We start from the raw sequence: 142,419 nt of genomic DNA on the forward strand, positions 1-142,419 counted from the left end.
TATATTTATTAACTATATACATATTTAGAAAAATGTAGTAAAAGTACTTAATTCAATATAAAATTAAGTATTTTATGTGCACAGTCTATATAAAATAATTAAAAAATATATATAAATATATACATAAAAATATACACATTTTGGTATTTTACTTTATACTGCTTCCTTTACACATAAACCTTTCTATAATAATAATAATAATAATAATAATATAATAGTTTAACTTTATTTAAAATGTATTATATTTTTCCATATGTATTATAGTGTATTCATATACATGCCCACATGTTTATAATAATAATAATAATAATAATACAAGATAAAAAAAAGTGCACAGTATAATTCTTTAACATTAAATATGGCTGGAAGATAAAAAACAGAACAAAAAAAAAACAGATCCAACCAAGAGAACAAAATGAATGTATCACACATAAATAAATGAGTTATCTTCTCATAATCTGTAACCACTGCTCCTTCGTAATTGTTTCTTTATTAGGGCAATATATTTTGCCTTTGTACTGGCTATGGCCAGTTTCTTGAGTACGAAATTGGCCACACTTTCTGCACGAATTTGCTTTTACAGTACGATTGTACGACCGTTTGGTTGGAGTGGCTGTGTCACTTGCAGGTGGGTCAGAGGTAATTGCTCTAGGGTTAATGGTGGAAAATGGGGCTGGGCAGGGCACCAGAAACATCTGAGACACAACAGGGGCAGTGGGTGTGTCAGGAACCAATGGGTGTGGTGCTGTCGGCCTGGGACAAATTGTCCTTAGCTGGCTGGACGTGGCTGAACGCTGAGGGTGTACGGCTAATGGCCAGATTGAAGTTGCTGTGGCAGATGTACAGGTAGCTGAGGGCGCAATCTTTCTAAACTTTGTCTTTGCCTGTCCAGCCGTGTCTGGTGGCATCTGGTAGGTATGCAACTGGTGGCTATATTGTGGAGGCACAACAGGCTGTACTCGTGCTGGAGGCAAAGCATCCAAAGCCACTGGACGTGCCTCTGGAATTGTAATTTTAACAAAAACATGCTACATCATGAGCTGCATTTTTCAAAATATTTTTACCTGTGTATAATGCAGGTCGAGTGAAGCTTGGGACCAATTTCCTGCCATACAACTTATTGTAGTTCTCATTGACAGAGTAAACCAGCTCCCTTGTGTAAGAGCTCAGAGTTGAACCTTCATCTGCAACAGCAGCTTCAGCCCGGTCCTGATTCCAGCGTAATAAACCTTCCAGGAGATAAATCTGGAAGTTGAGGCTAGAAAAAGAAATAGAAAGCAAAATATTGCTTTGAGAAAATGCAAAACAGAAAATTTTATCTGCAAATATCTTGATAAACAGGAGTTAGTGGCAAAATGTGGTATATTCTGACATGACAAACCTGGAATAAATCTGCTTAGGTGGCAGTGAAATGATTCCAGGGATGTGGAGCCTCTGGCACAACGATAGGTTTTTAGAACCACCCCACCCTTGTTTGTAGTTCCAGTTTCAGTATAGAGCGGCACATTTGGAGGATCTTGGATACAGGTGACGTGCCGCCTCTGGACATTCCAGATGTGCTGCATTCTCACACTGTCAAGTAGTGGAAAACCAAGAGCATCATTCCCCTTGCCACCCATGAGCTCTCTCATGAGCATATTAAGGAGGCGGATAGTGGTTTCTTCTCCTCGTGTTCTCCTCCTGCAGTGCTGGAGCAGCTCAGCTTTAGTTTAATGATGGTCCAGTTCTGCCTCCGTCAGTGTAGGCCAGCCCTGTTGGATGAGTTGCTCCCTTTTGGTCCGTCTCAGCAGAGTGAGATCCCCTGCATCCCACTCAAAAATACAGGATGACAGCCTAGCCATAAAAGTAGGGTACAACTGGTGGGCATCAGTGGTGCACCCTACTGCCAGACGTCGCATAAAATGCCAAATGTCTAGGCGGACGATGACATTGGTCCAGCCGCTGAACCGCCTCTTCAATTTAGTCTCTCCCACTGTCTTGCAACAATCACAGTCCACATAAATGACAGTGGGAGGATCAACACCAGCACTCTGGTATCGCTCCATGAGCCCTGCAGCCATGAGGTCTAACCCAGCCCCTTCATTCGCAGTCAGGACACTCATCAGCACCTGACCTATCTCATTGCCCACTGAGGTAAGCCACTGTGCTATGCCTTTCGCAGGCCCGCTCAACTTCTTGGTGATCTGAAAGAAACAATAAGCATAGCAAATAATACAACAGGCATCCAAATCAGTTACAATGAAAAAAATAAAGCTCTCTTGGTCTAAAAATACATTATAGATAAGGGTACAGTCAAGTAAGCAGCTTATCTGACCTTCTTAGTTGAATCCATTTTTAAAATTGATCCATACGTGGATGTTATGCTGGCCTTTATGTGATCGAGCCTGTTGAGAATGTACTGACTGTATACAGTGAGGAGCCATTTGTAGCTGGGTACTGAAGCAAGTGGTGGTGGCTCCTGGAAGTGCACCGGACGCAGGCCACAATTATCAAAAAAGGCCACACACTCTGATGTGTACCGAAGCGCACGTTTCAACCACTCCTCACTGTGGTTCTCTCTCAGCTGGCCGATGATCCTCACTGGGCCATTCCCCATGCCCCTCTCACGCAGCAAGCGAAGAACCCGAATGTGGAAAAAAGTATTCTTTTAAGTATCTTATTTTAAGGTATCTAATTATTGTAGGAAATATTTATCAAAAAATGTAGCACATAAGTGAAAATGACTGCAAAATAATTACTTGCGTGTGAGGATGACCCTGAATTCAGATTGATGGGCCAGGTCCAACTGCTGCAGCACAGCATGACTCCAGGACAGGTAGCTGGTTCTACACCTGGTGCAGATCAGGGTCTCTGTCACCAGGTTGTAGTATCTGTCAATGTCTAACACCTGTCGTACCCTCCTGTGCAGTCCACCACCACACAGCTGTTGCGTGGCACAGGCAGGGTTAGTACACTGGAGCCGCACCTTCCACAGCTTATATTGCATCCAGAGCAAGAGACGCTGTGAAAAAAAACTATCAGGTGTTGGAGCTTGGTGGTACAACAGGGCTGGTGGAGGGGGGTGATACCACAACTGTAGGTTTTCACGCAGCTCCAGCTTTCCCTTTGCACCAACCCTAAAAAGTGCTTCTGACACCCACTTCTGGTCTTGCTGTGGCATTGTCTGTGGCCACAGAAGGGGTAGATCTTCTGGCTGAGATGAGACCTGCTGATATTATCAAAAACACTGGTTTAAATAAAAGCTAAGAGAGCATTAAATGATGAAGACATCTATATATTTTGAATGAGATCTTACTGGGCTCCTCACAACAGTATTCTCAGAAACAGTTGATGGCGTTGCTGTTTCTTTGATGCGTTGTGAACTCTGAGGTGGAGGAAGGAAGAAGGAAGAGGAGGACTGGATGACAGGCTGATGAGGTTTGGGGGATGGAGAAGGATGAGGATGAGAGGGTGGACATGAAACTGCAGCTGAACTGGAGTGCTCTAACATCTGTGAAGTCAAACATTATGATTAATCTATTAAGGGGATTGCCATGTTTTTAATAAATTAAAATTACATAGTAATAAAGTCATGATGTCATTATAAAAGCCTTGATGTCTTTTAATATTAACCTGAGAGGTTTTCCTCTGGGTGCTCAAATTAGGTTTTGCTGCTGCCGCATGTGAGCCTCCAAACCTTGACTTTTCAAACTGAAAAGATTTGTCATGGTTAGTGATAACAAAACCCTAACACTATAGTTAAAGGTTGAGATGTTTCAATATCTGCAGTGATGCATGCAATAGTGTGGTCTGCTTACCATTGACAATGTTAGTTTAGCTCTCTTTGCAGGACATGACACATCACTGACAGAGGGTGTGCTTTTGGTCGGGGTGCTCTGTGATGCTTCCACTGTGACTGGTGCATGAACCTGTGACACATGCATAAATTTTAGATTTTAGATATAAAGAAATATTGATGTGGCAAACACATCTATCTATTTATGCAACTTGAACCAGGCTAATTGAAGTTACCTTGTGAAATCCATAAATACATGTCTGAGCTTCCTTCAGAAGAGTGGTCTGTCCCCTCATTTGCAGAGGGCACTTTTCTATCTGTGAACATGAATTATACCTCTGACACTGGATGTCAAAACAGCCATAAGTCATCATAATTATATCAATATAACATTGTATTTACATGGTAAGTAATTACTTATCCATACACATAAATAAAAATACCACACTGTATTATCAAAAAAGTTTGTTAGTTTGCCCATGAATCTAGCTGCATAACTTACCTTCTGATACAACTCATGCCATCTTTTTTGTCGGGGAGAAGGTCTATTCCCCTGCGTAGATGGCCAAACTCCTGTTTGGGCAAAACTCTCCAGACGCGCAAGCCATTCAGCATTACTCATGCCTTTGTGAGACTTAGATGTGTATGTATGTATGTATGTATGTATGTATGTACAAATATACAAAAAATACATATAAAAAATTATAACAAGAACAAAAGTATAACAACAATTTATATATAGAGTCTTAACATGTTGTGATAGATCTTTCTATTATGGCTGTATGTCTCAATGACCTAGGCTCATACAACTCGTTTTTGAGTATAAATAAATAAATAAATATAGAGCATTATGGATTAATTTGACTAAAACAAATACTCAGATTAAACATATTGTGCCCTTTCAACTGTGTCCATGTGATAAGGGCATGAACATGAATGTATAAACTTATTCATTCACTTCTTTTGACTGGTCATACTCATAACATATGTATAAACATATAACATATGTGTAAAAGTTAAACAAAACACCAATATTATCCAAATTTATTTTGTGTGTTGAAATGCCGCATGTGGACAAAGTTATGGAACCTTATGACAATCAGATTAAATAAAAAGCTTTTTTTTTCAGAGAGAAAACTTGTAAATCGGTTAAATTCGACATATTTACAGTTAGTTCGTAATAGTATTTACACATCAGTGACAGTTGACGTTACGTAGTCTATCAAGCGGTAATCATAGGCTAATTTACATGGCCAATCTTGCTATTCGTAAGGTACAAAAATCCTAAACCATTTCATTATCAAGACATAAATGACATACATGAGCGGAATGTAAATAACTTAACGTTACCTGAGCGGAGATTTTGACGGAAAGATGACAAAAATTGACCGTGTGCGGTGATTGGTTTGCCATATAATTGGCCGAGCAAAAATAGAAATCGCAACGTGATTGGTTTTTTAAAAGGTGGAAGACGGAACGTGCGTTATTGGTGTATGAGAAATAGACCTTGCCATATAATTGGACGCAGAAAAATAGAGATCGCAACGTGATTGGTTTCTAAAAGATCGAAGTCGAAACGTGATTGGGGTTTAAAAGATAGAAGTCGTACCGTGATTGGTTTTCAAAAGATAGAAGTCGTAACTTGATTGGTTTATAAAAGATAGAAGGATATTGGATTAATTTAACAGACTTGTGGCTGTCAGGTACCGCCATCTGGGCTCTTGTGGAGCACTGGCTTCTCACCTTTTATAAAGCAGCAGTTTTACAACAAGCTGCCCAGAAGAGACGCAGGTGTCACGAGGATGAAAGCTAGAAGCAGTTATGGCACAGAGAGCGAAGGACCATAGAAGGCACAATTATCGTCACAGAAAGCTAAAGCAATACTGCAAAGCCTTCCCGTAGTCGGCAGGGTTCGAACCTGTGCGGGGTCCCCAGCGCCAGTACTGAAAAACCCAAATTTCTGCTCAGGTGACTCCGCCAAAAGCAGACAGACCTTCACCATCAGAATCATGTGTGCCGAACAAGGGAGATACACTGATCCCCGGGAGCAGGAAGGAACATCGCTCTAGTACAGAGTCAGCAGAAGAGATGGACCGTAGTGATAGCAAGCTGAGGCCTACAAAAAGAAGACTGACCTTCGCCCAAACAGGGACTTGAATTAAGCAGACCACCTTCTGCCCTGTTGTGTGTCACATTGCTGACTGACCTACTTGCAACCTAGCAAGCCGAGATTGTAAGCTAGACCTGGAAGCGGGTAAAACAGCAGTCCCATTGAGGAGAAATCAGGCTGCCATGTCTCATCCTATGTAATGGGGTTTTTCAGTGCTGGGCCTGGGGACCGACAGCACTGCACAATTCGGAGGTCTGTCTTATTCTACTCACTCTGTGAACGCGCATTCCTAACGAGCTGACCATCAGAATCAGGTGTGCCGAACAAGGGAGTTGCACTGATACCCTGGAGCAGGAAGGAACACCGCTCCAGTACAGATTCAGAAGAAGAGATGGACCGTAGTGAGAGCAAGGTGACACCGCCAAAAGCAGACATACCTTCACCCAAACAGGAACTTGAACCCTGGACCCTCAGATTAAAAGTCTGATGCTCTACCGACTGAGCTATCCGGGCTCTTGTGGAGCACTGGCTTCTCACGTTTTATAAAGCAGCAGTTTTACGACAAGCTGCCCAGAAGAGATGCAGGTGTCACGGGGATGAAAGCTAGAAGCAGTTATGGCACAGAGAGCGAAGGACAATAGAACGCACAATTACCGTCACAGAAAGCTAAAGCAATACTGCAAAGCCCTCCCGTAGGTGGCAGGGTTCGAACCTGCGCGGGGAGACTCCAATGGATTTCAAGTCCATCGCCTTAACCTCTCGGCCAAAAACAGGGCAAAAGGGACTGCTACAAGGGAGAAAGATAGGGAAAAGAGAAGGAGAAAGAGGGGAAAGCAAGAAAAAGAAAAAAAATTATCCATCAAACTTCATGAACACTCACAAAGGATTTAAGTAAAGTGTTTGATTGGTTTTTGACTATATTTTTAATAAAAAAAAAAAATTATAATAATAATAATCTGACAAACACACCACACACTCTTGCCAGGACTTGCACCTGGAATCTTCCACCCAAAGGGTGGATGTGTTACTATTACACCACAAGAGTTGTGTCTTTCTTTTTTTTACAAACACTGCAAATTAAACACTGGAAACAGCAACTAAAAACAAAATGTTCACAGCACAACACACACACAGCACAACATATGCAACTATATAAAAACCTAACTATATACATTACTATATACACCAATGAAAAAAAAATCAAAGAACTCCCTGTACATTCTCCCTCCACTGTGTAACAGAGAGGCCTGAGGCTGGACAATACCACCGGCCCTTCAGCTGAGTGTGGCCAGTTGTCTTATTTTTTGCCAGCCCACACTGCTTGCAGATATAGTGATATATATCCTTTGCTAGTCGTTTCCATGGTGGTTCACCTCTAGCCACTCGCTCCTCATCCTCTTGGGCAGCTTTCTGCCTTCTCCATGTGCGCTGCCTGGGCTGAGTAGAGGGACAAGTTTGTGATGGCAATGTATTAGGCTGCTGGAATTGGGGAGGGGGCTGGAATTGGGGAGGTGGCTGGAATTGGGGAGGTGGCTGGAATTGGGAAGGTGGCTGGAATTGGGGAGGGGGCTGGAATTGGGAAGGTGGCTGGAATTTGGGAGGGGGATGGAATTGGGTAGAATGAGGCAGTGGTAGACCTGGTTGGCAGCTGGGAAAGGGTGGGTAGGACCCAGGGGGGAATGCAAAGTGTGGTGCTGGTGGGTATATGGGAAATGCAGAGTAAGATCCAGGAGGAGGGGTGGGCATTGGGCACCTGTTGGAGATACGCTTACGAATGAAGGCCTCTCCCTCCTGATTTGCTGAATCCTGAAATACCATGGCCTCATGCCCATGCTGTGCAGGAACAGCTGGAAGTTTGCGCACTTCAGGAAGAGCCTCCTTTGCCAAATATACTTGTTTGGGCAGTGCAGTACCCTGCAGAAGCATGTCTCTGTCTACACGTTTCTGTCTTTTTAGTAGCCTGCAAGAGAAACATTCTTCGTCTTAAATTAGCAATTTAAGTGAATAAAAGCCCATTGTCTTTACTTCCTGTAGCATCATTTTTAAAAGCATGTACAAGAAGGTTTTATAAGTACAATCTTGATATACTACTGTGATTGTGCAAAAGTATCGCATAAAACAAGACTCACCACGAGGAGACAGTAGTGGTGTTTATCGGGACCAGAACAAGGTTAGTCTGTCCTAGAACCTCTCTGCTGTCCTCCATCAGCTGTTTTAAGTGGCTGTATACCACCACAATAGATTGTGGAATTGGCAGAGTTTTTCCTTGTGTGTCCCTGGGCCTGTTCCGTGCTTGCTGAAACTCTTTCAAAAGCCTTAGGCAAACACATTCACAGACCCTGTGGACTTCAGGGTCCTGAGCTGCCTGCCCATGAGTCATGAACAATCTATGGAAAATAAAGATGATATAATCTGAACTGTATACTGGGTTATAAACTAGTGACGATCCAAATAGTCAAATTACCTCTCTGCTGCCTGCTGTCCTGGAGCAGAGCCACTCTGCTTCCTGGATGCTCTCCAAGGTCCTGTCAAAGCCTTCTTCTTAACCCTCTGGCTATATTTTGATGGTACCTTGTCCATGGCATGCAGAGCCATGTACAGCTGGACTATGTTGGCCTCCTCTTGTGATGACAAGGCAGTGATCGTTCGGTTTAGGCCAACCAAATAGGCTGCCAGGGCATCAACTCCCTCCCAGCCCAAGACACCTCTGGAATCACACTGTGTACTCTGGAAATTGAGAAAAATGCCAAACACAGTCCAATAAACATATACGGTGTTGTAATAATTATTTTGCATTGTACATGCATATATTTAAACTTTTCACATTGGTGACAATAGGCGTTTTGCACTGTACCAGATAAAAAATTTTTAAAGTAAAAAATAGTACAGGATAGCAATATTACCTGGCTTGATGTGCTAGGACTTGCAGTGTCATCCTCCTCTTCCTCAGTGACCTCCTCATCTGGGGATTTGGGTTCAGTGTCACCCACCTGACTTGTCACCTGGGCCTGCACGACAGCTACTGGAGAGTCATCAGCCCTAAGGTCAGCTGCATGACACACAGTCGTGTCAATTTCACTATCCTCTTCGGGCTCCTCTGGGGGGACTTCAGGCATGTCATTGTGGTGTGCAATCAACTGGTCGCCTCTATTGGACTGGGCCAACAAGTACTCCACTGCAATGCGCTTCCCTGCAATAATTTGTACCACATTGTTAATGGGGAGAGGACACACACACTCACACACACACACAAACAAACAAACACAGGAGAGAGAGAAATACTCCAATGCTCAGCATTTTCCTGTGAGATATCTTACCAGTGGGTTTTCCTGGAGGGGTAAATTCTGGCATCAAAGCCTGACCAAGGACCCGTTGGCTCATGCTGTTTAAATGAGACATTGTGCAGACATCAAATGTCCTTAGGGTTTAGGCCCCCACCACAGATACAGCTTTTTTTGCCCGGCTCAGGTTCCACCTCGAGGCCCCCTCTAACATGTACATTTGTGTGTGCATGGCATTGCATCTCCATCCTAAGAATGAAAATGCACAGATTCAGTCAGCAATTATTTTAAACTGAGGACATACAAATTTAATGACACAGTTATAGAACAGTAACACATAATAATGAGACTGATAGTAAATTCCATGAAAACAAGCCAAATCCAGGTAGCACCCAGGGTTCTGTTGTTGACACAATAGCGATCTTTTCAACGTAAAAATCTACAAAACATACTGCAATTTAATATTCAGAATTTACCAGGAATGAAGGCACACTGGTGGCGGTAAAAAAAAAAACTCTCCAGCGATTATGACCCCCTGCCACACTTAAGCACGTTTAGGACTTTGCCACCCTTCTGGAGTGTCCCCGTCTTTGTGTACAACTCTAAATGTGGAGGGTTCTGGATGCACTCGAGGTGTTTTTGTTGCATCTCCCAGACATGGTGCATGCTGTCAGGGTTAACCAGGTGAAACCCTGTAGTGTCAGTTAGCTCCCACACTGATTCCAGCAGCCCTGAAATCATGGCCCGGATCTCCTCAGCCCTGCGTGTCCGCCGCCTACAGTGCTTCGCGAGTTCACCTGGGCTGATGCTGGCCATGAGCTGAGCCTCAGTGGGAGCCTTTCCACCATGGCTGCACTTCCACTCCCCTCTCTTGGCAGGCTTAAGTTCTTTCACATCCTCCTGATCCCACTCAAAGATACAGGAGGAAAGTTTTGAACAAAAGGTACCATAGAGAGGGTGGTGCTCTGTAGTAAGGCCACAGTTGAATCTTCTCATAAAATGGAAGATATCTAGCCTTACAATAGACTTCCATGGTCGAAAAAGTTTTAACACTGAAGATGCACCTGTGGAGGAGAAAAAATAAAAAACATGCATTTGATTTAATTTCAAACATACTTTTCAGTCAATATAATTTATTACAATTTTAATACACTGGCTGTAAAAATAATACTAATTAATTACCATCACCAATAGGGAAAGGGGAACTTTTTTACACCACTATTAATTTTATAAAATATATTGCAGTGCACATTTGATAAAGTAGTAATTTGAAAATCTCACCTGACTGACTGCAGCAATCCCGGTCAACATAGATGACCTCGGGCTCTTGCTCGCCAGCATTCTGGTAGCGTTTGACGACGCCCTGGCACAGCTCCTCCAGTCCTGCGCCTTCAGCTGTTGTCAGAACACTGTTCAGAACCTGGCCGAGCTCATTGCCAATGTTGGTCATCCATGCAGCCGTGTCCCCAATGCCACCAGCCAGCTTTTTGGTGATCTGAAAAACAAAAAGAAGGAAAAATAAAGACATTCTGACAAGCTTAATTATACATTTTCTTTGATTTGTTATGGTACATTATAATATATATATAACACAAATGTATATAACACAACATTTTTCATCATGTTGAAATTCTTTCTGGCTGAAAATAAACCTCATGCTGAAACCTTCATGTATTGTACCTTCTTTGTAGAATCCATCTTCAGGATTCGGCCATAGGTGGAGGTAATCACCCCCTTCATCTCGTCCAAATGGCTGAGGATATCGTTGGAGTGGACAGTCTCAAACCACTGGGCGAGTGGAAGTGGCCTGAAGGGTGCGGGTGCAGAAAAGGCAGGTGCCGTTGCAGATTGGACCAGGGTAACCTTTCTCAAATGATGCCTGGCCTGAGGAAAGTCACACATTTCCTGTCCAGGGCTAGCTGAGTGGTCAGCACCGCTGGAAACATGGTCCTGTGTGCCACATCCAGTTGTGAAAGGATGTCCTGGCTCCATGGGCATACTGGCAGCTTGCATACACTGCAGCGTGGATAGTCCCCACCCACAAGGTAATAGCGGCTATCCATGTCAATCACCTCCCTGACCTTCGGGTAAATTCCTGAATGGTGCATCTTCCGGCCACACTGTGGGCATTTAAGAGGAATGCCCCACATCCTCATTGGTGCCCACAAGAACATCCTCTGTCGGAAGTACCACCCGGGCTCAGGAGGACATGGCTTGGGCTGCATCGATGGATAATACCAGTTCACCTGGATCTTCTGCCTCAGCTGCCCTGTGGGCTCATAGAGGCACTTGGCAATCCACACACAATCTGCTGGCTGGAGGACTCTCTTGAACTGACTGGGAAGAAAGCTCTCCCAGTCAGTAATAGCCTGAGGCAGAGATGGTGTAGGCTGCAGTGAGGGTACTGGATGTGAGGATGGAGTGGGCTGTGGAGATGGAGAGCACCGTGGAGGTGGTGGTGAGGTCTTTGGAGCTGGAGAGTGGTGTGGGAATGGAGTGGGCCCTGGGGATGGAGACACTGGTACTGGCATTGGAGACTGCAAGTGCTGTGGAGGTGGAGGCAGCCATGGAGATGGTGAGGGGCAAGGAGATGGTGTGGGATTTTTTAAAGGGCTGACACTTGGAGCCAATAGAGCCCCATAATGGCTCGACTCAATGTGTTGGAGGAGTCTGACGGCACCCTGGGCCCTGACCCCACAGCTGTCACACCTCTCTTCAACGTGGTGGTAAGAGAGGTGCTCGGAGAACTTCTCTGCCTCCACAACCACACTACACAGAGAACATTTCACCCCATGTACTTCCTGTGATGTCCCAAAGATTGGCATGTCAACTTGCTGATTGGCTATTTCCTCTCGGTAGGAATTGATTGGCTCCTTTGCCCCATCTGTTCAAAAGTTTCGGATTTGCATTAGGAACTGTTCGGATTAATTTAGGATGTGTTCGGACTTTCGTCCTGACTTTGTTAGGAATTGTTGCGACCTTGTTCGGAAGTATTCAAATGTTGTTAGGAAGTGTTAGGAAGTGTTAAGCCGTCCGATCGCTGGAAGGTACGGCCACGACTACGCCTAATGTTAGAAAGCAAGCCCCCTTGTCTGGTGGCGCCCTGCACAGGCCAAGCTTCAGAAACAAAATCACGCAGAAAGATGAGGTGGTAAAAAATTTTTAAACCTTCCTGTATACTCAACGGCAAAGGGTTGCAGTGACCCAGATTCGAACCTGGGTTGCTTCGGCCACAACGCAGAGTACTAACCACTATAAGATCACGGCGTGCCACTGGCTCACCCAAGACAGCCCCTGGAGCCCGGATATAAGAAGCAGCAGCGGCGTGTTTGTCCATCGTAGAGGGACTGGACATTTCGCAAATAAGTGCGAGGACCATGAAAAATGCATGGACGCTTTGCCTCATGGCCTTCAGCAAACAGCGTAGTCGGCAGGATTCGAACCTGCGCAGGGAGACCCCAATGGATTTCTAGTCCATCGCCTTAACCACTCGGCCACGACTACAGGAGTAGACCAATTTCTGCTCAGTTTGTGTCGAACACTGCTGCCTGACCTACTTGCAACCAACCCAGCTCAGTCAGCAAGCGGAGATTGCAAGCTAGCCCTGCAAGCGGGTAAAACAGCGGTCCCACTGAGGAGAAATCAGGCTGCCATGTCTCATCCTATGTAATGGGGTTTTTCAGTACTGGCCCTGGGGACCGACAGCACTGCACAATTGGGAAGTCTGTCTTATTCTACTCACTCTGTGAGCACTCTTTCCTAAAGGGCTGACCATCAGAATCAGGTGTGCCGAACAAGGGAGATGCACTGATCCCCGGGAGCAGGAAGGAACATCGCTCTAGTACAGAGTCAGCAGATGAGATGGACCGTAGTGATAGCAAGCTGAGGCCTACAAAAAGAAGACTGACCTTCGCCCAAACAGGGACTTGAATTAAGCAGACCACCTTCTGCCATGTTGTGTGTAACACTGCTGCCTGACCTACATGCAACCTAGCAAGCGGAGATTGTAAGCTAGCCCTGGAAGCGGCTAAAACAGCAGTCCCACTGAGGAAAAATCAGGCTGCCATGTCTCATCCTATGTAATGGGGTTTTTCAGTACTGGCCCTGGGGACCGACAGCACTGCACAAATGGGAGGTCTGTCTTATTCTACTCACTCCGTGAGCACTCTTTCCTAAAGGGCCTAATGTTAGAAAGCAAGCCCCCTTGTCTGTTGGCGCCCTGCACAGGCCAAGCTTCAGAAACAAAATCACGCAGAAAGATGAGGTGGTAAAAAATTTTCAACCTTCCAGTATTCTCAACGGCAAAGGGTTGCCGTGACCCTGATTCGAACCGGGGTTGCTGCGGCCACAACGCAGAGTACTAACCACTATACGATCACGGCGTGCCACTGGCTCACCCAAGAGAACCCCTGGAGCCCGGATACAAGAAGCAGCAGTGGCGTGTTTGTCCATCGAAGAGGGACTGGACATTTTGCAATTAAGTGCGAGGACAATGAAAAATGCATGGATGCTTTGCCTCATGGCCTTCAGCAAATAGCGTAGTTGGCAGGATTCGAACCTGCGCGGGGAGACCCCAATGGATTTCTAGTCCATCGCCTTAACCACTGGGCCACGACTACGGGAGTAGACCAATTTCTGCTCAGTTTGTGTCGAACACTGCTGCCTGACCTACTTGCAACCAACCCAGCTCAGTCAGCAAGCGGAGATTGCAAGCTAGCCTTGCAAGCGGGTAAAAAAGCGGTCCCACTGAGGATAAATAAGCCTGCCATGTCTCATCCTATGTAATGGGGTTTTTCAGTACTGACCCTGGGGACCGACAGCACTGCACAATTGGGAAGTCTGTCTTATTCTACTCACTCTGTGAGCACTCTTTCCTAAAGGGCTGACCATCAGAATGAGGTGTGCCGAACAAGGGAGATGCACTGATCCCCGGGAGCAGGAAGGAACATCGCTCTAGTACAGAGTCAGCAGATGAGATGGACCGTAGTGATAGCAAGCTGAGGACTACAAAAAGAAGACTGACCTTCGCCTAAACAGGGACTTGAATTAAGCAGACCACCTTCTGCCATGTTGTGTGTAACACTGCTGCCTGACCTACATGCAACCTAGCAAGCTGAGATTGTAAGCTAGCCCTGGAAGCGGCTAAAACAGCAGTCCCACTGAGGAGAAATCAGGCTGCCATGTCTCATCCTATGTAATGGCGTTTTTCAGTACTGGCCCTGGGGACCGACAGCACTGCACAAATGGGAGGTCTTTCTTATTCTACTCACTCCGTGAGCACTCTTTCCTAAAGGGCTGACCAACAGAATCATGTGTGCCGAACAAGGGAGATGCACTGATCCCCGGGAGAAGGAAGGAACATCGCTCTAATACAGAGTCAGCAGAAAAGATGGACCCGTAGTGATAGCAAGGTGACTCCGCCAAAAGCAGACAGACCTTCACCCTAACAGGGACTTGAACCCTGGACCCTCAAATTAAAAGTCTGATGCTCTACCGACTGAGCTATCCAGGCTCTTGTGGAGCACTGGCTTCTCACCTTTTATAAAGCATCAGTTTTACAACAAGCTGCCCAGAAGAGACACAGGTGTCACAAGGATGAAAGCTAGAAATAGTTATGGCACAGAGAGCGAAGGAACATAGATGGCACAATTACAGTCACAGAAAGCTAAAGCAATACTGCAAATCCCTCCCGTAGTCGGCAGAGTTCGAACCTGCGCAGGGAGATCCCAATGGATTTCAAGTCCATCGCCTTAACCTCTCGGCCACGACTACGCCTAATGTTAGAAAGCAAGCCCCCTTGTCTGATGGCGCCCTGCACAGGCCAAGCTTCAGAAACAAAATCACGCAGAAAGATGAGGTGGTATAAATTTTTCAACCTTCCAGTATACTCAACGGCAAAGGGTTGCCGTGACCCTGATTCGAACCGGGGTTGCTGCGGCCACATTGCAGAGTACTAACCACTACACGATCACGGCGTGCCACTGGCTCTCCCAAGACAACCCCTGGAGCCCGGATACAAGAAGCAGCAGCGGCGTGTTTGTCCATCGAAGAGGGTCTGGACATTTCACAAATATGTGCGAGGACTGTGAAAAATGCTTTGCCTCATGGCCTTCAGCAAACAGCGTAGTCGGCAGGATTCGAACCTGCGCGGGGAGACCCCAATGGATTTCAAGTCCATCGCCTTAAACACTCGGCCACGACTACGGGAGTAGACCAATTGCTGCTCAGTTTGTGTCCAACACTGCTGCCTGACCTACTTGCAACCAACCTAGCTCAGTCAGCAAGCGGAGATTGCAAGCTAGCCCTGCAAGCGGGTAAAACAGCGGTCCCACTGAGGAGAAATCAGGCTGCCATGTCTCATCCTATGTAATGGGTTTTTTCAGTACTGGCCCTGGGGACTGACAGCACTGCACAATTGGGAAGTCTGTCTTATTCTACTCACTCTGTGAGCACTCTTTCCTAAAGGGCTGACCATTAGAATCAGGTTTGCCGAACAAGGGAAATGCACTGATCCCCGGGAGCAGAAAGGAACATCGCTCTAGTACAGAGTCAGCAGAAGATATGGACCGTAGTGATAGCAAGCTGAGGCCTACAAAAAGAAGACTGACCTACGCCCAAACAGGGACTTGAATTAAGCAGACCACCTTCTGTCATGTTGTGTGTAACACTGGTGCCTGACCTACTTGCAACCTAGCAAGCCGAGATTGTAATCTAGCCCTGGAAGCGGCTAAAACAGCAGTCCCACTGAGGAGAAACCAGGCTGCCATGTCTCATCCTATGTAATGGGGTTTTTCAGTACTGGCCCTGGGGACCGACAGCACTGCACAAATGGGAGGTCTGTCTTATTCTACTCACTCCGTGAGCACTCTTTCCTAAAGGGCTGACCATCAGAATCATGTGTGCCGAACAAGGGAGATGTACTGACCCCCTGGAGAAGGAAGAAACATCGCTCTAATACAGAGTCAGCAGAAGAGATGGACCCGTAGTGATAGCAAGCTGAGGCCTCCAAAATGTAGACTGACCTTAGCCCAAACAGGGACTTGAATTAAGCAGACTACCATCTGCCCTGTTGTGTGTCACATTGTTGCCTGATCTACTTGAAACCTAGCAAGCCGAGATTGTAAGCTAGCCCTGGAAGCGGGTAAAACAGCAATCCCACTGAGGAGAAATCAGGCTGCCATGTCTCATCCTATGTAATGGGGTTTTTCAGTGCTGGGCCTGGGGACCGACAGCACTGCACAATTCGGAGGTCTGTCTTATTTTACTCACTCTGTGAGCGCGCTTTCCTAACGAGCTGACCATCAGAATCTGGTGTGCCAAACAAGGGAGGTGCACTGATACCCTGGAGCAGGAAGGAACACCGCTCCAGTACAGATTCAGAAGAAGAGATGGACCGTAGTGATAGCAAGGTGACTCCGCCAAAAGCAGACAGAACTTCGCCCAAACAGAGACTTGAACCCTGGACCCTGAGATTAAAAGTCTGATGCCCTACTGACTGAGCTATCCGGGCTCTTGTGGGGCACTGGCTTCTCACCTTTTATAAAGCAGCAGTTTTACAACAAGCTGCCCAGAAGAGACGCAGGTGTCACAAGGATGAAAGCTAGAAGCAGTTATGGCACAGAGAGCGAAGGACCATAGAAGGCACAATTACGTCACAGAAAGCTAAAGCAATACTGCAAATCCATCCCGTAGTCGGCAGAGTTCGAACCTGCGCAGGGAGACCCCAATGGATTTCAAGTCCATCGCCTTAACCTCTCGGCCACGACTACGCCTAATGTTAGAAAGCAAGACCCCTTGTCTGGTGGCGCCCTGCACAGGCCAAGCTTCAGAAACAAAATCACGCAGAAGGATGAGGTGGTAAAAAATTTTCAACCTTCCCGTATACTCAACGGCAAAGGGTTGCTGTGACCCGGATTCGAACCGGGGTTGCTGCAGCCACAACGCAGAGTACTAACCACTATACGATCACGGCGTGCCACTGGCTCACCCAAGACAACCCCTGGAGCCCGGATACAAGAAGCAGCAGTGGCGTGTTGTCCATCGAAGAGGGACTGGACATTTCGCAAATAAGTGCGAGGACCATGAAAAATGCATGGATGCTTTGCCTCATGGCCTTCAGCAAACAGCGTAGTCGGCAGGATTCAAACCTGCGCGGGGAGACCCCAATGGATTTCTAGTCCATCGCCTTAACCACTCGGCCACGACTACGGGAGTAGACCAATTTCTGCTCAGTTTGTGTCCAACACTGCTGCCTGACCTACTTTCAACCAACCCAGCTCAGTCAGCAAGCGGAGATTGCAAGCTAGCCCTGCAAGTGGGTAAAACAGCGGTCCCACTGAGGAGAAATCAGCCTGCCATGTCTCATCCTATGTAATGGGGTTTTTCAGTACTGACCCTGGGGACCGACAGCACTGCACAATTGGGAAGTCTGTCTTATTCTACTCACTCTGTGAGCACTCTTTCCTAAAGGGCTGACCATCAGAATCAGGTGTGCCGAACAAGGGAGATGCACTGATCCCCGGGAGCAGGAAGGAACATCGCTCTAGTACAGAGTCAGCAGATGAGATGGAGCGTAGTGATATGAATCTGAGGCCTACAAAAAGAAGACTGACCTTCGCCCAAACAGGGACTTGAATTAAGCAGACCACCTTCTGCCATGTTGTGTGTAACACTGCTGCCTGACCTACTTGCAACCTAGCAAGCGGAGATTGTAAGCTAGCCCTGGAAGCGGCTAAAACAGCAGTCCCACTGAGGAGAAATGAGGCTGCCATGTCTCATCCTATGTAATGGGGTTTTTCAGTACTGGCCCTGGGGACCGACAGCACTGCACAAATGGGAGGTCTTTCTTATTCTACTCACTCCGTGAGCACTCTTTCCTTAAGGGCTGACCATCAGAATCATGTGTGCCGAACAAGGGAGATGCACTGATCCCCGGGAGAAGGAAGGAACATCGCTCTAATACAGAGTCAGCAGAAGAGATGGACCCGTAGTGATAGCAAGCTGAGCCCTCCAAAAAGTAGACTGACCTTCGCCCAAACAGGGACTTGAATTAAGCAGACTACCTTCTGCCCTTTTGTTTGTCACATTGCTGCCTGACCTACTTGCAACCTAGCAAGCCGAGATTGTAAGCTAGCCCTGGAAGCGGGTAAAACAGCAGTCCCACTGAGGAGAAATCAGGCTGCCATGTCTCATCCTATGTAATAGGGTTTTTCAGTGCTGGGCCTGGGGACCGACAGCACTGCACAATTCGGAGGTCTGTCTTATTCTACTTACTCTGTGAGCGCGCTTTCCTAATGAGCTGACCATCAGAATCAGGTGTGCCAAACAAGGGAGGTGCACTGATGCCCTGGAGCAGGAAGGAACACCGCTCCAGTACAGATTCAGAAGAAGAGATGGACCGTAGTGATAGCAAGGTGACTCCGCCAAAAGCAGACAGAACTTCGCCCAAACAGGGACTTGAACCCTGGACCCTCAGAATAAAAGTCTGATGCTCTACTGACTGAGCTATCCGGGCTCTTGTGGAGCAATGGTTTCTCACCTTTTATAAAGCAGGAGTTTTACAACAAGCTGCCCAGAAGAGACGCAGGTGTCACGAGGATGAAAGCTAGAAGCAGTTATGGCACAGAGAGCGAAGGACCATAGAAAGCACAATTATCGTCACAGAAAGCTAAAGCAATACTGCATAGCCCTCCTGTAGTCAGCAGGGCCAAGCTTCAGAAACAAAATCACGCAGAAAGATGAGGTGGTGAAAAATTTTCAACCTTCCCGTATACTCAACGGCAAAGGGTTGCAATGACCCGGATTCGAACCAGGGTTGTTGCGGCCACAACGCAGAGTACTAACCACTATACGATCACGGCGTGCTACTGGCTCACCCAAGACAACCCCTGGAGCCTGGATACAAGAAGCAGCAGCGGCGTGTTTGTCCATCGAAGAGGGACTGGACATTTCGCAAATAAGTGCGAGGACCGTGAAAAATGTATGGATGATTTGCCTCATGGCCTTCAGCAAACAGCATAGTCAGCAGGATTCGAACCTGCACAGGGAGACCCCAATGGATTTCTAGTCCATCGCCTTAACCACTCGGCCACGACTACGGGAGTAGACCGATTTCTGCTCAGTTTGTGTCGAACACTGCTGCCTGACCTACTTGCAACCAACCCAGCTCAGTCAGCAAGCGGAGATTGCAAGCTAGCCCTGCAAGCGGGTAAAACAGCGCTTCCACTGAGGAGAAATCATGCTGCCATGTCTCATCCTATGTAATGAGGTTTTTCAGTACTGGCCCTGGGGACCGACAGCACTGCACAATTGGGAAGTCTGTCTTATTCAACTCACTCTGTGAGCACTCTTTCCTAAAGGGCTGACCATCAGAATCAGTTTGCCGAACAAGGGAGATGCACTGATCCCCGGGAGCAGGAAGGAACATCGCTCTAGTACAGAGTCAGCAGATGAGATGGACCGTAGTGATAGCAAGCTGAGGCCTACAAAAAGAAGACTGACCTTCGCCCAAACAAGAACTTGATTTAAGCAGACCACCTTCTGCCATGTTGTGTGTAACACTGCTGCCTGACCTACATGCAACCTAGCAAGCGGAGATTGTAAGCTAGCCCTGGAAGCGGCTAAAACAGCAGTCCCACTGAGGAGAAATCAGGCTGCCATGTCTCATCCTATGTAATGGGGTTTTTCAGTACTGGCCCTGGGGACCGACAGCACTGCACAAATGGGAGGTCTTTCTTATTCTACTCACTCCGTGAGCACTCTTTCCTGAAGGGCCTAATGTTAGAAAGCAAGCCCCCTTGTCTGATGGCGCCCTGCACAGGCCAAGCTTCAGAAACAAAATCACGCAGAAAGATGAGGTGGTAGAAAATTTTCAACCTTCCAGTATACTCAACGGCAAAGGGTTGCCGTGACCCGGATTCGAATCAGGGTTGTTGCAGCCACAACGCAGAGTACTAACCACTATACGATCACAGCGTGCCGCTGGCTCACCCAAGAGAACCCCTGGAGCCCGGATACAAGAAGCAGCAGCGGCGTGTTTGTCCATCGAAGAGGGACTGGACATTTCGCAAATAAGTGCGAGGACCATGAAAAATGCATGGATGCTTTGCCTCATGGCCTTCAGCAAACAGCGTAGTCGGCAGGATTCGAACCTGCGCGGGGAGACCCCAATGGATTTCTAGTCCATCGCCTTAACCACTCGGCCACGACTACGGGAGTAGACCAATTTCTGCTCAGTTTGTGTCCAACACTGCTGCCTGACCTACTTGCAACCAACCCAGCTCAGTCAGCAAGCGGAGATTGCAAGCTAGCCCTGCAAGCGGGTAAAACAGAGGTCCCACTGAGGAGAAATAAGCCTGCCATGTCTCATCCTATGTAATGGGGTTTTTCAGTACTGACCCTGGGGAACGACAGCACTGCACAATTGGGAAGTCTGTCTTATTCTACTCACTCTGTGAGCACTCTTTCCTAAAGGGCTGACCATCAGAATCAGGTGTGCCGAACAAGGGAGATGCACTGATCCCCGGGAGCAGGAAGGAACATCGCTCTAGTACAGAGTCAGCAGATGAGATGGACCGTAGTGATAGCAAGCTGAGGCCTACAAAAAGAAGACTGACCTTCGCCCAAACAGGGACTTGAATTAAGCAGACCACCTTCTGCCATGTTGTGTGTAACACTGCTGCCTGACCTACATGCAACCTAGCAAGCGGAGATTGTAAGCTAGCCCTGGAAGCGGCTAAAACAGCAGTCCCACTGAGGAGAAATCAGGCTGCCATGTCTCATCCTATGTAATGGCGTTTTTCAGTACTGGCCCTGGGGACCGACAGCACTGCACAAATGGGAGGTCTTTCTTATTCTACTCACTCCGTGAGCACTCTTTCCTAAAGGGCTGACCATCAGAATCATGTGTGCCGAACAAGGGAGATGCACTGATCCCCGGGAGAAGGAAGGAACATCGCTCTAATACAGAGTCAGCAGAAGAGATGGACCCGTAGTGATAGCAAGGTGACTCCGCCAAAAGCAGACAGACCTTCACCCTAACAGGGACTTGAACCCTGGACCCTCAAATTAAAAGTCTAATGCTCTACCGACTGAGCTATCCAGGCTCTTGTGGAGCACTGGCTTCTCACCTTTTATAAAGCAGCAGTTTTACAACAAGCTGCCCAGAAGAGACGCAGGTGTCACAAGGATGAAAGCTAGAAATAGTTATGGCACAGAGAGCGAAGGAACATAGATGGCACAATTACAGTCACAGAAAGCTAAAGCAATACTGCAAATCCCTCCCGTAGTCGGCAGAGTTCGAACCTGCGCAGGGAGACCCCAATGCATTTCAAGTCCATCGCCTTAACCTCTCGGCCACGACTACGCCTAATGTTAGAAAGCAAGCCCCCTTGTCTGATGGCGCCCTGCACAGGCCAAGCTTCAGAAACAAAATCACGCAGAAAGATGAGGTGTTAAAAATTTTTCAACCTTCCAGTATACTCAACGGCAAAGGGTTGCCGTGACCCTGATTCGAACCGGGGTTGCTGCGGCCACATCGCAGAGTACTAACCACTATACGATCACGGCGTGCCACTGGCTCTCCCAAGACAACCTATCATTGTTTCTATCATTGTTTCTTGCACCTCTTGCCACATGTACAGTTTATCTATCTCTGTCGCTGATGAGGGATTCACATGTGATAAATGCAGGGAAATAGTTAGGCTGACAGAGAAGATTTCAGAATTAGAGACACGCATCCAAACTTTAATTGAGGATAGTAAAAATGTTAGGGCTCTAGATACGGCTTTGGATGCGTCTAGCTCAGGGATTCCTGTACATTGTTCGGTTCCGGAAACAGAGCCCTTGCAGCAGGGCAACTGGGTGACGGTGAGGCAGCGTAGTCGTGGGTCAAAACACCGCTCTTCTGTTCCGATCAAAACATTAAACAGGTTCTCCCCACTCAGTGATGCACCCACTGAGAAACCTGATGAAAGTGCTCTAGTTATTGGTGAATCTATTGTACGGAACGTGAATATAGAGACACCAGCCACCACAGTCAAATGTTTACCGGGAGCCAGAGCGCCTGACATCTTGGCAAATTTAAAAGTGCTGGCTAATGCTAAACGTAAATACAGTAAGATTGTTATTCATGCCGGCGCTAATGATGTTCGACTTCGCCAGTCGGAGATCACTAAAAATAACATTAAAGAGGTGTGTGAACTTGCAAGCACGATGTCAGACACTGTAATATGCTCTGGTCCCCTCCCTGCTTACCGTGGTGATGAGATGCATAGCAGATTGTCATCACTCAATGGCTGGATGTCTAAGTGGTGCCCACAGAATAACATAGGTTTCATAGACAATTGGACGAGCTTTTGGGGCAGACCTGACCTGTTTAAAAGAGATGGTCTTCATCCCTCCTGGGGTGGCGCCACTCTTCTCTCTAGAAATATGGCAAATAGTCTTAGTGTTTATACTTGACTAACTGGGGCCCAGGTCAGGAAGCAGACAGACTGGCTAAACCGACCGTCTGCTAGCTGCCTCCCGTCACAGAGGTCAGTTAATTCTCAGCACATAGAGACATTTTCACCTAGATATCACACTATAGAGACTGTGTCTGTTCCCCGAACTAGAAAAAACAAAAAACGTCCAAAACAGGTTAAGATTAACAATTTAATTGAGGTTCAACAAATAAAAAACAGAAGCAATATGGATAAACAAATGATAAAGCTTGGCTTATTGAATATCAGATCCCTTTCTACGAAAACACTTTTTGTAAATAATATGATCACTGATCATAATATAGATGTACTCTGTTTGACAGAAACCTGGCTAAAACCTGATGATTACATTATTTTAAATGAGTCCACCCCCCAAGATTACTGTTATAAACATGAGCCACGTCTAAAAGGCAAAGGTGGAGGTGTTGCTTCAATTTATAACAACGTTTTCAGGATTTCTCAGAGGGCAGGCTACAAGTATAACTCGTTTGAAGTAATGGTACTTCATATAACATTATCCAAAGAAACAAATGTTAATGATAAATCCCCTGTTATGTTTGTACTGGCTACTGTATACAGGCCACCAGGGCACCATACAGACTTTATTAAAGAGTTTGGTGATTTTACATCTGAGTTAGTTCTGGCTGCAGATAAAGTTTTAATAGTTGGTGATTTTAATATCCATGTTGATAATGAAAACGATGCATTGGGATCAGCATTTATAGACATTCTGAACTCTATTGGTGTTAGACAACACGTTTCAGGACCTACTCATTGTCGAAATCATACTCTAGATTTAATACTGTCACATGGAATTGATGTTGATGGTGTTGAAATTATTCAGCCAAGTGATGATATCTCAGATCATTATTTAGTTCTTTGCAAAATTCATATAGCCAAAATTGTAAATTCTACTTCTTGTTACAAGTATGGAAGAACCATCATTTCTAACACAAAAGACTGCTTTTTAAGTTATCTTCCTGATGTATCCAAATTCCTTAGCATATCCAAAACCTCAGAACAACTTGATGATGTAACAGAAACTATGGACTCTCTCTTTTCTAGCACTTTAAATAAAGTTGCTCCTTTACGCTTAAGGAAGGTTAAGGAAAACAGTTTGACACCATGGTATAATGAGCATACTCGCACCCTAAAGAGAGCAGCCCGAAAAATGGAGCGCAGCTGGAGGAAAACAAAACTAGAGGTATTTCGTATTGCTTGGCGGGAAAGTAACATATCCTACAGAAAAGCATTAAAAACTGCTAGATCCGATTACTTTTCTTCTCTTTTAGAAGAAAACAAACATAACCCCAGGTATTTATTCAATACAGTGGCTAAATTAACGAAAAATAAAGCCTCAACAAGTGTTGACATTTCCCAACACCACAGCAGTAATGAGTTTATGAACTACTTTACTTCTAAAATCGATACTATTAGAGATAAAATTGCAACCATTCAGCCGTCAGCTACAGTATCACATCAGACAGTGCACTATAGACCCCCTGAGGAACAGTTCCACTCATTCTCTACCATAGGAGAGGAAGAATTGTATAAACTTGTTAAATCATCTAAACCAACAACATGTATGTTAGACCCTATACCATCTAAGCTCCTGAAAGAGGTGCTTCCAGAAGTCATAGATCCTCTTCTGACTATTATTAATTCCTCATTGTCATTAGGACATGTCCCCAAAACCTTCAAACTGGCTGTTATTAAGCCTCTCATCAAAAAACCACAACTTGACCCCAAAGAACTAGTTAATTATAGACCAATCTCGAATCTCCCTTTTCTGTCCAAGATACTAGAAAAGGTGGTATCCACACAATTATATTCCTTCTTAGAGAAAAATGGTATATGTGAGGATTTCCAGTCAGGATTTAGACCGTATCATAGTACTGAGACTGCTCTTCTTAGAGTTACAAATGATCTGCTCTTATCATCTGATCGTGGGTGTATCTCTCTATTAGTTTTATTGGATCTTAGTGCTGCGTTTGACACAATTGACCACAACATTCTTTTGCATAGACTTGAATACTTTGTTGGCATCAGTGGAAGTGCATTAGCATGGTTTAAATCGTACTTATATGACCGCCATCAGTTCGTAGCAGTGAATGAAGATGTATCCTATCGATCACAAGTGCAGTATGGAGTACCTCAAGGCTCAGTACTAGGGCCGCTACTCTTCACGCTTTATATGTTACCCTTGGGAGATATCATCAGGAAACATGGTGTTAGCTTTCACTGTTATGCTGATGATACTCAGCTCTATATTTCTTCGCAGCCCGGTGAAACACACCAATTTGAAAAACTAATGGATTGCATAGTCGATATAAAAAACTGGATGACGAGTAATTTCTTACTGCTAAATTCTGAAAAAACAGAGGTGTTAATTATAGGACCTAAAAACTCTGCTTGTAATAACCTAGAACATTGTCTAAGACTTGATGGTTGCTCTGTCAATTCTTCGTCATCAGTTAGGAACCTAGGTGTGCTACTTGATCGCAATCTTTCCTTAGAAAGCCACGTTTCTAGCATTTGTAAAACTGCATTTTTCCATCTCAAAAATATATCTAAATTACGGCCTATGCTCTCAATGTCAAATGCAGAAATGTTAATCCATGCATTTATGACCTCAAGGTTAGATTATTGTAATGCTTTATTGGGTGGTTGTTCTGCACGCTTAGTAAACAAACTACAGCTAGTCCAAAATGCAGCAGCAAGAGTTCTTACTAGAACCAGGAAGTATGACCATATTAGCCCGGTCCTGTCAACACTGCACTGGCTCCCTATCAAGCATCGCATAGATTTTAAAATATTGCTTATTACTTATAAAGCCCTGAATGGTTTAGCACCTCAGTATTTGAATGAGCTCCTTTTACATTATAATCCTCTACGTCCGCTACGTTCTCAAAACTCAGGCAATTTGATAATACCTAGAATATCAAAATCAACTGCAGGCGGCAGATCCTTTTCCTATTTGGCGCCCAAACTCTGGAATAACCTACCTAACATTGTTCGGGAGGCAGACACACTCTTGCAGTTTAAATCTAGATTAAAGACCCATCTCTTTAACCTGGCATACACATAACATACTAATATGCTTTTATTATCCAAATCCGTTAAAGGATTTTTAGGCTGCATTAATTAGGTAAACCGGAACCGGAAACACTTCCCATAACAACCTATGTACTTGCTACATCATTAGAAGAATGGCATCTACGCTAATATTTGTCTGTTTCTCTCTTGTTCCGAGGTCACCGTGGCCACCAGATCCAGTCTGTGTCCAGATCAGAGGGTCACTGCAGTCACCCGGATCCAGTACGTATCCAGACCAGATGCTGGATCAGCACCTAGAAAGGACCTCTACATCCCTGAAAGACAGCGGAGACCAGGACAACTAGAGCCCCAGATACAGATCCCCTGTAAAGACCTTGTCTCAGAGGAGCACCAGGACAAGACCACAGGAAACAGATGATTCTTCTGCACAATCTGACTTTGCTGCAGCCTGGAATTGAACTACTGGTTTCGTCTGGTCAGAGGAGAACTGGCCCCCCAACTGAGCCTGGTTTCTCCCAAGGTTTTTTTCTCCATTCTGTCACCGATGGAGTTTCGGTTCCTTGCCGCTGTCGCCTCTGGCTTGCTTAGTTGGGGACACTTCATCTACAGCGATATCGTTGACTTGATTGCAAATAAATGGACAGACACTATTTAACTGAACAGAGATGACATAACTGAATCCAATGATGAACTGCCTTTAACTATCATCTTTGCATTATTGACACTGTTTTCCTAATGAATGTTGTTCAGTTGCTTTGACGCAATGTATTTTGTTTAAAGCGCTATATAAATAAAGGTGACATTGACATTGACAACCCCTGGAGCCCGGATACAAGAAGCAGCAGCGGCGTGTTTGTCCATCGAAGAGGGTCTGGACATTTCGCAAATAAGTGCGAGGACCGTGAAAAATGCTTTAACTCATGGCCTTCAGCAAACAGCGTAGTCGGCAGGATTCGAACCTGCGCGGGGAGACCCCAATGGATTTCAAGTCCATCGCCTTAACCACTCGGCCACGACTACGGGAGTAGACCAATTGCTGCTCAGTTTGTGTCCAACACTGCTGCCTGACCTACTTGCAACCAACCTAGCTCAGTCAGCAAGCGGAGATTGCAAGCTAGCCCTGCAAGCGGGTAAAACAGCGGTCCCACTGAGGAGAAATCAGGCTGCCATGTCTCATCCTATGTAATGGGTTTTTTCAGTACTGGCCCTGGGGACCGACAGCACTGCACAATTGGGAAGTCTGTCTTATTCTACTCACTCTGTGAGCACTCTTTCCTAAAGGGCTGACCATCAGAATCAGGTTTGCCGAACAAGGGAGATGCACTGATCTCCGGGAGCAGAAAGGAACATCGCTCTAGTACAGAGTCAGCAGAAGAGATGGACCGTAGTGATAGCAAGCTGAGGCCTACAAAAAGAAGACTGACCTTCGCCTAAACAGGGACTTGAATTAAGCAGACCACCTTCTGCCATGTTGTGTGTAACACTGCTGCCTGACCTACATGCAACCTAGCAAGCGGAGATTGTAAGCTAGCCCTGGAAGCGGCTAAAACAGCTGAGGAAAAATCAGGCTGCCATGTCTCATCCTATGTAATGGGGTTTTTCAGTACTGGCCCTGGGGACCGACAGCACTCCACAAATGGGAGGTCTGTCTTATTCAACTCACTCCGTGAGCACTCTTTCCTAAAGGGCTGACCATCAGAATCATGTGTGCCGTACAAGGGAGATGTACTGACCCCCTGGAGAAGGAAGGAACATCGCTCTAATACAGAGTCAGCAGAAGAGATGGACCCGTAGTGATAGCAAGCTGAGGCCTCCAAAAATAGACTGACCTTCGCCCAAACAGGGACTTGAATTAAGCAGACCACCTTCTGCCCTGTTGTGTGTCACATTGCTGCCTGACCTACTTGCAACCTAGCAAGCAGAGATTGTAAGCTAGCCCTGGAAGCGGCTAAAACAGCAGTCCCACTGAGGAGAAATCAGGCTGCCATGTCTCATCCTATGTAATGGGGTTTTTCAGTGCTGGGCCTGGGGACCGACAGCACTGCACAAATGGGAGGTCTTTCTTATTCTACTCACTCCGTGAGCACTCTTTCCTAAAGGGCTGACCATCAGAATCATGTGTGCCGAACAAGGGAGATGCACTGATCCCCGGGAGAAGGAAGGAACATCGCTCTAATACAGAGTCAGCAGAAGAGATGGACCGTAGTGATAGCAAGGTGACTCTGCCAAAAGCAGACAGACCTTCACCCTAACAGGGACTTGAACCCTGGACCCTCAAATTAAAAGTCGGATGCTCTACCGACTGAGCTATCCAGGCTCTTGTGGAGCACTGGCTTCTCACCTTTTATAAAGCAGCAGTTTTACAACAAGCTGCCCAGAAGAGACGCAGGTGTCACAAGAATGAAAGCTAGAAATAGTTATGGCACAGAGAGCGAAGGAACATAGATGGCACAATTACAGTCACAGAAAGCTAAAGCAATACTGCAAATCCCTCCCGTAGTCGGCAGAGTTCGAACCTGCGCAGGGAGACCCCAATGGATTTCAAGTCCATCGCCTTAACCTCTCGGCCACGACTACGCCTAATGTTAGAAAGCAAGCCCCCTTGTCTGATGGCGCCCTGCACAGGCCAAGCTTCAGAAACAAAATCACGCAGAAAGATGAGGTGGTAAAAATTTTTCAACCTTCCAGTATACTCAACGGCAAAGGGTTACCGTGACCCTGATTCGAACCGGGGTTGCTGCGGCCACATCGCAGAGTACTAACCACTATACGATCACGGCGTGCCACTGGCTCTCCCAAGACAACCCCTGGAGCCCGGATACAAGAAGCAGCAGCGGCGTGTTTGTCCATCGAAGAGGGTCTGGACATTTCGCAAATAAGTGCGAGGACCGTGAAAAATGCTTTGCCTCATGGCCTTCAGCAAACAGCGTAGTCGGCAGGATTCGAACCTGCGCGGGGAGACCCCAATGGATTTCTAGTCCATCGCCTTAACCACTCTGCCACGACTACGGGAGAAGACAAATTTCTGCTCAGTTTGTGTCCAACATTGCTGCCTGACCTACATGCAACCAACCCAGCTCAGTCAGCAAGCGGAGATTGCAAGCTAGCCCTGCAAGCGGGTAAAACAGCGTTCCCACTGAGGAGAAATCAGCCTGCCATGTCTCATCCTATGTAATGGGGTTTTTCAGTACTGACCCTGGGGACCGACAGCACTGCACAATTGGGAAGTCTGTCTTATTCTACTCCCTCTGTGAGCACTCTTTCCTAAAGGGCTGACCATCAGAATCAGGTGTGCCGAACAAGGGAGATGCACTGATCCCCGGGAGCAGGAAGGAACATCGCTCTAGTACAGAGTCAGCAGAAGAGATGGACCGTAGTGATAGCAAGCTGAGGCCTACAAAAAGAAGACTGACCTTCGCCCAAACAGGGACTTGAATTAAGCAGACCACCTTCTGCCATGTTGTGTGTAACACTGCTGCCTGACCTACTTGCAATCTAGCAAGAGGAGATTGTAAGCTAGCCCTGGAAGTGGCTAAAACAGCAGTCCCACTGAGGAGAAATCAGGCTGCCATGTCTCATCCTATGTAATGGGGTTTTTCAGTACTGGCCCTGGGGACCGACAGCACTGCACAAATGGGAGGTCTGTCTTATTCTACTCACTCCGTGAGCACTCTTTCCTAAAGGGCTGACCATCAGAATCATGTGTGCCGAACAAGGGAGATGTACTGACCCCCTGGAGAAGGAAGGAAAATCGCTCTAATACAGAGTCAGCAGAAGAGATGGACCCGTAGTGATAGCAAGCTGAGGCCTCCAAAAAGTAGACTGACCTTCGCCCAAACAGGGACTTGAATTAAGCAGACCACCTTCTGCCCTGTTGTGTGTCACATTGCTGCCTGACCTACTTGCAACCTAGCAAGCCGAGATTGTAAGCTAGCCCTGGAAGCGGCTAAAACAGCAGTCCCACTGAGGAGAAATCAGGCTGCCATGTCTCATCCTATGTAATGGGGTTTTTCAGTGCTGGGCCTGGGGACCGACAGCACTGCACAATTCGGAGGTCTGTCTTATTCTACTCACTCTGTGAGCGCGCTTTCCTAACGAGCTGACCATCAGAATCAGGTGTGCCAAACAAGGGAGGTGCACTGATACCCTGGAGCAGGAAGGAACACCGCTCCAGTACAGATTCAGAAGAAGAGATGGACCGTAGTGATAGCAAGGTGACTCCGCCAAAAGCAGACAGAACTTCGCCCAAACAGGGACTTGAACCCTGGACCCTCAGAATAAAAGTCTGATGCTCTACTGACTGAGCTATCCAGGCTCTTGTGGAGCAATGGTTTCTCACCTTTTATAAAGCAGGAGTTTTACAACAAGCTGCCCAGAAGAGACGCAGGTGTCACGAGGATGAAAGCTAGAAGCAGTTATGGCACAGAGAGCGAAGGACCATAGAAAGCACAATTATCGTCACAGAGAGCTAAAGCAATACTGCATAGCCCTCCCGTAGTCAGCAGGGCCAAGCTTCAGAAACAAAATCACGCAGAAAGATGAGGTGGTGAAAAATTTTCAACCTTCCCGTATACTCAACGGCAAAGGGTTGCAATGACCCGGATTCGAACCAGGGTTGTTGCGGCCACAACGCAGAGTACTCACCACTATACGATCACGGCGTGCTACTGGCTCACCCAAGACAACCCCTGGAGCCTGGATACAAGAAGCAGCAGCGGCGTGTTTGTCCATCGAAGAGGGACTGGACATTTCGCAAATAAGTGCGAGGACCGTGAAAAATGTATGGATGATTTGCCTCATGGCAAACAGCATAGTCAGCAGGATTCGAACCTGCACAGGGAGACCCCAATGGATTTCTAGTCCATCGCCTTAACCACTCGACCACGACTACGGGAGTAGACCGATTTCTGCTCAGTTTGTGTCCAACACTGCTGCCTGACCTACTCGCAACCAACCCAGCTCAGTCAGCAAGCGGAGATTGCAAGCTAGCCCTGCAAGCGGGTAAAACAGCGTTCCCACTGAGGAGAAATCAGGCTGCCATGTCTCATCCTATGTAATGAGGTTTTTCAGTACTGGCCCTGGGGACCGACAGCACTGCACAATTGGGAAGTCTGATTATTCTACTCACTCTGTGAGCACTCTTTCCTAAAGGGCTGACCATCAGAATCAGTTTGCCGAACAAGGGAGATGCACTGATCCCCGGGAGCAGGAAGGAACATCGCTCTAGTACAGAGTCAGCAGATGAGATGGACCGTAGTGATAGCAAGCTGAGGCCTACAAAAAGAAGACTGACCTTCGCCCAAACAAGAACTTGATTTAAGCAGACCACCTTCTGCCATGTTGTGTGTAACACTGCTGCCTGACCTACATGCAACCTAGCAAGCGGAGATTGTAAGCTAGCCCTGGAAGCGGCTAAAACAGCAGTCCCACTGAGGAGAAATCAGGCTGCCATGTCTCATCCTATGTAATGGGGTTTTTCAGTACTGGCCCTGGGGACCGACAGCACTGCACAAATGGGAGGTCTTTCTTATTCTACTCACTCCGTGAGCACTCTTTCCTAAAGGGCCTAATGTTAGAAAGCAAGCCCCCTTGTCTGATGGCGCCCTGCACAGGCCAAGCTTCAGAAACAAAATCACGCAGAAAGATGAGGTGGTAGAAAATTTTCAACCTTCCAGTATACTCAACGGCAAAGGGTTGCCGTGCCCATGATTCGAACCGGGGTTGCTGCGGCCACAACGCAGAGTACTAACCACTATACGATCACGGCGTGCCACTGGCTCAGCCAAGTGAACCCCTGGAGCCCGGATACAAGAAGCAGCAGCGGCGTGTTTGTCCATCGAAGAGGGACTGGACATTTCGCAAATAAGTGCGAGGACCATGAAAAATGCATGGATGCTTTGCCTCATGGCCTTCAGCAAACAGGGTAGTTGGCAGGATTCGAACCTGCGTGGGGAGACCCCAATGGATTTCTAGTCCATCGCCTTAACCACTCGGCCACGACTACGAGAGTAGACCAATTTCTGCTCAGTTTGTGTCCAACACTGCTGCCTGACCTACTTGCAACCAACCTAGCTCAGTCAGCAAGCGGAGATTGCAAGCTAGCCCTGCAAGCGGGTAAAACAGCTGTCCCACTGAGGAGAAATCAGGCTGCCATGTCTCATCCTATGTAATGGGTTTTTTCAGTACTGGCCCTGGGGACCGACAGCACTGCACAATTGGGAAGTCTGTATTATTCTACTCACTTTGTGAGCACTCTTTCCTAAAGGGCTGACCATCAGAATCATGTGTGCCGAACAAGGGAGATGCACTGATCCCCGGGAGAAGGAAGGAACATCGCTCTAATACAGAGTCAGCAGAAGAGATGGACCCGTAGTGATAGCAAGGTGACTCCGCCAAAAGCAGACAGACCTTCACCCTAACAGGGACTTGAACCCTGGACCCTCAAATTAAAAGTCTAATGCTCTACCGACTGAGCTATCCAGCCTCTTGTGGAGCACTGGCTTCTCACCTTTTATAAAGCAGCAGTTTTACAACAAGCTGCCCAGAAGAGACGCAGGTGTCACAAGGATGAAAGCTAGAAATAGTTATGGCACAGAGAGCGAAGGAACATAGATGGCACAATTACAGTCACAGAAAGCTAAAGCAATACTGCAAATCCCTCCCGTAGTCGGCAGAGTTCGAACCTGCGCAGGGAGACCCCAATGGATTTCAAGTCCATCGCCTTAACCTCTCGGCCACGACTACGCCTAATGTTAGAAAGCAAGCCCCCTTGTCTGATGGCGCCCTGCACAGGCCAAGCTTCAGAAACAAAATCACGCAGAAAGATGAGGTGGTAAAAATTTTTCAACCTTCCAGTATACTCAACGGCAAAGGGTTGCCGTGACCCTGATTCGAACCGGGGATGCTGCGGCCACATCGCAGAGTACTAACCACTATACGATCACGGCGTGCCACTGGCTCTCCCAAGACAACCCCTGGAGCCCGGATACAAGAAGCAGCAGCGGCGTGTTTGTCCATCGAAGAGGGTCTGGACATTTCGCAAATAAGTGCGAGGACCGTGAAAAATGCTTTGCCTCATGGCCTTCAGCAAACAGCGTAGTCGGCAGGATTCGAACCTGCACGGGGAGACCCCAATGGATTTCAAGTCCATCGCCTTAACCACTCGGCCACGACTACGGGAGAAGACAAATTTCTGCTCAGTTTGTGTCCAACATTGCTGCCTGACCTACATGCAACCAACCCAGCTCAGTCAGCAAGCGGAGATTGCAAGCTAGCCCTGCAAGCGGGTAAAACAGCGTTCCCACTGAGGAGAAATCAGCCTGCCATGTCTCATCCTATGTAATGGGGTTTTTCAGTACTGACCCTGGGGACCGACAGCACTGCACAATTGGGAAGTCTGTCTTATTCTACTCCCTCTGTGAGCACTCTTTCCTAAAGGGCTGACCATCAGAATCAGGTGTGCCGAACAAGGGAGATGCACTGATCCCCGGGAGCAGGAAGGAACATCGCTCTAGTACAGAGTCAGCAGAAGAGATGGACCGTAGTGATAGCAAGCTGAGGCCTACAAAAAGAAGACTGACCTTCGCCCAAACAGGGACTTGAATTAAGCAGACCACCTTCTGCCCTGTTTTGTGTCACATTGCTGCCTGACCTACTTGCAACCTAGCAAGCCGAGATTGTAAGCTAGCCCTGGAAGCGGGTAAAACAGCAGTCCCACTGAGGAGAAATCAGGCTGCCATGTCTCATCCTATGTAATGGGGTTTTTCAGTGCTGGGCCTGGGGAACACAATTACCGTCACAGAAAGCTAAATCAATACTGCAAATCCTTCCGGAAATGGGAAGAGTTCGAACCTGCGCAGGGAGACCCCAATGGATTTCAAGTCCATCGCCTTAACCTCTCGGCCACGACTACGCCTAATGTTAGAAAGCAAGCCCCCTTGTCTGATGGCGCCCTGCACAGGCCAAGCTTCAGAAACAAAATCACGCAGAAAGATGAGGTGGTAAAATATTTTCAACCTTCCCGTATACTCAACGGCAAAGGGTTGCCGTGACCCGGATTCGAACCAGGGTTGTTGCGGCCACAACGCAGAGAACTAACCACTATACGATCACGGCGTGCTACTGGCTCACCCAAGACAACCCCTGGAGCCCGGATACAAGAAGCAGCAGCGGCGTGTTTGTCCATCGAAGAGGGACTGGACATTTCGCAAATAAGTGCGAGGACCGTGAAAAATGCATGGATGCTTTGCCTCATGGCCTTCAGCAAACAGCGTAGTCGGCAGGATTCGAACCTGCGCAGGGAGACCCCAATGGATTTCTAGTCCATCGCCTTAACCACTCGGCCACAACTACGGGAGTAGACCAATTTCTGCTCAGTTTGTGTCCAACACTGCTGCCTGACCTACTTGCAACCAACCCAGCTCAGTCAGCAAGCGGAGATTGCAAGCTAGCCCTGCAAGCGGGTAAAACAGCGCTCCCACTGAGGAGAAATCAGGCTGCCATGTCTCATCCTATATAATGAGGTTTTTCAGTACTGGCCCTGGGGACCGACAGCACTGCACAATTGGGAAGTCTGTCTTATTCTACTCACTCTGTGAGCACTCTTTCCTAAAGGGCTGACCATCAGAATCAGTTTGCCGAACAAGGGAGATGCACTGATCCCCGGGAGCAGGAAGGAACATCGCTCTAGTACAGAGTCAGCAGAAAAGATGGACCCGTAGTGATAGCAAGCTGAGGCCTACAATAAGAAGACTGACCTTCGCCTAAACAGGGACTTGAATTAAGCAGACCACCTTCTGCCATGTTGTGTGTAACACTGCTGCCTGACCTACTTGCAACCTAGCAAGCCGAGATTGTAAGCTAGCCCTGGAAGCGGGAAAAACAGCAGTCCCACTGAGGAGAAATCAGGCTGCCATGTCTCATCCTATGTAATGGGGTTTTTCAGTACTGGCCCTGGGGACCGACAGCACTGCACAAATGGGAGGTCTGTCTTATTCTACTCACTCCGTGAGCACTCTTTCCTAAAGGGCTGACCATCAGAATCATGTGTGCCGAACAAGGGAGATGCACTGATCCCCGGGAGAAGGAAGGAACATCGCTCTAATACAGAGTCAGCAGAAGAGATGGACCCGTAGTGATAGCAAGCTGAGGCCTCCAAAAAGTAGACTGACCTTTGCCCAAACAGGGACTTGAATTAAGCAGACCACCTTCTGCCCTGTTGTGTGTCACATTGCTGCCTGACCTACTTGCAACCTAGCAAGCCGAGATTGTGACCTAGCCCTGGAAGCGGGTAAAACAGCAGTCCACCTGAGGAGAAATCAGGCTGCCATGTCTCATCCTATGTAATGGGGTTTTTCAGTGCTGGGCCTGGAGACCGACAGCACTGCACAATTCGGAGGTCTGTCTTATTCTACTCACTCTGTGAGCGCGCTTTCCTAACGAGCTGACCATCAGAATCAGGTGTGCCAAACAAAGGAGGTGCACTGATACCCTGGAGCAGGAAGGAACACCGCTCCAGTACAGATTCAGAAGAAGAGATAGACCATAGTGATAGCAAGGTGACTCCGCCAAAAGCAGACAGACCTTCGCCTGAACAGGGACTTGAACCCTGGACCCTCAGATTAAAAGTCTGATGCTCTACCGACTGAGCTATCCGGGCTCTTGTGGAGCACTGGCTTCTCACCTTTTATAAAGCAGCAATTTTACAACAAGCTGCCCAGAAGAGACGCAGGTGTCACGAGGATGAAAGCTAGAAGCAGTTATGGCACAGAGAGCGAAGGACCATAGATGGCACAATTACCGTCACAGAAAGCTAAAACAATACTGCAAATCCCTCCCGTAGTCGGCAGAGTTCAAACCTGCGCAGGGAGACCCCAATGGATTTCAAGTGCATCGCCTTAACCTCTCGGCCACGACTACGCCTAATGTTAGAAAGCAAGCCCCCTTGTCTGATGGCGCCCTGCACAGGCCAAGCTTCAGAAACAAAATCACGCAGGAAGATGAGGTGGTAAAAAATTTTCAACCTTCCTGTATACTCAACGGCAAAGGGTTGCCGTGACCTGGATTCAAACCAGGGTTGCTGCAGCCACAACGCAGAGTACTGACCACTATACGATCACGGCGTGCCACTGGCTCACCCAAGACAACCCCTGGAGCCCGGATACAAGAAGCAGCAGCGGCGTGTTTGTCCATCGAAGAGGGACTGGACATTTCGCAAATAAGTGCGAGGACCGTGAAAAATGCATGGATGCTTTGCCTCATGGCCTTCAGCAAACAGCGTAGTCGGCAGGATTCGAACCTACGCAGGGAGACCCCAATGGATTTCAAGTCCATCGCCTTAACCACTCGGCCACGACTACGGGAGTAGACCAATTACTGCTCAGTTTGTGTCCAACACTGCTGCCTGACCTACTTGCAACCAACCCAGCTCAGTCAGCAAGCGGAGATTGCAAGCTAGCCCTGCAAGCGGGTAAAACAGCGGTCCCACTGAGGAGAAATCAGGCTGCCATGTCTCACCCTATGTAATGGGGTTTTTCAGTACTGGCCCTGGGGACCGACAGCACTGCACAATTGGGAAGTCTGTCTTATTCTACTCACTCTGTGAGCACTCTTTCCTAAAGGGCTGACCATCAGAATCAGGTGTGCCGAACAAGGGAGATGCACTGATCCCCGGGAGCAGAAAGGAACATCGCTCTAGTACAGAGTCAGCAGAAGAGATGGACCGTAGTGATAGCAAGGTGACTCCGCCAAAAGCAGACAGACCTTCACCCGAACAGGGATTTGAACCCTGGACCCTCAGATTAAAAGTCTGATGCTCTACCGACTGAGCTATCCGGGCTCCTGTGGAGCACTGGCTTCTCACCTTTTATAAAGCAGCAATTTTACAACAAGCTGGCCAGAAGAGACGCAGGTGTCACGAGGATGAAAGCTAGAAGCAGTTATGGCACAGAGAGCGAAGGACCATAGATGGCACAATTACAGTCACAGAAAGCTAAAGCAATACTGCAAATCCTTCCGGAAATGTGAAGAGTTCGAACCTATGCAGGGAGACCCCAATGAATTTCAAGTCCATCGCCTTAACCTCTCAGCCACGACTACGCCTAATGTTAGAAAGCAAGCCCCCTTGTCTGATGGCGCCCTGCACAGGCCAAGCTTCAGAAACAAAATCACGCAGAAAGATGATGTGGTAAAAAAATTTCAACCTTCCCGTATACTCAACGGCAAAGGTTTGCCATGACTCGGATTCGAACCAGGGTTGCTGCGGAAACAACGCAGAGTACTAACCAATATATGATCACGGCGTGCCACTGGCTCACCCAAGACAACCCCTGGAGCCCAGATACAAGAAGCAGCAGCGGTGTGTTTGTCCATCCATGAGAGGACTGGACATTTCGCAAATAAGTGCGAGGACCGTGAAAAATGCATGGATGCTTTGCCTCATGGCCTTCAGCAAAAAGCGTAGTCAGCAGGATTCGAACCTGCACAGGGAGACCCCAATGGATTTCAAGTGCATCACCTTAACCACTCGGCCACGACTACGGGAGTAGACCAACTTCTGCTCAGTTTGTGTCCAACACTGCTGCCTGACCTACTTGCAACCAACCCAGCTCAGTCAGCAAGCGGAGATTGCAAGCTAGCCCTGCAAGCGGCTAAAACAGCGATCCCACTGAGGAGAAATCAGGCTGCCATGTCTCATCCTATGTAATGGGGTTTTTCAGTCCTGGCCCTGGGGACCGACAACACTGCACAATTGGGAAGTCTCAGAATCAGGTGTGCCGAACAAGGGAGATGCACTGATCCCCGGGAGCAGGAAGGAACATCGCTCTAGTACAGAGTCAGCAGATGAGATGGACCGTAGTGATAGCAAGCTGAGGCCTACAAAAAGAAGACTGACCTTCGCCCAAACAGGGACTTGAATTAAGCAGACCACCTTCTGCCATGTTGTGTGTAACACTGCTGCCTGACCTACTTGCAACCTAGCAAGCGGAGATTGTAAGCTAGCCCTGGAAGTGGCTAAAACAGCAGTCCCACTGAGGAGAAATCAGGCTGCCATGTCTCATCCTATGTAATGGGGTTTTTCAGTACTGGCCCTGGGGACCGACAGCACTGCACAAATGGGAGATCTTTCTTATTCTACTCACTCCGTGAGCACTCTTTCCTAAAGGGCTGACCATCAGAAATATGTGTGCCGAACAAGGGAGATGCACTGATCCCCGGGAGAAGGAAGGAACATCGCTCTAATACAGAGTCAGCAGAAGAGATGGACCCGTAGTGATAGCAAGCTAAGCCCTCCAAAAAGTAGACTGACCTTCGCCCAAACAGGGACTTGAATTAAGCAGATTACCTTCTGCCCTGTTGTGTGTCACATTGCTGCCTGACCTACTTGCAACCTAGCAAGCCGAGATTGTAAGCTAGCCCTGGAAGCGGGTAAAACAGCAGTCCCACTGAGGAGAAATCAGGCTGCCATGTCTCATCCTATGTAATGGGGTTTTTCAGTGCTGGGCCTGGGGACCGACAGCACTGCACAATTCGGAGGTCTTATTCTACTCACTCTGTGAGCGCGCTTTCCTAACGAGCTGACCATCAGAATCAGGTGTGCCAAACAAGGGAGTTGCACTGATACCCTGGAGCAGGAAGGAACACCGCTCCAGTACAGATTCAGAAGAAGAGATGGACCGTAGTGATAGCAAGGTGACTCCACCAAAAGCAGACAGACCTTCACCCTAACAGGGAATTGAACCCTGGACCCTCAAATTAAAAGTCTGATGCTCTACCGACTGAGCTATCCAGGCTCTTGTGGAACACTGGCTTCTCACCTTTTATAAAGCAGCAGTTTTACAACAAGCTGCCCAGAAGAGACGCAGGTGTCACAAGGATGAAAGCTAGAAGCAGTTATGGCACAGAGAGCGAAGGACAATAGAAGGCACAATTACCGTCACAGAAAGCTAAAGCAATACTGCAAATCCCTCCCGTAGTCGGCAGAGTTCGAACCTGCGCAGGGAGACCCCAATGGATTTAAAGTCCATCGCCTTAACCTCTCGGCCAAAAACAGGGCAAAAGGGACTGCTACAAGGGGAAAAGAAAGGGAAAAGAGAAGGAGAAAGGAGGGAAAGCAAGAAAAAGAAAAAAAATTATCCATCAAACTTCATGAACACTCACAAAGGATTTAAGTAAAGTGTTTGATGGTTTTTGGTTTTTGACTATATTTTTAATAAAAAAATTAATAATAATAATAATAATCTGACAAACACACCACAAACTCTTGCCAGGACTTGCACCTGGAATCTTCCACCCAAAGGGTGGATGTGTTACTATTACACCACAAGAGCTGTGTCTTTCCTTTTTTTTTACAAACACTGCAAATGAAACACTGGAAACAGCAACTAAAAACAAAATGTTCACAGCACAACACACACACAGCACAACATATGCAACTATATAAAAACCTAACTATATACATTACTATATACACCAATGAAAAAAAAATCAAAGAACTCCCTGTACATTCTCCCTCCACTGTGCAACAGAGAGGCCTGAGGCTGGACAATACCACCGGCCCTTCAGCTGAGTGTGGCCAGTTGTCTTATTTTTTGCCAGCCCACACTGCTTGCAGATATAGTGATATATATCCTTTGCTAGTCGTTTCCATGGTGGTTCACCTCTAGCCACTCACTCCTCATCCTCTTGGGCAGCTTTCTGCCTTCTCCATGTGCGCTGCCTGGGCTGAGTGGTAGGACAAGTTTGTGATGGCAAGGTATTATGCTTCTGGAATTGGGGAGGGGGCTGGAATTGGGGAGGCGGCTGGAATTGGGGAGGTGGCTGGAATTGGGAAGGGGGCTGGAATTGGGAAGGGGGCTGGAATTGGGAAGGTGGCTGGAATTGGAGAGGGGGCTGGAATTGGGGAGGGGGATGGAATTGGGTAGAATGAGGCAGTGGTAGACCTGGTTGGTAGCTGGGAAAGGGTGGGTAGGACCCAGGGGGGAATGCAAAGTGTGGTGCTGTTGGGTATATGGGAAATGCAGAGTAAGATCCAGGAGGAGGGGTGGGCATTGGGCACCTGTTGGAGATACGCTTACGAATGAAGGCCTCTCCCTCCTGATTTGCTGAATCCTGAAATACCATGGCCTCATGCCCATGCTGTGCAGGAACAGCTGGAAGTTCGCGCACTTCAGGAAGAGCCTCCTTTGCCAAATATACTTGTTTGGGCAGTGCAGTACCCTGCAGAAGCATGTCTCTGTCTACACGTTTCTGTCTTTTTAGTAGCCTGCAAGAGAAACATTCTTCATCTTAAATTAGCAATTTAAGTGAATAAAAGCCCATTGTCTTTACTTCCTGTAGCATCATTTTTAAAAGCATGTACAAGAAGGTTTTATAAGTACAATCTTGATATACTACTGTGATTGTGCAAAAGTATCGCATAAAACAAGACTCACCACGAGGAGACAGTAGTGGTGTTTATCGGGACCAGAACTAGGTTAGTCTGTCCTAGAACCTCTCTGCTGTCCTCCATCAGCTGTTTTAAGTGGCTGTATACCACCACAATAGATTGTGGAATTGGCAGAGTTTTTCCTTGTGTGTCCCTGGGCCTGTTCCGTGCTTGCTGAAACTCTTTCAAAAGCCTTAGGCAAACACATTCACAGACCCTGTGGACTTCAGGGTCCTGAGCTGCCTGCCCATGAGTCATGAACAATCTATGGAAAAGAAAGATGATATAATCTGAACTGTATACTGGGTTATAAACTAGTGACGATCCAAATAGTCAAATTACCTCTCTGCTGCCTGCTGTCCTGGAGCAGAGCCACTTTGCTTCCTGGATGCTCTCCAAGGTCCTGTCAAAGCCTTCTTCTTAACCCTCTGGCTATATTTTGATGGTACCTTGTCCATGGCATGCAGAGCCATGTACAGCTGGACTATGTTGGCCTCCTCTTGTGATGACAAGGCAGTGATCGTTCGGTTTAGGCCAACCAAGTAGGCTGCCAGGGCATCAACTGCCTCCCAGCCCAAGACACCTCTGGAATCACACTGTGTACTCTGGAAATTGAGAAAAATGCCAAACACAGTCCAATAAACATATACGGTGTTGTAATAATTATTTTGCATTGTACATGCATATATTTTAACTTTACACATTGGTGACAATAGGCGTTTTGCACTGTACCAGATAATTTTTTTTTTTTAAAGTAAAAAATAGTACAGGATAGCAATATTACCTGGCTTGATGTGCTAGGACTTGCAGTGTCATCCTCCTCTTCCTCAGTGACCTCCTCATCTGGGGATTTGGGTTCAGTGTCACCCACCTGACTTGTCACCTGGACCTGCACGACAGCTACTGGAGAGTCATCAGCCCTAAGGTCAGCTGCATGGCACACAGTCGTGTCAATTTCACTATCCTCTTCGGGCTCCTCTGGGGGGACTTCAGGCATGTCATTGTGGTGTGCAATCAACTGGTCGCCTCTATTGGACTGGGCCAACAAGTACTCCACTGCAAAGCGCTCCCCTGCAATAATTTGTACCACATTTTTAATGGGGAGAGGACACACACACTCACACACACACACAAACAAACAAACACAGGAGAGAGAGAAATACTCCAATGCTCAGCAGGTTCCTGTGAGATATCTTACCAGTGGGTTTTCCTGGAGGGGTAAATTCTGGCATCAAAGCCCGACCAAGGAGCGGTTGGCTCATGCTGTTTAAATGAGACATTGTGCAGACAACAAATGTCCTTAGGGTTGAGGCCCCCACCACAGATACAGCTTCTTTTGCCCGGCTCATGTTCCAACTCGAGGCCCCCTCTAACATGTACATTTGTGTGTGCATGGCATTGCATCTCCATCCTAAGAATTAAAATGCACAGATTCAGTCAGCAATTATTTTAAACTGAGGACATACAAATTTAATGACACAGTTATAGAACAGTAACACATAATAATGAGACTGATAGTAAATTCCATGAAAACAAGCCAAATCCAGGTAGCACCCAGGGTTCTGTTGTTGACACAATAGCGATCTTTTCAACGTAAAAATCTACAAAACATACTGCAATTTAATATTCAGAATTTACCAGGAATGAAGGCACACTGGTGGCGGTGAAAACTCTCCAGCGAGGATGACCCCCTGCCGCACCTAAGCACGTTTAGGACTTTGCCACCCTTCTGGAGTGTCCCCGTCTTTGTGTACAACTCTACATGTGGAGGGTCCTGGATGCACTCGAGGTGTTTTTGTTGCATCTCCCAGACATGGTGCATGCTGTCAGGGTTAACCAGGCGAAACCCTGTAGTGTCAGTTAGCTCCCACACTGATTCCAGCAGCCCTGAATTCATGGCCCGGATCTCCTCAGCCCTGCGTGTGCTTCGCCAGTGGCACGCCTACAGTGCTTCGCGAGTTCACCTGGGCTGATGCTGGCCATGAGCTGAACCTCAGTGGGAGCCTTTCCACCATGGCTGCACTTCCACTCCTCTCTCTTGGCAGCCTTAAGTTCTTTCACATCCTCCTGATCCCACTCAAAGATACAGGAGGAAAGTTTTGAACAAAAGGTACCATAGAGAGGGTGGTGCTCTGTAGTAAGGCCACAGTTGAATCTTCTCATAAAATGGAAGATATCTAGCCTTACAATAGACTTCCATGGCCCAAAAAGTTTTAACACTGAAGATGCACCTGTGGAGGAGAAAAAATAAAAAACATGCATTTGATTTAATTTCAAACATACTTTTCAGTCAATATAATTTATTACAATTTTTAATACACTGGCTGTAAAAATAATACTAATTAATTACCATCACCAATAGGGAAAGGGGAACTTTTTTACACCACTATTAACTTTTATAAAATATATTGCAGTGCACATTTGATAAAGTAGTAATTTGAAAATCTCACCTGACTGACTGCAGCAATCCCGGTCAACATAGATGACCTCAGGCTCTGGCTCGCCAGCATTCTGGTAGCGTTTGACGACGCCCTGGCACAGCTCCTCCAGTCCTGCGCCTTCAGCTGTTGTCAGAACACTGTTCAGAACCTGGCCGAGCTCATTGCCAATGTTGGTCATCAATGCAGCCGTGTCCCCAATGCCACCAGCCAGCTTTTTGGTGATCTGAAAAACAAAAAGAAGGAAAAATAAAGACATTCTGACAAGCTTAATTATACATTTTCTTTGATTTGTTATGGTACATTATAATATATATATAACACAAATGTATATAACACAACATTTTTCATCATGTTGAAATTCTTTCTGGCTGAAAATAAACCTCATGCTGAAACCTTCATGTATTGTACCTTCTTTGTAGAATCCATCTTCAGGATTCGGCCATAGGTGGAGGTAATCACCCCCTTCATCTCGTCCAAATGGCTGAGGATATCGTTGGAGTGGACAGTCTCAAACAACTGGGCGAGTGGAAGTGGCCTGAAGGGTGCGGGTGCAGAAAAGGCAGGTGCCGTTGCAGATTGGACCAGGGTAACCTTTCTCAAATGATGCTCACAATCAGAGAGGTACTGGATGGTGCGTCGTGCCCACTCCTCACTGTGGGCTTCCTCTACTGCTGACTGGAAGTAGGAGGAACTGTTACCACTGGTCCTTGGCCTGAGGAAAGTCACACATTTCCTGTCCAGGGCTAGCTGAGTGGTCAGCACCGCTGGAAACATGGTCATGTGTGCCACATCCAGTTGTGAAAGGATGTCCTGGCTCCATGGGCATACTGGCAGCTTGCATGCACTGCAGCGTGGATAGTCCCCACCCACAAGGTTATAGCGGCTATCCATGTCAATCACCTCCCTGACCTTCGGGTAAATTCCTGAATGGTGCATCTTCCGGTCACACTGTGGGCATTTAAGAGGAATGCCCCACATCCTCATTGGTGCCCACAAGAACATCCTCTGTCGGAAGTATCACCCGGGCTCAGGAGGACATGGCTTGGCCTGCATCGATGGATAAAACCAGTTCACCTGGATCTTCTGCCTCAGCTGCCCTGTGGGCTCATAGAGGCACTTGGCAATCCACACACAATCTGCTGGCTGGAGGACTCTCTTGAACTGACTGGGAAGAAAGCTCTCCCAGTCAGTAATAGCCTGAGGCAGAGATGGTGTAGGCTGCAGTGAGGGTACTGGATGTGAGGATGGAGTGGGCTGTGGAGATGGAGAGCACCGTGGAGGTGGTGGTGAGGGCTTTGGAGCTGGAGAGTGGTGTGGGAATGGAGTGGGCCCTGGGGATGGAGACACTGGTACTGGCATTGGAGACGGCAAGTGCTGTGGAGGTGGAGGCAGCCATGGAGATGGTGAGGGGCAAGGAGATGGTGTGGGATTTTTTGAAGGGCTGACACGTGGAGCCAATAGAGCCCCATAATGGCTCGACTCAATGTGTTGGAGGAGTCCGACGGCACCCTGGACCCTGACCCCACAGCTGTCACACCTCTCTTCAACGTGGTGGTCAGAGAGGTGCTCGGAGAACTTCTCTGCCTCCACAACCACACTACACAGAGAACATTTCACCCCATGTACTTCCTGTGATGTCCCGGTCTCCTCTGAGCTGCCGCCTGCCTTTACCTTAGGCCCTGACTCAATCAAGACCTTATCTGTTGACTGAGAGAAAATTAATATTAGGAACAAAAGAAGGTCTTACTATTCATGTTAAATAATTACACCAATTACTCTGCAGAACTGTACTGAGAATATATTCTGAGAATATATCAGGGGTTGGTGCATAAAATAGTGTATTACATGATACAGGGACTTATCATGCCTTTGATATACTATATCATATACCTACCTTATGGAACCCACAAGTGCACACTATGTGCCTGCCAAACAGGTCCACCTTATTCCCCCTTTGCAGGGGACAGGCATCAATCCGCTCCAGGACCTCCTTCGATTTTCTGCTTCAAGGCCTTTTTCCTGTACTGAACTGGAAGGTGCCCTGGGCATACCTGTGGCAGATGTCGTTCCAATAAGCAGAGGATTTGCCTGTTTTGGTCATATCTGAACAATAATGGGGAACAAATCAATGTGGTTAAATATGTGTTAATATAGCAACAGTAGAAAGGAGTTTATTGGAGTTTTATATTTTTATATACACACACACACACACACACATATACAGTATATATATATATAAAGACTCACATCAAGTATATAAAAGCAGACATGTTGAGTGGTGAAATATGTGGCAGGTTAATAGTTTTCTGCAGTAAATATGTTCCTACTTGCAAAAAATTGCAAATAGCTTTTGATGTATAATTATAAAAACTGTGTTTGTATATAAAGTAAGAAAGGGGGAAAAAACTAGATATTTAATGAATACCTGGAATAGTAAAAGATTTAAATACATTCAGTAAAGAATCACTCAGTCATGACTGAAATAACATAGAGAATGGATACTTGGAATACTGAATGATGAAATGAAATTCTTGCAAAGATATAGAAAATAAAAACTTGTTATGAATCGAAGGCTTAACAAGCATCAGTTAGCGACACGTTAAGTTAGCTTGCCTTGCTACGCAAGCGTAGAACGATCAGAATAATCTTTATTCCAAATCATGAATTAATGTTTGAACAAATAGGTTAACACTGATGTCACGGATTTGTATTGTGATAACGCTTACCTTGAATCTCCGCATAGCAGATGTCCAGTGAGTTACAAACAGCTGGAATATCACGAAACTCATTCAGCCAATCAGCGGCGAGATTGGCATGTCAACTTGCTGATTGGCTCTTTCCTCTCGGTAGGAATTGATTGGCTCCTTTGCCCCATCTGTTCGAAAGTTTCGGATTTGGGTTAGGACCTGTTCGGATTAATTTAGGATGTGTTCGGACTTTCGTTCTGACTTTGTTAGGAAGTGTTGCGACCTTGTTCGGAAGAACTCAAATGTTGTTAGGAAGTGTTAGGAAGTGTTCAGCCGTCCGATCGCTGGAAGGTACGGCCACGACTACGCCTAATGTTAGAAAGCAAGCCCCCTTGTCTGGTGGCGCCCTGCACAGGCCAAGCTTCAGAAACAAAGTCACGCAGTAAGATGAGGTGGTAAAAAATTTTCAACCTTCCTGTATACTCAACAGCAAAGGGTTGCCGTGACCCGGATTCGAACCGGGGTTGCTGCGGCCACAACGCAGAGTACTAACCACTATACGATCACGGCGTGCCACTGTCTAACCCAAGACAACCCCTGGAGCCCGGATACAAGAAGCAGCAGCGGCGTGTTTGTCAATCGAAGAGGGACTGGACATTTCGCAAATAAGTGCAAGGACCGTGAAAAATGCATGGATGCTTTGCCTCATGGCCTTCAGCAAACAGCGTAGTCAGCAGGATTCGAACCTGCGCGGGGAGACCCCAATGGATTTCTAGTCCATCACCTTAACCACTCGGCCACGACTACGGTAGAAGACCAATTTTTGAGGCCTAAAAATTGAGGCCTACAAAAGAAGACTGACCTTCGCCCAAACAGGGACTTGAATTAAGCAGACCACCTTCTCCTATGTTGTGTGTAACACTGCTGCCTGACCTACTTGCAACCTAGCAAGCGGAGATTGCAAGCTAGCCCTGCAAGCGGGTAAAACAGCGATCCCACTGAGGAGAAATCAGGCTGCCATGTCTCATCCTATGTAATGGGGTTTTTCAGTACTGGCCCTGGGGACTGACAGCACTGCACAATTGGGAAGTCTGTCTTATTCTACTCACTCTTTAAGCACTCTTTCCTAAAGGGCTGACCATCAGAATCAGGTGTGCCGAACAAGGGAGGTGCACTGATACCCTGGAGCAGGAAGGAACACCGCTCCAGTACAGATTCAGAAGAAGAGATGGACCGTAGTTATAGCAAGGTGACTCCGCCAAAAGCAGACAGACCTTCACCCTAACAGGGACTTGAACCCTGGACCCTCAAGTTAAAAGTCTGACGCTCTACCGACTGAGCTATCCAGGCTCTTGTGGAGCACTGGCTTCTCACCTTTTATAAAGCAGCAGTTTTACAACAAGCTGCCCAGAAGAGACGCAGGTGTCACAAGGATGAAAGCTAGAAGCAGTTATGGCACAGAGAGCGAAGGACCATAGAAGGCACAATTACCGTCACAGAAAGCTAAAGCAATACTGCAAATCCTTCCGGAAATGGGAAGAGTTCGAACCTGAGCAGGGAGACCCCAATGGATTTCAAGTCCATCGCCTTAACCTCTCGGCCACGACTACGCCTAATGTTAGAAAGCAAGCCCCCTTGTCTGATGGCGCCCTGCACAGGCCAAGCTTCAGAAACAAAATCACACAGAAAGATGAGTTGGTAAAAAATTTTCAACCTTCCCGTATACTCAACGGCAAAGGGTTGCCATGACCCGGATTCGGGGTTGCTGCGGCCACAACGCAGAGTATTAACCAATATACGATCACGATGTGCCTCTGGATCACACAAGACAACCCCTGGAGCCCGGATATAAGAAGCAGCAGCGTCGTGTTTGTCCATCGAAGAGGGACTGGACATTTCGCAAATAAGTGCGAGGACCGTGAAAAATGCATGGATGCTTTGCCTCATGGCCTTCAGCAAACAGCGTAGTCAGCAGGATTCGAACCTGCGCGGGGAGACCCCAATGGATTTCAAGTCCATCACCTTAACTCAGGAAATCGCAGGTTCGAATCCACGCTGTCACATAAAGTTATTAAAAATTGTTAAAACTCGTGAATCGATTGTTTCGTTTCCAAGTTTGATTTTAAAAGTAATGTATTTGAATTGAATTATTGTTTCATTTCTAAGATTGATTTTGAAAGTAATGTTTTTGATTTAATGTTCCAAGTTTGTTTTTAAAAGTAATGTATTTGAATTTAATTATTGTTTCGTTTCTAAGATTGATTTTGAAAGCAATAAATTTGATTTAATGTTCCAAGTTTGATTTTAAAAGTAATGTATTTGAATTTAATTATTGTTTCGTTTCTAAGATTGATTTTGAAAGTAATGTTTTTGATTTAATGTTCCAAGTTTCTAAGATTGATTTTTATTTTATCCTCATTATCATTATCATTTGTCCAAGTGCATTTATTAAGGCAATCATTTCCTGTGGCAGTAGGGACAAAATAACTTCCTTATTATGGCATTCACACTTTATTGTATCATATTACTTGCAAAGCTACACGTGACACTGAATGGAACAGCAAACTGAATGTCATTACATTCAATAAAACAAATAAATACAACAACAATACAAGAAATATATTTATTAACTATATACATATTTAGAAAAATGTAGTAAAAGTACTTAATTCAATATAAAATTAAGTATTTTATGTGCACAGTCTATATAAAATAATTAAAAAATATATATAAATATATACATAAAAATATACACATTTTGGTATTTTACTTTATACTGCTTCCTTTACACATAAACCTCTCTATAATAATAATAATAATAATAATAATATAATAGTTTAACTTAATTAAAAATGTATTATATTTTTCCATATGTATTATAGTGTATTCATATACATGCCCACATGTTTATAATAATAATAATAATAATAATAATAATAATACAAGATAAAAAAAAGTGCACAGTATAATTCTTTAACATTAAATATGGCTGGAAGATAAAAAACAGAACAAAAAAAAACAGATCCAACCAAGAGAACAAAATGAATGTATCACACATAAATAAATGAGTTATCTTCTCATAATCTGTAACCACTGCTCCTTCGTAATTGTTTCTTTATTAGGGCAATATATTTTGCCTTTGTACTGGCTATGGCCAGTTTCTTGAGTACGAAATTGGCCACACTTTCTGCACGAATTTGCTTTTACAGTACGATTGTACGACCGTTTGGTTGGAGTGGCTGTGTCACTTGCAGGTGGGTCAGAGGTAATTGCTCCAGGGTTAATGGTGGAAAATGGGGCTGGGCAGGGCACCAGAAACATCTGAGACACAACAGGGGCAGTGGGTGTGTCAGGAACCAATGGGTGTGGTGCTGTCGGCCTGGGACAAATTGTCCTTAGCTGGCTGGACGTGGCTGAACGCTGAGGGTGTACGGCTGATGGCCAGATTGAAGTTGCTGTAGCAGATGTACAGGTAGCTGAGGGCGCAATCTTTCTAAACTTTGTCTTTGCCTGTCCAGCCGTGTCTGGTGGCATCTGGTAGGTATGCAACTGGTGGCTATATTGTGGAGGCACAACAGGCTGTACTCGTGCTGGAGGCAAAGCATCCAAAGCCACTGGACGTGCCTCTGGAAGGTCCAGCCCTTGCAACAGCAAGGAGACCTCCTGACCATTTAAACGGTTATTGTGCCACGTCGTAAGAGTCCTCTGATTTACCTCAACTAGCTGAAGGGTTGTGTCACTCATCACCGTTCCATTGCTCAGGATTAGCTGCCGAATTCTTCTGTAATCACGAAGAATGAGATCCTATCTAGACAGAGATTCTGTCCGCTGTTTCTTGGGGCTTCGGTGGATGTTACATAACCTTATGAAAATCATTTCAACAAGGCAACAGCAATTAGGCCACTATGCTGGAGAGCCGCTAGAACCCAAAACACACCTCTTTGTGCTTTCGACACCAGGAGTGAAGACAGCTTTCTTTTTCGGGGACCTAAAATGTCCTGTAAGTAGCCTGTCTTGATGACGAGCAGCATACACTACCCTATCTTTATCAAATTTGTCCAGGTTCTGCCACAAACCCACAATGGTCGCAACTTGTTGGTTGGTAAGTGTGAGGCTTGTCTGTGTGCGCAGCTCCACCAGACACTCTGCCAATGCATCCACCTGGTCCATTCCAGGAATGCAGTGCTCGTCAACAGCCTGGAAATATATAACTGTTGGTTAGGTATTTACATGCTGTTAAGTAAGTTTACTGCTTAATGGCAAATAACTAAATGAGTCACAATTCGTATAGAAAAGGAAGTTTTACCATTGCTGAGGGCACTGGTGTATCTAAAGGAGCCTGGACACTGAGCAGTGGTGGAGTCTGGACACTGGGCACTGGTGCAGCTACACTGGGCACTGGTGCAGCTGAAGGAGCCCGGACTCTGAGCAGTGGTGGAGCCACCACACTGGGCACTGGTGCAGCTACACTGGGCACTGGTGCAGGTGAAGGAGCCCGGACTCTGAGCAGTGGTGGAGCCAGGACACTGGGCTCTGGTGCAGCTACACTGGGCACTGGTGCAGGTGAAGGAGCCCGGACACTGAGCAGTGGTGGCGCCAGGACACTGGGCACTGGTGCAGCTACACTGGGCACTGGTGCAGCTGAAGGAGCCTGGGCACTGGTGGAGTCTGGACACTGGGCACTGGTGCAGCTACACTGGGCACTGGTGCAGCTGAAGGAGTCTGGACACTGGGCACTGGTGCAGCTGACGGAGCCCGGACTCTGAGCAGTGGTGGAGCCAGGACACTGGGCACTGGTGCAGCTACACTGGGCACTGGTGCAGGTGAAGGAGCCCGGACACTGAGCAGTGGTGGCGCCAGGACACTGGGCACTGGTGCAGCTACACTGGGCACTGGTGCAGCTGAAGGAGCCTGGACACTGGGCACTGGTGCAGCTGAAGGAGTCTGGACACTGGGCACTGGTGCAGCTACACTGGGCACTGGTGCAGCTGAAGGAGCCTGGACTCTGAGCAGTGGTGGAGCCAGGACACTGGGCACTGGTGCAGCTGAAGGAGCCTGGACACTGGGCACTGGTGCAGCTACACTGGGCACTGGTGCAGCTGAAGGAGTCTGGACACTGGGCACTGGTGCAGCTACACTGGGCACTGGTGCAGCTGAAGGAGCCTGGACTCTGAGCAGTGGTGGCGCCTGGACACTGGGCACTGGTGCAGCTGAAGGAGCCTGGACACTGGGAACTGGTGCAGCTGGTAGAACTGGTGCACCTGAAAGGACCAAGTCATCTGATGCCACAAGATTTGCCACTGTGGCTTCCTCACCAAAGAAATCAATGAAACCGTCATCCCTTTCCACTTGTTCCTCCACATCTATCTCCTCCAGCAAATGAGAGGTCCTCTCAGAGGTAGGGCACATGTCCTCCAGGGGCTGACTATTCTGCCTCAACAAGTACTGTACTCCAATGAGCTCCCCTGAGGAAATATTTGTAACAGGAAACGTTTTTAATGGAAATTATGCAGAAAGGTTTATTCAGAAATGCAGTAAATATTTTGTTGTCCACTTCTGTATGAACAATATATATCTAATTCAGGTGGTATCATAAAAAGACAGGATTACTCTATATTCTACTATGTATTTTATTTTCTGCCCTGAAACCTAGAACACAGAATAATGTACAAATATTCTGGTAGTATAATTTTTCTCTGATATGTCAAAATTACATTATTATTGTCCAAAAGCAATTGTAATTTTAACAAAAACATGCTACATCATGAGCTGCATTTATCAAAATATTTTTACCTGAACATACAACTTATTGTAGTTCTCATTGACAGAGTAAACCAGCTCCCCTGTGTAAGAGCGCAGAGTTGAACCTTCATCTGCAACAGCAGCTTCAGCCCGGTCCTGATTCCAGCGTAATAAACCTTCCAGGAGATAAATCTGGAAGTTGAGGCTGTTTGCGCTGTTCCCTAGAAAAATAAATAGAAAGCAAAATATTGCTTTGAGAAAATGCAAAACAGAAAATTTTATCTGCAAATATCTTGATAAACAGGAGTTAGTGGCAAAATGTGGTATATTCTGACATGACAAACCTGGAATAAATCTGCTTAGGTGGCAGTGAAATGATTCCAGGGATGTGGAGCCTCTGGCACAACGATAGGTTTTTAGAACCACCCCACCCTTGTTTGTAGTTCCAGTTTCAGTACAGAGCGGCACATTTGGAGGATCTTGGATACAGGTGACGTGCCGCCTCTGGACATTCCAGATGTGCTGCATTCTCACACTGTCAAGTAGTGGAAAACCAAGAGCATCATTCCCCTTGCCACCCATGAGCTCTCTGATGAGCATATCAAGGAGGCGGATAGTGGTTTCTTCTCCTCGTGTTCTCCTCCTGCAGTGCTGGAGCAGCTCAGCTTTAGTTTAATGATGGTCCAGTTCTGCCTCCATCAGTGTAGGCCAGCCCTGTTGGATGAGTTGCTCCATTTTGGTCCGTCTCAGCAGAGTGAGATCCCCTGCATCCCACTCAAAAATACAGGATGACAGCCTAGCCATAAAAGTAGGGTACAACTGGTGGGCATCAGTGGTGCACCCTACTGCCAGACGTCGCATAAAATGCCAAATGTCTAGGCGGACGATGACATTGGTCCAGCCGCTGAACCGCCTCTTCAATTTAGTCTCTCCCACTGTCTTGCAACAATCACAGTCCACATAAATGACAGTGGGAGGATCAACACCAGCACTCCGGTATCGCTCCATGAGCCCTGCAGCCATGAGGTCTAACCCAGCCCCTTCATTCGCAGTCAGGACACTCATCAGCACCTGACCTATCTCATTGCCCACTGAGGTAAGCCACTGTGCTGTGCCTTTCGCAGGCCCGCTCAACTTCTTGGTGATCTGAAAGAAACAATAAGCATAGCAAATAATACAACAGGCATCCGAATCAGTTACAATGAAAAAAATAAAGCTCTCTTGGTCTAAAAATACATTATAGATAAGGGTACAGTCAAGTAAGCAGCTTATCTGACCTTCTTAGTTGAATCCATTTTTAAAATTGATCCATACGTGGATGTTATGCTGGCCTTTATGTGATCGAGCCTGTTGAGAATGTCCTGACTGTATACAGTGAGGAGCCATTTGTAGCTGGGTACTGAAGCAAGTGGTGGTGGCTCCTGGAAGTGCACCGGACGCAGGCCACAATTATCAAAAAAGGCCACACACTCTGATGTGTACCGAAGCGCACGTTTCAACCACTCCTCACTGTGGTTCTCTCTCAGCTGGCCGATGATCCTCACTGGGCCATTCCCCATGCCCCTCTCACGCAGCAAGCGAAGAACCCGAATGTGGAAAAAAGTATTCTTTTAAGTATCTTATTGTAAGGTATCTAATTATTGTAGGAAATATTTATCAAAAAATGTAGCACATAAGTGAAAATGACTGCAAAATAATTACTTGCGTGTGAGGATGACCCTGAATTCAGATCGATGGGCCAGGTCCAACTGCTGCAGCACAGCATGACTCCAGGACAGGTAGCTGGTTCTACACCTGGTGCAGATCAGGGTCTCTGTCACCAGGTTGTAGTAACTGTCAATGTCTAACACCTGTCGTACCCTCCTGTGCAGTCCACCACCACACAGCTGTTGCGTGGCACAGGCAGGGTTAGTACACTGGAGCCGCACCTTCCACAGCTTATATTGCATCCAGAGCAAGAGACGCTGTGAAAAAAACCTATCAGGTGTTGGAGCTTGGTGGTACAACAGGGCTGGTGGAGGGGGGTGATACCACAACTGTAGGTTTTCACGCAGCTCCAGCTTTCCCTTTGCACCAACCCTAAAAAGTGCTTCCGACACCCACTTCTGGTCTTGCTGTGGCATTGTCTGTGGCCACAGAAGGGGTAGATCTTCTGGCTGAGATGAGACCTGCTGATATTATCAAAAACACTGGTTTAAATAAAAGCTAAGAGAGCATTAAATGATGAAGACATCTATATATTTTGAATGAGATCTTACTGGGCTCCTCACAACAGTATTCTCAGAAACAGTTGATGGCGTTGCTGTTTCTTTGATGCGTTGTGAACTCTGAGGTGGAGGAAGGAAGAAGGAAGAGGAGGACTGGATGACAGGCTGATGAGGTTTGGGGGATGGAGAAGGATGAGGATGAGAGGGTGGACATGAAACTGCAGCTGAACTGGAGTGCTCTAACATCTGTGGAGTCAAACATTATGATTAATCTATTAAGGGGATTGCCATGTTTTTAATAAATTAAAATTACATAGTAATAAAGTCATGATGTCATTATAAAAGCCTTGATGTCTTTTAATATTAACCTGAGAGGTTTTCCTCTGGGTGCTCAAATTAGGTTTTGCTGCTGCCACATGTGAACCTCCAAACCTTGACTTTTCAAACTGAAAATATTTGTCATGGTTAGTGATAACAAAACCCTAACACTATAGTTAAAGGTTGAGATGTTTCAATATCTGCAGTGATGCATGCAATAGTGTGGTCTGCTTACCATTGACAATGTTAGTTTAGCTCTCTTTGCAGGACATGACACATCACTGACAGAGGGTGTGCTTTTGGTCGGGGTGCTCTGTGATGCTTCCACTGTGAATGGTGGATGAACCTGTGACACATGCATAAATTTTAGATTTTAGATATAAAGAAATATTGATGTGGCAAACACATCTATCTATTTATGCAACTTGAACCAGGCTAATTGAAGTTACCTTGTGAAATCCATAAATACATGTCTGAGCTTCCTTCAGAAGAGTGGTCTGTCCCCTCATTTGCAGAGGGCACTTTTCTATCTGTGAACATGAATTATACCTCTGACACTGGATCTCAAAACAGCCATAAGTCATCATAATTATATCAATATAACATTGTATTTACATGGTAAGTAATTACTTATCCATACACATAAATAAAAATACCACACTGTATTATCAAAAAAGTTTGTTAGTTTGCCCATGAATCTAGCTGCATAACTTACCTTCTGATACAACTCATGCCATCTTTTTTGTCGGGGAGAAGGTCTATTCCCCTGCGTAGATGGCCAAACTCCTGTTTGGGAAAAACTCTCCAGACGCGCAAGCCATTCAGCATTACTCATGCCTTTGTGAGACTTAGATGTGTATGTATGTATGTATGTATTTATGTATGTATGTACAAATATACAAAAAATACATATAAAAAATTATAACAAGAACAAAAGTATAAGAACAATTTATATATAGAGTCTTAACATGTTGTGATAGATCTTTCTATTATGGCTGTATGTCTCAATGACCTAGGCTCATACAACTCGTTTTTGAGTATAAATAAATAAATAAATATAGAGCATTATGGATTAATTTGACTAAAACAAATACTCAGATTAAACATATTGTGCTCTTTCAACTGTGTCCATGTGATAAGGGCATGAACCTGAATGTATAAACTTATTCATTCACTTCTTTTGACTGGTCATACTCATAACATATGTATAAACATATAACATATGTGTAAAAGTTAAACAAAACACCAACATTATCCAAATTTATTTTGTGTGTTGAAATGCCGCATGTGGACAAAGTTATGGAACCTTATGACAATCAGATTAAATAAAAAGCATTTTTTTTTCAGAGAGAAAACTTGTAAATCGGTTAAATTCGACATATTTACAGTAAGTTCGTAATACTATTTACACATCAGTGACAGTTGACGTTACGTAGTCTATCAAGCGGTAACCATAGGCTAATTTACATGGCCAATCTTGCTATTCGTAAGGTACAAAAATCCTAAACCATTTCATTATCAAGACATAAATAACATACATGAGCGGAATGTAAATAACTTAACGTTACCTGAGCGGAGATTTTGACGGAAAGATGACAAAAATTGACCGTGTGCGGTGATTGGTTTGCCATATAATTGGACGAGCAAAAATAGAAATCGCAACGTGATTGGTTTTTTAAAAGGTGGAAGACGGAACGTGCGTTATTGGTGTATGAGAAATAGACCTTGCCATATAATTGGACGCAGAAAAATAGAGATCGCAACGTGATTGGTTTCTAAAAGATCGAAGTCGAAACGTGATTGGGGTTTAAAAGATAGAAGTCGTACCGTGATTGGTTTTCAAAAGATAGAAGACGTAACTTGATTGGTTTATAAAAGATAGAAGGATATTGGATTCATTTTACAGACTTGTGGCTGTCAGGTACCGCCATCCGGGCTCTTGTGGAGCACTGGCTTCTCACCTTTTATAAAGCAGCAGTTTTACAACAAGCTGCCCAGAAGAGATGCAGGTGTCACGAGGATGAAAGCTAGAAGCAGTTATGGCACAGAGAGCGAAGGACCATAGAAGGCACAATTATCGTCACAGAAAGCTAAAGCAATACTGCAAAGCCCTCCCGTAGTCGGCAGGGTTCGAACCTGTGCGGGGTCCCCAGCGCCAGTACTGAAAAACCCAAATTTCTGCTCAGGTGACTCCGCCAAAAGCAGACAGACCTTCACCCGAACAGGAACTTGAACCCTGGACTCTCAGATTAAAAGTCTGAAGCTCTACCGACTGAGCTATCCGGGCTCTTGTAGAGCACTGGCTTCTCATGTTTTATAAAGCAGCAGTTTTACGACAAGCTGCCCAGAAGAGACGCAGGTGTCACAAGGATGAAAGCTAGAATCAGTTATGGCACAGAGAGCGAAGGACCATAGAAGGCACAATTACGGTCTCAGAAAGCTAAAGCTATACTGCAAAGCCCTCCCGTAGTCGGCAGGGTTCGAACCTGCGCGGGGAGACCCCAATGGATTTCAAGTCCATCGCCTTAACCTCTCGGCCATGACTACGCCTAATGTTAGAAAGCAAGCCCCCTTGTCTGGTGGCGCCCTGCACAGGCCAAGCTTCAGAAACAAAATGAAGCAGAAAGATGAGGTGGTAAAATACTCGACGGCAAAGGGTTGCCATGACCTTGATTGGAACCGGGGTTGCTGCGGCCACAACGCAGAGTACTAACCACTAGACGATCACGGCGTGCCACTGGCTAACCCAAGACTACCCCTGGAGCCCGGATACAAGAAGGCGGCAGGCGGCAGGGTTCGAACCTGGGCGGGGAGACTCCAATGGATTTCAAGTCCATCGCCTTAACCTCTCGGCCAAAATCAGGGCAAAAGGGACTGCTACAAGGGGGAAAGAAAAGGAAAAGAGAAGGAGAAAGAGGGGAAAGCAAGAAAAAGAAAAAAAATTATCCATCAAACTTCATGAACACTCACAAAGGATTTAAGTAAAGTGTTTGATTGGTTTTTGACTATATTTTTAATAAAAAAAATAATTATAATAATAATAATCTGACAAACACACCACACACTCTTGCCAGGACTTGCACCTGGAATCTTCCACCCAAAGGGTGGATGTGTTACTATTACACCACAAGAGTTGTGTCTTTCTTTTTTTTTTACAAACACTGCAAATTAAACACTGGAAACAGCAACTAAAAACAAAATGTTCACAGCACAACACACACACAGCACAACATATGCAACTATATAAAAACCTAACTATATACATTACTATATACACCAATGAAAAAAAAATCAAAGAACTCCCTGTACATTCTCCCTCCACTGTGCAACAGAGAGGCCTGAGGCTGGACAATACCACCGGCCCTTCAGCTGAGTGTGGCCAGTTGTCTTATTTTTTGCCAGCCCACACTGCTTGCAGATATAGTGATATATATCCTTTGCTAGTCGTTTCCGTGGTGGTTCACCTCTAGCCACTCGCTCCTCATCCTCTTGGGCAGCTTTCTGCCTTCTCCATGTGCGCTGCCTGGGCTGAGTAGAGGGACAAGTTTGTGATGGCAATGTATGAGGCTGCTGGAATTGGGGAGGGGGCTGGAATTGGGGAGGCGGCTGGAATTGGGGAGGTGGCTGGAATTGGGAAGGTGGCTGGAATTGGGGAGGGGGCTGGAATTGGGAAGGTGGCTGGAATTGGGGAGGGGGATGGAATTGGGTAGAATGAGGCAGTGGTAGACCTGGTTGGCAGCTGGGAAAGGGTGGGTAGGACCCAGGGGGGAATGCAAAGTGTGGTGCTGGTGGGTATATGGGAAATGCAGAGTAAGATCCAGGAGGAGGGGTGGGCATTGGGCACCTGTTGGAGATACGCTTACGAATGAAGGCCTCTCCCTCCTGATTTGCTGAATCCTGAAATACCATGGCCTCATGCCCATGCTGTGCAGGAACAGCTGGAAGTTCGCGCACTTCAGGAAGAGCCTCCTTTGCCAAATATACTTGTTTGGGCAGTGCAGTACCCTGCAGAAGCATGTCTCTGTCTACACGTTTCTGTCTTTTTAGTAGCCTGCAAGAGAAACATTCTTCATCTTAAATTAGCAATTTAAGTGAATAAAAGCCCATTGTCTTTACTTCCTGTAGCATCATTTTTAAAAGCATGTACAAGAAGGTTTTATAAGTACAATCTTGATATACTACTGTGATTGTGCAAAAGTATCGCATAAAACAAGACTCACCACGAGGAGACAGTAGTGGTGTTTATCGGGACCAGAACAAGGTTAGTCTGTCCTAGAACCTCTCTGCTGTCCTCCATCAGCTGCTTTAAGTGGCTGTATACCACCACAATAGATTGTGGAATTGGCAGAGTTTTTCCTTGTGTGTCCCTGGGCCTGTTCCGTGCTTGCTGAAACTCTTTCAAAAGCCTTAGGCAAACACATTCACAGACCCTGTGGACTTCAGGGTCCTGAGCTGCCTGCCCATGAGTCATGAACAATCTATGGAAAAGAAAGATGATATAATCTGAACTGTATACTGGGTTATAAACTAGTGACGATCCAAATAGTCAAATTACCTCTCTGCTGCCTGCTGTCCTGGAGCAGAGCCACTCTGCTTCCTGGATGCTCTCCAAGGTCCTGTCAAAGCCTTCTTCTTAACCCTCTGGCTATATTTTGATGGTACCTTGTCCATGGCATGCAGAGCCATGTACAGCTGGACTATGTTGGCCTCCTCTTGTGATGACAAGGCAGTGATCGTTCGGTTTAGGCCAACCAAATAGGCTGCCAGGGCATCAACTGCCTCCCAGCCCAAGACACCTCTGGAATCACACTGTGTACTCTGGAAATTGAGAAAAATGCCAAACACAGTCCAATAAACATATACGGTGTTGTAATAATTATTTTGCATTGTACATGCATATATTTTAACTTTACACATTGGTGACAATAGGCGTTTTGCACTGTACCAGATAAAAAAATTTTAAAGTAAAAAATAGTACAGGATAGCAATATTACCTGGCTTGATGTGCTAGGACTTGCAGTGTCATCCTCCTCTTCCTCAGTGACCTCCTCATCTGGGGATTTGGGTTCAGTGTCACCCACCTGACTTGTCACCTGGGCCTGCATGACAGCTACTGGAGAGTCATCAGCCCTAAGGTCAGCTGCATGGCACACAGTCGTGTCAATTTCACTATCCTCTTCGGGCTCCTCTGGGGGGACTTCAGGCATGTCATTGTGGTGTGCAATCAACTGGTCGCCTCTATTGGACTGGGCCAACAAGTACTCCACTGCAATGCGCTCCCCTGCAATAATTTGTACCACATTGTTAATGGGGAGAGGACACACACACTCACACACACACACAAACAAACAAACACAGGAGAGAGAGAAATACTCCAATGCTCAGCATTTTCCTGTGAGATATCTTACCAGTGGGTTTTCCTGGAGGGGTAAATTCTGGCATCAAAGCCCGACCAAGGACCCGTTGGCTCATGCTGTTTAAATGAGACATTGTGCAGACATCAAATGTCCTTAGGGTTGAGGCCCCCACTACAGATACAGCTTCTTTTGCCCGGCTCATGTTCCACCTCGAGGCCCCCTCTAACATGTACATTTGTGTGTGCATGGCATTGCATCTCCATCCTAAGAATGAAAATGCACAGATTCAGTCAGCAATTATTTTAAACTGAGGACATACAAATTTAATGACACAGTTATAGAACAGTAACACATAATAATGAGACTGATAGTAAATTCCATGAAAACAAGCCAAATCCAGGTAGCACCCAGGGTTCTGTTGTTGACACAATAGCGATCTTTTCAACGTAAAAATCTACAAAACATACTGCAATTTAATATTCAGAATTTACCAGGAATGAAGGCACACTGGTGGCGGTGAAAACTCTCCAGCGATTATGACCCCCTGCCACACCTAAGCACGTTTAGGACTTTGCCACCCTTCTGGAGTGTCCCCGTCTTTGTGTACAACTCTACATGTGGAGGGTCCTGGATGCACTCGAGGTGTTTTTGTTGCATCTCCCAGACATGGTGCATGCTGTCAGGGTTAACCAGGCGAAACCCTGTAGTGTCAGTTAGCTCCCACACTGATTCCAGCAGCCCTGAAATCATGGCCCGGATCTCCTCAGACCTGCGTGTCCGCCGCCTACAGTGCTTCGCGAGTTCACCTGGGCTGATGCTGGCCATGAGCTGAGCCTCAGTGGAAGCCTTTCCACCATGGCTGCACTTCCACTCCCCTCTCTTGGCAGCCTTAAGTTCTCTCACATCCTCCTGATCCCACTCAAAGATACAGGAGGAAAGTTTTGAACAAAAGGTACCATAGAGAGGGTGGTGCTCTGTAGTAAGGCCACAGTTGAATCTTCTCATAAAATGGAAGATATCTAGCCTTACAATAGACTTCCATGGTCGAAAAAGTTTTAACACTGAAGATGCACCTGTGGAGGAGAAAAAATAAAAAACATGCATTTGATTTAATTTCAAACATACTTTTCAGTCAATATATTTTATTACAATTTTTAATACACTGGCTGTAAAAATAATACTAATTAATTACCATCACCAATAAGGAAAGGGGAACTTTTTTTACACCACTATTAATTTTATAAAATATATTGCAGTGCACATTTGATAAAGTAGTAATTTGAAAATCTCACCTGACTGACTGCAGCAATCCCGGTCAACATAGATGACCTCGGGCTCTTGCTCGCCAGCATTCTGGTAGCGTTTGACGACACCCTGGCAAAGCTCCTCCAGTCCTGCGCCTTCAGCTGTTGTCAGAACACTGTTCAGAACCTGGCCGAGCTCATTGCTAATGTTGGTCATCCATGCAGCCGTGTCTTTGATTTGTTATGGTACATTATAATATATATATAACACAAATGTATATAACACAACATTTTTCATCATGTTGAAATTCTTTCTGGCTGAAAATAAACCTCATGCTGAAACCTTCATGTATTGTACCTTCTTTGTAGAATCCATCTTCAGGATTCGGCCATAGGTGGAGGTAATCACCCCCTTCATCTCGTCCAAATGGCTGAGGATATCGTTGGAGTGGACAGTCTCAAACCACTGGGCGAGTGGAAGTGGCCTGAAGGGTGCGGGTGCAGAAAAGGCAGGTGCCGTTGCAGATTGGACCAGGGTAACCTTTCTCAAATGATGCTCACAATCAGAGAGGTACTGGATGGTGCGTCATGCCCACTCCTCACTGTAGGCTTCCTCTACTGCTGACTGGAAGTAGGAGGAACTGTTACCACTGGTTCTTGGCCTGAGTAAAGTCACACATTTCCTGTCCAGGGCTAGCTGAGTGGTCAGCACCGCTGGAAACATGGTCCTGTGTGCCACATCCAGTTGTGAAAGGATGTCCTGGCTCCATGGGCATACTGGCAACTTGCATGCACTGCAGCGTGGATAGTCCCCACCCACAAGGTAATAGCGGCTATCCATGTCAATCACCTCCCTGACCTTCGGGTAAATTCCTGAATGGTGCATCTTCCGGCCACACTGTGGGCATTTAAGAGGAATGTCCCACATCCTCATTGGTGCCCACAAGAACATCCTCTGTCGGAAGTACCACTCGGGCTCATGAGGACATGGCTTGGGCTGCATCGATGGATAAAACCAGTTCACCTGGATCTTCTGTCTCAGCTGCCCTGTGGGCTCATAGAGGCACTTGGCAATCCACACCCAATCTGCTGGCTGGAGGACTCTCTTGAACTGACTGCGAAGAAAGCTCTCCCAGTCAGTAATAGCCTGAGGCAGAGATGGTGTAGGCTGCAGTGAGGGTACTGGATGTGAGGATGGAGTGGGCTGTGGAGATGGAGAGCACCATGGAGGTGGTGGTGAGGGCTTTGGAGCTGGAGAGTGGTGTGGGAATTGAGTGGGCCCTGGGGATGGAGACACTGGTACTGGCATTGGAGACGGCAAGTGCTGTGGAGGTGGAGGCAGCCATGGAGATGGTGAGGGGCAAGGAGATGGTGTGGGATTTTTTGAAGGACTGACACGTGGAGCCAATAGAGCCCCATAATGGCTCGACGCAATGTGTTGGAGGAGTCTGACGGCACCCTGGACCCTGACCCCACAGCTGTCACACCTCTCTTCAATGTGGTGGTCAGAGAGGTTGCCGGAGAACTTCTCTGCCTCCACAACCACACTACACAGAGAACATTTCACCCCATGTACTTCCTGTGATGTCCCGGTCTCCTCTGAGCTGCCGCCTGCCTTTACCTTAGGCCCTGACTCAATCAAGACCTTATCTGTTGACTGGGAGAAAATTAATATTAGGAACAAAAGAAGGTCTTACTATTCATGTTAAATAATTACACCAATTACTCTGCAGAACTGTACTGAGAATATATTCTGAGAATATATCAGGGGTTGGTGCATAAAATAGTGTATTACACGATACAGGGACTTATCATGCCTTTGATATATTATATCGTATACCTACCTTATGGAACCCACAAGTGCACACTATGTGCCTGCCAAACAGGTCCACCTTATTCCCCCTATGCAGGGGACAGGCATCAATCCGCTCCAGGACCTCCTTCCATTTTCTGCTTCCAGGCCTTTTTCCTGTACTGAACTGGAAGGTGCCCTGGGCATACCTGTGGCAGATGTCGTTCCAATAAGCAGAGGATTTGCCTGTTTTGGTCATATCTGAACAATAATGGGGAACAAATCAATGTGGTTAAATATGTGTTAATATAGCAACAGTAGAAAGGAGTTTATTGGAGTTTTATATTTATACACACACACACACACACACACACACACATATACAGTATATATATATATATATATATAAAGAATCACATCAAGTATACAAAAGCAGACATGTTGAGTGGTGAAATATGTGGCAGGTTAATAGTTTTCTGCAGTAAATATGTTCCTACTTGCAAAAAATTGCAAATAGCTTTTGATTTATAATTATAGAAACTGTGTTTGTATATAAAGTAAGAAAGGGGGAAAAAACTAGATATTTAATGAATACGTGGAATAGTAAAATATTTAAATACATTCAGTAAAGAATCACTCAGTCATGACTGAAATAAAATAGGGAATGGATACTTGGAATACTGAATGATGAAATGAAATTCTTGCAAAGATATAGAAAATAAAAACTTGTTATGAATCGAAGGCTTAACAAGCATCAGTTAGCGACACGTTAAGTTAGCTTGCCTTGCTACGCAAGCGTAGAACGATCAGAATAATCTTTATTCCAAATCATGAATTAATGTTTGAACAAATAGGATAACACTGATGTCACGGATTTGTATTGTGATAACGCTTACCTTGAATCTCCGCATAGCAGATGTCCAGTGAGTTACAAACAGCTGGAATATCACGAAACTTATTCAGCCAATCAGCGGCGAGATTGGCATGTCAACTTGCTGATTGGCTATTTCCTCTCGGTAGGAATTGATTGGCTCCTTTGCCCCATCTGTTCGAAAGTTTCGGATTTGCATTAGGAACTGTTCGGATTAATTTAGGATGTGTTCGGACTTTCGTTCTGACATTGTTAGGAATTGTTGCGACCTTGTTCGGAAGTATTCAAATGTTGTTAGGAAGTGTTAGGAAGTGTTAAGCCGTCCGATCGCTGGAAGGTACGGCCACGACTACGCCTAATGTTAAAAAGCAAGCCCCCTTGTCTGGTTTCGCCCTGCACAGGCCAAGCTTCAGAAACAAAATCACGCAGAAAGATGAGGTGGTAAAAGAATGAGGATTCGAACCTGCGCCGGGAGACCCCAATGGATTTTTAGTCCATCGCCTTAACCACTCGGCCACGACTACGGGAGTAGACAAATTTCTGTTCAGTTTGTGTCCAACACTGCTGCCTGACCTACTTGCAACCAACCCAGCTCAGTCAGCAAGCGGAGATTGCAAGCTAGCCCTGCAAGCGTGTAAAAAAGCGGTCCCACTGAGGAGAAATCAGGCTGACAAGTCTCATCCTATGTAATGGGGGTTTTCAGTACTGGCCCTGGAGACCGACAGCACTGCACAATTGGGAAGTCTGTCTTATTCTACTCACTCTGTGAGCACTCTTTCCTAAAGGGCTGACCATCAGAATCAGGTGTGCCGAACAAGGGAGATGCACTGATCACCGGGAGAAGGAAGGAACATCGCTCTAATACAGAGTCAGCAGAAGAGATGGACCCGTAGTGATAGCAAGCTGAGGCCTCCAAAAAGTAGACTGACCTTCGCCCAAACAGGGACTTGAATTAAGCAGACCACCTTCTCCTATGTTGTGTGTAACACTGCTGCCTGACCTACTTGCAACCTAGCAAGCTGAGATTGTAAGCTAGCCCTGGAAGCGGGTAAAACAGCAGTCCCACTGAGGAGAAATCAGGCTGCCATGTCTCATCCTATGTAATGGGGTTTTTCAATGCTGGGCCTGGGGACCAACAGCACTGCACAACTCGGAGGTCTGTCTTATTCTACTCACTCTGTGAACGCGCTTTCCTAACGAACTGACAATCAGAATCAGGTGTGCCGAACAAGGGAGGTGCACTGATACCCTGGAGCAGGAAGGATCACCGCTCCAGTACAGATTCAGAAGAAGAGATGGACCGTAGTGATAGCAAAGTGACTCCGCCAAAAGCAGGCAGATCTTCACCCAAACAGGGAATTGAACCCTGGACCCTCAGATTAAAAGTCTGATGCTCTACCGACTGATCTATCCAGGCTATTGTGGAGTACTGGCTTCTCACCTTTTATAAAGCAGCAGTTTTACGACAAGCTGCCCAGAAGGGACGCAGGTGTCACGAGGATGAAAGCTAGAAGCAGTTATGGCACAGACAGCGAAGGACCATAGAAGGCACAATTATCGTCACAGAAAGCTAAAGCAACACTGCAAAGCACCCCCTTAGTCGGCAGGGTTCGAACCTGCGCAGGGAGACCCCAATGGATTTCAAGTCCATCGCCTTAACCTCTCGGCCACGACTACGCCTAATGTTAGAAAGCAAGCCCCCTTGTCTGATGGCGCCCTGCACAGGCCAAGCTTCAGAAACAAAATCACGCAGAAAGATGAGGTGGTAAAATATTTTCAACCTTCCCGTATACTCAACGGCAAAGGGTTGCCGTGAGCCGGATTTGAAACAGGGTTGCTGCGGGCACAACGCAGAGTACTAACCACTATACGATCACGGCGTGCCACTGGCTCTCCCAAGACAACCCCTGGAGCCCGGACACAAGAAGCAGCAGCAGCGTGTTTGTCCATCGAAGAGGGTCTGGACATTTCGCAAATAAGTGCGAGGACCGTGAAAAATGCATGGACGCTTTGCCTCATGGCCTTCAGCAAACAGCACAGTCGGCAGGATTCCAACCTGCGCGGGGAGACCCCAATGGATTTCTAGTCCATCGCCTTAACCACTCGTTCACGACTACGGGAGAAGACAAATTTCTGCTCAGTTTGTGTCCAACATTGCTGCCTGAACTACATGCAACCAACCCAGCTCAGTCAGCAAGCGGGTAAAACAGCGTTCCCACTGAGGAGAAATCAGCCTGCCATGTCTCATCCTATGTAATGGGGTTTTTCAGTCCTGACCCTGGGGACCGACAGCACTGCACTATTGGGAAGTCTGTCTTATTCTACTCACTCTGTGAGCACTCTTTCCTAAAGGGCTGACCATCAGAATCATGTGTGCCGAACAAGGGAGATGCACTGATCCCCAGGAGCAGGAAGGAACATCGCTCTAGTACAGAGTCAGCAGAAGAGATGGACCGTAGTGATAGCAAGCTGAGGCCTACAAAAAGAAGACTGACCTTCGCCCAAACAGGGACTTGAATTAAGCAGACCACCTTCTGCCATGTTGTGTGTAACACTGCTGCCTGACCTACTTGCAATCTAGCAAGAGGAGATTGTAAGCTAGCCCTGGAAGCGGCTAAAACAGCAGTCCCACTGAGGAGAAATCAGGCTGCCATGTCTCATCCTATGTAATGGGGTTTTTCAGTACTGGCCCTGGGGACCGACAGCACTGCACAAATGGGAGGTCTTTCTTATTCTACTCACTCCGTGAGCACTCTTTCCTAAAGGGCTGACCATCAGAATCATGTGTGCCGAACAAGGGAGATGCACTGATCCCCGGGAGAAGGAAGGAACATCGCTCTAATACAGAGTCAGCAGAAGAGATGGACCCGTAGTGATAGCAAGCTGAGCCCTCCAAAAAGTAGACTGACCTTCGCCCAAACAGGGACTTGAATTAAGCAGACCACCTTCTGCCCTGTTGTGTGTCACATTGCTGCCTGACCTACTTGCAACCTAGCAAGCCGAGATTGTAAGCTAGCCCTGGAAGCGGGTAAAACAGCAGTCCCACTGAGGAGAAATCAGGCTGCCATGTCTCATCCTATGTAATGGGGTTTTTCAGTGCTGGGCCTGGGGACCGACAGCACTGCACATTTCGGAGGTCTGTCTTATTCTACTCACTCTGTGAGCGCGCTTTCCTAACGAGCTGACCATCAGAATCAGGTGTGCCAAACAAGGGAGGTGCAATGATACCCTGGAGCAGGAAGGAACACCGCTCCAGTACAGATTCAGAAGAAGAGATGGACCGTAGTGATAGCAAGGTGACTCCTCCAAAAGCAGATAGACTTCACCCTAACAGGGACTTGAATCCTGGACCCTCAGATTAAAAGTCTCATGCTCTACCGACTGAGCTATCCAGGCTCTTGTGGAGCACAGGCTTCTCACCTTTTATAAAGCAGCAATTTTACAACAAGCTGCCCAGAAGAGACGCAGGTGTCACAAGGATGAACGCTAGAAATAGTTATGGCACAGAGAGCGAAGGACCATAGATGGCACAATTACAGTCATAGAAAGCTAAAGCAATACTGCAAATCCCTCCCGTAGTCGGCAGAGTTCGAACCTGCGCAGGGAGACCCCAATGGATTTCAAGTCCATCGCCTTAACCTCTCGGCCACGACTACGCCTAATGTTTGAAAGCAAGCCCCCTTGTCTGATGGCGCCCTGGACAGGCCAAGCTTCAGAAACAAAATCACGCAGAAAGATGAGGTGGTAAAACATTTTCAACCTTCCAGTATACTCAACGGCAAATGGTTGCCGTGACCCTGATTCGAACTGGGGTTGCTGCGGCCAAAACGCAGAGTATTAACCACTATACGATCACGGCGGGCCACTGGCTCACCCAAGAGAACCCCTGGAGCCCGGATACAAGAAGCAGCAGCGGCGTGATTGTCCATCGAAGAGGGACTGGACATTTCGCAAATAAGTGCGAGGACCATGAAAAATGCATGGATGCTTTGACTCATGGCATTCAGCAAACAGTTTAGTCAGCAGGATTTGAACTTGCGAGGGGAGACCCCAATGCATTTCTAGTCCATCGCCTTAACCACTCGGCCACGACTACGGGAGTAGACAAATTTCTGCTCAGTTTGTGTCCAACACTGCTGCCTGACCTACATGCAACCAACCCAGCTCAGTCAGCAAGCGGAGATTGCAAGCTAGCCCTGCAAGCGGGTAAAACAGTATTCCCACTGAGGAGAAATCAGCCTGCCATGTCTCATCCTATGTAATGGGGTTTTTCAGTACTGACCCTGGGGACTGACAGCACTGCACAATTGGGAAGTCTGTCTTATTCTACTCACTCTGTGAGCACTCTTTACTAAAGGGCTGACCATCAGAATCAGGTGTGCCGAACAAGGGAGATGCACTGATCCCCGGGAGCAGGAAGGAACATCGCTCTAGTACAGAGTCAGCAGAAGAGATGGACCGTAGTGATAGCAAGCTGAGGCCTACAAAAAGAAGACTGACCTTCGCCCAAACAGGGACTTGAATTAAGCAGACCACCTTCTGCCATGTTGTGTGTAACACTGCTGCCTGACCTACTTGCAATCTAGCAGGAGGAGATTGTAAGCTAGCCCTGGAAGCGGCTAAAACAGCAGTCCCACTGAGGAGAAATCAGGCTGCCATGTCTCATCCTATGTAATGGGGTTTTTCAGTACTGGCCCTGGGGACCGACAGCACTGCACAAATGGGAGGTCTGTCTTATTCTACTCACTCTGTGAGCACTCTTTCCTAAAGGGCTGACCATCAGAATCATGTGTGCCGAACAAGTGAGATGCACTGATCCCCGGGAGAAGGAAGGAACATCGCTCTAATACAGAGTCAGCAGAAGAGATGGACCCGTAGTGATAGCAAGCTGAGGCCTCCAAAAAGTAGACTGACCTTCGCCCAAACAGGGACTTGAATTAAGCAGACCACCTTCTGCCCTGTTGTGTGTCACATTGCTGCCTGACCTACTTGCAACCTAGCAAGCCGAGATTGTAAGCTAGCCCTGGAAGCGGGTAAAACAGCAGTCCCACTGATGAGAAATCAGACTGCCATGTCTCATCCTATGTAATGGGGTTTTTCAGTTCTGGGCCTGGGGACCGACAGCACTGCACAATTCGGAGGTCTGTCTTATTCTACTCACTCTGTGAGCACTCTTTCCTAAAGGGCTGACCATCAGAATCAGGTGTGCCCAACAAGGGAGATGCACTGATCCCCGGGAGCAGGAAGGAACATCGCTCCAGTACAGATTCAGAAGAAGAGATGGACCGTAGTGATAGCAAGGTGACTCCGCCAAAAGCAGACAGACCTTCACCCTAAAAGGGACTTGAACCCTGGACCCTCAGATTAAAAGTCTGATGCTCTACCGACTGAGCTATCGAGGCTCTTCTGGAGCACTGGCTTCTCACCTTTTATAAAGCAGCAGTTTTACAACAAGCTGCCCAGAAGAGACGCAGGTGTCACAAGGATGAAAGCTAGAAGCAGTTATGGCACAGAGAGCGAAGGGCCATAGAAGGCACAATTACCGTCACAGAAAGCTAAAGCAATACTGCAAATCCCTCCCGTAGTTGGCAGAGTTCGAACCTGCGCAGGGAGACCCCAATGGATTTCAAGTCCATCGCCTTAACCTCTCGGCCACGACTACGCCTAATGTTAGAAAGCAAGCCCCCTTGTCTGGTGGCGCCCTGCACAGGCCAATCTTCAGAAACAAAATCACGCAGAAAGATGATGTGGTAAAAATTTTTCAACCTTCCCATATACTCAACGGCAAAGGGTTGCCGTGACCCGGATTCGAACCGGGGTTGCTGCGGCCACAACGCTGAGTACTAACCACTATACGATCACGGCGTGCCACTGGCTCAACCAAGACAACCCCTGGAGCCCGGATACAAGAAGCAGCAGCGGCGTGTTTGTCCATTGAGGAGGGACTGGACATTTCGCAAATAAGTGCGAGCACCATGAAAAATGCATGGATGCTTTGCCTCATGGCCTTCAGCAAACAGCGTAGTCGGCACGATTCGAACCTGCACGGGGAGACCCCAATGGATTTCTAGTCCATCGCCTTAACCACTCGGCCACGACTACGGCAGTAGACCAATTTCTGCTCAGTTTGTGTCCAACACTGCTGCCTGACCTACTTGCAACCAACCCAGCTCAGTCAGCAAGCGGAGATTGCAAGCTAGCCCTGGAAGCGGCTAAAACAGCAGTCCCACTGACAAGAAATCAGGCTGCCTTGTCTCATCCTATATAATGGGGTTTTTCAGTACTGGCCCTGGGGACCGACAGCACTGCACAAATGGGAGGTCTGTCTTATTCTACTCACTCCATGAGCACTCTTTCCTAAAGGGATGACCATCAGAATCATGTGTGCCGAACAAGGGAGATACACTGATCCCCGGGAGCAGGAAGGAACATCGCTCTAGTACAGAGTCAGCAGAAGAGATGGACCGTAGTGATAGCAAGCTGAGGCCTACAAAAAGAAGACTGACCTTCGCCCAAACAGGGACTTGAATTAAGCAGACCACCTTCTGCCCTGTTGTGTGTCACATTGCTGCCTGACCTACTTGCAACCTAGCAAGCCGAGATTGTAAGCTAGCCCTGGAAGCGGGTAAAACAGCAGTCCCATTGAGGAGAAATCAGGCTGCCATGTCTCATCCTATGTAATGGGGTTTTTCAGTGCTGGGCCTGGGGACCGACAGCACTGCACAATTCGGAGGTCTGTCTTATTCCACTCACTCTGTGAGTCCGCATTTCTAACGAGCTGACCATCAGAATCAGGTGTGCCGAACAAGGGAGTTGCACTGATACCCTGGAGCAGGAAGGAACACCGCTCCAGTACAGATTCAGAAGAAGAGATGGACCGTAGTGAGAGCAAGGTGACACCGCCAAAAGCAGACATACCTTCACCCAAACAGGAACTTGAACCCTGGACACTCAGATTAAAAGTCTGATGCTCTACCGACTGAGCTATCCGGGCTCTTGTGGAGCACTGGCTTCTCACGTTTTATAAAGCAGCAGTTTTACGACAAGCTGCCCAGAAGAGATGCAGGTGTCACGAGGATGAAAGCTAGAAGCAGTTATGGCACAGAGAGCGAAGGACAATAGAACGCACAATTACCGTCACAGAAAGCTAAAGCAATACTGCAAAGCCCTCCCGTAGGCGGCAGGGTTCGAACCTGCGCGGGGAGACTCCAATGGATTTCAAGTCCATCGCCTTAACCTCTCGGCCAAAATCAGGGCAAAAGGGACTGCTACAAGGGGGAAAGAAAAGGAAAAGAGAAGGAGAAAGAGGGGAAAGCAAGAAAAAGAAAACAATTATCCATCAAACTTCATGAACACTCACAAAGGATTTAAGTAAAGTGTTTGATTGGTTTTTGACTATATTTTTAATAAAAAAAAATAATTATAATAATAATAATCTGACAAACACACCACACACTCTTGCCAGGACTTGCACCTGGAATCTTCCACCCAAAGGGTGGATGTGTTACTATTACACCACAAGAGTTGTGTCTTTCTTTTTTTTTTACAAACACTGCAAATTAAACACTGGAAACAGCAACTAAAAACAAAATGTTCACAGCACAACACACACACAGCACAACATATGCAACTATATAAAAACCTAACTATATACATTACTATATACACCAATGAAAAAAAAAATCAAAGAACTCCCTGTACATTCTCCCTCCACTGTGCAACAGAGAGGCCTGAGGCTGGACAATACCACCGGCCCTTCAGCTGAGTGTGGCCAGTTGTCTTATTTTTTGCCAGCCCACACTGCTTGCAGATATAGTGATATATATCCTTTGCTAGTCGTTTCCATGGTGGTTCACCTCTAGCCACTCGCTCCTCATCCTCTTGGGCAGCTTTCTGCCTTCTCCATGTGCGCTGCCTGGGCTGAGTAGAGGGACAAGTTTGTGATGGCAATGTATGAGGCTGCTGGAATTGGGGAGGGGGCTGGAATTGGGGAGGCGGCTGGAATTGGGGAGGTGGCTGGAATTGGGAAGGTGGCTGGAATTTGGGGAGGGGGCTGGAATTGGGAAGGTGGCTGGAATTGGGGAGGGGGATGGAATTGGGTAGAATGAGGCAGTGGTAGACCTGGTTGGCAGCTGGGAAAGGGTGGGTAGGACCCAGGGGGGAATGCAAAGTTTGGTGCTGGTGGGTATATGGGAAATGCAGAGTAAGATCCAGGAGGAGGGGTGGGCATTGGGCACCTGTTGGAGATACGCTTTACGAATGAAGGCCTCTCCCTCCTGATTTGCTGAATCCTGAAATACCATGGCCTCATGCCCATGCTGTGCAGCAACAGCTGGAAGTTCGCGCACTTCAGGAAGAGCCTCCTTTGCCAAATATACTTGTTTGGGCAGTGCAGTACCCTGCAGAAGCATGTCTCTGTCTACACGTTTCTGTCTTTTTAGTAGCCTGCAAGAGAAAAATTCTTCATCTTAAATTAGCAATTTAAGTGAATAAAAGCCCATTGTCTTTACTTCCTGTAGCATAATTTTTAAAAGCATGTACAAGAAGGTTTTATAAGTACAATCTTGATATGCTACTGTGATTGTGCAAAAGTATCGCATAAAACAAGACTCACCACGAGGAGACAGTAGTGGTGTTTATCGGGACCAGAACAAGGTTAGTCTGTCCTAGAACCTCTCTGCTGTCCTCCATCAGCTGCTTTAAGTGGCTGTATACCACCACAATAGATTGTGGAATTGGCAGAGTTTTTCCTTGTGTGTCCCTGGGCCTGTTCCGTGCTTGCTGAAACTCTTTCAAAAGCCTTAGGCAAACACATTCACAGACCCTGTGGACTTCAGGGTCCTGAGCTGCCTGCCCATGAGTCATGAACAATCTATGGAAAAGAAAGATGATATAATCTGAACTGTATACTGGGTTATAAACTAGTGACGATCCAAATAGTCAAATTACCTCTCTGCTGCCTGCTGTCCTGGAGCAGAGCCACTCTGCTTCCTGGATGCTCTCCAAGGTCCTGTCAAAGCCTTCTTCTTAACCCTCTGGCTATATTTTGATGGTACCTTGTCCATGGCATGCAGAGCCATGTACAGCTGGACTATGTTGGCCTCCTCTTGTGATGACAAGGCAGTGATCGTTCGGTTTAGGCCAACCAAATAGGCTGCCAGGGCATCAACTGCCTCCCAGCCCAAGACACCTCTGGAATCACACTGTGTACTCTGGAAATTGAGAAAAACGCCAAACACAGTCCAATAAACATATACGGTGTTGTAATAATTATTTTGCATTGTACATGCATATATTTTAACTTTACACATTGGTGACAATAGGCGTTTTGCACTGTACCAGATACATTTTTTTTAAAAGTAAAAAATAGTACAGGATAGCAATATTACCTGGCTTGATGTGCTAGGACTTGCAGTGTCATCCTCCTCTTCCTCAGTGACCTCCTCATCTGGGGATTTGGGTTCAGTGTCACCCACCTGACTTGTCACCTGGACCTGCACGACAGCTACTGGAGAGTCATCAGCCCTAAGGTCAGCTGCATGGCACACAGTCGTGTCAATTTCACTATCCTCTTCGGGCTCCTCTGGGGGGACTTCAGGCATGTCATTGTGGTGTGCAATCAACTGGTCGCCTCTATTGGACTGGGCCAACAAGTACTCCACTGCAATGCGCTCCCCTGCAATAATTTGTACCACATTGTTAATGGGGAGAGGACACACACACTCACACACACACACAAACAAACAAACACAGGAGAGAGAGAAATACTCCAATGCTCAGCATTTTCCTGTGAGATATCTTACCAGTGGGTTTTCCTGGAGGGTTAAATTCTGGCATCAAAGCCCGACCAAGGACCCGTTGGCTCATGCTGTTTAAATGAGACATTGTGCAGACATCAAATGTCCTTAGGGTTGAGGCCCCCACCACAGATACAGCTTCTTTTGCCCGGCTCATGTTCCACCTCGAGGCCCCCTCTAACATGTACATTTGTGTGTGCATGGCATTGCATCTCCATCCTAAGAATGAAAATGCACAGATTCAGTCAGCAATTATTTTAAACTGAGGACATACAAATTTAATGACACAGTTATAGAACAGTAACACATAATAATGAGACTGATAGTAAATTCCATGAAAACAAGCCAAATCCAGGTAGCACCCATGGTTCTGTTGTTGACACAATAGCGATCTTTTCAACGTAAAAATCTACAAAACATACTGCAATTTAATATTCAGAATTTACCAGGAATGAAGGCACACTGGTGGCGGTGAAAACTCTCCAGCGATTATGACCCCCTGCCACACCTAAGCACGTTTAGGACTTTGCCACCCTTCTGGAGTGTCCCCGTCTTTGTGTACAACTCTACATGTGGAGGGTCCTGGATGCACTCGAGGTGTTTTTGTTGCATCTCCCAGACATGGTGCATGCTGTCAGGGTTAACCAGGCGAAACCCTGTAGTGTCAGTTAGCTCCCACACTGATTCCAGCAGCCCTGAAATCATGGCCCGGATCTCCTCAGACCTGCGTGTCCGCCGCCTACAGTGCTTCGCGAGTTCACCTGGGCTGATGCTGGCCATGAGCTGAGCCTCAGTGGAAGCCTTTCCACCATGGCTGCACTTCCACTTCCCTCTCTTGGCAGCCTTAAGTTCTCTCACATCCTCCTGATCCCACTCAAAGATACAGGAGTAAAGTTTTGAACAAAAGGTACCATAGAGAGGGTGGTGCTCTGTAGTAAGGCCACAGTTGAATCTTCTCATAAAATGGAAGATATCTAGCCTTACAATAGACTTCCATGGTCGAAAAAGTTTTAACACTGAAGATGCACCTGTGGAGGAGAAAAAATAAAAAACATGCATTTGATTTAATTTCAAACATACTTTTCAGTCAATATATTTTATTACAATTTTTAATACACTGGCTGTAAAAATAATACTAATTAATTACCATCACCAATAAGGAAAGGGGAACTTTTTTTACACCACTATTAATTTTATAAAATATATTGCAGTGCACATTTGATAAAGTAGTAATTTGAAAATCTCACCTGACTGACTGCAGCAATCCCGGTCAACATAGATGACCTCGGGCTCTTGCTCGCCAGCATTCTGGTAGCGTTTGACGACACCCTGGCAAAGCTCCTCCAGTCCTGCGCCTTCAGCTGTTGTCAGAACACTGTTCAGAACCTGGCCGAGCTCATTGCCAATGTTGGTCATCCATGCAGCCGTGTCCCCAATGCCACCAGCCAGCTTTTTGGTGATCTGAAAAACAAAAAGAAGGAAAAATAAAGACATTCTGACAAGCTTAATTATACATTTTATTTGATTTGTTATGGTACATTATAATATATATATAACACAAATGTATATAACACAACATTTTTCATCATGTTGAAATTCTTTCTGGCTGAAAATAAACCTCATGCTGAAACCTTCATGTATTGTACCTTCTTTGTAGAATCCATCTTCAGGATTCGGCCATAGGTGGAGGTAATCACCCCCTTCATCTCGTCCAAATGGCTGAGGATATCGTTGGAGTGGACAGTCTCAAACCACTGGGCGAGTGGAAGTGGCCTGAAGGGTGCGGGTGCAGAAAAGGCAGGTGCCGTTGCAGATTGGACCAGGGTAACCTTTCTCAAATGATGCTCACAATTAGAGAGGTACTGGATGGTGCGTCATGCCCACTCCTCACTGTGGGCTTCCTCTACTGCTGACTGGAAGTAGGAGGAACTGTTACCACTGGTCCTTGGCCTGAGTAAAGTCACACATTTCCTTTCCAGGGCTAGCTGAGTGGTCAGCACCGCTGGAAACATGGTCCTGTGTGCCACATCCAGTTGTGAAAGGATGTCCTGGCTCCATGGGCATACTGGCAACTTGCATGCACTGCAGCGTGGATAGTCCCCACCCACAAGGTAATAGCGGCTATCCATGTCAATCACCTCCCTGACCTTCGGGTAAATTCCTGAATGGTGCATCTTCCGGCCACACTGTGGGCATTTAAGAGGAATGTCCCACATCCTCATTGGTGCCCACAAGAACATCCTCTGTCGGAAGTACCACTCGGGCTCATGAGGACATGGCTTGGGCTGCATCGATGGATAAAACCAGTTCACCTGGATCTTCTGTCTCAGCTGCCCTGTGGGCTCATAGAGGCACTTGGCAATCCACACCCAATCTGCTGGCTGGAGGACTCTCTTGAACTGACTGCGAAGAAAGCTCTCCCAGTCAGTAATAGCCTGAGGCAGAGATGGTGTAGGCTGCAGTGAGGGTACTGGATGTGAGGATGGAGTGGGCTGTGGAGATGGAGAGCACCATGGAGGTGGTGGTGAGGGCTTTGGAGCTGGAGAGTGGTGTGGGAATTGAGTGGGCCCTGGGGATGGAGACACTGGTACTGGCATTGGAGACGGCAAGTGCTGTGGAGGTGGAGGCAGCCATGGAGATGGTGAGGGGCAAGGAGATGGTGTGGGATTTTTTGAAGGACTGACACGTGGAGCCAATAGAGCCCCATAATGGCTCGACTCAATGTGTTGGAGGAGTCTGACGGCACCCTGGACCCTGACCCCACAGCTGTCACACCTCTCTTCAATGTGGTGGTCAGAGAGGTTGCCGGAGAACTTCTCTGCCTCCACAACCACACTACACAGAGAACATTTCACCCCATGTACTTCCTGTGATGTCCCGGTCTCCTCTGAGCTGCCGCCTGCCTTTACCTTAGGCCCTGACTCAATCAAGACCTTATCTGTTGACTGGGAGAAAATTAATATTAGGAACAAAAGAAGGTCTTACTATTCATGTTAAATAATTACACCAATTACTCTGCAGAACTGTACTGAGAATATATTCTGAGAATATATCAGGGGTTGGTGCATAAAATAGTGTATTACACGATACAGGGACTTATCATGCCTTTGATATATTATATCGTATACCTACCTTATGGAACCCACAAGTGCACACTATGTGCCTGCCAAACAGGTCCACCTTATTCCCCCTATGCAGGGGACAGGCATCAATCCGCTCCAGGACCTCCTTCCATTTTCTGCTTCCAGGCCTTTTTCCTGTACTGAACTGGAAGGTGCCCTGGGCATACCTGTGGCAGATGTCGTTCCAATAAGCAGAGGATTTGCCTGTTTTGGTCATATCTGAACAATAATGGGGAACAAATCAATGTGGTTAAATATGTGTTAATATAGCAACAGTAGAAAGGAGTTTATTGGAGTTTTATATTTATACACACACACACATATACAGTATATATATATATATATATATATATATATATATATATATATATATATATAAAGAATCACATCAAGTATACAAAAGCAGACATGTTGAGTGGTGAAATATGTGGCAGGTTAATAGTTTTCTGCAGTAAATATGTTCCTACTTGCAAAAAATTGCAAATAGCTTTTGATGTATAATTATAAAAACTGTGTTTGTATATAAAGTAAGAAAGGGGGAAAAACTAGATATTTAATGAATACGTGGAATAGTAAAATATTTAAATACATTCAGTAAAGAATCACTCAGTCATGACTGAAATAAAATAGGGAATGGATACTTGGAATACTGAATGATGAAATGAAATTCTTGCAAAGATATAGAAAATAAAAACTTGTTATGAATCGAAGGCTTAACAAGCATCAGTTAGCGACACGTTAAGTTAGCTTGCCTTGCTACGCAAGCGTAGAACGATCAGAATAATCTTTATTCCAAATCATGAATTAATGTTTGAACAAATAGGATAACACTGATGTCACGGATTTGTATTGTGATAACGCTTACCTTGAATCTCCGCATAGCAGATGTCCAGTGAGTTACAAACAGCTGGAATATCACGAAACTCATTCAGCCAATCAGCGGCGAGATTGGCATGTCAACTTGCTGATTGGCTATTTCCTCTCGGTAGGAATTGATTGGCTCCTTTGCCCCATCTGTTCGAAAGTTTCGGATTTGCGTTAGGAACTGTTCGGATTAATTTAGGATGTGTTCGGACTTTCGTTCTGACTTTGTTAGGAATTGTTGCGACCTTGTTCGGAAGTATTCAAATGTTGTTAGGAAGTGTTAGGAAGTGTTAAGCCGTCCGATCGCTGGAAGGTACGGCCACGACTACGCCTAATGTTAGAAAGCAAGCCCCCTTGTCTGGTTTCGCCCTGCACAGGCCAAGCTTCAGAAACAAAATCACGCAGAAAGATGAGGTGGTAAAAGAATGAGGATTCGAACCTGCGCCGGGAGACCCCAATGGATTTTTAGTCCATCGCCTTAACCACTCGGCCACGACTACGGGAGTAGACAAATTTCTGCTCAGTTTGTGTCCAACACTGCTGCCTGACCTACTTGCAACCAACCCAGCTCAGTCAGCAAGCGGAGATTGCAAGCTAGCCCTGCAAGCGTGTAAAAAAGCGGTCCCACTGAGGAGAAATCAGGCTGCCATGTCTCATCCTATGTAATGGGGTTTTTTCAGTACTGGCCCTGGGGACCGACAGCACTGCACAAATGGGAGGTCTTTCTTATTCTACTCACTCCGTGAGCACTCTTTCCTAAAGGGCTGACCATCAGAATCATGTGTGCCGAACAAGGGAGATGCACTGATCCCCGGGAGAAGGAAGGAACATCGCTCTAATACAGAGTCAGCAGAAGAGATGGACCCGTAGTGATAGCAAGCTGAGCCCTCCAAAAAGTAGACTGACCTTCGCCCAAACAGGGACTTGAATTAAGCAGACCACCTTCTGCCCTGTTGTGTGTCACATTGCTGCCTGACCTACTTGCAACCTAGCAAGCCGAGATTGTAAGCTAGCCCTGGAAGCGTGTAAAACAGCAGTCCCACTGAGGAGAAATCAGGCTGCCATGTCTCATCCTATGTAATGGGGTTTTTCAGTGCTGGGCCTGGGGACCGACAGCACTGCACATTTCGGAGGTCTGTCTTATTCTACTCACTCTGTGAGCGCGCTTTCCTAACGAGCTGACCATCAGAATCAGGTGTGCCAAACAAGGGAGGTGCAATGATACCCTGGAGCAGGAAGGAACACCGCTCCAGTACAGATTCAGAAGAAGAGATGGACCGTAGTGATAGCAAGGTGACTCCTCCAAAAGCAGATAGACTTCACCCTAACAGGGACTTGAATCCTGGACCCTCAGATTAAAAGTCTCATGCTCTACCGACTGAGCTATCCAGGCTCTTGTGGAGCACAGGCTTCTCACCTTTTATAAAGCAGCAATTTTACAACAAGCTGCCCAGAAGAGACGCAGGTGTCACAAGGATGAACGCTAGAAATAGTTATGGCACAGAGAGCGAAGGACCATAGATGGCACAATTACAGTCACAGAAAGCTAAAGCAATACTGCAAATCCCTCCCGTAGTCGGCAGAGTTCGAACCTGCACAGGGAGACCCCAATGGATTTCAAGTCCATCGCCTTAACCTCTCGGCCACGACTACGCCTAATGTTTGAAAGCAAGCCCCCTTGTCTGATGGCGCCCTGGACAGGCCAAGCTTCAGAAACAAAATCACGCAGAAAGATGAGGTGGTAAAACATTTTCAACCTTCCAGTATACTCAACGGCAAATGGTTGCCATGACCCTGATTCGAACTGGGGTTGCTGCGGCCACAACGCAGAGTATTAACCACTATACGATCACGGCATGCCACTGGCTCACCCAAGAGAACCCCTGGAGCCCGGATACAAGAAGCAGCAGCGGCGTGTTTGTCCATCGAAGAGGGACTGGACATTTCGCAAATAAGTGCGAGGACCATGAAAAATGCATGGATGCTTTGCCTCATGGCCTTCAGCAAACAGTTTAGTCAGCAGGATTTGAACTTGCGAGGGGAGACCCCAATGCATTTCTAGTCCATCGCCTTAACCACTCGGCCACGACAACGGGAGTAGACAAATTTCTGCTCAGTTTGTGTCCAACACTGCTGCCTGACCTACATGCAACCAACCCAGCTCAGTCAGCAAGCGGAGATTGCAAGCTAGCCCTGCAAGCGGGTAAAACAGCATTCCCACTGAGGAGAAATCAGCCTGCCATGTCTCATCCTATGTAATGGGGTTTTTCAGTACTGACCCTGGGGACCGACAGCACTGCACAATTGGGAAGTCTGTCTTATTCTACTCACTCTGTGAGCACTCTTTACTAAAGGGCTGACCATCAGAATCAGGTGTGCCGAACAAGGGAGATGCACTGATCCCCGGGAGCAGGAAGGAACATCGCTCTAGTACAGAGTCAGCAGAAGAGATGGACCGTAGTGATAGCAAGCTGAGGCCTACAAAAAGAAGACTGACCTTCGCCCAAACAGGGACTTGAATTAAGCAGACCACCTTCTGCCATGTTGTGTGTAACACTGCTGCCTGACCTACTTGCAATCTAGCAGGAGGAGATTGTAAGCTAGCCCTGGAAGCGGCTAAAACAGCAGTCCCACTGAGGAGAAATCAGGCTGCCATGTCTCATCCTATGTAATGGGGTTTTTCAGTACTGGCCCTGGGGACCGACAGCACTGCACAAATGGGAGGTCTGTCTTATTCTACTCACTCTGTGAGCACTCTTTCCTAAAGGGCTGACCATCAGAATCATGTGTGCCGAACAAGTGAGATGCACTGATCCCCGGGAGAAGGAAGGAACATCGCTCTAATACAGAGTCAGCAGAAGAGATGGACCCGTAGTGATAGCAAGCTGAGGCCTCCAAAAAGTAGACTGACCTTCGCCCAAACAGGGACTTGAATTAAGCAGACCACCTTCTGCCCTGTTGTGTGTCACATTGCTGCCTGACCTACTTGCAACCTAGCAAGCCGAGATTGTAAGCTAGCCCTGGAAGCGGGTAAAACAGCAGTCCCACTGATGAGAAATCAGGCTGCCATGTCTCATCCTATGTAATGGGGTTTTTCAGTTCTGGGCCTGGGGACCGACAGCACTGCACAATTCGGAGGTCTGTCTTATTCTACTCACTCTGTGAGCGCGCTTTCCTAACGAGCTGACCATCAGAATCAGGTGTGCCAAACAAGGGAGGTGCACTGATACCCTGGAGCAGGAAGGAACATCGCTCCAGTACAGATTCAGAAGAAGAGATGGACCGTAGTGATAGCAAGGTGACTCCGCCAAAAGCAGACAGACCTTCACCCTAAAAGGGACTTGAACCCTGGACCCTCAGATTAAAAGTCTGATGCTCTACCGACTGAGCTATCGAGGCTCTTCTGGAGCACTGGCTTCTCACCTTTTATAAAGCAGCAGTTTTACAACAAGCTGCCCAGAAGAGACGCAGGTGTCACAAGGATGAAAGCTAGAAGCAGTTATGGCACAGAGAGCGAAGGGCCATAGAAGGCACAATTACCGTCACAGAAAGCTAAAGCAATACTGCAAATCCCTCCCGTAGTTGGCAGAGTTCGAACCTGCGCAGGGAGACCCCAATGGATTTCAAGTCCATCGCCTTAACCTCTCGGCCACGACTACGCCTAATGTTAGAAAGCAAGCCCCCTTGTCTGGTGGCGCCCTGCACAGGCCAATCTTCAGAAACAAAATCACGCAGAAAGATGAGGTGGTAAAAATTTTTCAACCTTCCCGTATACTCAACGGCAAAGGGTTGCCGTGACCCGGATTCGAACTGGGGTTGCTGCGGCCACAACGCTGAGTACTAACCACTATACGATCACGGCGTGCCACTGGCTCACCCAAGACAACCCCTGGAGCCCGGATACAAGAAGCAGCAGCGGCGTGTTTGTCCATTGAGGAGGGACTGGACATTTCGCAAATAAGTGCGAGCACCATGAAAAATGCATGGATGCTTTGCCTCATGGCCTTCAGCAAACAGCGTAGTCGGCACGATTCGAACCTGCGCGGGGAGACCCCAATGGATTTCTAGTCCATCGCCTTAACCACTCGGCCACGACTACGGCAGTAGACCAATTTCTGCTCAGTTTGTCTCCAACACTGCTGCCTGACCTACTTGCAACCAACCCAGCTCAGTCAGCAAGCGGAGATTGCAAGCTAGCCCTGCAAGCGGGTAAAACAGCGGTCCCACTGAGGAGAAATCAGCCTGCCATGTCTCATCCTATGTAATGGGGTTTTTCAGTACTGGCCCTGGGGACCGACAGCACTGCACAATTGGGAAGTCTGTCTTATTCTACTCACTCTGTGAGCACTCTTTCCTAAAGGGCTGACCATCAGAATCATGTGTGCCGAACAAGGGAGATGCACTGATACCCTGGAGCAGGAAGGAAAACCGATCCAGTACAGATTCCGAAGAAGAGATGGACCGTAGTAATAGCAAGGTGACTCCGCCAAAAGCAGACAGACCTTCGCCCGAACAGGGACTTGAACCCTGACAGTTTTACAACAAGCTGCCAAGAAGAGACGCAGGTGTCACGAGGATGAAAGCTAGAAGCAGTTATGGCACAGAGAGCAAAGGACCATAGAAGGCACAATTATCGTCACAGAAAGCTAAAGCAATACTGCAAAGCCCTCCCGTAGTCGGCAGGGTTCGAACCTGCGCGGGGAGACCCCAATGGATTTCAAGTCCATCGCCTTAACCTCTCGGCCACGACTACGCCTGATGTTAGAAAGCAAGCCCCCTTGTCCGATGGCGCCCTGCACAGGCCAAGCTTCAGAAACAAAATCACGCAGAAAGATGAGGTGGTAAAAAATTTTCAACCTTCCCGTATACTCAACGGCAAAGGGTTGCTGCGGCCACAACGCAGAGTACTAATCACTACACGATCACGGCGTGCCACTAGCTAACCCAAGAGAACCCCTGAAGCCCGGATACAAGAAGCAGCAGCGGCGTGTTTGTCCATCGAAGAGGGACTGGACATTTCGCAAATAAGTGCGAGGACCGTGAAAAATGCACAATTCGGAGGTCTGTCTTATTCTACTCACTCTGTGAGCGCGCTTTCCTAACGAGCTGACCATCAGAATCAGGTGTGCCCAACAAGGGAGGTGCACTGATACCCTGGAGCAGGAAGGAACACAGCTCCAGTACAGATTCAGTAGAAGAGATGGACCGTAGTGATAGCAAGGTGACTCCGCCAAAAGCAGACAGACCTTCACCCTAACAGGGACTTGAACCCTGGACCCTCAAATTAAAAGTCTGATGCTCTACCGACTGAACTATCCAGGCTCTTGTGGAGCACTGGCTTCTCACCTTTTATAAAACAGCAGTTTTACAACAAGCTGCCCAGAAGAGAAGCAGGTGTCACGAGGATGAAAGCTAGAAGCAGTTATGGCACAGAGAGCGAAGGACCATAGAAGGCACAATTACCGTCACAGAAAGCTAAAGCGATACTGCAAATCCCTCCCGTAGTCAGCAGAGTTCGAACCTGCGCAGGGAGACCCCAATGGATTTCAAGTCTTCCCATATACTCAACGGCAAAGGGTTGCCGTGACACGGATTAGACCCGGGGTTGCTGCGGCCACAATGCAGAGTACTAACCACTATACGATCACGGCGTGCCACTGGCTCACCCAAGACAACCCCTGGAGTCGGATACAAGAAGCAGCAGCGGCGTGTTTGTCCATCGTAGAGGGACTGGACATTTCGCAAATAAGTGCGAGGACCGTGAAAAATGCATGGATGCTTTGCCTCATGGCCTTCAGCAAACAGCGTAGTCAGCAGGATTCAAACCTGCGCGGGGAGACCCCAATGGATTTCTAGGTCATTGCCTTAACCACTCGGCCACGACTACGGGAGTAGACCAATTTCTGCTCAGTTTGTGTCCAACACTGATGCCTGTCCTACTTGCAACCAACCCAGCTCAGTCAGCAAGCGGAGATTGCAAGCTAGCCCTGCAAGCGGGTAAAACAGCGCTCCCACTGAGGAGAAATCAGGCTGCCATGTCTCATCCTATGTAATGGGGTTTTTCAGTACTGGCCCTGGGGTCCGACAGCACTGCACAATTGGGAAGTCTGTCTTATTCTACTCACTCTGTGAGCACTCTTTCCTAAAGGGCTGACCATCAGAATCAGTTTGCCGAACAAGGGAGATGCACTGATCCCCGGGAGCAGGAAGGAACATCGCTCTAGTACAGATTCAGCAGAAGAGATGGACCATAGTGATAGCAAGCTGAGGCCTACAAAAAGAAGACTGACCTTCGCCCAAACAGGGACTTGAATTAAGCAGACCACCTTCTGCCATGTTGTCTGTAAGACTGCTGCCTGACCTACTTGCAACCTAGCAAGCCGAGATTGTAAGCTAGCCCTGGAAGCGGCTAAAACAGCAGTCCCACTAAGGAGAAATCAGGCTGCCATGTCTCATCCTATGTAATGGGGTTTGTCAGTACTGGCCCTGGGGACCGACAGCACTGCACAAATTGGAGGTCTGTCTTATTCTACTCACTCCGTGAGCTCTCTTTCCTAAAGGGCTGACCATCAGAATCATGTGTGCCGAACAAGGGAGATGCACTGATCCCCGGGAGAAGGAAGGAACATCGCTCTAATACAGAGTCAGCAGAAGAGATGGACCCGTAGTGATAGCAAGCTGAGGCCTCCAAAAAGTAGACTGACCTTCGCCCAAACAGGGACTTGAATTAAGCAGACCACCTTCTGCCCTGTTGTGTGTCACATTGCTGCCTGACCTACTTGCAACCTAGCAAGCCGAGATTGTAAGCTAGCCCTGGAAGCGGGTAAAACAGCAGTCCCACTGAGGAGAAATCAGGCTCCCATGTCTCATCCTATGTAATGGGGTTTTTCAGTGCTGGGCCTGGGGACCGACAGCACTGCACAATTCGGAGGTCAGTCTTATTCTACTCACTCTGTGAGCGCGCTTTCCTAACGAGCTGACCATCAGAATCAGGTGTGCCAAACAAGGGAGGTGCACTGATACCCTGGAGCAGGAAGGAACACCGCTCCAGTACAGATTCAGAAGAAGAGATGGACCGTAGAGATAGCAAGGTGACTCCGCCAAAAGCAGACAGACCTTCACCCTAACAGGGACTTGAACCCTGGACCCTCAAATTAAAAGTCTGATGCTCTACTGACTGAGCTATCCAGGCTCTTGTGGAGCACTGGCTTCTCACCTTTTATAAAGCAGCAGTTTTAAAACAAGCTGCCCAGAAGAGACGCAGGTGTCACAAGGATAAAAGCTAGAAGCAGTTATGGCACAGAGAGCGAAGGACCATAGAAGGCACAATTACCATCACAGAAAGCTAAAGCAATACTGCAAATCCCTCCCGTAGTCGGCAGAGTTCGAACCTGCGCAGGGAGACCCCATTGGATTTCAAGTCCATCGCCTTAACCTCTCGACCAAAAACAGGGCAAAAGGGACTGCTACAAGGGGGAAAGAAAGGGAAAAGAGAAGGAGAAAGGAGGGAAAGCAAGAAAAAGAAAAAAAATTATCCATCAAACTTCATGAACACTCACAAAGGATTTAAGTAAAGTGTTTGATTGGTTTTTGACTATATTTTTAATAAAAAAATTAATAATAATAATAATAATTGTACAGGAAGGTTTTATAAGTACAATCTTGATATACTACTGTGATTGTGCAAAAGTATCGCATAAAACAAGACTCACCACGAGGAGACAGTAGTGGTGTTTATCGGGACCAGAACTAGGTTAGTCTGTCCTAGAACCTCTCTGCTGTCCTCCATCAGCTGTTTTAAGTGGCTGTATACCACCACAATAGATTGTGGAGTTGACAGAGTTTTTCCTTGTGTGTCCCTGGGCCTGTTCCGTGCTTGCTGAAACTCTTTCAAAAGCCTTAGGCAAACACATTCACAGACCCTGTGGACTTCGGTGTCATGAGCTGCCTGCCCATGAGTCATGAACAATCTATGGAAAAGAAAGATGATATAATCTGAACTGTATACTGGGTTATAAACTAGTGACGATCCAAATAGTCAAATTACCTCTCTGCAGCCTGCTGTCCTGGAGCAGAGCCACTCTGCTTCCTGGATGCTCTCCAAGGTCCTGTCAAAGCCTTCTTCTTAACCCTCTGGCTATATTTTGATGGTACCTTGTCCATGGCATGCAGAGCCATGTACAGCTGGACTATGTTGGCCTCCTCTTGTGATGACAAGGCAGTGATCGTTCGGTTTAGGCCAACCAAGTAGGCTGCCAGGGCATCAACTGCCTCCCAGCCAAAGACACCTCTGGAATCACACTGTGTACTCTGGAAATTGAGAAAAATGCCAAACACAGTCCAATAAACATATACGGTGTTGTAATAATTATTTTGCATTGTACATGCATATATTTTAACTTTACACATTGGTGACAATAGGCGTTTTGCACTGTACCAGATACATTTTTTTTTAAAAGTAAAAAATAGTACAGGATAGCAATTTTACCTGGCTTGATGTGCTAGGACTTGCAGTGTCATCCTCCTCTTCCTCAGTGACCTCCTCATCTGGGGATTTGGGTTCAGTGTCACCCACCTGACTTGTCACCTGGACCTGCACGACAGCTACTGGAGAGTCATCAGCCCTAAGGTCAGCTGCATGGCACACAGTCGTGTCAATTTCACTATCCTCTTCGGGCTCCTCTGGGGGGACTTCAGGCATGTCATTGTGGTGTGCAATCAACTGGTCGCCTCTATTGGACTGGGCCAACAAGTACTCCACTGCAATGCGCTCCCCTGCAATAATTTGTACCACATTGTTAATGGGGAGAGGACACACACACTCACACACACACACAAACAAACAAACACAGGAGAGAGAGAAATACTCCAATGCTCAGCATTTTCCTGTGAGATATCTTACCAGTGGGTTTTCCTGGAGGGGTAAATTCTGGCATCAAAGCCTGACCAAGGACCCTTTGGCTCATGCTGTTTAAATGAGACATTGTGCAGACATCAAATGTCCTTAGGGTTGAGGCCCCCACCACAGATACAGCTTCTTTTGCCCGGCTCATGTTCCACCTCGAGGCCCCCTCTAACATGTACATTTGTGTGTGCATGGCATTGCATCTCCATCCTAAGAATGAAAATGCACAGATTCAGTCAGCAATTATTTTAAACTGAGGACATACAAATTTAATGACACAGTTATAGAACAGTAACACATAATAATGAGACTGATAGTAAATTCCATGAAAACAAGCCAAATCCAGGTAGCACCCAGGGTTCTGTTGTTGACACAATAGCGATCTTTTCAACGTAAAAATCTACAAAACATACTGCAATTTAATATTCAGAATTTACCAGGAATGAAGGCACACTGGTGGCGGTGAAAACTCTCCAGCGAGGATGACCCCCTGCCGCACCTAAGCACGTTTAGGACTTTGACACCCTTCTGGAGTGTCCCCGTCTTTGTGTACAACTCTACATGTGGAGGGTCCTGGATGCACTCGAGGTGTTTTTGTTGCATCTCCCAGACATGGTGCATGCTGTCAGGGTTAACCAGGCGAAACCCTGTAGTGTCAGTTAGCTCCCACACTGATTCCAGCAGCCCTGAAATCATGGCCCGGATCTCCTCAGCCCTGCGTGTCCGCCGCCTACAGTGCTTCGCGAGTTCACCTGGGCTGATGCTGGCCATGAGCTGAACCTCAGTGGGAGCCTTTCCACCATGGCTGCACTTCCACTCCCCTCTCTTGGCAGCCTTAAGTTCTTTCACATCCTCCTGATCCCACTCAAAGATACAGGAGGAAAGTTTTGAACAAAAGGTACCATAGAGAGGGTGGTGCTCTGTAGTAAGGCCACAGTTGAATCTTCTCATAAAATGGAAGATATCTAGCCTTACAATAGACTTCCATGGCCGAAAAAGTTTTAACACTGAAGATGCACCTGTGGAGGAGAAAAAATAAAAAAACATGCATTTGATTTAATTTCAAACATACTTTTCAGTCAATATAATTTATTACAATTTTTAATACACTGGCTGTAAAAATAATACTAATTAATTACCATCACCAATAGGGAAAGGGGAACTTTTTTACACCACTATTAACTTTTATAAAATATATTGCAGTGCACATTTGATAAAGTAGTAATTTGAAAATCTCACCTGACTGACTGCAGCAATCCCGGTCAACATAGATGACCTTCAGGCTCTGGCTCGCCAGCATTCTGGTAGCGTTTGACGACACCCTGGCACAGCTCCTCCAGTCCTGCGCCTTCAGCTGTTGTCAGAACACTGTTCAGAACCTGGCCGAGCTCATTGCCAATGTTGGTCATCCATGCAGCCGTGTCCCCAATGTCACCAGCCAGCTTTTTGGTGATCTGAAAAACAAAAAGAAGGAAAAATAAAGACATTCTGACAAGCTTAATTATACATTTTCTTTGATTTGTTATGGTACATTATAATATATATATAACACAAATGTATATAACACAACATTTTTCATCATGTTGAAATTCTTTCTGGCTGAAAATAAACCTCATGCTGAAACCTTCATGTATTGTACCTTCTTTGTTGAATCCATCTTCAGGATTCGGCCATAGGTGGAGGTAATCACCCCCTTCATCTCGTCCAAATGGCTGAGGATATCGTTGGAGTGGACAGTCTCAAACCACTGGGCAAGTGGAAGTGGCCTGAAGGGTGCGGGTGCAGAAAAGGCAGGTGCCGTTGCAGATTGGACCAGGGTAACCTTTCTCAAATGATGCTCACAATCAGAGAGGTACTGGATGGTGCGTCGTGCCCACTCCTCACTGTGGGCTTCCTCTACTGCTGACTGGAAGTAGGAGGAACTGTTACCACTGGTTCTGGGCCTGAGGAAAGTCACACATTTCCTGTCCAGGGCTAGCTGAGTGGTCAGCACCGCTGGAAACATGGTCATGTGTGCCACATCCAGTTGTGAAAGGATGTCCTGGCTCCATGGGCATACTGGCAGCTTGCATGCACTGCAGCATGGATAGTCCCCACCCACAAGGTAATAGCGGCTATCCATGTCCATCACCTCCCTGACCTTCGGGTAAATTCCTGAATGGTGCATCTTCCGGCCACAATGTGGGCATTTAAGAGGAATGCCCCACATCCTCATTGGTGCCCACAAGAACATCCTCTGTCGGAAGTATCACCCGGGCTCAGGAGGACATGGCTTGGGCTGCATCGATGGATAAAATCAGTTCACCTGGATCTTCTGCCTCAGCTGCCCTGTGGGCTCATAGAGGCACTTGGCAATCCACACCCAATCTGCTGGATGGAGGACTCTCTTGAACTGACTGGGAAGAAAGCTCTCCCAGAATATATGAATGTATATTAATATGTGCATGATTACCATCTGTTTGAGTGCAAATCAGCCCAAATCAGCTCGCTATTACTGAATGGTCATGGCTATCAAAGTGAACGCGTCTATATGAATAGGGAGAGTGGATTATTTACTTCGGAACATTTGTGTTATTACCATCTGTATAAGTGGCCATCAGCACATCAGCACTTATTTGCATCGTAATTCATTGTAAAATATGCATCTCTAGCAATCTCAGGATGTTTTATATTGGCAAACAATGTTAAATCTTTTTTTATTTTTCTTATTATTCTTATTTTTCTTACTCAAATTATTCTTATTTTATTTTTCTACTGCTCAAATAAATCATTTATATGATGTCTAAGTTTATGTCTAGAGTTTTATAATTGAAAAAAACTATGCAGTGGTATGTTTACTGACTAAATAGTTTGTAGAAGTCTTCAATACTATTGGGAAATATATTTTCTTATATTTGGGGGGGTGGGGGGTGTAGACATAGTCTCAGAAAAATATTTGCAGGAGTCTCATTTTTCATTATATTTTATTCAGATTTGAAATAGAAACTCATGAGACATGTGGCTTTCAACCCATTACTTTTCTAGATTGCTCCAGGACTTATTTCATGTATTTTTATATCAAATAAAAAAATATTTAAGAGTGGTAAAAAAAATTCAAGGCACTTTAGTGTCTATAACTTTTAATATTTTTGAGCATTATAAAATCTGACTTTGACCCGATTTTGGTGCAGTTCGGCCCCGTTTTGGCGGAGTTACAGCTTGGCAAAGTGTGTGACATTTTGGTTAATATTCACCACATGTGGTGAATATTGAATATACACATTTTTTCTATGCATATTTCTACAGTGTTATGGGATAAAACTTACAAAAATGGATTCCTGGGAGCTAAAATTTATCTGTCCACGGAACCATTAGGAAGGGCGTGCTGAATAAATGGTAAATGGGAGGTTTTTTTTTAAAAAAAATGTCCATTTACAATTTATTCAGCGGGACCTCCATAGTGCTCCCGTGGACATAATTTTTTTATGCATATTTTACATTATTATTGGATGAAACTTACATGAATGGATTCCTCTAAGTGTCCTGAGTACAGTACAGGTTTTTCATTAACCATATTGCAAATTTACCTCCTGACCACCATGAAAACAGATCCCGATGCAGTGTTATTTTCTGCTAAAAGGTTGCAAGCTATAGCAGTTTTAACACATGGCCAGTCTTCATTATTACGTGATAAAACTTACATGAATGGGTTCCCCTTGGTGTCCTAAATACATTACAGGTATTTTCATTAACAATAACACATATTTGAAATAAATAAAGTTAAATACAGTTGCTATTTAATGAACAGTGAGATACGCACCACAAGTGGTGCACATGTGTGCCAAAATTCAACGCTCATTTTAATGCAAATTCTACAGTATTATGTAATAAAACTTACATGAATGGATTCCTCTTAGTGTGCTGAGTACAGTACAGGTGTTTCCTCTAGGCCTCATCCTAAGATTTTTCTTCCGACTTCCACCCCCCTCGAGCTGCCTTCTCTAGCAGGGGAGGGTGCACCCTGGCCGGCATGGATGAGTACTTGCGAGGGGGTGGATGGTACTATTTATTGCTAATATCTCCGCGAAGCAGTGGAAAAAATTGATCCTCCCGCGCCGGTCAGGGGTCTCCCGTGGGCCAGCGCAGTCCGGCAGACATCGACACCGCATCCGGCAAAAATTTTTTGGGGTCAGCGCGCAGGTCCCCTTAACCCACGTACACGAGCCCTCAAACTTATACCTGAATGGACGCTCCAAAAAAAATTGACTTTATGGACACTCTTTCCTAGAGGGCTGACCATAAGAATCAGGTGTGCCGAACAAGCCAACCAATTTCTGCTCAGTTTGTGTCCAACACTGCTGCCTGACCTACTTGCAACCAACCCAGCTCAGTCAGCAAGCGGAGATTGCAAGCTAGCCCTGCAAGCGGGTAAAACAGCGATCCCACTGAGGAGAAATCAGGCTGCCATGTCTCATCCTATGTAATGGGGTTTTTCAGTACTGGCCCTGGGGACTGACAGCACTGCACAATTGGGAAGTCTGTCTTATTCTACTCACTCTTTAAGCACTCTTTCCTAAAGGGCTGACCATCAGAATCAGGTGTGCCGAACAAGGGAGGTGCACTGATACCCTGGAGCAGGAAGGAACACCGCTCCAGTACAGATTCAGAAGAAGAGATGGACCGTAGTTATAGCAAGGTGACTCCGCCAAAAGCAGACAGACCTTCACCCTAACAGGGACTTGAACCCTGGACCCTCAAATTAAAAGTCTAATGCTCTACCGACTGAGCAATCCAGGCTCTTGTGGAGCACTGGCTTCTCACCTTTTATAAAGCAGCAGTTTTACAACAAGCTGCCCAGAAGGGACGCAGGTGTCACAAGGATGAAAGCTAGAAGCAGTTATGGCACAGAGAGCGAAGGACCATAGAAGGCACAATTACCGTCACAGAAAGCTAAAGCAATACTGCAAATCCCTCCCGTAGTCGGTAGAGTTCGAACCTGCGCAGGTAGACCCATATGGATTTCAAGTCCATCTCCTTAAACTCTCGGCCACGACTACGCCTAATGTTAGAAAGCAAGCCCCCTTGTCTGGTGGCGCCCTGCCCAGGCCAAGCTTCAGAAACAAAATCACGCAGAAAGATGAGGTGTTCAAGCTACCCGTATACTCAACGGCAAAGGGTTGCCATGACCCGGATGCAAACCGGGGTTGCTGCGGCCACAACGCAGAGTACTAACCACTATACGATCACGGCGTGCCACTGGCTCACCCTAGACAACCCCTGGAGCCCGGATACAAGAAGCAGCAGCGGCGTATTTGTCCATCGAAGAGGGACTGGACATTTCGCAAATAAGTGCGAGGACCCTGAAAAATGCATGGATGCTTTGCCTCATGGCCTTCAGCAAACAGCGTAGTCGGCAGGATTCGAACCTGCGTGGGGAGTAACCAATGGATTTCTAGTCCATCACCTTAACCACTCGGACACGACTACGGGAGTAGACCAATTTCTGCTCAGTTTGTGTCCAACACTGCTGCCTGACCTACTTGCAACCAACCCAGCTCAGTCAGCAAGCGGAGATTGCAAGCTAGCCCTGCAAGCGGGTAAAACAGCGATCCCACTGAGGAGAAATCAGGCTGCCATGTCTCATCCTATTGTAATGGGGTTTTTCAGTACTGGCCCTGGGAACCGACAACACTGCACAATTAGGAGGTCTGTCTTATTCTACTCACTCTGTGAGCACTCTTTCCTAAAGGGCTGACCATCAGAATCAGTTTGCCGAACAAGGGAGATGCACTGATCCCCGGGAGAAGAAAGGAACATCGCTCTAGTACAGAGTCAGCAGAAGAGATGGACCGTAGTGATAGCAAGCTGAGGCCTACAAAAAGAAGACTGACCTACGCCCAAACAGGGACTTGAATTAAGCAGACCACCTTCTGCCCTGTTGTGTGTCACATTGCTGCCTGACCTACTTGCAACCTAGCAAGCCGAGATTGTAAGCTAGCCCTGGAAGCGGGTAAAACAGCAGTCCCACTGAGGAGAAATCAGGCTGCCATGTCTCATCCTATGTAATGGGGTTTTTCAGTGCTGGGCCTGGGGACCGACAGCACTGCACAATTAGGAGGTCTGTCTTATTCTACTCACTCTGTGAGCGCGCTTTCCTAACGAGCTGACCATCAGAATCAGGTGTGCCAAACAAGGGAGGTGCACTGATACCCTGGAGCAGGAAGGAACACCGCTCCAGTACAGATTCAGAAGAAGAAATGGACCGTAGTGATAGCAAGGTGACTTCGCCAAAAACAGACAGACCTTCGCCCGAACAGGGACTTGAACCCTGGACCGTCAGATTAAAAGTCTGATGCTCTACCGACTGAGCTATCCAGGCTCTTGTGGAGCACTGGCTTCTCACCTTTTATAAAGCAGCAGTTTTATAACAAGCTGCCTAGAAGAGACGCAGGTGTCACAAGGATGAAAGCTAGAAGCAGTTATGGCACAGAGAGCGAAGGACCATAGAAGACACAATTACTGTCACAGAAAGCTAAAGCAATACTGCAAATCCTTCCGGAAATGGGAAGAGTTCGAACCTGAGCAGGGAGACCCCAATGGATTTCAAGTCCATCGCCTTAACCTCTTGGCCACGACTACGCCTAATGTTAGAAAGCAAGCCCCCTTGTCTGATGGCGCCCTGCACAGGCCAAGCTTCAGAAACAAAATCACACAGAAAGATGAGGTGGTAAAAAATTTTCAACCTTCCCGTATACTCAACGGCAAAGGGTTGCCATGACCCGGACTCGAACTGGGGTTGCTGCGGCCACAATGCAGAGTATTAACCAATATACGATCACGATGTGCCACTGGCTCACACAAGACAACCCCTGGAGTCCGGATATAAGAAGCAGCAGCGTCGTGTTTGTCCATCGAAGAGGGACTGGACATTTCGCAAATAAGTGCGAGGACCGTGAAAAATGCATGGATGCTTTGCCTCATGGCCTTCAGCAAACAGCGTAGTCAGCAGGATTCGAACCTGCGCGGGGAGACCCCAATGGATTTCAAGTCCATCACCTTAACCATTTGGCCACGACTACGGGAGTAGACCAATTTCTGCTCAGTTTGTGTCCAACACTGCTGCCTGACCTACTTGCAACCAACCCAGCTCAGTCAGCAAGCGGAGATTGCAAGCTAGCCCTGCAAGCGGGTAAAACAGCGGTCCCCCTGAGGAGAAATCAGGCTGCCATGTCTCATCCTATGTAATGGGGTTTTTCAGTACTGGCCCTGGGGACCGACAACACTGCACAATTGGGAAGTCTGTCTTATTCTACTCACTCTGTGATCACTCATTCCTAAAGGGCTGACCATCAGAATCAGGTTTGCCGAAAGAGGGAGATGCACTGATCCCCGGGAGCAGAAAGGAACATCGCTCTAGTACAGAGTCAGCAGAAGAGATGGACCGTAGTGATAGCAAGCTGAGGCCTACAAAAAGAAGACTGACCTACGCCCAAACAGGGACTTGAATTATGCAGACCACCTTCTGCCATGTTGTGTGTAACACTGCTGCCTGACCTACTTGCAACCTAGCAAGCCGAGATTGTAAGCTAGCCCTGGAAGCGGGTAAAACAGCAGTCCCACTGAGGAGAAATCAGTCTGCCATTTCTCATCCTATGTAATGGGGTTTTTCAGTGCTGGGCCTGGGGACCGACAGCACTGCACAATTCTGAGGTCTGTCTTATTCTACTCACTCTGTGAGCGCGCTTTCCTAACGAGCTGACCATCAGAATCAGGTGTGCCAAACAAGGGAGGTGCACTGATACCCTGGAGCAGGAAGGAACACCGCTCCAGTACAGATTCAGAAGAAGAGATGGACCGTAGTGATAGCAAGGTGACTCCGCCAAAAGCAGACAGACTTTCACCCAAACAGGGATTTGAACCCTGGACCCTCAGATTAAAAGTCTGATGCTCTACCGACTGAGCTATCCGGGCTCTTGTGGAGCACTGGCTTCTCACCTTTTATAAAGCAGCAATTTTTCAAACAAGCTCCCCAGAAGAGACACAGGTGTCACGAGGATGAAAGCTAGAAGCAGTTATGGCACAGAGAGCGAAGGACCATAGATGGCACAATTACAGTCACAGAAAGCTAAAGCAATACTGCAAATCCTTCCGGAAATGGGAAGAGTTCGAACCTGCGCAGGGAGACCCCAATGGATTTCAAATCCATCGCCTTAACCTCTCGGCCACGACTACGCCTAATGTTAGAAAGCAAGCCCCCTTGTCTGATGGCGCCCTGCACAGGCCAAGCTTCAGAAACAAAATCACGAAGAAAGATGAGGTGGTAAAAAATTTTCAACCTTCCCGTATACTCAACGGCAAAGGGTTGCCGTGACCCGGATTCATCATCGAAGAGGGACTGGACATTTCACAAAAAAGTGCGAGGACCATGAAAAATGCATGGATGCTTTGCCTCATGGCCTTCAGCAAACAGCGTAGTCGGCAGGATTCGAACCTGCGTGGGGAGACCTTAATGGATTTCTAGTCCATCACCTTAACCACTCGGCCACGACTACGGCAGTAGACTAATTTCTGCTCAGTTTGTGTCCAACACTGCTGCCTGACCTACTTGCAACCAACCCAGCTCAGTCAGCAAGCGGAGATTGCAAGCTAGCCCTGCAAGCGGGTAAAACAGCGGTCCCACTGAGGAGAAATCAGCCTGCCATGTCTCATCCTATGTAATGGGGTTTTTCAGTACTGACCCTGGGGACCGACAGCACTGCACAATTGGGAAGTCTGTCTTATTCTACTCACTCTGTGAGCACTCTTTCCTAAAGGGCTGACCATCAGAATCAGGTGTGCCGAACAATGGAGATGCACTGATCCCCGGGAGCAGGAAGGAACATCGCTCTAGTACAGAGTCAGCAGATGAGATGGACCGTAGTGATAGTAAGCTGAGGCCTACAAAAAGAAGACTGACCTTCACCCAAACAGGGACTTGAATTAAGCAGACCACCTTCTGCCCTGTTGTGTGTCACATTGCTGCCTGACCTACTTAAAACCTAGCAGGCCGAGATTGTAAGCTAGCCCTGGAAGCGGGTAAAACAGCAGTCCCACTGAGGAGAAATCAGGCTGTCATGTCTCATCCTATGTAATGGGGTTTTTCAGTGCTGGGCCTGGGGACCGACAGCACTGCACAATTCGGAGGTCTGTCTTATTCTACTCACTCTGTGAGCGCGCTTTCCTAACGAGCTGACCATCAGAATCAGGTGTGCCAAACAAAGGAGGTGCACTGATACCCTGGAGCAGGAAGGAACACCGCTCCAGTACAGATTCAGAAGAAGAGATGGACCATAGTGATAGCAAGGTGACTCCGCCAAAAGCAGACAGACCTTCGCCCGAGCAGTGACTTGAACCCTGGACCCTCAGATTAAAAGTCTGATGCTCTACCGAATGAGCTATCCGGGCGCTTGTGGAGCACTGGCTTCTCACCTTTTATAAAGCAGCAATTTTACAACAAGCTGCCCAGAAGAGACGCAGGTGTCACGAGGATGAAAGCTAGAAGCAGTTATGGCACAGAGAGCGAAGGACCATAGATGGCACAATTACCGTCACAGAAAGCTAAAGCAATACTGCAAATCCCTCCCGTAGTTGGCAGAGCTCGAACCTGCGCAGGGAGACCCCAATGGATTTCAAGTCCATCGCCTTAACCTCTCGGCCACGACTACGCCTAATGTTAGAAAGCAAGCCCCCTTGTCTGATGGCGCCCTGCACAGGCCAAGCTTCAGAAACAAAATCACGCAGAAAGATGAGGTGGTAAAAAATTTTCAACCTTCCCGTATACTCAACGGCAAAGGGTTGCCGTGACCCGGATTCGAACCGGGGTTGCTGCAGCCACAACGCAGAGTACTAACCACTATACGATCACGGCGTGCCACTGGCCCACCCAAGACAACCCCTGGAGCCCGGATACAAGAAGCAGCAGCGGCGTGTTTGTCCATCGAAGAGGGACTTGACATTTCGCAAATAAGTGCGAGCACCATGGAAAATGCATGGATGCTTTGCCTCATGGCCTTCAGCAAACAGCGTAGTCGGCAGGATTCGAACCTGCGCGGGGAGACCCCAATGGATTTCTAGTCCATCGCCTTAACCACTCGGCCACGACTACAGGAGTAGACAAATTTCTGCTCAGTTTGTGTCCAACACTGCTGCCTGTCCTACTTGCAACCAACCCAGCTCAGTCAGCAATCGGAGATTGCAAGCTAGCCCTGCAAGCGGGTAAAACAGCGCTCCCACTGAGGAGAAATCAGGCTGCCATGTCTCATCCTATGTAATGGGGTTTTTCAGTACTGGCCCTGGGGACCGACAGCACTGCACAATTGGGAAGTCTGTCTTATTCTACTCACTCTGTGAGCACTCTTTTCTAAAGGGCTGACCATCAGAATCAGTTTGCCGAACAAGGGAGATGCACTGATCCCCGGGAGCAGGAAGGAACATCGCTCTAGTACAGAGTCAGCAGATGAGATGGACCGTAGTGATAGCAAGCTGAGGCCTACAAAAAGAAGACTGACCTACGCCCAAACAGGGACTTGAATTAAGCAGACCACCTTCTGCCATGTTGTGTGTAACACTGCTGCCTGACCTACTTGCAACCTAGCAAGCCGAGATTGTAAGCTAGCCCTGGAAGCGGGTAAAACAGCAGTCCCACTGAGGAGAAATCAGGCTGCCATGTCTCATCCTATGTAATGGGGTTTTTCAGTGCTGGGCCTGGGGACCGACAGCACTGCACAATTCGGAGGTCTGTCTTATTCTACTCACTCTGTGAGCGCGCTTTCCTAACGAGCTGACCATCAGAATCAGGTGTGCCAAACAAGGGAGGTGCACTGATACCCTGGAGCAGGAAGGAACACCGCTCCAGAACAGATTCAGAAGAAGAGATGGACCGTAGTGATAGCAAGGTGACTCCGCCAAAAGCAGACAGACCTTCGCCCAAACAGGGACTTGAACCCTGGACCCTCAGATTAAAAGTCTGATGCTCTACCGACTGAGCTATCCAGGCTCTTGTAGAGCACTGGCTTCTCACCTTTTATAAAGCAGCAGTTTTACAACAAGCTGCCCAGAAGAGACGCAGGTGGCACAAGGATGAAAGCTAGAAGCAGTTATGGCACAGAGAGAGAAGGACCATAGAAGGCACAATTACCGTCACAGAAAGCTAAAGCAATACTGCAAATCCCTCCCGTAGTCGGCAGAGTTCAAACCTGCACAGGGAGACCCCAATGGTTTTCAAGTCCATCGCCTTAACCTCTCGGCCACGACTACGCCTAATGTTAGAAAGCAAGCCCCCTTGTCTGGTGGCACCCTGCACAGGCCAAGCTTCAGAAACAAAATCACGCAGAAAGATGAGGTGGTAAAAAATTTTCAACCTTCCCTTATACTCAACGGCAAAGGGTTGCCGTGACCCAGATTCGAACCAGTGTTGCTGCAGCCACAACGTAGAGTACTAACCACTATACGATCACGGCGTGCCACTGGCTCACCCAAGACAACGCCTGGAGCCCTGATACAAGAAGCAGCAGCGGCGTGTTTGTCCATCGAAGAGGGACTGGACATTTCGCAAATAAGTGCGAGGACCGTGAAAAATGCATGGATGCCTTGCCTCATGGCCTTCAGCAAACAGCGTAGTCAGCAGGATTCGAACCTGCGCGGGGAGACCCCAATGGATTTCTAGTCCATCGCCTTAACCACTCGGCCACGACTACAGGAGTAGACCAATCTCTGCTCAGTTTGTGTCCAACACTGCTGCCTGTCCTACTTGCAACCAACCCAGCTCAGTCAGCAAGCGGAGATTGCAAGCTAGCCTTGCAAGCGGGTAAAACAGCGCTCCCACTGAGGAGAAATTAGGCTGCCATGTCTCATCCTATGTAATGGGGTTTTTCAGTACTGGCCCTGGGGACCGACAGCACTGCACAATTGGGAAGTCTGTCTTATTCTACTCACTCTGTGAGCACTTTTTCCTAAAGGGCTGACCATCAGAATCAGGTTTGCCGAACAAGGGAGATGCACTAATCCCCGGGAGCAGAAAGGAACATCGCTCTAGTACAGAGTCAGCAGAAGAGATGGACCGTAGTGATAGCAAGCTGAGGCCTACAAAAAGAAGACTGACCTACGCCCAAACAGGGACTTGAATTAAGCAGACCACATTCTGCCATGTTGTGTGTAACACTGGTGCCTGACCTACTTGCAACCTAGCAAGCCGAGATTGTAAGCTAGCCCTGGAAGCGGCTAAAACAGCAGTCCCACTGAGGAGAAATCAGGCTGCCATGTCTCATCCTATGTAATGGGGTTTTTCAGTATTGGCCCTGGGGACCGACAGCACTGCACAAATGGGAGGTCTGTCTTATTCTACTCACTCCGTGAGCACTCTTTCCTAAAGGGCTGACCATCAGAATCATGTGTGCCGAACAAGGGAGATGCACTGATCCCCGGGAGAAGGAAGGAACATCGCTCTAATACAGAGTCAGCAGAAGAGATGGACCCGTAGTGATAGCAAGCTGAGGCCTACAAAAAGAAGACTGACCTTCGCCCAAACAGGGACTTGAATTAAGCAGACCACCTTCTGCCCTGTTGTGTGTCACATTGCTGCCTGACCTACTTGCAACCTAGCAAGCCGAGATTGTAAGCTAGCCCTGGAAGCGGGTAAAACAGCAGTCCCACTGAGGAGAAATCAGGCTGCCATGTCTCATCCTATGTAATGGGGTTTTTCAGTGCTGGCCCTGGGGACCGACAGCACTGCACAATTAGGAGGTCTGTCTTATTCTACTCACTCTGTGAGCGCGCTTTCCTAACGAGCTGACCATCAGAATCAGGTGTGCCAAACAAGGGAGGTGCACTAATACCCTGGAGCAGGAAGGAACACCGCTCCAGTACAGATTCAGAAGAAGAGATGGACCGTAGTGATAGCAAGGTGACTCCGCCAAAAGCAGACAGACTTTCACCCAAACAGGGATTTGAACCCTGGACCCTCAGATTAAAAGTCTGATGCTCTACCGACTGAGCTATCCGGGCTCTTGTGGAGCACTGGCTTCTCACCTTTTATAAAGCAGCAATTTTTCAAACAAGCTCCCCAGAAGAGACACAGGTGTCACGAGGATGAAAGCTAGAAGCAGTTATGGCACAGAGAGCGAAGGACCATAGATGGCACAATTACAGTCACAGAAAGCTAAAGCAATACTGCAAATCCTTCCGGAAATGGGAAGAGTTCGAACCTGCGCAGGGAGACCCCAATGGATTTCAAATCCATCGCCTTAACCTCTCGGCCACGACTATGCCTAATGTTAGAAAGCAAGCCCCCTTGTCTGATGGCGCCCTGCACAGGCCAAGCTTCAGAAACAAAATCACGAAGAAAGATGAGGTGGTAAAAAATTTTCAACCTTCCCGTATACTCAACGGCAAAGGGTTGCCGTGACCCGGATTCATCATCGAAGAGGGACTGGACATTTCGCAAATAAGTGCGAGGACCATGAAAAATGCATGGATGCTTTGCCTCATGGCCTTCAGCAAACAGCGTAGTCGGCAGGATTCGAACCTGCGTGGGGAGACCTTAATGGATTTCTAGTCCATCACCTTAACCACTCGGCCACGACTACGGCAGTAGACCAATTTCTGCTCAGTTTGTGTCCAACACTGCTGCCTGACCTACTTGCAACCAAACCAGCTCAGTCAGCAAGCGGAGATTGCAAGCTAGCCCTGCAAGCGGGTAAAACAGCGGTCCCACTGAGGAGAAATCAGCCTGCCATGTCTCATCCTATGTAATGGGGTTTTTCAGTACTGACCCTGGGGACCGACAGCACTGCACAATTGGGAAGTCTGTCTTATTCTACTCACTCTGTGAGCACTCTTTCCTAAAGGGCTGACCATCAGAATCAGGTGTGCCGAACAAGGGAGATGCACTGATCCCCGGGAGCAGGAAGGAACATCGCTCTAGTACAGAGTCAGCAGATGAGATAGACCGTAGTGATAGCAAGCTGAGGCCTACAAAAGGAAGACTGACCTTCGCCCAAACAGGGACTTGAATTAAGCAGACCACCTTCTGCCCTGTTGTGTGTCACATTGCTCCCTGACCTACTTAAAACCTAGCAAGCCGAGATTGTAAGCTAGCCCTGGAAGCGGGTAAAACAGCAGTCCCACTGAGGAGAAATCAGGCTGTCATGTCTCATCCTATGTAATGGGGTTTTTCAGTGCTGGGCCTGGGGACCGACAGCACTGCACAAATGGGAGGTCTTTCTTATTCTACTCACTCCGTGAGCTTTCTTTCCTAAAGGGCTGACCATCAGAATCAGTTTGCCGAACAAGGGAGATGCACTGATCCCCGGGAGCAGGAAGGAACATCGCTCTAGTACAGAGTCAGCAGAAGAGATGGACCGTAGTGATAGCAAGCTGAGGCCTATAAAAAGAAGACTGACCTTCGCCCAAACAGGGACTTGAATTAAGCAGACCACCTTCTGGCATGTTGTCTGTAACACTGCTGCCTGACCTACTTGCAACCTAGCAAGCCGAGATTGTAAGCTAGCCCTGGAAGCGGCTAAAACAGCAGTCCCACTAAGGAGAATTCAGGCTGCCATGTCTCATCCTATGTAATGGGGTTTTTCAGTACTGGCCCTGGGGACCGACAGCACTGCACAAATGGGAGGTCTGTCTTATTCTACTCACTCCGTGAGCTCTCTTTCCTAAAGGGCTGACCATCAGAATCATGTGTGCCGAACAAGGGAGATGCACTGATCCCCGGGAGAAGGAAGGAACATCGCTCTAATACAGAGTCAGCAGAAGAGATGGACCCGTAGTGATAGCAAGCTGAGGCCTCCAAATTGTAGACTGACCTTCGCCCAAACAGGGACTTGAATTAAGCAGACCACCTTCTGCCCTGTTGTGTGTCACATTGCTTCCTGACCTACTTGCAACCTAGCAAGCCGAGATTGTAAGCTAGCCCTGGAAGCGGGTAAAACAGCAGTCCCACTGAGGAGAAATCAGGCTGCCATGTCTCATCCTATGTAATGGGGTTTTTCAGTGCTGGGCCTGGGGACCGACAGCACTGCACAATTCGGAGGTCTGTCTTATTCTACTCACTCTGTGAGCGCGCTTTCCTAACGAGCTGACCATCAGAATCAGGTGTGCCAAACAAGGGAGGTGCACTGATACCCTGGAGCTGGAAGGAACACCGCTCCAGTACAGATTCAGAAGAAGAGATGGACCGTAGAGATAGCAATGTGACTCCGCCAAAAGCAGACAGACCTTCACCCTAACAGGGACTTGAACCCTGGACCCTCAAATTAAAAGTCTGATGCTCTACCGTCTGAGCTATCCAGGCTCTTGTGGAGCACTGGCTTCTCACCTTTTATAAAGCAGGAGTTTTACAACAAGCTGCCCAGAAGAGACGCAGGTGTCACAAGGATGAAAGCTAGAAGCAGTTATGGCACAGAGAGCGAAGGACCATAGAAGGCACAATTACCGTCACAGAAAGCTAAAACAATACTGCAAATCCCTCCCGTAGTCGGCAGAGTTCGAACCTGCGCAGGGAGACCCCAATGGATTTCAAGTCCATCGCCTTAACCTCTCGGCCAAAAACAGGGCAAAAGGGACTGCTACAAGGGGGAAAGAAAGGGAAAAGAGAAGGAGAAAGGAGGGAAAGCAAGAAAAAGAAAAAAAAATTATCCATCAAACTTCATGAACACTCACAAAGGATTTAAGTAAAGTGTTTGATTGGTTTTTGACTATATTTTTAATAAAAAAAATTAATAATAATAATAATAATCTGACAAACACACCACAAACTCTTGCCAGGACTTGCACCTGGAATCTTCCACCCAAAGGGTGGATGTGTTACTATTACACCACAAGAGTTGTGTCTTTCCTTTTTTTTACAAACACTGCAAATGAAACACTGGAAACAGCAACTAAAAACAAAATGTTCACAGCACAACACACACACAGCACAACATATGCAACTATATAAAAACCTAACTATATACATTACTATATACACCAATGAAAAAAAAATCAAAGAACTCCCTGTACATTCTCCCTCCACTGTGCAACAGAGAGGCCTGAGGCTGGACAATACCACCGGCCCTTCAGCTGAGTGTGGCCAGTTGTCTTATTTTTTGCCAGCCCACACTGCTTGCAGATATAGTGATATATATCCTTTGCTAGTCGTTTCCATGGTGGTTCACCTCTAGCCACTCACTCCTCATCCTCTTGGGCAGCTTTCTGCCTTCTCCATGTGCGCTGCCTGGGCTGAGTGGAGGGACAAGTTTGTGATGGCAAGGTATTAGGCTTCTGGAATTGGGGAGGGGGCTGGAATTGGGGAGGCGGCTGGAATTGGGGAGGTGGCTGGAATTGGGAAGGTGGCTGGAATTGGGGAGGGGGCTGGAATTGGGAAGGTGGCTGGAATTGGAGAGGGGGCTGGAATTGGGGAGGGGGATGGAATTGGGTAGAATGAGGCAGTGGTAGACCTGGTTGGTAGCTGGGAAAGGGTGGGTAGGACCCAGGGGGGAATGCAAAGTGTGGTGCTGGTGGGTATATGGGAAATGCAGAGTAAGATCCAGGAGGAGGGGTGGGCATTGGGCACCTGTTGGAGATACGCTTACGAATGAAGGCCTCTCCCTCCTGATTTGCTGAATCCTAAAATACCATGGCCTCATGCCCATGCTGTGCAGGAACAGCTGGAAGTTTGCGCACTTCAGGAAGAGCCTCCTTTGCCAAATATACTTGTTTGGGCAGTGCAGTACCCTGCAGAAGCATGTCTCTGTCTACACGTTTCTGTCTTTTTAGTAGCCTGCAAGAGAAACATTCTTCATCTTAAATTAGCAATTTAAGTGAATAAAAGCCCATTCTCTTTACTTCCTGTAGCATAATTTTTAAAAGCATGTACAAGAAGGTTTTATAAGTACAATCTTGATATACTACTGTGATTGTGCAAAAGTATCGCATAAAACAAGACTCACCACGAGGAGACAGTAGTGGTGTTTATCGGGACCAGAACTAGGTTAGTCTGTCCTAGAACCTCTCTGCTGTCCTCCATCAGCTGTTTTAAGTGGCTGTATACCACCACAATAGATTGTGGAATTGGCAGAGTTTTTCCTTGTGTGTCCCTGGGGCTGTTCCGTGCTTGCTGAAACTCTTTCAAAAGCCTTAGGCAAACACATTCACAGACCCTGTGGACTTCAGGGTCCTGAGCTGCCTGCCCATGAGTCATGAACAATCTATGGAAAAGAAAGATGATATAATCTGAACTGTATACTGGGTTATAAACTAGTGACGATCCAAATAGTCAAATTACTTCTCTGCTGCCTGCTGTCCTGGAGCAGTGCCACTCTTTTTCCTGGATGCTCTCCAAGGTCCTGTCAAAGCCTTCTTCTTAACCCTCTGGCTATATTTTGATGGTACCTTGTCCATGGCATGCAGAGCCATGTACAGCTGGACTATGTTGGCCTCCTCTTGTGATGACAAGGCAGTGATCGTTCGGTTTAGGCCAACCAAGTAGGCTGCCAGGGCATCAACTGCCTCCCAGCCCAAGACACCTCTGGAATCACACTGTGTACTCTGGAAATTGAGAAAAATGCCAAACACAGTCCAATAAACACATACGGTGTTGTAATAATTATTTTGCATTGTACATGCATATATTTTAACTTTACACATTGGTGACAATAGGCGTTTTGCACTGTACCAGATACATTTTTTTAAAAGTAAAAAATAGTACAGGATAGCAATATTACCTGGCTTGATGTGCTAGGACTTGCAGTGTCATCCTCCTCTTCCTCAGTGACCTCCTCATCTGGGGATTTGGGTTCAGTGTCACCCACCTGACTTGTCACCTGGGCCTGCACGACAGCTACTGGAGAGTCATCAGCCCTAAGGTCAGCTGCATGGCACACAGTCGTGTCAATTTCACTATCCTCTTCGGGCTCCTCTGGGGGGACTTCAGGCATGTCATTGTGGTGTGCAATCAACTGGTCGCCTCTATTGGACCGGGCCAACAAGTACTCCACTGCAATGCGCTCCCCTGCAATAATTTGTACCACATTGTTAATGGGGAGAGGACACACACACTCACACACACACACAAACAAACAAACACAGGAGAGAGAGAAATACTCCAATGCTCAGCATTTTCCTGTGAGATATCTTACCAGTGGGTTTTCCTGGAGGGGTAAATTCTGGCATCAAAGCCCGACCAAGGACCCGTTGGCTCATGCTGTTTAAATGAGACATTGTGCAGACATCAAATGTCCTTAGGGTTGAGGCCCCCACCACAGATACAGCTACTTTTGCCCGGCTCATGTTCCACCTCGAGGCCCCCTCTAACATGTACATTTGTGTGTGCATGGCATTGCATCTCCATCCTAAGAATGAAAATGCACAGATTCAGTCAGCAATTATTTTAAACTGAGGACATACAAATTTAATGACACAGTTATAGAACAGTAACACATAATAATGAGACTGATAGTAAATTCCATGAAAACAAGCCAAATCCAGGTAGCACCCAGGGTTCTGTTGTTGACACAATAGCGATCTTTTCAACGTAAAAATCTACAAAACATACTGCAATTTAATATTCAGAATTTACCAGGAATGAAGGCACACTGGTGGCGGTGAAAACTCTCCAGCAAGGATGACCCCCTGCCGCACCTAAGCACGTTTAGGACTTTGCCACCCTTCTGGAGTGTCCCCGTCTTTGTGTACAACTTTACATGTGGAGGGTCCTGGATGCACTCTAGGTGTTTTTGTTGCATCTCCCAGACATGGTGCATGCGGTAGGGGTTAACCAGGCGAAACCCTGTAGTGTCAGTTAGCTCCCACACTGATTCCAGCAGCCCTGAAATCATGGCCCGGATCTCCTCAGCCCTGCGTGTCCGCCGCCTACAGTGCTTCGCGAGTTCACCTGGGCTGATGCTGGCCATGAGCTGAGCCTCAGTGGGAGCCTTTCCACCATGGCTGCACTTCCACTCCCCTCTCTTGGCAGCCTTAAGTTCTTTCACATCCTCCTGATCCCACTCAAAGATACAGGAGGAAAGTTTTGTACAAAAGGTACCATAGAGAGGGTGGTGCTCTGTAGTAAGGCCACAGTTGAATCTTCTCATAAAATGGAAGATATCTAGCCTTACAATAGACTCAAATGGCCGAAAAAGTTTTAACACTGAAGATGCACCTGTGGAGGAGAAAAAATAAAAAACATGCATTTGATTTAATTTCAAACATACTTTTCAGTCAATATAATTTATTACAAGTTTTAATACACTGGCTGTAAAAATAATACTAATTAATTACCATCACCAATAGGGAAAGGGGAACTTTTTTACACCACTATTAACTTTTATAAAATATATTGCAGTGCACATTTGATAAAGTAGTAATTTGAAAATCTCACCTGACTGACTGCAGCAATCCCGGTCAACATAGATGACCTCAGGCTCTGGCTCGCCAGCATTCTGGTAGCGTTTGATGACGCCCTGGCACAGCTCCTCCAGTCCTGCGCCTTCAGCTGTTGTCAGAACACTGTTCAGAACCTGGCCGAGCTCATTGCCAATGTTGGTCATCCATGCAGCCGTGTCCCCAATGCCACCAGCCAGCTTTTTGGTGATCTGAAAAACAAAAAGAAGGAAAAATAAAACCATTCTGACAAGCTTAATTAAACTTTTTATTTGATTTGTTATGGTACATTATAATATATATATATATATATATATATATATATATATATATATATATATATATATATAACACAAATGTATATAACAAAACATTTTTCATCATGTTGAAATTCTTTCTGGCTGAAAATAAACCTCATGCTGAAACCTTCATGTATTGTACCTTCTTTGTAGAATCCATCTTCAGGATTCGGCCATAGGTGGAGGTAATCACCCCCTTCATCTCGTCCAAATGGCTGAGGATATCGTTGGAGTGGACAGTCTCAAACCACTGGGCGAGTGGAAGTGGCCTGAAGGGTGTGGATGCAGAAAAGGCAGGTGCCGTTGCAGATTGGACCAGGGTAACCTTTCTCAAATGATGCTCACAATCAGAGAGGTACTGGATGGTGCGTCGTGCCCACTCCTCACTGTGGGCTTCCTCTACTGCTGACTGGAAGTAGGAGGAACTGTTACCACTGGTCCTTGGCCTGAGCAAAGTCACACATTTCCTGTCCAGGGCTAGCTGAGTGGTCAGCACCGCTGGAAACATGGTCCTGTGTGCCACATCCAGTTGTGAAAGGATGTCCTGGCTCCATGGGCATACTGGCAACTTGCATGCACTGCAGCGTGGATAGTCCCCACCCACAAGTTAATAGCGCCTATCCATGTCAATCACCTCCCTGACCTTTGGGTAAATTCCTGATTGGTGCATCTTCCAGCCACACTGTGGGCATTTAAGAGGAATGCCCCACATCCTCATTGGTGCCCGCAAGAACATCCTCTGTCGGAAGTACCACCCGGGCTCAGGAGGACATGGCTTGGGCTGCATCGATGGATAAAACCAGTTCACCTGGATCTTCTGCCTCAGCTGCCCTGTGGGCTCATAGAGGCACTTGGCAATCCACACCCAATCTGCTGGCTGGAGGACTCTCTTGAACTGACTGGGAAGAAAGCTCTCCCAGTCAGTAATAGCCTGAGGCAGAGATGGTGTAGGCTGCAGTGAGGGTACTGGATGTGAGGATGGAGTGGGCTGTGGAGATGGAGAGCACCGTGGAGGTGGTGGTGAGGGCTTTGGAGCTGGAGAGTGTTGTGGGAATGGAGTGGGCCCTGGGGATGGAGACACTGGTACTGGCATTGGAGACGGCAAGTGCTGTGGAGGTGGAGGCAGCCATGGAGATGGTGAGGGGCAAGGAGATGGTGTGGGATTTTTTGAAGGGCTGACACGTGGAGCCAATAGAGCCCCATAATGGCTCGACTCAATGTGTTGGAGGAGTCCGACGGCACCCTGGACCCTGACCCCACAGCTGTCACACCTCTCTTCAACGTGGTGGTCAGAGAGGTGCTCAGAGAACTTCTCTGCCTCCACAACCACACTACACAGAGAACATTTCACCCCATGTACTTCCTGTGATGTCCCGGTCTCCTCTGAGCTGCCGCCTGCCTTTACCTTAGGCCCTGACTCAATCAAGACCTTATCTGTTGACTGGGAGAAAATTAATATTAGGAACAAAAGAAGGTCTTACTATTGTTCTTACTTCCAAGATGGCGCCGCACATGGCTGCTTCAGTGCTTGGCTCTCCAGTGTTTGTACTGTTTTTGTTCGTTTTTCCTGTTTTTTGTTTAACAAACACGATCAGTTTCACCAGGGATGAACTGCTGAACATTCGGCAGAACACACCACATGATATTTTTCCGGATTTCTATTATACAGACGTTTTACTGAACATTGTTATCGGAGGAGCAGCGGCGCTGATCAAGCGCTTCAGGACGCGCAGGCGGGGAAAGCGAGCGGGAGCGCTCGTCAGACTCAGGAAGCGCGGATTTCGAACGCCGTTGCCTAGCATCCATCTCGCAAATCTCCGCTCTTTACCCAACAAAACGGACGAACTCCTTCTGCTCTCTCGGACAAATAAGGATTTCTCTCACTCTGCTGCTCTGTGTTTCACGGAAACCTGGCTGAATGATGCCATACCGGACAGCGCACTCCATCTGCCGGGCTTTCAGCTGTTTAGAGCGGATCGCGACGCAGAATCAACGGGGAAATCGCGCGGCGGCGGGACATGCTTTTACATCAATGAACGGTGGTGTACAGATGTAACTGTGTTAAAGAAGATGTGCTGTCCTGATCTAGAAACGCAGTTTATCAACTGCAAGCCGTTCTATTCGCCGCGGGAGTTTCACTCGCTCATTCTGGTTAGTGTTTACATTCCACCTCAAGCGCATGTGAGCTCAGCTTTACAGAAACTCGCTGATCAGATCACAGACACAGAACAACAATACCCGGACTCTGTTTTAATCATTCTTGGGGACTTTAATAATGCCAATCTCTCCCGTGAACTGCCAAAATACAAACAGCATGTTACCTGTCCCACCAGAGACAGTAATATACTGGATCACTGTTACACCACAATAAAGGATGCATATCACTCTGTTCCACGAGCAGCTTTGGGACGTTCTGATCACTGTCTGGTTCATCTTATACCGACCTACAAGCAGAAACTTAAATCTGCTAAACCTGTAGTAAAGACTGTGAAGAGATGGACCAGCGAAACAGAGCAGGATTTGCAATCTTGTTTTGACATCACAGACTGGAGCGTTTTTGAAGCTGCTACCACCGATCTGGACGAACTCACAGAGACTGTAACATCCTATATTAGTTTCTGTGAGGATATATGCATTCCTACCAGGACTTATTTAACATTCAACAATGATAAGCCATGGTTTACAGTAAAACTCAGACACTTTCGTCAGGCCAAAGAGGATGCCTACATAAATGGGGACAGGGTCTTGTACAATCAGGCCAGGAACACACTGAACAAAGAGATTAGAGCGGCTAAAAAGACCTATGCTAAAAAGTTGGAAGACCAGTTTACTTCCAACGACTCTACTTCAGTTTGGAGAGGACTGAGAGCCATCACAAACTACAAGACACCATCCCCTTGCACTGAGGCTAATCAACGACTTGCTAAAGACCTGAATGAGTTTTATTGTAGATTTGAAACCCCCAACACCCACTCTGACCATCTCCCTACACAACCATTAACACCTCCTGCAATCCCCCTCTCCATACCTCCCGCTCTTCAAATCTGTGAAGATGATGTGCGCCAGGTCTTCAAGAAAAACAAAAGAAGAAAAGCACCAGGCCCAGATGGCGTTACACCAGCCTGTCTGAAAATCTGTGCTGACCAGCTGGCCCCCATCTTTTCACAGATCTTCAACAGATCTCTGGAGTTGTGTGAAGTGCCTTCCTGCTTCAAACGCTCCACCATAATCCCCATTCCAAAGAAACCCAAGATAACAGGACTTAACGACTACAGACCTGTGGCTCTAACGTCTGTCGTCATGAAGTCGTTTGAAAAACTGGTTCTGGCTTATCTTAAGGACATCACTGGACCCTTACTGGACCCCCTGCAGTATGCGTACCGAGCAAACAGGTGCCCCTCCACCAACACTGGTGCCCCTCAGGGATGTGTTCTCTCCCCTCTGCTCTTCTCCCTGTACACCAACGACTGCACCTCTAAAGACCCCTCTGTCAAGCTCCTGAAGTTTGCAGACGACACTACAGTCATCGGCCTCATCCAGGACGGTGACGAGTCTGCTTACAGACAGGAGGTTGAGCAGCTGGCTGTCTGGTGCAGTCTTAACAACCTGGAGCTGAACACGCTCAAAACAGTGGAGATGATTGTGGACTTTAGGAGAAACCCCCCTGCACTTTCCCCACTCACCATCATGAACAGCACTGTGGCTGCAGTGGAGTCATTCAGATTCCTGGGAACCACCATCTCTCAGGACCTGAAGTGGGACAATCACATTGGCTCCATTGTGAAAAAAGCCCAACAACGGTTGTACTTCCTTTGCCAGCTGAGGAAGTTTAACCTGCCACAGGAGCTGCTGAAACAGTTCTACTCAGCCGTCATTGAGTCAGTCCTGTGTACTTCAATTACTGTCTGGTTTGGTTCAGCTACAAAATCAGATATCAGAAGACTACAGAGAACTGTTCGGACTGCTGAAAGGATTATTGGTGCTCCCCTGCCCACCCTCCAAGAACTGTACACATCCAGAGTGAGGAAAAGGACTCAGAAAATCACTCTGGATCCCTCACATCCAAGTCACCCCATCTTTGAACTTTTGCCATCTGGCCGGCGCCTCAGAGCCGCAAATACAAGAACAGCAAGGCACAAGAATAGATTCTTCCCCCAGGCAATCTACCTCATGAACAGTTAAATGTTTCCCACTTAAACGTATGCTTATGCAAAAATGTGCAATATCCTTATATTTATTTGTTACCCCTCCATCCTAGAACATTCCTGCATCTCACTCAATCCTATTCCATTATCATTTATAGCACAATTGTTTATACACTTATTTATTTGCCAATTTGTAATTCTCCTGTAAATTAATATGTTTTTTTTTTTTTTTTTTTTGTCTGTGTGTTGTTGTCTCTGTTTACTGGAAGCTTATGTCACTAAAACGAATTCCTTGTATGTGCAAGCATACTTGGCAATAAAGCTCTTTCTGATTCTGATTCTGATTCTGATTCATGTTAAATAATTACACCAATTACTCTGCAGAACTGTACTGAGAATATATTCTGAGAATATATCAGGGGTTGGTGCATAAAATAGTGTATTACATGATACAGGGACTTATCATGCCTTTTATATATTATATCATATACCTACCTTATGGAACCCACAAGTGCACACTATGTGCCTGCCAAACAGGTCCACCTTATTCCCCCCTTGCAGGGGACAGGCATCAATCCGCTCCAGGACCTCCTTCCATTTTCTGCTTCCAGGCCTTTTTCCTGTACTGAACTGGAAGGTGCCCTGGGCATACCTGTGGCAGATGTCGTTCCAATAAGCAGAGGATTTGCCTGTTTTGGTCATATCTGAACAATAATGGGGAACAAATCAATGTGGTTAAATATGTGTTAATATAGCAACAGTAGAAAGGAGTTTATTGGAGTTTTATATTTATATATACACACACACACACACATATACAGTATATATATATATATATATATATATATATATATATATATATATATATATATATATATATATATATATATATATATATATATATATATATATATATATATATATATATATATATATATATATATATATAAATATATAAAGACTCACATCAAGTATATAAAAGCAGACATGTTGAGTGGTGAAATATGTGGCAGGTTAATAGTTTTCTGCAGTAAATATGTTCCTACTTGCAAAAAATTGCAAATAGCTTTTGATGTATAATTATAAAAACTGTGTTTGTATATAAAGTAAGAAAGGGGAAAAAAACTAGATATTTAATGAATACCTGGAATAGTAAAAGATTTAAATACATTCAGTAAAGAATCACTCAGTCATGACTGAAATAACATTGGGAATGGATACTTGGAATACTGAATGATGAAATGAAATTCTTGCAAAGATATAGAAAATAAAAACTTGTTATGAATCGAAGGCTTAACAAGCATCAGTTAGCGACACGTTAAGTTAGCTTGCCTTGCTACGCAAGCGTAGAACGATCAGAATAATCTTTATTCCAAATCATGAATTAATGTTTGAACAAATAGGTTAACACTGATGTCACGGATTTGTATTGTGATAACGCTTACCTTGAATCTCCGCATAGCAGATGTCAAGTGAGTTACAAACAACTGGAATATCACGAAACTCATTCAGCCAATCAGCGGCGAGATTGGCATGTCAACTTGCTGATTGGCTCTTTCCTCTCGGTAGGAATTGATTGGCTCCTTTGCCCCATCTGTTCGAAAGTTTCGGATTTGCGTTAGGACCTGTTCGGATTAATTTAGGATGTGTTCGGTCATTCGTTCTGACTTTGTTAGGAAGTGTTGCGACCTTGTTCGGAAGTATTCAAATGTTGTTAGGAAGTGTTAGGAAGTGTTCAGCCGTCCGATCGCTGGAAGGTACGGCCACGACTACGCCTAATGTTAGAAAGCAAGCCTCCTTGTCTGGTGGCGCCCTGCACAGGCCAAGCTTCAGAAACAAAGTCACGCAGAAAGATGAGGTGGTAAAAAATGTTCAACCTTCCTGTATACTCAACAGCAGAGGGTTGCCGTGACCCAGATTCGAACCGGGGTTGCTGCGGCCACAACGCAGAGTACTAACCACTATACGATCACGGCGTGCCACTGTCTAACCCAAGACAACCCCTGGAGCCCGGATACAAGAAGCACCAGCGGCGTGTTTGTCCATCGAAGAGGGACTGGACATTTCGCAAATAAGTGCGAGGACCGTGAAAAATGCATGGATGTTTTGCCTCATGGCCTTCAGCAAACAGCATAGTTGGCAGGATTCGAACCTGCGCGGGGAGACCCCAATGGATTTCTAGTCCATCGCCTTAACCACTCGGCCACGACTACGGGAGAATACCAATTTCTGCTCAGTTTGTGTCCAACACTGCTGCCTGACCTACTTGCAACCAACCCAGCTCAGTCAGCAAGTGGAGATTGCAAGCTAGCCCTGCAAGCGGGTAAAACAGCGATCCCACTGAGGAGAAATCAGGCTGCCATGTCTCATCCTATGTAATGGGGTTTTTCAGTACTGGCCCTGGGGACCGACAGCACTGCACAATTGGGAAGTCTGTCTTATTCTACTCACTCTTTGAGCACTCTTTCCTAAATGGCTGACCATCAGAATCAGGTGTGCCGAACAAGGGAGATGCACTGATCCCCGGGAGAAGGAAGGAACATCGCTCTAATACAGAGTCAGCAGAAGAGATGGACCCGTAGTGATAGCAAGCTGAGGCCTCCAAATTGTAGACTGACCTTCGCCCAAACAGGGACTTGAATTAAGCAGACCACCTTCTGCCCTGTTGTGTGTCACATTGCTGCCTGACCTACTTGCAACCTAGCAAGCCGAGATTGTAAGCTAGCCCTGGAAGCGGGTAAAACAGCAGTCCCACTGAGGAGAAATCAGGCTGCCATGTCTCATCCTATGTAATGGGGTTTTTCAGTGCTGGGCCTGGGGACCGACAGCACTGCACAATTCGGAGGTCTGTCTTATTCTACTCACTCTGTGAGCGCGCTTTCCTAACGAGCTGACCATCAGAATCAGGTGTGCCAAACAAGGGAGGTGCACTGATACCCTGGAGCTGGAAGGAACACCGCTCCAGTACAGATTCAGAAGAAGAGATGGACCGTAGAGATAGCAATGTGACTCCGCCAAAAGCAGACAGACCTTCACCCTAACAGGGACTTGAACCCTGGACCCTCAAATTAAAAGTCTGATGCTCTACCGTCTGAGCTATCCAGGCTCTTGTGGAGCACTGGCTTCTCACCTTTTATAAAGCAGGAGTTTTACAACAAGCTGCCCAGAAGAGACGCAGGTGTCACAAGGATGAAAGCTAGAAGCAGTTATGGCACAGAGAGCGAAGGACCATAGAAGGCACAATTACCGTCACAGAAAGCTAAAGCAATACTGCAAATCCCTCCCGTAGTCGGCAGAGTTCGAACCTGCGCAGGGAGACCCCAATGGATTTCAAGTCCATCGCCTTAACCTCTCGGCCAAAAACAGGGCAAAAGGGACTGCTACAAGGGGGAAAGAAAGGGAAAAGAGAAGGAGAAAGGAGGGAAAGCAAGAAAAAGAAAAAAAAAATATCCATCAAACTTCATGAACACTCACAAAGGATTTAAGTAAAGTGTTCGATTGGTTTTTGACTATATTTTTAATAAAAAAAATTAATAATAATAATAATAATCTGACAAACACACCACAAACTCTTGCCAGGACTTGCACCTGGAATCTTCCACCCAAAGGGTGGATGTGTTACTATTACACCACAAGAGTTGTGTCTTTCCTTTTTTTTACAAACACTGCAAATGAAACACTGGAAACAGCAACTAAAAACAAAATGTTCACAGCACAACACACACACAGCACAACATATGCAACTATATAAAAACCTAACTATATACATTACTATATACACCAATGAAAAAAAAATCAAAGAACTCCCTGTACATTCTCCCTCCACTGTGCAACAGAGAGGCCTGAGGCTGGACAATACCACCGGCCCTTCAGCTGAGTGTGGCCAGTTGTCTTATTTTTTGCCAGCCCACACTGCTTGCAGATATAGTGATATATATCCTTTGCTAGTCGTTTCCATGGTGGTTCACCTCTAGCCACTCACTCCTCATCCTCTTGGGCAGCTTTCTGCCTTCTCCATGTGCGCTGCCTGGGCTGAGTGGAGGGACAAGTTTGTGATGGCAAGGTATTAGGCTTCTGGAATTGGGGAGGGGGCTGGAATTGGGGAGGCGGCTGGAATTGGGGAGGTGGCTGGAATTGGGAAGGTGGCTGGAATTGGGGAGGGGGCTGGAATTGGGAAGGTGGCTGGAATTGGAGAGGGGGCTGGAATTGGGGAGGGGGATGGAATTGGGTAGAATGAGGCAGTGGTAGACCTGGTTGGTAGCTGGGAAAGGGTGGGTAGGACCCAGGGGGGAATGCAAAGTGTGGTGCTGGTGGGTATATGGGAAATGCAGAGTAAGATCCAGGAGGAGGGGTGGGCATTGGGCACCTGTTGGAGATACGCTTACGAATGAAGGCCTCTCCCTCCTGATTTGCTGAATCCTAAAATACCATGGCCTCATGCCCATGCTGTGCAGGAACAGCTGGAAGTTCGCGCACTTCAGGAAGAGCCTCCTTTGCCAAATATACTTGTTTGGGCAGTGCAGTACCCTGCAGAAGCATGTCTCTGTCTACACGTTTCTGTCTTTTTAGTAGCCTGCAAGAGAAACATTCTTCATCTTAAATTAGCAATTTAAGTGAATAAAAGCCCATTCTCTTTACTTCCTGTAGCATAATTTTTAAAAGCATGTACAAGAAGGTTTTATAAGTACAATCTTGATATACTACTGTGATTGTGCAAAAGTATCGCATAAAACAAGACTCACCACGAGGAGACAGTAGTGGTGTTTATCGGGACCAGAACTAGGTTAGTCTGTCCTAGAACCTCTCTGCTGTCCTCCATCAGCTGTTTTAAGTGGCTGTATACCACCACAATAGATTGTGGAATTGGCAGAGATTTTCCTTGTGTGTCCCTGGGGCTGTTCCGTGCTTGCTGAAACTCTTTCAAAAGCCTTAGGCAAACACATTCACAGACCCTGTGGACTTCAGGGTCCTGAGCTGCCTGCCCATGAGTCATGAACAATCTATGGAAAAGAAAGATGATATAATCTGAACTGTATACTGGGTTATAAACTAGTGACGATCCAAATAGTCAAATTACTTCTCTGCTGCCTGCTGTCCTGGAGCAGTGCCACTCTTTTTCCTGGATGCTCTCCAAGGTCCTGTCAAAGCCTTCTTCTTAACCCTCTGGCTATATTTTGATGGTACCTTGTCCATGGCATGCAGAGCCATGTACAGCTGGACTATGTTGGCCTCCTCTTGTGATGACAAGGCAGTGATCGTTCGGTTTAGGCCAACCAAGTAGGCTGCCAGGGCATCAACTGCCTCCCAGCCCAAGACACCTCTGGAATCACACTGTGTACTCTGGAAATTGAGAAAAATGCCAAACACAGTCCAATAAACACATACGGTGTTGTAATAATTATTTTGCATTGTACATGCCTATATTTTAACTTTACACATTGGTGACAATAGGCGTTTTGCACTGTACCAGATACATTTTTTTAAAAGTAAAAAATAGTACAGGATAGCAATATTACCTGGCTTGATGTGCTAGGACTTGCAGTGTCATCCTCCTCTTCCTCAGTGACCTCCTCATCTGGGGATTTGGGTTCAGTGTCACCCACCTGACTTGTCACCTGGGCCTGCACGACAGCTACTGGAGAGTCATCAGCCCTAAGGTCAGCTGCATGGCACACAGTCGTGTCAATTTCACTATCCTCTTCGGGCTCCTCTGGGGGGACTTCAGGCATGTCATTGTGGTGTGCAATCAACTGGTCGCCTCTATTGGACCGGGCCAACAAGTACTCCACTGCAATGCGCTCCCCTGCAATAATTTGTACCACATTGTTAATGGGGAGAGGACACACACACTCACACACACACACAAACAAACAAACACAGGAGAGAGAGAAATACTCCAATGCTCAGCATTTTCCTGTGAGATATCTTACCAGTGGGTTTTCCTGGAGGGGTAAATTCTGGCATCAAAGCCCGACCAAGGACCCGTTGGCTCATGCTGTTTAAATGAGACATTGTGCAGACATCAAATGTCCTTAGGGTTGAGGCCCCCACCACAGATACAGCTACTTTTGCCCGGCTCATGTTCCACCTCGAGGCCCCCTCTAACATGTACATTTGTGTGTGCATGGCATTGCATCTCCATCCTAAGAATGAAAATGCACAGATTCAGTCAGCAATTATTTTAAACTGAGGACATACAAATTTAATGACACAGTTATAGAACAGTAACACATAATAATGAGACTGATAGTAAATTCCATGAAAACAAGCCAAATCCAGGTAGCACCCAGGGTTCTGTTGTTGACACAATAGCGATCTTTTCAACGTAAAAATCTACAAAACATACTGCAATTTAATATTCAGAATTTACCAGGAATGAAGGCACACTGGTGGCGGTGAAAACTCTCCAGCGAGGATGACCCCCTGCCGCACCTAAGCACGTTTAGGACTTTGCCACCCTTCTGGAGTGTCCCCGTCTTTGTGTACAACTTTACATGTGGAGGGTCCTGGATGCACTCTAGGTGTTTTTGTTGCATCTCCCAGACATGGTGCATGCGGTCAGGGTTAACCAGGCGAAACCCTGTAGTGTCAGTTAGCTCCCACACTGATTCCAGCAGCCCTGAAATCATGGCCCGGATCTCCTCAGCCCTGCGTGTCCGCCGCCTACAGTGCTTCGCGAGTTCACCTGGGCTGATGCTGGCCATGAGCTGAGCCTCAGTGGGAGCCTTTCCACCATGGCTGCACTTCCACTCCCCTCTCTTGGCAGCCTTAAGTTCTTTCACATCCTCCTGATCCCACTCAAAGATACAGGAGGAAAGTTTTGTACAAAAGGTACCATAGAGAGGGTGGTGCTCTGTAGTAAGGCCACAGTTGAATCTTCTCATAAAATGGAAGATATCTAGCCTTACAATAGACTTCAATGGCCGAAAAAGTTTTAACACTGAAGATGCACCTGTGGAGGAGAAAAAATAAAAAACATGCATTTGATTTAATTTCAAACATACTTTTCAGTCAATATAATTTATTACAAGTTTTAACACACTGGCTGTAAAAATAATACTAATTAATTACCATCACCAATAGGGAAAGGGGAACTTTTTTACACCACTATTAACTTTTATAAAATATATTGCAGTGCACATTTGATAAAGTAGTAATTTGAAAATCTCACCTGACTGACTGCAGCAATCCCGGTCAACATAGATGACCTCAGGCTCTGGCTCGCCAGCATTCTGGTAGCGTTTGATGACGCCCTGGCACAGCTCCTCCAGTCCTGCGCCTTCAGCTGTTGTCAGAACACTGTTCAGAACCTGGCCGAGCTCATTGCCAATGTTGGTCATCCATGCAGCCGTGTCCCCAATGCCACCAGCCAGCTTTTTGGTGATCTGAAAAACAAAAAGAAGGAAAAATAAAACCATTCTGACAAGCTTAATTAAACTTTTTATTTGATTTGTTATGGTACATTATAATATATATATATATATATATATATATATATATATATATATATATATATATATATATATATATATATATATATATATATATATATATATATATATATATATATATATATATATATATATATAACACAAATGTATATAACAAAACATTTTTCATCATGTTGAAATTCTTTCTGGCTGAAAATAAACCTCATGCTGAAACCTTCATGTATTGTACCTTCTTTGTAGAATCCATCTTCAGGATTCGGCCATAGGTGGAGGTAATCACCCCCTTCATCTCGTCCAAATGGCTGAGGATATCGTTGGAGTGGACAGTCTCAAACCACTGGGCGAGTGGAAGTGGCCTGAAGGGTGTGGATGCAGAAAAGGCAGGTGCCGTTGCAGATTGGACCAGGGTAACCTTTCTCAAATGATGCTCACAATCAGAGAGGTACTGGATGGTGCGTCGTGCCCACTCCTCACTGTGGGCTTCCTCTACTGCTGACTGGAAGTAGGAGGAACTGTTACCACTGGTCCTTGGCCTGAGGAAAGTCACACATTTCCTGTCCAGGGCTAGCTGAGTGGTCAGCACCGCTGGAAACATGGTCCTGTGTGCCACATCCAGTTGTGAAAGGATGTCCTGGCTCCATGGGCATACTGGCAACTTGCATGCACTGCAGCTTGGATAGTCCCCACCCACAAGTTAATAGCGCCTATCCATGTCAATCACCTCCCTGACCTTTGGGTAAATTCCTGATTGGTGCATCTTCCAGCCACACTGTGGGCATTTAAGAGGAATGCCCCACATCCTCATTGGTGCCCACAAGAACATCCTCTGTCGGAAGTACCACCCGGGCTCAGGAGGACATGGCTTGGGCTGCATCGATGGATAAAACCAGTTCACCTGGATCTTCTGCCTCAGCTGCCCTGTGGGCTCATAGAGGCACTTGGCAATCCACACCCAATCTGCTGGCTGGAGGACTCTCTTGAACTGACTGGGAAGAAAGCTCTCCCAGTCAGTAATAGCCTGAGGCAGAGATGGTGTAGGCTGCAGTGAGGGTACTGGATGTGAGGATGGAGTGGGCTGTGGAGATGGAGAGCACCGTGGAGGTGGTGGTGAGGGCTTTGGAGCTGGAGAGTGTTGTGGGAATGGAGTGGGCCCTGGGGATGGAGACACTGGTACTGGCATTGGAGACGGCAAGTGCTGTGGAGGTGGAGGCAGCCATGGAGATGGTGAGGGGCAAGGAGATGGTGTGGGATTTTTTGAAGGGCTGACACGTGGAGCCAATAGAGCCCCATAATGGCTCGACTCAATGTGTTGGAGGAGTCCGACGGCACCCTGGACCCTGACCCCACAGCTGTCACACCTCTCTTCAACGTGGTGGTCAGAGAGGTGCTCAGAGAACTTCTCTGCCTCCACAACCACACTACACAGAGAACATTTCACCCCATGTACTTCCTGTGATGTCCCGGTCTCCTCTGAGCTGCCGCCTGCCTTTACCTTAGGCCCTGACTCAATCAAGACCTTATCTGTTGACTGGGAGAAAATTAATATTAGGAACAAAAGAAGGTCTTACTATTGTTCTTACTTCCAAGATGGCGCCGCACATGGCTGCTTCAGTGCTTGGCTCTCCAGTGTTTGTACTGTTTTTGTTCGTTTTTCCTGTTTTTTGTTTAACAAACACGATCAGTTTCACCAGGGATGAACTGCTGAACATTCGGCAGAACACACCACATGATATTTTTCCGGATTTCTATTATACAGACGTTTTACTGAACATTGTTATCGGAGGAGCAGCGGCGCTGATCAAGCGCTTCAGGACGCGCAGGCGGGGAAAGCGAGCGGGAGCGCTCGTCAGACTCAGGAAGCGCGGATTTCGAACGCCGTTGCCTAGCATCCATCTCGCAAATCTCCGCTCTTTACCCAACAAAACGGACGAACTCCTTCTGCTCTCTCGGACAAATAAGGATTTCTCTCACTCTGCTGCTCTGTGTTTCACGGAAACCTGGCTGAATGATGCCATACCGGACAGCGCACTCCATCTGCCGGGCTTTCAGCTGTTTAGAGCGGATCGCGACGCAGAATCAACGGGGAAATCGCTCGGCGGCGGGACATGCTTTTACATCAATGAACGGTGGTGTACAGATGTAACTGTGTTAAAGAAGATGTGCTGTCCTGATCTAGAAACGCAGTTTATCAACTGCAAGCCGTTCTATTCGCCGCGGGAGTTTCACTCGCTCATTCTGGTTAGTGTTTACATTCCACCTCAAGCGCATGTGAGCTCAGCTTTACAGAAACTCGCTGATCAGATCACAGACACAGAACAACAATACCCGGACTCTGTTTTAATCATTCTTGGGGACTTTAATAATGCCAATCTCTCCCGTGAACTGCCAAAATACAAACAGCATGTTACCTGTCCCACCAGAGACAGTAATATACTGGATCACTGTTACACCACAATAAAGGATGCATATCACTCTGTTCCACGAGCAGCTTTGGGACGTTCTGATCACTGTCTGGTTCATCTTATACCGACCTACAAGCAGAAACTTAAATCTGCTAAACCTGTAGTAAAGACTGTGAAGAGATGGACCAGCGAAACAGAGCAGGATTTGCAATCTTGTTTTGACATCACAGACTGGAGCATTTTTGAAGCTGCTACCACCGATCTGGACGAACTCACAGAGACTGTAACACCCTATATTAGTTTCTGTGAGGATATATGCATTCCTACCAGGACTTATTTAACATTCAACAATGATAAGCCATGGTTTACAGTAAAACTCAGACACTTTCGTCAGGCCAAAGAGGATGCCTACATAAATGGGGACAGGGTCTTGTACAATCAGGCCAGGAACACACTGAACAAAGAGATTAGAGCGGCTAAAAAGACCTATGCTAAAAAGTTGGAAGACCAGTTTACTTCCAACGACTCTACTTCAGTTTGGAGAGGACTGAGAGCCATCACAAACTACAAGACACCATCCCCTTGCACTGAGGCTAATCAACGACTTGCTAAAGACCTGAATGAGTTTTATTGTAGATTTGAAACCCCCAACACCCACTCTGACCATCTCCCTACACAACCATTAACACCTCCTGCAATCCCCCTCTCCATACCTCCTGCTCTTCAAATCTGTGAAGATGATGTGCGCCAGGTCTTCAAGAAAAACAAAAGAAGAAAAGCATCAGGCCCAGATGGCGTTACACCAGCCTGTCTGAAAATCTGTGCTGACCAGCTGGCCCCCATCTTTTCACAGATCTTCAACAGATCTCTGGAGTTGTGTGAAGTGCCTTCCTGCTTCAAACGCTCCACCATAATCCCCATTCCAAAGAAACCCAAGATAACAGGACTTAACGACTACAGACCTGTGGCTCTAACGTCTGTCGTCATGAAGTCGTTTGAAAAACTGGTTCTGGCTTATCTTAAGGACATCACTGGACCCTTACTGGACCCCCTGCAGTATGCGTACCGAGCAAACAGGTGCCCCTCCACCAACACTGGTGCCCCTCAGGGATGTGTTCTCTCCCCTCTGCTCTTCTCCCTGTACACCAACGACTGCACCTCTAAAGACCCCTCTGTCAAGCTCCTGAAGTTTGCAGACGACACTACAGTCATCGGCCTCATCCAGGACGGTGACGAGTCTGCTTACAGACAGGAGGTTGAGCAGCTGGCTGTCTGGTGCAGTCTTAACAACCTGGAGCTGAACACGCTCAAAACAGTGGAGATGATTGTGGACTTTAGGAGAAACCCCCCTGCACTTTCCCCACTCACCATCATGAACAGCACTGTGGCTGCAGTGGAGTCATTCAGATTCCTGGGAACCACCATCTCTCAGGACCTGAAGTGGGACAATCACATTGGCTCCATTGTGAAAAAAGCCCAACAACGGTTGTACTTCCTTTGCCAGCTGAGGAAGTTTAACCTGCCACAGGAGCTGCTGAAACAGTTCTACTCAGCCGTCATTGAGTCAGTCCTGTGTACTTCAATTACTGTCTGGTTTGGTTCAGCTACAAAATCAGATATCAGAAGACTACAGAGAACTGTTCGGACTGCTGAAAGGATTATTGGTGCTCCCCTGCCCACCCTCCAAGAACTGTACACATCCAGAGTGAGGAAAAGGACTCAGAAAATCACTCTGGATCCCTCACATCCAAGTCACCCCATCTTTGAACTTTTGCCATCTGGCCGGCGCCTCAGAGCCGCAAATACAAGAACAGCAAGGCACAAGAATAGTTTCTTCCCCCAGGCAATCTACCTCATGAACAGTTAAATGTTTCCCACTTAAACGTATGCTTATGCAAAAATGTGCAATATCCTTATATTTATTTGTTACCCCTCCATCCTAGAACATTCCTGCATCTCACTCAATCCTATTCCATTATCATTTATAGCACAATTGTTTATACACTTATTTATTTGCCAATTTGTAATTCTCCTGTAAATTAATTTTTTTTTTTTTTTTTTTTTTTTTGTCTGTGTGTTGTTGTCTCTGTTTACTGGAAGCTTATGTCACTAAAACGAATTCCTTGTATGTGCAAGCATACTTGGCAATAAAGCTCTTTCTGATTCTGATTCTGATTCTGATTCATGTTAAATAATTACACCAATTACTCTGCAGAACTGTACTGAGAATATATTCTGAGAATATATCAGGGGTTGGTGCATAAAATAGTGTATTACATGATACAGGGACTTATCATGCCTTTTATATATTATATCATATACCTACCTTATGGAACCCACAAGTGCACACTATGTGCCTGCCAAACAGGTCCACCTTATTCCCCCTTTGCAGGGGACAGGCATCAATCCGCTCCAGGCCCTCCTTCCATTTTCTGCTTCCAGGCCTTTTTCCTGTACTGAACTGGAAGGTGCCCTGGGCATACCTGTGGCAGATGTCGTTCCAATAAGCAGAGGATTTGCCTGTTTTGGTCATATCTGAACAATAATGGGGAACAAATCAATGTGGTTAAATATGTGTTAATATAGCAACAGTAGAAAGGAGTTTATTGGAGTTTTATATTTATATATACACACACACACACACATATACAGTATATATATATATATATATATATATATATATATATATATATATATATATATATATATATATATATATATATATATATATATATATATATATATATAAATATATAAAGACTCACATCAAGTATATAAAAGCAGACATGTTGAGTGGTGAAATATGTGGCAGGTTAATAGTTTTCTGCAGTAAATATGTTCCTACTTGCAAAAAATTGCAAATAGCTTTTGATGTATAATTATAAAAACTGTGTTTGTATATAAAGTAAGAAAGGGGAAAAAAACTAGATATTTAATGAATACCTGGAATAGTAAAAGATTTAAATACATTCAGTAAAGAATCACTCAGTCATGACTGAAATAACATTGGGAATGGATACTTGGAATACTGAGTGATGAAATGAAATTCTTGCAAAGATATAGAAAATAAAAACTTGTTATGAATCGAAGGCTTAACAAGCATCAGTTAGCGACACGTTAAGTTAGCTTGCCTTGCTACGCAAGCGTAGAACGATCAGAATAATCTTTATTCCAAATCATGAATTAATGTTTGAACAAATAGGTTAACACTGATGTCACGGATTTGTATTGTGATAACGCTTACCTTGAATCTCCGCATAGCAGATGTCAAGTGAGTTACAAACAACTGGAATATCACGAAACTCATTCAGCCAATCAGCGGCGAGATTGGCATGTCAACTTGCTGATTGGCTCTTTCCTCTCGGTAGGAATTGATTGGCTCCTTTGCCCCATCTGTTCGAAAGTTTCGGATTTGCGTTAGGACCTGTTCGGATTAATTTAGGATGTGTTCGGTCATTCGTTCTGACTTTGTTAGGAAGTGTTGCGACCTTGTTCGGAAGTATTCAAATGTTGTTAGGAAGTGTTAGGAAGTGTTCAGCCGTCCGATCGCTGGAAGGTACGGCCACGACTACGCCTAATGTTAGAAAGCAAGCCTCCTTGTCTGGTGGCGCCCTGCACAGGCCAAGCTTCAGAAACAAAGTCACGCAGAAAGATGAGGTGGTAAAAAAATGGTCAACCTTCCTGTATACTCAACAGCAGAGGGTTGCCGTGATCCGGATTCGAACCGGGGTTGCTGCGGCCACAACGCAGAGTACTAACCACTATACGATCACGGCGTGCCACTGTCTAACCCAAGACAACCCCTGGAGCCCGGATACAAGAAGCACCAGCGGCGTGTTTGTCCATCGAAGAGGGACTGGACATTTCGCAAATAAGTGCGAGGACCGTGAAAAATGCATGGATGCTTTGCCTCATGGCCTTCAGCAAACAGCGTAGTTGGCAGGATTCGAACCTGCGCGGGGAGACCCCAATGGATTTCAAGTCCAGCGCCTTAACCTCTCGGCCACGACTACGCCTAATATTAGAAAGCAAGCCCCTTTGTCTGATGGCGCCCTGCACAGGCCAAGCTTCAGAAACAAAATCACGCAGAAAGATGAGGTGGTAAAAAATTTTCAACCTTCCAGTATACTCAACGGCAAAGGGTTGCCATGACCCTGATTCGAACCGGGGTTGCTGCGGCCACATCGCAGAGTACTAACCACTATACGATCACGGCGTGCCACTGGCTCACCCAAGAGAACCCCTGGAGCCCGGATACAAGAAGCAGCAGCGGCGTGTTTGTCCATCGAAGAGGGACTGGACATTTCGCAAATAAGTGCGAGGACCATGAAAAATGCATGGATGCTTTGCCTCATGGCCTTCAGCAAACAGCGTAATCGGCAGGATTCGAACCTGCGCGGGGAGACCCCAATGGATTTCTAGTCCATCGCCTTAACCACTCGGCCACGACTACGGGAGTAGACCAATTTCTGCACAGTTTGTGTCCAACACTGCTGCCTGACCTACTTGCAACCAACCCAGCTCAGTCAGCAAGCGGAGATTGCAAGCTAGCCCTGCAAGCGGGTAAAACAGCGGTCCCACTGAGGAGAAATCAGGCTGCCATGTCTCATCCTATGTAATGGGGTTTTTTAGTACTGGCCCTGGGGACCGAGAGCACTGCACAATTGGGAAGTCTGTCTTATTCTACTCACTCTGTGAGCACTCTTTCCTAAAGGGCTGACCATCAGAATCAGGTGTGCCGAACAAGGGAGATGCACTGATCCCCGGGAGCAGGAAGGAACATTGCTCTAGTACAGAGTCAGCAGAAGAGATGGACCGTAGTGATAGCAAGCTGAGGCCTACAAAAAGAAGACTGACCTTCGCCCAAACAGGGACTTGAATTAAGCAGACCACCTTCTCCTATGTTGTGTGTAACACTGCTGCCTGACCTACTTGCAACCTAGCAAGCGGAGATTGTAAGCTAGCCCTGGAAGCGGCTAAAACAACAATCCCACTGAGAAGAAGTGATGGACCGTAGTGATAGCAAGTTGACTCCGCCAAAAGCAGACAGACCTTCGCCCAAACAGGGACTTGAACCCTGGCCCTCAGATTAAAATTCTGATGCTCTACCGACTGAGCTATCCAGGCTTTTGTGGAGCACTGGCTTCTCACCTTTTATAAAGCAGCAGTTTTACAACAAGCTGCCCAGAAGAGATGCAGGTGTCACGAGGATGAAAGCTAGAAGCAGTTATGGCACAGAGAGCGAAGGACCATAGAAGGCACAATTACCATCACGGAAAGCTAAAGCAATACTGCAAAGCCCTCCCGTAGTCGGCAGGGTTCGAACCTGCTCGGGGATACCCCAATAGATTTCAAGTCCATCGCCTTAACCTCTCGGCCTAGCAGGTACGTGGACACGACTCCCAAGGGTCCGATCAGGCCGAATATTGGATATGTGTCTCATGGGGACCCCCTCGAATGGGCATAGAAGTCTGGTGGCCCTACGACCTTCTTTAGGGGTCAAACGGTCCCAGAAGGGACCCCACGTCCACCAAATCGGTACGCGTTTTGATTGGTTGTGGGACGTCCACAGTTCGGAGACGATAGGTCGTAGGGCCCCCAGATTTGAGATTCTGGCATCTCATTTAAATTGCCATATACCGCATAATGGTTCGAAGGGATTGTACTGTCAATTTGGATCCATTTTCTCCTTTAGAAAACTGGCCAACGGGACGAGTCGGCTTACCCCCCTTTTCCGTAGGGAATCCGCAGTAAACCAAGTATTGACACCTCTAGGGGGTGATGTTGACCACCAGGAGAGCCCCCACCACCCCCACCCCCACCTCCCACGAACCCTATAAAGGTCCTTTTGCCATCGTTCTGCTGGCCCCTATTATTTGGCCTTTCTCCCATTAAATGAATGGCTGGGGCTGTTCTAGGATGGGCTTCGCATCCCAGCGTGCCGCGTTTTGTCCACCCGCCATATGGGTCCGCTGTGTGGACCCTCGTGACCCCCTGAGGCCTACAAAAAGAATACTGACCTTCGACCCTCGAGCCCCGAGGACCCCCGACCCGGACCCCCGGTCCCACGGAACCACTATTTGTCCACTTTTCCACTATTTTTACGGAACGTTCCCAAAAGGGTCCCAGAGGTGGGGGGTGGGCAGGTCCTCGCGCTTTTGACAGCACGTTCTAGGGGCCCTCAGGAGCCACCGTTCCAAATTTCACGTTTCTAAAAAAATCCCACCTGCTATTTATTCCCATGCGTTTGGACTAGCGGATTCGTGGACACGACTCCCAAGTGTCCGATCGAGCCGAATTTTGGATATGTGTCTCGAGGGCATCCCCTCGACCGGGCACAGAAGTCTGGTGGCCCTACGACCTTCTTTAGGGGTCAAACGGTCACAGAAGGGACCCCACGTCCACAAAAGCGGTACGCGTTTTGATGGGAGGTGGGACGTCCACTGTTCAGAGACGATAAGTCATAGGACCCCCAGATTTGAGATTCTGGCATCTCAGGGACCCCTCAACCAGGGCCCCGAGACACGTAGTCGTAGGACCCAAGGAAAAAAAGTGCATTGCGCTAGGTCCTCGCGCTTTTGACAGCACGTTCTAGGGGCCCTCAGGAGCCACCGTTCCAAATTTCGGGCCCCTAGGACGTTTCTAAAAAAATCCCACCTGCCATTTACTTGAATGTGTTCGGCCTAGCGGTTTCGTGGACACGGCTCGCCGGGGTCCGATCGGGCCGAATTTTGGATATGTGTCTCATGGGGGCCCCCTCGAACGGGCATAGAAGTCTGGTGACCCTATGACCTTATTTAGGGGTCAAAGGGTCAAAAAAGGGAGCGCTTGTCCACCAAACCGGTAAGCGTTTACATTGGAGATGTATCAAGTTAAATAGACTTGCTATTTGATAATCTGCAAGTGGACACATATGCCGTCAAATAAATTGAGGGTGGACATGCACCATATGTGGTGAAATTGACCAAAATCCAACATTTTTTCTATGGGAATTCTACATTATTATGGGATAGATCTTACATTAATGGACTCTGCTGAGATGTCTGAGTACACTGAAGGTATTTTGATCAACACTATTGCATGTATTTAATTAAATCAAATTGAATAGAATTGCTATTTGTTAAACCTCAGGTGGACACATATCCCACTTGCCATTTATTCATATTGGATGGACACCAGTTTTTGGGGCACCGTATCTCCGCCTCCCGGGGGTTCAGGGACTTGGGGCCGGTAACATCGGATAGAGGTCCCCATGGTCTAATTTTGACCAGAGTTTGGTGTTTTTTCCCCCCCTTTTTTGAGTGAGTTATGGCCGGTCAAATTTTGGGACTTTTTGCATTTGCGGGTCCGTATCTCTCCGTATCTCTTCAGAGAGGGCCCTTCGAGTGCTATCAAGTCACCCAGTTTCAATTTGCTGGGTCTCTTCCTTCCATTTGACTATCAAAAATGTGGAGGGCCATAACTCCGCCCCCTGAGGATTTATGGATGGGGGCCCATTGGTGTTCGGTGGGCCTTCTGTAGGTCTTACTCTGACCCGAGTTTGGTGCAGTTTGGCCCCGTTTTGGCGGAGTTACAGCTTGGCAAAGTGTGTGACATTTTGGTTAATATTCACCACATGTGGTGACATTAACCAAAATCCAAATATTTTTATATGCATATTTCTACAGTGTTATTGGATAAAACTTACAATAATGGATTCCTGGGAGCTTGCAGAGTACAGCTGATGAGACTTCAACCACAATATTGCCAAAATTTATCTGTCCACGGAACCATTAGGAAGAGCGTGCTGAATAAATGGCAAATGGGAGGTTTTTTCAAAAAAAAATTCAATTTACAATTTATTCAGCGGGACCTCCATAATGCTCCCGTGGACATTCATTTTTATGCAAATTCTACAGTATATTCTGATAAAACTTACATGAATGGATTCCTCTGAGTGTCCTGAGTACAGTACAGGTGTTTTCATTAACCATATTGCAAATTTACCTCCTGACCACCATGAAAACAGATCCCGATGCAGTGTTATTTTCTGCTAAAAGGTTGCAAGCTATAGCAGTTTTAACACATGGCCAGTCTTCATTATTACGTGATAAAACTTACATGAATGGGTTCCCCTTGGTGTCCTGAGTACATTACAGGTATTTTCATTAACAAAAACACACATTTGAAATAAATACAGTTAAATACAGTTACTATTTAATGAACAGTGAGATACGCACCACATGTGGTGCACATGTGTGCCAAAATTCAACGCTCATTTTTATGCAAATTCTACAGTATTATGTGATAAAACTTACATGAATGGATTCCTCTTAGTGTGCTGAGTACAGTACAGGTGTTTTCTCTAGGCCTCATCCTAAGATCTTTCTTCCGACTTCCACCCCCCTCGAGCTGCCTTCTCTAGCCGGGGAGGGTGCACCCTGGCCGGCATGGATGAGTACTTGCGAGGGGGTGGATGGTACTATTTTTTGCTAATATCTCCGCGAAGCAGTGGACTTCGGCGCTGAAATTCAGGGGATCCCTAGAGGGTCGAGGGGCCAACCGTATGCGACCACCCACGAGTTCCTGGGTCGTCCGGTTCCTGAGTTTTAATGGTTCAAATTCCACATTTTGGGGGGCCTTAACTCCGACCCCCGGGGTCATAGGGACATGGTGCAGGTGTCGTAGGATAGACGGCCCCATGGTCTGACTTTGATCCGATTTTGGTGCAGTTTGGCCGCTGGCGCTGGCTGTTCGCCGCTTCTCTGCAAATTCGCGCAAATCCGCTCTACCGTACTATTCTTACTGTAGTTACTGAAATCGCTACAGCAATTGATGGATTTTTTTTTTTTTGCACTCAGTAGCCAACTGATTGCTACGTGAAGTGTTACCTGGCACATACCTGTTACTAAGCTGAAACCGGCAAAGTCACAGTGTATTCTCCACTCTTTGGCTTCAAATCCCTGAACCAACTTCGGGTTCTGCAATCGCCTCTGCCTTCAAGCGGATGTCTGCACGTGGAATACCATCTTTGTGGAAGCTGTGGATTACCTTGGCTTGTGTCGTTGTCTTTCACCGGTACTCGCCTGGATATCGGCTAGCCGCTAACACATCACGCATCATGTTGTGGTCCGACACCTCGATGCAACATCTCCGAGCTCTCAATAACAACAACCGAGCTCCCTTGCAGCAACTGGATCTTCCGTACCGACCTCGATATATCCATAGGGGATCAAGGCGCCGGTTTGTTGTGTTTAAATCCGGTGACCACAGCTCCATCTCATCCCTCTGGTCGGCATCGCGTCCCGTTGCGCAACTGACACGTCACCGTTTGCGTCATCAGAGTACCGCTACTCCTGGCATAGATAGTGCTGGGTGTAAACGGTGCACTGTAAAACCTGGAGTGGATCGCAGGGTTCTCCGCCCTGTCAATAAACTGGATTTTAGAGCTCAAATGACATTTGAACTGCTAAATGTGCAGTCCCTGTCAAACAAATCTGGACTTGTATACGACCACATCCTGGATAAGGTGATAGATATTCTCTGTCTTACAGAGACATGGCAGCAGCCTGGAATATACTCATCCCTAAATGAGGCCTGCCCACCCGGGTATAACTACCTCGATAAGGCTCGTACAACTGGCCGTGGTGGGGGCCTAGCTGTTTTACATCGCAGCAACATTGAATTATCCCCCGTGTCTGTGCCCAGTACTGGCTCATTTGAAAGTCTGGTTTTTAGTTGCAAAAAAGCTTTTTCAGCAACAATAGCCCTCGTCTATCGCCCTCCCAAACCACAACCAACTTTCATTCCTGACATTCATGATTTTCTAATCTCCCTCTGCACAGCTCACTCAAATATTCTGGTTATTGGTGATTTCAACATACACGTGGACTCCCATAACTGTAAACTGGCCTCAAATTTCAAACAAACCCTGGATTGTCTTAACCTCCAACAGCTTGTGGATGCCCCCACACACAATAGGGGGCACACACTGGACCTTGTCATTACAGACTCCCTCTCAGTTTCAGGCCTTCAGGTGTATGACGTGGGTGTCTCCGATCACCTGGCGGTTACATTTGAAGTCCCAATATTAGTTCCTCCCACCAAACCAAAACGCCATATTACCTTCAGAAACATTAAGAACTTGGACGCCACCTCCCTCAGTCAACATCTCCAGCATCTCTCCCCCTCTCCTCACTCATCAGCTGATGACTTAATGGACTACTACAACACCAGCCTCACCTCTATTCTGGATTGTCTTGCTCCATTAAAAACCCGGACAGTCACGTTTACCCGCTCTGCCCCCTGGTTTACAAACGAGCTGAGAGGGATGAAGAGGTCTGGCCGTGTCCTGGAGCGTGTCTGCAAAACATCTGACCTGACGGTGCATAAGTTGGCCTACCGGGAACATCGTAGGGCTTATGCCAAAGCACTCTCCAAGGCTAGGTCAGAATACTACTCAACACTTATAAACAACAACCCAGGTAACTCCAAAAAACTGTTCTCCACAATAAATCACATCATCAAACCACAGATTTCCTCATTCTACAGTCCAACTGATATAAATTGCAACCGGTTTCTTGATTTTTTTACATCAAAAATTGACATTATTCGCTCCTCATTTCCACTTCTAAATAGCACCTCACTAGACCTGCCCGCAACACCCATCTCTCAAACCCTATCACAACTGTCCCCCACAACGCAGCAGGAGGTCGAGAACATCATTCGTAAATCCAAAACATCCACTTGCCGCCTTGATCCCCTCCCATCTCCTCTGCTTAAAACTCACACTAACTCTATCAGTTCCCTCATAACCAAAATAATAAACATGTCCGTAGAGACAGGCTATGTTCCCACCTCCCTCAAAACTGCTCTCATCAAACCCCTCCTCAAAAAACCCACCATGGACCCTACACCACTGTCGAATTACAGACCAATTTCTAATCTCCCATTCATCTCCAAACTCCTGGAAAAAGTTGTTTCCACCCAGCTCCATAATCATCTCAAATCCAACAGGCTATATGAGAAATTTCAATCTGGTTTTCGTCCCTCCCACAGCACAGAAACAGCTCTTATCAGAGTCACCAGCGATTTGCTGATGGCTTCTGATTCCGGTTCCACATCCCTCCTCATTTTTCTCGACCTCTCTGCTGCGTTTGACACTGTAGACCATCACATTCTCCTGCACCGACTTCAGCACTACACAGGTCTTTCTGGTACTGCCCTGAAATGGTTTCACTCCTATCTCACTGATAGAACCGAGTATGTAGCTCTGGGTGATGTAAAATCCAGACCCCACACTGTCACCTGTGGGGTCCCCCAGGGCTCCGTACTCGGTCCAACCCTCTTCACCATTTACATGCTCCCCTTGGGTCGTGTCGTCAGCAGGCATGGAGTTAATTTCCATTGCTATGCTGACGACACACAACTCTACCTTCAAGTCACTCCCTCTAGCTCCCCCTCTACCACGACTGCCCGCCTTAGCTCCTGCCTGGAGGAGATAGAGGCGTGGATGAGTCAAAACTTCCTGCAGCTGAATGGCTCCAAAACAGAGGTCATTCAAACTGGAACTGTTCATCAACTCCGCTCCTCTCCAATCACCACTGTTTCACTCTTTGGACACACCACTCCCCTTTCTTCCTCTGTTACTAACCTAGGGGTAAAATTTGACCCCCACCTTTCCTTCGACAGTCATGTCACCTCCATCTGCAAAACTGCATTCTTTCACCTCCGCAATATTTCCAAACTGCGCCCCTCCCTCTCCATTTCTGCTGCAGAGAAGCTCGTCCATGCTTTTGTCTCCTCCAGGCTGGACTACTGTAATGCACTCCTCATTGGGATTCCTGGCAGGAGCCTTCAAAAGCTCCAGTATGTTCAGAACAGCGCTGCCAGGGTCCTGATGAGGGTGCGAAAACATGAGCACATCACCCCCATCCTTCGTTCGCTGCACTGGCTCCCCATTCAGTCCCGCATAGAATATAAGGTCCTCCTTCATACCCATCACTGTCTGCACGGTGCGGCCCCCACTTACCTCACTGAGTTGCTCACGCCAAATTCATCAACCAGAACCCGGTCAGGCCAACAGCACCGTTTGGTCATGCCCAGGACACGGCTCAAAAAAATGGGCGACAGGGCCTTTCAAGTCGCTGCTCCCTGCCTGTGGAACGCCCTCCCAGACCACCTCAGGGCCCCGCAGACAGTGGACACATTCAAAAAAGGACTAAAAACCCACCTTTTTACACAGGCTTATTTTAACAGCTAAAGCTTGTTTTTAGTCCCGTCTTTTAACATGTTGTGTTTTTATTGTAATACTGTATTGTTTTTAATTATGTTCTACTGTAGCACTTTGAGATTTGGTGTCAAATGTAAAGTGCTTTACAAATAAAATTTATTATTATTTATTATTATTAATTTTGACCAGAGTTTTGTGTCTTTTCCCCTCTTTTTGAGTAAGTTATGGCCGGTCAAATTTTGGGACTTCTCTTAGTGTGCTGAGTACAGTACAGGATTTTTCTTCCGACTTCCACCCCCCTCGAGCTGCCTTCTCTAGCCGGGGAGGGTGCACCCTGGCCGGCATGGATGAGTAGGTGCGAGGGGGGTGGATGGTTTTTTTTTTTTGCTAATTTCTCCGTGATGCGGTGGACCCCGGGACTGAAATTCGGGGGATCCCTAGAGGGTCAAGGGGCCTACCGTATGCGACAACCCTCGAGTTCCTGGGTGGTCCGGTTCCTGGGTTATAGCGGTTCAAATCCCATATTTTGTGGGGCCTTAACTCTGACCCCCGGTGTCATAGGAACATGGGGCTGGTGTCATCGGATAGAGGTCTCCAAGGTCTAATTTTTTTAACGCTAATGGTCAAATGGACAAATATTGGGTACATGTGGACCCGGGGGTGGGGTCCGCAAATGTTCCGCATGTGATCTGTGGTCATTCCGTGAACATAATGGTCAAATGGACAAATAGTGGGTTCGTGAGACCCAGGGTGGGGGTCCGCAAGTGGTCTGCAGATGATCCGCAGTCATTGTGTGAACATAATGGTCAAATGGACAAATAGTGGGTCAGTGGGACCCAGGGTGGGGGTCCGCAAGTGGTCCGCAGATGATCCGCAGTCATTGTGTGAATATGATGGTCAAATGGACAAATAGTGGGTTCGTGGGACCCAGGGTGGGGGTCCGCAAGTGGTCCGCAGATGTTCCGCAGTCATTGTGTGAATATAATGGTCAAATGGACAAATACTGGGTTCGTGGGACCCAGGGTGGGGGTCCGCAAGGGGTCCGCAGATGATCCGCAGTCATTGTGTGAATATAATGGTCAAATGGACAAATAATGGGTTCGTGGGACCCGGGTTGGGGGTCCGCACCGGTTCCATGGTCATTCTGTAACTTTACAGGTGTGCCGAACAAGGGAGGTGCACTGATACCCTGGAGCAGGAAGGAACACCGCTCCAGTACAGATTCAGAAGAAGAGATGGACCGTAGTTATAGCAAGGTGACTCCGCCAAAAGCAGACAGACCTTCACCCGAACAGGGACTTGAACCCTGGACCCTCAAATTAAAAGTCTGATGCTCTACCGTCTGAGCTATCCAGGCTCTTGTGGAGCACTGGCTTCTCACCTTTTATAAAGCAGGAGTTTTACAACAAGCTGCCCAGAAGAGACGCAGGTGTCACAAGGATGAAAGCTAGAAGCAGTTATGGCACAGAGAGCGAAGGACCATAGAAGGCACAATTACCGTCACAGAAAGCTAAAGCAATACTGCAAATCCCTCCCGTAGTCGGCAGAGTTCGAACCTGCGCAGGGAGACCCCAATGGATTTCAAGTCCATCGCCTTAACCTCTCGGCCAAAAACAGGGCAAAAGGGACTGCTACAAGGGGGAAAGAAAGGGAAAAGAGAAGGAGAAAGGAGGGAAAGCAAGAAAAAGAAAAAAAAATTATCCATCAAACTTCATGAACACTCACAAAGGATTTAAGTAAAGTGTTTGATTGGTTTTTGACTATATTTTTAATAAAAAAAATTAATAATAATAATAATAATCTGACAAACACACCACAAACTCTTGCCAGGACTTGCACCTGGAATCTTCCACCCAAAGGGTGGATGTGTTACTATTACACCACAAGAGTTGTGTCTTTCCTTTTTTTTACAAACACTGCAAATGAAACACTGGAAACAGCAACTAAAAACAAAATGTTCACAGCACAACACACACACAGCACAACATATGCAACTATATAAAAACCTAACTATATACATTACTATATACACCAATGAAAAAAAAATCAAAGAACTCCCTGTACATTCTCCCTCCACTGTGCAACAGAGAGGCCTGAGGCTGGACAATACCACCGGCCCTTCAGCTGAGTGTGGCCAGTTGTCTTATTTTTTGCCAGCCCACACTGCTTGCAGATATAGTGATATATATCCTTTGCTAGTCGTTTCCATGGTGGTTCACCTCTAGCCACTCACTCCTCATCCTCTTGGGCAGCTTTCTGCCTTCTCCATGTGCGCTGCCTGGGCTGAGTGGAGGGACAAGTTTGTGATGGCAAGGTATTAGGCTTCTGGAATTGGGGAGGGGGCTGGAATTGGGGAGGCGGCTGGAATTGGGGAGGTGGCTGGAATTGGGAAGGTGGCTGGAATTGGGGAGGGGGCTGGAATTGGGAAGGTGGCTGGAATTGGAGAGGGGGCTGGAATTGGGGAGGGGGATGGAATTGGGTAGAATGAGGCAGTGGTAGACCTGGTTGGTAGCTGGGAAAGGGTGGGTAGGACCCAGGGGGGAATGCAAAGTGTGGTGCTGGTGGGTATATGGGAAATGCAGAGTAAGATCCAGGAGGAGGGGTGGGCATTGGGCACCTGTTGGAGATACGCTTACGAATGAAGGCCTCTCCCTCCTGATTTGCTGAATCCTAAAATACCATGGCCTCATGCCCATGCTGTGCAGGAACAGCTGGAAGTTCGCGCACTTCAGGAAGAGCCTCCTTTGCCAAATATACTTGTTTGGGCAGTGCAGTACCCTGCAGAAGCATGTCTCTGTCTACACGTTTCTGTCTTTTTAGTAGCCTGCAAGAGAAACATTCTTCATCTTAAATTAGCAATTTAAGTGAATAAAAGCCCATTCTCTTTACTTCCTGTAGCATCATTTTTAAAAGCATGTACAAGAAGGTTTTATAAGTACAATCTTGATATACTACTGTGATTGTGCAAAAGTATCGCATAAAACAAGACTCACCACGAGGAGACAGTAGTGGTGTTTATCGGGACCAGAACTAGGTTAGTCTGTCCTAGAACCTATCTGCTGTCCTCCATCAGCTGTTTTAAGTGGCTGTATACCACCACAATAGATTGTGGAATTGGCAGAGTTTTTCCTTGTGTGTCCCTGGGGCTGTTCCATGCTTGCTGAAACTCTTTCAAAAGCCTTAGGCAAACACATTCACAGACCCTGTGGACTTCAGGGTCCTGAGCTGCCTGCCCATGAGTCATGAACAATCTATGGAAAAGAAAGATGATATAATCTGAACTGTATACTGGGTTATAAACTAGTGACGATCCAAATAGTCAAATTACTTCTCTGCTGCCTGCTGTCCTGGAGCAGTGCCATTCTTTTTCCTGGATGCTCTCCAAGGTCCTGTCAAAGCCTTCTTCTTAACCCTCTGGCTATATTTTGATGGTACCTTGTCCATGGCATGCAGAGCCATGTACAGCTGGACTATGTTGGCCTCCTCTTGTGATGACAAGGCAGTGATCGTTCGGTTTAGGCCAACCAAGTAGGCTGCCAGGGCATCAACTGCCTCCAAGCCCAAGACACCTCTGGAATCACACTGTGTACTCTGGAAATTGAGAAAAATGCCAAACACAGTCCAATAAACACATACGGTGTTGTAATAATTATTTTGCATTGTACATGCATATATTTTAACTTTACACATTGGTGACAATAGGCGTTTTGCACTGTACCAGATACATTTTTTTAAAAGTAAAAAATAGTACAGGATAGCAATATTACCTGGCTTGATGTGCTAGGACTTGCAGTGTCATCCTCCTCTTCCTCAGTGACCTCCTCATCTGGGGATTTGAGTTCAGTGTCACCCACCTGACTTGTCACCTGGGCCTGCACGACAGCTACTGGAGAGTCATCAGCCCTAAGGTCAGCTGCATGGCACACAGTCGTGTCAATTTCACTATCCTCTTCGGGCTCCTCTGGGGGGACTTCAGGCATGTCATTGTGGTGTGCAATCAACTGGTCGCCTCTATTGGACCGGGCCAACAAGTACTCCACTGCAATGCGCTCCCCTGCAATAATTTGTACCACATTGTTAATGGGGAGAGGACACACACACTCACACACACACACAAACAAACAAACACAGGAGAGAGAGAAATACTCCAATGCTCAGCATTTTCCTGTGAGATATCTTACCAGTGGGTTTTCCTGGAGGGGTAAATTCTGGCATCAAAGCCCGACCAAGGACCCGTTGGCTCATGCTGTTTAAATGAGACATTGTGCAGACATCAAATGTCCTTAGGGTTGAGGCCCCCACCACAGATACAGCTACTTTTGCCCGGCTCATGTTCCACCTCGAGGCCCCCTCTAACATGTACATTTGTGTGTGCATGGCATTGCATCTCCATCCTAAGAATGAAAATGCACAGATTCAGTCAGCAATTATTTTAAACTGAGGACATACAAATTTAATGACACAGTTATAGAACAGTAACACATAATAATGAGACTGATAGTAAATTCCATGAAAACAAGCCAAATCCAGGTAGCACCCAGGGTTCTGTTGTTGACACAATAGCGATCTTTTCAACGTAAAAATCTACAAAACATACTGCAATTTAATATTCAGAATTTACCAGGAATGAAGGCACACTGGTGGCGGTGAAAACTCTCCAGCGAGGATGACCCCCTGCCGCACCTAAGCACGTTTAGGACTTTGCCACCCTTCTGGAGTGTCCCCGTCTTTGTGTACAACTTTACATGTGGAGGGTCCTGGATGCACTCTAGGTGTTTTTGTTGCATCTCCCAGACATGGTGCATGCGGTCAGGGTTAACCAGGCGAAACCCTGTAGTGTCAGTTAGCTCCCACACTGATTCCAGCAGCCCTGAAATCATGGCCCGGATCTCCTCAGCCCTGCGTGTCCGCCGCCTACAGTGCTTCGCGAGTTCACCTGGGCTGATGCTGGCCATGAGCTGAGCCTCAGTGGGAGCCTTTCCACCATGGCTGCACTTCCACTCCCCTCTCTTGGCAGCCTTAAGTTCTTTCACATCCTCCTGATCCCACTCAAAGATACAGGAGGAAAGTTTTGTACAAAAGGTACCATAGAGAGGGTGGTGCTCTGTAGTAAGGCCACAGTTGAATCTTCTCATAAAATGGAAGATATCTAGCCTTACAATAGACTTCAATGGCCGAAAAAGTTTTAACACTGAAGATGCACCTGTGGAGGAGAAAAAATAAAAAACATGCATTTGATTTAATTTCAAACATACTTTTCAGTCAATATAATTTATTACAAGTTTTAATACACTGGCTGTAAAAATAATACTAATTAATTACCATCACCAATAGGGAAAGGGGAACTTTTTTACACCACTATTAACTTTTATAAAATATATTGCAGTGCACATTTGATAAAGTAGTAATTTGAAAATCTCACCTGACTGACTGCAGCAATCCCGGTCCACATAGATGACCTCAGGCTCTGGCTCGCCAGCATTCTGGTAGCGTTTGATGACGCCCTGGCACAGCTCCTCCAGTCCTGCGCCTTCAGCTGTTGTCAGAACACTGTTCAGAACCTGGCCGAGCTCATTGCCAATGTTGGTCATCCATGCAGCCGTGTCCCCAATGCCACCAGCCAGCTTTTTGGTGATCTGAAAAACAAAAAGAAGGAAAAATAAAACCATTCTGACAAGCTTAATTAAACTTTTTATTTGATTTGTTATGGTACATTATAATATATATATATATAAACACAAATGTATATAACAAAACATTTTTCATCATGTTGAAATTCTTTCTGGCTGAAAATAAACCTCATGCTGAAACCTTCATGTATTGTACCTTCTTTGTAGAATCCATCTTCAGGATTCGGCCATAGGTGGAGGTAATCACCCCCTTCATCTCGTCCAAATGGCTGAGGATATCGTTGGAGTGGACAGTCTCAAACCACTGGGCGAGTGGAAGTGGCCTGAAGGGTGTGGATGCAGAAAAGGCAGGTGCCGTTGCAGATTGGACCAGGGTAACCTTTCTCAAATGATGCTCACAATCAGAGAGGTACTGGATGGTGCGTCGTGCCCACTCCTCACTGTGGGCTTCCTCTACTGCTGACTGGAAGTAGGAGGAACTGTTACCACTGGTCCTTGGCCTGAGGAAAGTCACACATTTCCTGTCCAGGGCTAGCTGAGTGGTCAGCACCGCTGGAAACATGGTCCTGTGTGCCACATCCAGTTGTGAAAGGATGTCCTGGCTCCATGGGCATACTGGCAACTTGCATGCACTGCAGCGTGGATAGTCCCCACCCACAAGTTAATAGCACCTATCCATGTCAATCACCTCCCTGACCTTTGGGTAAATTCCTGATTGGTGCATCTTCCAGCCACACTGTGGGCATTTAAGAGGAATGCCCCACATCCTCATTGGTGCCCACAAGAACATCCTCTGTCGGAAGTACCACCCGGGCTCAGGAGGACATGGCTTGGGCTGCATCGATGGATAAAACCAGTTCACCTGGATCTTCTGCCTCAGCTGCCCTGTGGGCTCATAGAGGCACTTGGCAATCCACACCCAATCTGCTGGCTGGAGGACTCTCTTGAACTGACTGGGAAGAAAGCTCTCCCAGTCAGTAATAGCCTGAGGCAGAGATGGTGTAGGCTGCAGTGAGGGTACTGGATGTGAGGATGGAGTGGGCTGTGGAGATGGAGAGCACCGTGGAGGTGGTGGTGAGGGCTTTGGAGCTGGAGAGTGTTGTGGGAATGGAGTGGGCCCTGGGGATGGAGACACTGGTACTGGCATTGGAGACGGCAAGTGCTGTGGAGGTGGAGGCAGCCATGGAGATGGTGAGGGGCAAGGAGATGGTGTGGGATTTTTTGAAGGGCTGACACGTGGAGCCAATAGAGCCCCATAATGGCTCGACTCAATGTGTTGGAGGAGTCCGACGGCACCCTGGACCCTGACCCCACAGCTGTCACACCTCTCTTCAACGTGGTGGTCAGAGAGGTGCTCAGAGAACTTCTCTGCCTCCACAACCACACTACACAGAGAACATTTCACCCCATGTACTTCCTGTGATGTCCCGGTCTCCTCTGAGCTGCCGCCTGCCTTTACCTTAGGCCCTGACTCAATCAAGACCTTATCTGTTGACTGGGAGAAAATTAATATTAGGAACAAAAGAAGGTCTTACTATTGTTCTTACTTCCAAGATGGCGCCGCACATGGCTGCTTCAGTGCTTGGCTCTCCAGTGTTTGTACTGTTTTTGTTCGTTTTTCCTGTTTTTTGTTTAACAAACACGATCAGTTTCACCAGGGATGAACTGCTGAACATTCGGCAGAACACACCACATGATATTTTTCCGGATTTCTATTATACAGACGTTTTACTGAACATTGTTATCGGAGGAGCAGCGGCGCTGATCAAGCGCTTCAGGACGCGCAGGCGGGGAAAGCGAGCGGGAGCGCTCGTCAGACTCAGGAAGCGCGGATTTCGAACGCCGTTGCCTAGCATCGATCTCGCAAATCTCCGCTCTTTACCCAACAAAACGGACGAACTCCTTCTGCTCTCTCGGACAAATAAGGATTTCTCTCACTCTGCTGCTCTGCGTTTCACGGAAACCTGGCTGAATGATGCCATACCGGACAGCGCACTCCATCTGCCGGGCTTTCAGCTGTTTAGAGCGGATCGCGACGCAGAATCAACGGGGAAATCGCGCGGCGGCGGGACATGCTTTTACATCAATGAACGGTGGTGTACAGATGTAACTGTGTTAAAGAAGATGTGCTGTCCTGATCTAGAAACGCAGTTTATCAACTGCAAGCCGTTCTATTCGCCGCGGGAGTTTCACTCGCTCATTCTGGTTAGTGTTTACATTCCACCTCAAGCGCATGTGAGCTCAGCTTTACAGAAACTCGCTGATCAGATCACAGACACAGAACAACAATACCTGGACTCTGTTTTAATCATTCTTGGGGACTTTAATAATGCCAATCTCTCCCGTGAACTGCCAAAATACAAACAGCATGTTACCTGTCCCACCAGAGACAGTAATATACTGGATCACTGTTACACCACAATAAAGGATGCATATCACTCTGTTCCACGAGCAGCTTTGGGACGTTCTGATCACTGTCTGGTTCATCTTATACCGACCTACAAGCAGAAACTTAAATCTGCTAAACCTGTAGTAAAGACTGTGAAGAGATGGACCAGCGAAACAGAGCAGGATTTGCAATCTTGTTTTGACATCACAGACTGGAGCGTTTTTGAAGCTGCTACCACCGATCTGGACGAACTCACAGAGACTGTAACATCCTATATTAGTTTCTGTGAGGATATATGCATTCCTACCAGGACTTATTTAACATTCAACAATGATAAGCCATGGTTTACAGTAAAACTCAGACACTTTCGTCAGGCCAAAGAGGATGCCTACATAAATGGGGTCAGGGTCTTGTACAATCAGGCCAGGAACACACTGAACAAAGAGATTAGAGAGGCTAAAAAGACCTATGCTAAAAAGTTGGAAGACCAGTTTACTTCCAACGACTCTACTTCAGTTTGGAGAGGACTGAGAGCCATCACAAACTACAAGACACCATCCCCTTGCACTGAGGCTAATCAACGACTTGCTAAAGACCTGAATGAGTTTTATTGTAGATTTGAAACCCCCAACACCCACTCTGACCATCTCCCTACACAACCATTAACACCTCCTGCAATCCCCCTCTCCATACCTCCTGCTCTTCAAATCTGTGAAGATGATGTGCGCCAGGTCTTCAAGAAAAACAAAAGAAGAAAAGCACCAGGCCCAGATGGCGTTACACCAGCCTGTCTGAAAATCTGTGCTGACCAGCTGGCCCCCATCTTTTCACAGATCTTCAACAGATCTCTGGAGTTGTGTGAAGTGCCTTCCTGCTTCAAACGCTCCACCATAATCCCCATTCCAAAGAAACCCAAGATAACAGGACTTAACGACTACAGACCTGTGGCTCTAACGTCTGTCGTCATGAAGTTGTTTGAAAAACTGGTTCTGGCTTACCTGAAGGACATCACTGGACCCTTACTGGACCCCCTGCAGTATGCGTACCGAGCAAACAGGTGCCCCTCCACCAACACTGGTGCCCCTCAGGGATGTGTTCTCTCCCCTCTGCTCTTCTCCCTGTACACCAACGACTGCACCTCTAAAGACCCCTCTGTCAAGCTCCTGAAGTTTGCAGACGACACTACAGTCATCGGCCTCATCCAGGTTGAGCAGCTGGCTGTCTGGTGCAGTCTTAACAACCTGGAGCTGAACACGCTCAAAACAGTGGAGATGATTGTGGACTTTAGGAGAAACCCCCCTGCACTTTCCCCACTCACCATCATGAACAGCACTGTGGCTGCAGTGGAGTCATTCAGATTCCTGGGAACCACCATCTCCCAGGACCTGAAGTGGGACAATCACATTGGCTCCATTGTGAAAAAAGCCCAACAAAGGTTGTACTTCCTTTGCCAGCTGAGGAAGTTTAACCTGCCACAGGAGCTGCTGAAACAGTTCTACTCAGCCGTCATTGAGTCAGTCCTGTGTACTTCAATTACTGTCTGGTTTGGTTCAGCTACAAAATCAGATATCAGAAGACTACAGAGAACTGTTCGGACTGCTGAAAGGATTATTGGTGCTCCCCTGCCCACCCTCCAAGAACTGTACACATCCAGAGTGAGGAAAAGGACTCAGAAAATCACTCTGGATCCCTCACATCCAAGTCACCCCATCTTTGAACTTTTGCCATCTGGCCGGCGCCTCAGAGCCGCAAATACAAGAACAGCAAGGCACAAGAATAGTTTCTTCCCCCAGGCAATCTACCTCATGAACAGTTAAATGTTTCCCACTTAAACGTATGCTTATGCAAAAATGTGCAATATCCTTATATTTATTTGTTACCCCTCCATCCTAGAACATTCCTGCATCTCACTCAATCCTATTCCATTATCATTTATAGCACAATTGTTTATACACTTATTTATTTGCCAATTTGTAATTCTCCTGTAAATTAATATGTTTTTTTTTTTTTTTTTTTTTGTCTGTGTGTTGTTGTCTCTGTTTACTGGAAGCTTATGTCACTAAAACGAATTCCTTGTATGTGCAAGCATACTTGGCAATAAAGCTCTTTCTGATTCTGATTCTGATTCTGATTCTGATTCATGTTAAATAATTACACCAATTACTCTGCAGAACTGTACTGAGAATATATTCTGAGAATATATCAGGGGTTGGTGCATAAAATAGTGTATTACATGATACAGGGACTTATCATGCCTTTTATATATTATATCATATACCTACCTTATGGAACCCACAAGTGCACACTATGTGCCTGCCAAACAGGTCCACCTTATTCCCCCTTTGCAGGGGACAGGCATCAATCCGCTCCAGGACCTCCTTCCATTTTCTGCTTCCAGGCCTTTTTCCTGTACTGAACTGGAAGGTGCCCTGGGCATACCTGTGGCAGATGTCGTTCCAATAAGCAAAGGATTTGCCTGTTTTGGTCATATCTGAACAATAATGGGAAACAAATCAATGTGGTTAAATATGTGTTAATATAGCAACAGTAGAAAGGAGTTTATTGCAGTTTTATATTTATATATACACACACACACACACATATATAGTATATATATATATATATATATATATATATATATATATATATATATATATATATATATATATATATATATATATAAATATATAAAGACTCACATCAAGTATATAAAAGCAGACATGTTGAGTGGTGAAATATGTGGCAGGTTAATAGTTTTCTGCAGTAAATATGTTCCTACTTGCAAAAAATTGCAAATAGCTTTTGATGTATAATTATAAAAACTGTGTTTGTATATAAAGTAAGAAAGGGGAAAAAAACTAGATATTTAATGAATACCTGGAATAGTAAAAGATTTAAATACATTCAGTAAAGAATCACTCAGTCATGACTGAAATAACATTGGAAATGGATACTTGGAATACTGAATGATGAAATGAAATTCTTGCAAAGATATAGAAAATAAAAACTTGTTATGAATCGAAGGCTTAA

The 142,419-nt window shown here is 46.7% G+C and overlaps 1 protein-coding gene and 36 non-coding genes across 37 annotated transcripts; all 37 read right to left on the reverse strand.

Moving 5' to 3' along the window:
• Positions 1-12,588: 12,588 nt before the first annotated feature.
• On the reverse strand, positions 12,589-12,670 carry trnas-aga (transfer RNA serine (anticodon AGA)). The gene has a single exon. It is a non-coding gene; the product is annotated as a tRNA-Ser (tRNA).
• A 1,033-nt stretch (positions 12,671-13,703) lies between these two features.
• Positions 13,704-13,785, reverse strand: trnas-aga (transfer RNA serine (anticodon AGA)). The gene has a single exon. It is a non-coding gene; the product is annotated as a tRNA-Ser (tRNA).
• A 1,503-nt stretch (positions 13,786-15,288) lies between these two features.
• On the reverse strand, positions 15,289-15,370 carry trnas-uga (transfer RNA serine (anticodon UGA)). The gene has a single exon. It is a non-coding gene; the product is annotated as a tRNA-Ser (tRNA).
• Positions 15,371-16,853: 1,483 nt separating this feature from the next.
• On the reverse strand, positions 16,854-16,935 carry trnas-uga (transfer RNA serine (anticodon UGA)). Its single transcript has one exon. It is a non-coding gene; the product is annotated as a tRNA-Ser (tRNA).
• Positions 16,936-17,292: 357 nt separating this feature from the next.
• On the reverse strand, positions 17,293-17,374 carry trnas-aga (transfer RNA serine (anticodon AGA)). Its single transcript has one exon. It is a non-coding gene; the product is annotated as a tRNA-Ser (tRNA).
• Positions 17,375-18,607: 1,233 nt separating this feature from the next.
• Positions 18,608-18,680, reverse strand: trnak-uuu (transfer RNA lysine (anticodon UUU)). The gene has a single exon. It is a non-coding gene; the product is annotated as a tRNA-Lys (tRNA).
• A 501-nt stretch (positions 18,681-19,181) lies between these two features.
• On the reverse strand, positions 19,182-19,263 carry trnas-aga (transfer RNA serine (anticodon AGA)). The gene has a single exon. It is a non-coding gene; the product is annotated as a tRNA-Ser (tRNA).
• A 1,032-nt stretch (positions 19,264-20,295) lies between these two features.
• trnas-aga (transfer RNA serine (anticodon AGA)) lies at positions 20,296-20,377 on the reverse strand. The gene has a single exon. It is a non-coding gene; the product is annotated as a tRNA-Ser (tRNA).
• A 6,265-nt stretch (positions 20,378-26,642) lies between these two features.
• Positions 26,643-26,724, reverse strand: trnas-uga (transfer RNA serine (anticodon UGA)). The gene has a single exon. It is a non-coding gene; the product is annotated as a tRNA-Ser (tRNA).
• Positions 26,725-28,199: 1,475 nt separating this feature from the next.
• On the reverse strand, positions 28,200-28,281 carry trnas-uga (transfer RNA serine (anticodon UGA)). The gene has a single exon. It is a non-coding gene; the product is annotated as a tRNA-Ser (tRNA).
• Positions 28,282-28,631: 350 nt separating this feature from the next.
• trnas-aga (transfer RNA serine (anticodon AGA)) lies at positions 28,632-28,713 on the reverse strand. The gene has a single exon. It is a non-coding gene; the product is annotated as a tRNA-Ser (tRNA).
• Positions 28,714-31,626: 2,913 nt separating this feature from the next.
• trnas-aga (transfer RNA serine (anticodon AGA)) lies at positions 31,627-31,708 on the reverse strand. The gene has a single exon. It is a non-coding gene; the product is annotated as a tRNA-Ser (tRNA).
• Positions 31,709-32,366: 658 nt separating this feature from the next.
• On the reverse strand, positions 32,367-32,448 carry trnas-uga (transfer RNA serine (anticodon UGA)). Its single transcript has one exon. It is a non-coding gene; the product is annotated as a tRNA-Ser (tRNA).
• Positions 32,449-32,798: 350 nt separating this feature from the next.
• trnas-uga (transfer RNA serine (anticodon UGA)) lies at positions 32,799-32,880 on the reverse strand. Its single transcript has one exon. It is a non-coding gene; the product is annotated as a tRNA-Ser (tRNA).
• A 1,094-nt stretch (positions 32,881-33,974) lies between these two features.
• Positions 33,975-34,056, reverse strand: trnas-aga (transfer RNA serine (anticodon AGA)). The gene has a single exon. It is a non-coding gene; the product is annotated as a tRNA-Ser (tRNA).
• Positions 34,057-35,289: 1,233 nt separating this feature from the next.
• On the reverse strand, positions 35,290-35,362 carry trnak-uuu (transfer RNA lysine (anticodon UUU)). The gene has a single exon. It is a non-coding gene; the product is annotated as a tRNA-Lys (tRNA).
• A 618-nt stretch (positions 35,363-35,980) lies between these two features.
• trnas-uga (transfer RNA serine (anticodon UGA)) lies at positions 35,981-36,062 on the reverse strand. The gene has a single exon. It is a non-coding gene; the product is annotated as a tRNA-Ser (tRNA).
• Positions 36,063-36,468: 406 nt separating this feature from the next.
• trnak-uuu (transfer RNA lysine (anticodon UUU)) lies at positions 36,469-36,541 on the reverse strand. Its single transcript has one exon. It is a non-coding gene; the product is annotated as a tRNA-Lys (tRNA).
• A 9,214-nt stretch (positions 36,542-45,755) lies between these two features.
• On the reverse strand, positions 45,756-45,827 carry trnah-gug (transfer RNA histidin (anticodon GUG)). The gene has a single exon. It is a non-coding gene; the product is annotated as a tRNA-His (tRNA).
• A 155-nt stretch (positions 45,828-45,982) lies between these two features.
• Positions 45,983-46,064, reverse strand: trnas-aga (transfer RNA serine (anticodon AGA)). The gene has a single exon. It is a non-coding gene; the product is annotated as a tRNA-Ser (tRNA).
• Positions 46,065-51,671: 5,607 nt separating this feature from the next.
• Positions 51,672-52,558, reverse strand: LOC132092006 (uncharacterized). Its single transcript, XM_059498051.1, has 2 exons — positions 52,277-52,558; positions 51,672-52,145 (listed from the first exon to the last, which is right to left on the reverse strand). Exons 1-2 carry the CDS (start codon positions 52,556-52,558, stop codon positions 51,672-51,674), a joined length of 756 nt encoding a protein of 251 aa, XP_059354034.1.
• Positions 52,559-55,989: 3,431 nt separating this feature from the next.
• trnas-uga (transfer RNA serine (anticodon UGA)) lies at positions 55,990-56,071 on the reverse strand. Its single transcript has one exon. It is a non-coding gene; the product is annotated as a tRNA-Ser (tRNA).
• An 8,312-nt stretch (positions 56,072-64,383) lies between these two features.
• On the reverse strand, positions 64,384-64,465 carry trnas-uga (transfer RNA serine (anticodon UGA)). The gene has a single exon. It is a non-coding gene; the product is annotated as a tRNA-Ser (tRNA).
• A 1,897-nt stretch (positions 64,466-66,362) lies between these two features.
• On the reverse strand, positions 66,363-66,444 carry trnas-uga (transfer RNA serine (anticodon UGA)). The gene has a single exon. It is a non-coding gene; the product is annotated as a tRNA-Ser (tRNA).
• Positions 66,445-68,808: 2,364 nt separating this feature from the next.
• trnas-aga (transfer RNA serine (anticodon AGA)) lies at positions 68,809-68,890 on the reverse strand. The gene has a single exon. It is a non-coding gene; the product is annotated as a tRNA-Ser (tRNA).
• An 11,698-nt stretch (positions 68,891-80,588) lies between these two features.
• On the reverse strand, positions 80,589-80,670 carry trnas-aga (transfer RNA serine (anticodon AGA)). Its single transcript has one exon. It is a non-coding gene; the product is annotated as a tRNA-Ser (tRNA).
• Positions 80,671-81,242: 572 nt separating this feature from the next.
• Positions 81,243-81,324, reverse strand: trnas-uga (transfer RNA serine (anticodon UGA)). The gene has a single exon. It is a non-coding gene; the product is annotated as a tRNA-Ser (tRNA).
• A 10,437-nt stretch (positions 81,325-91,761) lies between these two features.
• trnak-uuu (transfer RNA lysine (anticodon UUU)) lies at positions 91,762-91,834 on the reverse strand. The gene has a single exon. It is a non-coding gene; the product is annotated as a tRNA-Lys (tRNA).
• Positions 91,835-92,452: 618 nt separating this feature from the next.
• trnas-uga (transfer RNA serine (anticodon UGA)) lies at positions 92,453-92,534 on the reverse strand. The gene has a single exon. It is a non-coding gene; the product is annotated as a tRNA-Ser (tRNA).
• An 819-nt stretch (positions 92,535-93,353) lies between these two features.
• trnak-uuu (transfer RNA lysine (anticodon UUU)) lies at positions 93,354-93,426 on the reverse strand. The gene has a single exon. It is a non-coding gene; the product is annotated as a tRNA-Lys (tRNA).
• Positions 93,427-95,290: 1,864 nt separating this feature from the next.
• trnah-gug (transfer RNA histidin (anticodon GUG)) lies at positions 95,291-95,362 on the reverse strand. The gene has a single exon. It is a non-coding gene; the product is annotated as a tRNA-His (tRNA).
• A 155-nt stretch (positions 95,363-95,517) lies between these two features.
• Positions 95,518-95,599, reverse strand: trnas-aga (transfer RNA serine (anticodon AGA)). Its single transcript has one exon. It is a non-coding gene; the product is annotated as a tRNA-Ser (tRNA).
• Positions 95,600-96,417: 818 nt separating this feature from the next.
• On the reverse strand, positions 96,418-96,490 carry trnak-uuu (transfer RNA lysine (anticodon UUU)). The gene has a single exon. It is a non-coding gene; the product is annotated as a tRNA-Lys (tRNA).
• A 618-nt stretch (positions 96,491-97,108) lies between these two features.
• trnas-aga (transfer RNA serine (anticodon AGA)) lies at positions 97,109-97,190 on the reverse strand. The gene has a single exon. It is a non-coding gene; the product is annotated as a tRNA-Ser (tRNA).
• Positions 97,191-98,423: 1,233 nt separating this feature from the next.
• Positions 98,424-98,496, reverse strand: trnak-uuu (transfer RNA lysine (anticodon UUU)). Its single transcript has one exon. It is a non-coding gene; the product is annotated as a tRNA-Lys (tRNA).
• A 12,941-nt stretch (positions 98,497-111,437) lies between these two features.
• On the reverse strand, positions 111,438-111,519 carry trnas-aga (transfer RNA serine (anticodon AGA)). Its single transcript has one exon. It is a non-coding gene; the product is annotated as a tRNA-Ser (tRNA).
• Positions 111,520-123,530: 12,011 nt separating this feature from the next.
• On the reverse strand, positions 123,531-123,612 carry trnas-aga (transfer RNA serine (anticodon AGA)). The gene has a single exon. It is a non-coding gene; the product is annotated as a tRNA-Ser (tRNA).
• Positions 123,613-142,419: the final 18,807 nt, after the last annotated feature.

This window comes from Carassius carassius, chromosome 18 (assembly GCF_963082965.1).
Source record: "Carassius carassius chromosome 18, fCarCar2.1, whole genome shotgun sequence".
In the NCBI taxonomy this organism is placed as follows: domain Eukaryota; kingdom Metazoa; phylum Chordata; class Actinopteri; order Cypriniformes; family Cyprinidae; genus Carassius; species Carassius carassius.

Excerpts from the sequence above, each read along its gene's own strand:
- LOC132092006 (XM_059498051.1), bottom strand. The coding sequence starts at position 52,558 with ATGGGGAATGGCCCAGTGAGGATCATCGGCCAGCTGAGAGAGAACCAC. Across the intron at positions 52,146-52,276 it reads AAATGGATTCAACTAAGAAG|ATCACCAAGAAGTTGAGCGG; the intron begins GTCAGATAAGCT and ends TGTTTCTTTCAG.